The sequence below is a fragment of the Hyalella azteca genome, unplaced genomic scaffold (genome assembly GCF_000764305.2).
Source record: "Hyalella azteca isolate HAZT.00-mixed unplaced genomic scaffold, Hazt_2.0.2 contig13225, whole genome shotgun sequence".
Classification (NCBI taxonomy): Eukaryota; Metazoa; Arthropoda; class Malacostraca; order Amphipoda; family Hyalellidae; genus Hyalella; species Hyalella azteca.
The window spans coordinates 333336-455666 of NW_025943154.1; the positions used below are offsets into that span (position 1 = coordinate 333336).

The window sequence follows — 122331 nt, forward strand, 5'->3', positions numbered from 1 at the left end:
TTGCTTGAAATAAGGTTGGTGACTGAAAAAGCAGCACTTTCTGGATTGCGAGCCAATACATTCATAATTTGTACTGCTAATTTATGCGTAATAACATGTTGTATTCACTAAGTTTGATGTTTAACATTGCTCATGGTTGCATTTGTCTGTTTTCATACTTGGATAGTTACTTTAAAGATACATAAAGCTTGAAATATTTTGCTTAGCATGTTTAGAAGTTCTCGTATATACATGAACATCAATGTCTAACTGATGGATTTCTGTACGTTTTTATATTCGATTCAGAACCTTTAACAAAAGCATTTCAATACTGGAATTTCCTTGCTATTACCTTGCTGGTTTCGTACTGATTCGCTACTTGCAGATAATTATTTTGCTACTTGTCGATAAAAAGCTAAGAATCCTTATCAGACCTAAAGATTATACCAGGATGAACAATAGTCATGGGTACAAAATAAGTGAGCTTTTATTAGATGCAACTTATACAAACGTAATGGTAGTATAAACATCACCATACCCGTCGGATTATTCTCTCATACAGAATACATCCAGGTATACACCTTCCATTTGCACGGTTCCTCTTTATCATTTACTTGCATGACATACAATTTCACTTCAGGCGTGAGACTCAGCATTTACACATCGCAAAACTTCACAGCAATGCTGAATGGAAGAAAATCAACTGTATTCGTAGTATCAATGAAATAGTTTTATATATCACGCAGTTACATGGCAGGATATTATATTTACAAAAGAAAATTCCTATTGATCACGATCATGCTTCAACAAAACATGGAGCCTAAATTAATTCAGCACGGCATTCTAAAAACCTTAATCTAAACCTCAAAAGCTTTGCATGAATGACGAGCCCCTTAGTAAACAAAATTGAAATTCACAGGAGCCACGGCACATAAAATAATTGTACCGCGTCAGCAATCAACATAATGCCTACGCTCAGATGCACATATACTGCATGAACATTGTAATGAAGGCGTAACAAAGCAGGCGGCAAATAGAGTGACAACATAGCAAGCATATTTATTTGTTCTTCAGTCAAATTTGACTGACGGACTGAATGGCCTTTTCTTCACTTACGCGGTCGACTTGAGTTCACGGGCACTGTGATGCATCGAAACTCGAAACGAGTGAAGCCAAGAGAAAGTGATTATGAACAGTGACCAACGAATTATTGATAGAAAACTACGTTTTGCATATAAACTAAATAGGGTAAATCAGAAATAGAGCCTATATCTTATAGCATGCACTCAAAAATAAATACCATAAAATTATACAGCAGAAAAGATCACCAGAGCAGCCTGGAGTTAAAAAAAACTGGTCATTGAAGATTGCAAGTGTTATTTCATACAAGTTTCATTATTGTGTTTAAACACACACATAACCCATGATCTATGCCATCGAATGTAACTTTGCGCGACCAAAAGCAATCAAATGACTAGTTGCATTCGTAACATCGGTCTAAAAACAAGAGTGGTATGCGATAACAAACACAAAATGAACTAAGCACCTGTAGTAAGGTATTAATCTGAAACTATCGTCCTCCACGTCAGATCTGTTTCCAGATTTGGGGTGACGGGTTCTCATTACAACTTGAACATACTCACACTGAATGCGTTCGGCTAAAACTGAAAACCCCCTCGACGGGATTATCATTCACACATAAATTCATACACAATATCGTAGATTCATCCCATAATAATAACTTAGAAAGGGCATATTTTGGAAGCTTTAGGAGCTAAAATATGAATAAGTGGAAAGTTCTACTCATTTCCAGAAGGCGCATAGAAACTTGCAGCTTTCAGTAAAGAGCGAATTATCCCAAGATAATCCATTTCTGCAAATGAAAGCCAAAGTTGCAGGGTATCTTATAATATGAATAGCTACCAGTCATTCAACTCATCTCAGAGTTCATGGAGTCGGGTTCGACATTTAAGGATTCGGGGACTGGTGTTGCAGTTGCTGGAGGGCTTCAGGCGATGCGTATTTCTTGAGGATGTTATTCTCGTATTCCAGGTGATTTATCCGCTCCATAAGCTCGACAATGCGCTCCTTCAGAACATCAACTTCTTCCCGAACGGCGAACATCAGATGAGACTTTACCAGATCCTGAAAGAGAAAAAAAATAAATGTCATTAAGTATATAAAGTTACGAAGACGAGTTTTAATTGAATTTTTAATCGTTCTTGTCTCAGTACATCTGCGTAGAACGATACTAGGTGCGGGCGGCTGTGCTTAACTGGTCTGATGCCAACAGGGCACCGTGAAAAAATACCAATAGGAGCAACCAACGCCGTACAAAAATAACCGAGTAGAAGTGCATTGCGAATTGTCTTCTAGCTTGAATTTTGCAACAAATTAAGTCTATACAACGATATCGAAGAATTTAATTTTGTTTACGTCGCGTTTCATAAAAACTCACCAAATCAGGTACAAAAAGGAGCACGTTGTCACTATCAAGCTGGACGTCGTATATGAATGAATCTTTCCTAGATCCATCAGATGATTCAGTGGAAATTCCCTTTGCTGGAGCAGAGCTTCTTCTTGGTACACTTTTATCCCGTGAAGATTTAGATTTAATAAGGCTTGAGGGATTGCTTGAGATACGTTTTGTTCTCTTGGCACTGGAGAAAGGATTATAAGATGCCGATGGTTCAGGAAACAATGACTGTGATGATGGACATTCAGATGATATGGACAGGCTGGAGATGCTCGGCATTTCAGAAAATCCCGATGATTGTGACGATGAAAAATTGCTTATGGAAGAACCATCCGACGAGTACGATGAAGTGCTGGCAGTGCGAGAGTAGGAATGCAATGGAGTGTCCAAGGGTGAAGTCATTACTGAAGGCGAGCAAGGTTCATAAGAATCCTCGTTTTCATACGAGTAACCCTCATCGTAAGGGATCGGAGAATACTGAGGCTGTAAACAGTCGTTGAATTGTGTTGCGTGGTTCAACTGTGGCTCCGGAGAATGAGGATAGGACAAGCCCAAAACGCCATCGGAGTGAGTTGCAGGCGAGAAACCGTGATCAAGCGTCTCCATATGCATGTTGTGTTTCAACATAAAGTATTTTCACAAAATAACAGCTTCGAAATATAAACACTTTTCAATACCCGCAAGTATTTTCAAATCTCGGCGATCAAAACCCGTAGATTTCAGACGCGGGGTAGCAACTAAAAGCTTTCAGTAATGGCCACAAGTGCACCTCTCACGAGTATGGTCAACTCAGAACTGTCTACACAGGGCCAGATAGAAGGCTTTTATGCTGTACTGGCCCCTCCCATCCATCGCCTCTCTTGCAACACACACACGCACAAACGTACTCACTTCAGGTTTCGCGTCACACGGAGAATACCGCACCATGATGACTGGTTTGCATTATCGAGGCATGCATAGAATTCGACTTCTCGTCTTACTACGACGACTGGAAATCGATTATGGAAGTGGAAGCAATCCGACTGTAAGTAAATAAGCTGGGGTATTGGAACAACATCACCCAATAAACGAATAAGCATGATAATATGTATAACATTATTTCCAAGTTCGCTATCCTTCGTCTTACTCTGACAAGACACCATAAATCTAGCGGTTTTTACACCCAAACTATCGTTGCGGACTTTTTTTGATATTCTCTTCATTAAAAACAGAACTTTGACTGTGATGTTCGTATGAGCTGTGCCGGTGATAATAATGCAGTATATACAGGGCGATTAACGGAAACTTTACATAACAATCTAAATTTTATAGAAAAGGACATCAACTGAAATTTTTATCACTTAGTTTTAAAGAGACATCGGACAAATGACGGCCCCGATTGTCAATGCATTCAGTTTTTGCATTCGATTTTTGGAGCTCCGTTCAACTCGCTGAAGCATATTGACGGATATGTTAGCGATAGCTTAATTGACGTATGTTGTTCCAATGAGTTAGGGTCCTTGGACAGTAAATATAAACAATTGACTCTTGCATTCACACTTCCACTTGCCCTAAATGTGTTCACCCACCTAACAATCGATTTCCGATCAGGAACCCGACCTGAAGGACGAATACGGAACCGAGTACGGAATGCTCGTTTAAAATCGTTACAGTAATGAAATAGTCATTAGAAAAGTACACCTCAACAGCAAACGCACGCTGCTCACTGGTCCAATGTATAGTGGCAATTAATTGACTAAGCGGGACACGAAACTTCATGACCTTGTGCCTTTCATATGAAATACTCCCCGCACTTTTCCTACATCTGGCTGCTTGGCGCGAAATACAAAACAAAAAGTTTCCGTGAATCACTCTATACATACCATCACTATAATATACATACCAAACGATCGATCCAAATCGACATTTGTTTTCATGGACAAACAAGGTTCTCATTGTGAACCAACGAGAACATAAGATCAGCTGGGCGATGGTTTTTTTATCTTCACACAGGATCAATGATATCAAGGAAACCCCAAGGACGCCATAGGAAGTCAGCCGAGTACTGTGTCATGCACTGTGTGTGTAAGAATTGAATATTCACATTAAGGAAAAGCGGCTATACAGAGGCATAGCTCAGTCACGCAAACATCCCAGTGAAAATTGGCATGTGCTATGTAGCATAATTACTGCGAGGGCATATGAGCTAGGAATTTAGGCAGTGAGGAGAACCATATGACTCAATGTATAAGCGTAATGACGTACTCACCAAAAATCAGGTCATTGCAGTAGGCACGAGAGGCTGCCTGACAATCTCCTGTCACATTTCACTGAAAGCCTTGTTGTGGTCCTTAACATTAAAAAAAGTCGCTCAATCTTTAGTTCAAGGACAGAAAATGCAAGTCAAGGCTAAACAGACGTACCATCGGATAAAATATTTGTACGATTAGGCTTGAAGATACCTTGTTTATAAAACCCGAACCACAATCATGGAAACGTGAACTTTTTGATCGAACAGGCATTCACTGCTGTCCTCTTTTTTTTCTCTTTTCTTTCGCAAATGTAAACATTACGAATCGCGCAACCTATACGTTGAACAGCGAAGTTTCACCCCGTCGGCCAACCGGAATAAATGAATAGGACTAGCAATTGAACCTTCGATAACAAGACAAAACATTTACTACCGATAATTGTTTTGAGTGTCGGACAAGCAGAACGTCCCAAACGATCGATCCAAATAGATTTTTTAGTTAATTCGCCTCATCGCAACAAAAAGCTGAGCGACCTAAGAGAAATATCGAACTGATCCAAGTAGATGCCAGGAGCCATACTTTCAAAACTCGCTAAGTGAACGTAAGTACTTACGCTCTATTTTCTTGTCTATGATTGGTGGATTTTGCTTGAAAGGCCGTCAATGATTGGCTGATGAACTTACGATCACTTAACTTTTTTTGAAAGTATGGGCCCAGAGCCACAACTGAGCTGCAAAGCCGGTTTCTCCACGCAAATGTCACAGGGCGTTCATGCAGTTCGCACGTGAGCTACATGCGTGCCTGGGAGCACGAAAGGAAAGAAATAGCATCCAACAATCACTAGTCCTGCATTTATAAGGTGCAAGTAAGCTCAGAGAATAAGAATCAAGGATGTATACAGAACTCATTCATTGATTCCGTCATCATTGCACGTAGTGACTTGCCAAATTTTAAAAATAGCAAAGGTCATGCAAGAGATTTCATATCAAAAGAGGCTGATATGAGAAAAATGCAACAAGTAATGGATAAGCGGAGTAACTTATGTATGTATGCAATACCAGTAACTTGTACTGAAGGATAAAAAATAGTCATCACTAACAAGTCAGTAAGTCACAACATCTATGTCAACTATCGCTCATCACCCACAAGTGGTGGAACGTTTCAAATGCTGAAGTTGGGAAGAAGAAATTAAGCAGCTTTACAGTGTTTCAGAGACACGAAATAGAACTGAAAAGAAGACACTCATACAAAATGACTTTTGATTTGCTATTACACGCGTCAGTAGGCATAGTAACGGATGTAGTAAGAAAGAGACGAGTTAGATCATCCAGGTTGAATGTAGGAATTGAACTGACCAGTCCTGTACAGAAAAGCTATAAATAATTATCTGCGAAAAGTTCGACAGTTCAAAACTTTAAAGAGAAGCGACATTTTAATTTGTAGTGAATGTGTGTAGCTACAAATGACACATGGAGCACAGGCAGCACCGACCATATCTTATCTGTGACAGCCGTGAACGATAGCGTGCCACAAAGACACTGCTCACGCCGCTACTACATACGAGCTGGCGTAGCAACCGTGAACGAAAGTGGGTCGATGACCTTTACTTAATACTCATAATGGTTGTGATTACATGTGGGAATGGGAATTAGGTAATTATTAACGGTAATTATTCTCTAATTGCACTCGACGCACAGATAACTCTGAAGAGCTCTTATCTAATAACAGCACATCCATAATGTCTTTTTTCTGATATAACCAGACGCGTTGTTTATACAGTCGAGCCTGTCGAGGTATCATAGACAAATAATGTCAACAGCCTAGAGCTTTTTTATGTTTACACGAGTTTCGCGGTAGAACAAATTCAATATAATATCATCGGTAGACATGTAATTTGTAGATGGAAAGGAATTTGCAGCATTGGGGAAATATCTAGTACAATTAATAACATCATCGACCCAAAAAATATATTTTTTTCTCACCCTCCCTTTTATCAAGACTTGAAGGTGTAATCTTAATATCAATAATAATATCGAGCTCAGATTATTATAACAGCGAAAAATCTTCATATACCGCATAAATAATGGAGATCTAACATATCTGATACCGAGTCTTCCAATGATGTATTATTTCATATTAAATAAACAAGAAAAGGAATAAAAACCCTGTCATTCTTAGTAAACTTTCAGGAACCGTCTTGGCAAGGGCCCCGTTGAAAAATTATACGCAAGAACCAGAGGCAAGAATCAGCTGCTCCACTAATACTGAGAAATACGTGTACACAGAACTAAGAGTGCACAAAAAACTAGGGGGTTGGGGTAGGTACGATGAGAAGGGGTTAGGTAAGAGAACGACAGACAGCGCGGCGTCTCAAGAGATCATCACCGCGCACTCTCCCCTCCCTCTCTGCCCACTCCCTTCCCTCTGGTCACTCGCCTCACTCCCCCCTCCCTCTCTGCCCCGGTCACTCGCCTCACTCACCCCTCCCTCTCTGCCCCCGGTCACTCGCCTCACTCTCCCCCCGCCTCGCTCTAGAGCCGCGAGTAACGTCATTAGGATATGCACTTCCGCGCGCCCCCCATCCCTGCCCTCGCTCTCTCTCTCTCTCTCTCTACCTCGGCTGTTGCTAGGGGCTCTACCCGTACCGCGCAGTCATAGAATGACACTTACAGTGGCACTCTATGCCCGCGCATAAAATTGTGCATGAATATGAAGACTTGACAGAGCACTTGGTACAACTGTGTATTGTGAAAAATAGACGAAAGATGTGATACACTCCTGCAAACATTTTATTTTTAAAAGATAATTATTCTCACATCAATATATATTGAATAATAAAAAGCATATTTATTAACTGGATGGCTAAGAGACTGCGACTCAGATACTGCAACTATCGGAGAGAGGCAAAAAAACGGCTTGAATGACTACTATTTTAACTGGTATAGTAGCCATTGTTAAAAGCTGGACTATTTTGTTATCAACTGCTTATTTTTAGTTAAACATATGAATAGCTGAACCACAGTTGTCTGACCGTAACAACTTAATAAAATAAATTACCAAAGCAACACTTAATGTTGGCTTGAACGAAAAAGAATTGGACAGGAATGAAATAATCAAGTTGAAGTTCTGAATAAATTGAAACGTAAACATTATTAAGTCAGAGATTGCAATAGGTGCACATACCTGACTCGTTGGTAGAGAGCGCGAGCATCTCAAGATTGGATAGATTGATGACCGTGACCGGCACCAAACAAGGATGATTGGAGCAGCAGTCGCGCACCAACTAAGTCTAGTGAAGGTCCCTGATAGTGCAAGGCACTGACCCCAACAACAGAGTGTGCGCAGTTGTATGACATACCATATTACCGCTAAATTCATAAATTTATTTCAATGCACATCTTTTTCGCGACTAAGTATAGGCAAATGTGGAACGGTATACCACGTATATTTTTTACAAATAAAGTGGAATTAAATTCGATCTACGCACAATTAAATTAAGAATATGTATTTATTTCAGTACTCGATGAAACCGCAGCACACTGCATTACAATCGCCATATAAATTCATTGATATTGCAGATCCACCGATCAAATTAACGATAGAAATGCTGAAAAAAACAGCAGCAGTGCAGTATACGCGTGATTTCAACCTGGTTTGTTAGTGCATAAAGATTTCAAGAATTGATACCACCTTGCACAAATTTATGATGAAATCTTTAAAGGGAAGTACGAAACAAACTTTAAGCAGGATAGCTGTATGGTGAAACTTCGTAGCTTGTAGCACTTTCCAGGAATCGCAGAGATGCTGAATTTTAAAATTCATTCGCTTCCGCTTGGTGCATGTGGTAAGAGCTCAAACGCTTGCTGAGGCACGAACAGTTGAAATTTTTTACTTGAAGCTGGGGAAGTAAGTGGAACATTACTGGAGGGAGGAACAACTATACAAGGGTAGAGCAGCCACATTGTCTGGAGTTTGTGACGTCAATAGTCTAAGTGGAAGTGTGCCGAACAAGTGGTCCGGGCAGTGCATTAGGTCAACATGAGTTATATACTCAACAACATAAAACGACGACAACAAATATTGCTCATATTAGAATATTAGGAACAGTAAAATTTAGAATACACACGAATTAGTTCGGGAAATAAGCACTATTTAAGGTTTTACTTTCACCGAGAAAAAAAATCAGCTAAACGGCCGTCTTTCAATTCATGAATACTCGAGAGACATGCGAGCAAGATTTACAAAATAATCGAGACCCCAAAACGAATTGTCAAATGAAAAATTTTGACAATTCGACATGTCGAATGTTCAAGCAAACAAGAATGGTCGGGCCTGCCAAGATCACGGGGCTATACCTCCGGGTACAGCAAAGACCGAGGAATGCAGGTCGGGACAGAAATACCTCTCGGGCCCACAGCAACCGACTTACCGCCATCTTAATCTACACTCCTAAGCATGAGCCTCCGAAACTCTTAGACCATTGACCCCTAAACTCGATCATCGATCACAGGAATTAAAAAAATGTATTAACAAGGCTCACATCAAAATGTATTAACAAACAAGGGCTTAGAAGTTTTGTTAATATGTTTACTTTAGCGGTTCGGTAAACAGTGGATGTTGACCTCCAGTTTTCGCTGACAACCACTTAGAAGACTCGTGCTAAGATTGCTGATAATAACTTATTAATGTTAGATACGGTATTTTATTTCTGGGAGGAAACTTCAAGCTAAATTTGGATATTGTTATCGTTACGCAACTTAATCTTAATTACGGACGAGTTATAGCGATACAAGTGCCATGGCCAATACATTACAGTTTCATCAATGATAAAAATACATACTTCACACGAAGCAAATCATTTTCAGGTAAATATTTCATGTACCTACAAGATTATTTATTATTTTCACGACAAGCGTAGGACTGGTGTTTGGATCTTTGAAACAACCTGTCTGAATACACTCGCAATACAGGTGAACATCAATGAATTCAATGCAAATAGACATCTTCACGACGCGTGAACACACATTAATAGATACCTAATAATAAACAAAGTTGAGACTAGAACCTTGCTAGGTTGCTGGTTGGTCAGCCATGGATACACGAGACATGACCCAAATAGAGCTCATGCAGTACATCAGATTAGCACATGTGTGCTCAACCTCAAGGACAGGTGTGGCTACAAACTTGTGCGCCAAGTGGCAAGAAAACGACATGTAACAATCATAACGAAAAGTCAATTTAAAAGAAAAATAACACTTTAATTCAAAAAGGGAATTGCAGCTCTTGAGGGCGATTTTGACATAAAACGCTTACAAATTTTCCTATTGAACAACCCCTTATAGATAAATATTTAAATTTCAGACAACGGACTTCGAGTACAATGATGCAAATAAATATCCATTGAAAACAAAATACAACAAATTTCAACTATAGCATTGTGCGAACAATGCAAAATTACGCATGAGCTCTAGAATGACCATGGAAAAATTCTCGAGATAAATTGAGATCCATTATTTTGAGCTGCCGAGTGATAATATTCAAAAGTTTTAAACGAATATTAACAAGGCATTGCATTGTCTATTAACAACGGTCAACATTTGAGCCCATAAGCGAGACGTCTTCCGCAAACCCTCATCATATTAATGAAAATGTAAATAAAGCAGTGGCCTCATGTTAGTAATGCTCTAAAAGAATCAATTACCAGCGATACTAACAAAAGTTAATGTCCATGAATTGCAGAGCCAATATTTCCATAGGAATGACGTACTTGACAGAGCAGCTCTAACTTGATATATATGAACAAATTACTATGAGTAGCGAATAATGGATAGGAATACATTTAAATGAAATTAACGGATGGATTGTATAAGATATATTAAAGTAAACTCGTGTAATAACTTTGTGATATTTGTGGCCATAAAATATTATTATTATTAGTAGGCAAGTTGGCGACCTTTTGATGGTAGAGAAACTTCACATTTACAATATAATAGAAAAATAATTTTATACGATGTCGAATTTAACTTTGAAGAGCACGTTTATAAATAAAGGCGAGGCAAAATTGATTTATAATCGCTGTCACAGACTTAAGCCGTGCTTACCAATCCAGAATATATTGAAAATAAATCGGATACGTTTTAGCATGAAGGGCTACATGCAGTAACGGATTTTGACTGTACACCACTCAACGCCCGCTATAATTTTCGAATGATGGGGGGCAAAGTTCACATTGAATTGATATCAAAGCAACAGAACCTCAAAGGCTACACAAAAAATACTACTTGTTTCATAACAGTCTAAGTCTCAAGACCTCCAAGGTCCAACTCGTAGCATATCGTGGAAGGCCTCGGCATAAGCAGTTAGCCTACCCGAGTTTGCAAGCGTACCATGGAATAAAAAAAAAACGTGTGGGTTGAGAGGACAATCCATTATTGTCGCCTAAAGGATTCTACCCCAATGCACTCAGTTCCTCTTCCTGAACAGACCCACGCGGAGAACTGTTATTCGTAATAGCTGCAGTACGACATAATAAATTCATACTAGATCAAGAAGAAATGCTGGACAATATATTTATTAACCAGACGTGAAGAAAACACATTTCTAAAGAATAATTATTAATACCGTAGGTATCTTTTTACAAATAGTTTATTCCACAACTGCCATTATCAGTGAGTAGCAAGCAACACAAACGAAAATTCAAAAGGCTGAACTGTCACAAAATTAAGTGTACCAACTGAATAATGTATATAATTCAGTGACCAAAAACAATATAAACTTTTAAACTAAGAAAGTATATATTCAATGTTAAACTAGTTTTTGATCAATCAGGTGAGATGCGTGTCTAGAGACAGTCTCGAGAAGGTCCAGTTTTTTCCTCGTGTAATAGCATCCCGTGGAAGGAAAACAGCCAGAGGTCAAATTCAACATCATAGCAGCTCGAACGCCTGACCAGCAGCACACTGGATTACATTGGTTTTATCTGGACCTGGTACGTCAAGCTGACTCAACAGGTCAAGTGACATGCCCGCTTCATCGGTAAATTTACCTGAACTTCAATATAAAGACTGCGAACACGCGATAGAACTTTACTTAAATACAACGATGTACCTTCACGTAGGTTAGTCATATTAAATTTTGTCTCAATTTATTCATGGATACTTACAGAATCAAAGAGATACATCCCCCAAAACGGATGAATCAAAATTGAACTTCTGTCGGTCGGTAGTCTTGCACAAAAACACTTACCATTCACTCGAAAAAGGGTATCTCTTATATATTTATCTTAATAAATAAGATTAACAAGACGATTATGGCTTGACTTTAGCGATAGCCTCTATTTGAACTCAGCGGATGTCACGCATTGACGTCATTCTTTAATGACATCACCAGTGCAACCATCTGACATCATCATGCTCAACATTAGCAAACAATGACACTAAGGCACACAATCTTGTGTTGGACTGAAAACAATTCGAATTCAAGTAAGAAGTGGTGTTGCCAACATGCAGCATCTGCGATATTATGCATCTCATATTTGCGTAAATATGATCTTATCTTGGAGACATTCTGATTAAAAAAAGAGAATATTCACATACTACTGATAAACTTGACGAGTGTGCAGTCCTGTGAGTGCTATATAACAGCGTTTAAAATCATTTTCAGAAAAACTTGAGCGGACTCGGCATCATTCAAAGTTAATGGTTCAATGTAAGATTACAGCAACCAAATAATGCAAATTTATTATGGAATGAAAATGAAAGTGCCAGAAATCTTGAAATAAGAGCAGTAGTAATACATTTAACACCGAATCATAATACACGAGTAGTAATAGGGGTAAGACCAAGATCACAGCTTCTATCTATAACTTAACATTAATCATAAACCTTGGAATCGTACTCATACAAGATTAGAGCATTTATAAATACATTTATTGACTCTACAAATGTGTAATTCCCTGCAATGAGCTCAATTAGTTTCCACGAGACTAGCATTTCGCACTTAACAAAAATCACAAAAGAACAAAGACGAACAGCTGTGAAGGGTAGGGATGATGTTTCATTTTCTTAGAATTCACACGAGCGCTCTTTCAGCTCACACGATTGGTAGAGGTCGCAGGAGTAGCGTAATTGCGTCCATGTCATTGGTCGGGACCATATAGCCTGATGTTGACGTCATTAATGACGAAAATGTTACAGGCCCCGGGGCAGTAGCGCACTCGCAGCCCGATGACGAAAGGTTTACGAACTCCAAAAGAGAGTCGAGAGAAAGATTCGGTGTATCTTCAATACTAGGTTATTGCGTCGATTCAGTTGAAATAATCGGGGATTCTTTCATGTTGCTGCAAGTAGTGATGCAAGAGGAGCAGGAAGGAAATACAAATGGAGAAAGGAAAAACATGATTTAGAATATAAACGGAGAAAATGTGACAGCACCCTAGCGTTCAGTAAATGAGCCAAAAAACAATCCTTCACCGACCCCAATGGATAAACCGTGATAGACGTATTCACCACATACATACAACTAACTTTTAAGAATGAACAAATGGCCCAAACAAATAAGAATGGAAAGGTTAAGACAATAATGGTTAGAAAACTAGAAGTCAGACGAGCGAAAGAATCGCAGGAAAAACGCGAAAGCTCAAGATTAACGCTTCATTGCAACATACTGCGCAAAATAAAATCCAGGTTGTTTGGAAAATATCAGAAATTTTACAGAACTGTTTCTACCCCTGACCCGCAGACCCGAGAAAGTCCTGCGACTACTAGTCATCCGACCCTCAGGCAAAACGACGTGAATTCCGGCGGTGAGTTCACCACCCGAAGACCATCTCCAGAAAGGTATTTCTTGGAATGGAACACAGCAGGACACCATGGAACGATCTCGTCTTGGAACGGAAATGTATAAGTTATAAAGGGTATATTGAAATACATTCCACCAACAACGGAAATTTCATCTTTGTGCTCCATATTCAAATACGCATAAAATGTGTTAGTATATAATGCATCATTTCACAGTAATGAATCATTTTTACATATGACAGCCCTATGCGAGTGCTTTACACCTAAAAAAACTAGAAGTGGTTACCTTTGAAATTGAAAACGAGCATTTCTTCTCGCACAACAAGGTATCAATGAATGATGCGCATGCACCTAATGGGACAGAGTGGGTCGATGCGCGATGTGGACATTACACATGCACAGCGTATATGAATGTCTTACTTCCTGGTCCAAGCTCCCTCCTCTAAATTATAAGGCTGTAACGGCGAGTCGTGAATCAGGAAATTCTAAACGTTCTAGGGTCTAGACAAAGTGTTCTTCACATCAAGCCAGAGTATTAATTCTTAGCCTTGGGATGGGAGCATTGCGAAGCCGGACAGCTATAATGCATGTATACTGTCGTGTCAGTGTGGTCCAACATACACGGAGCAAACATTTACGGCGATCAGGCGAGAAAACCGGACAATTTAGACACGATTAGAAATAAATAAATTACAAGGAATTTACCATCGTGTATTGTAATATATTTTTTTGTAAATTGTATTACAATTTACAAAAAACTATATATGTTTTTTGTAAATTGAATTATTATTTGTATCTTTCAAATTAAAATCAGGAAATAGTGAGTGAAAAAAATATAGTGAAAAAAACATATATATAGTGAAAAACAATAAATTGATACGAAATCAAACAATCTATGTAGAATGAAATCGTCTTCACTCTGTACAGAAATTGTCACATGAAATATCGAAAGTACAATCCAAAACTAAGTTTGATCAACAGCTTGTAATAATTCTGCAGTTTCAATGTGCAATGGGATACATATACATCACAGCATTGGTGCTGTACTCGTCACAAGGATGCAGCCTCATGAAGTAGCCAAATGTTGAACGAGGGCAGGCCGAGAACAGCCTGGTTCACCGGAAGGCCAAGCCGCCCATGGGCCGTACCATCAAAATTCGCCAAAGTACACGTAAAGTCCCAAGTATACATAGCGTTCTAAAAGCACGTAGCAACTAATTTATCAACTGTAATTTGTGGGCTAAGCTTGGAAAGCAGTTATAGTAATTATAATAATCGACAGAGCTTCGAGCTCGTAAATATATTTGATAGTACGGGTCATTCTCGGTATGCAGGGAGAAGCGACAGCGACGGGCGCTGTCAGCGCGTTCATAAAATAAGCTCAAGGAGGGCTCGTAACTCGCTTGAGCGCAAAGGTGCCAAGGCAATAACCATGAATGAGACGAAGACTAATTGCTGCGTACACATCACGGCTCACCAGGATCTTTTTGTCAAGGAAAGAAAAACAAAAGGTGCTATTCGGTGAGGCTCTGTAAACTAAAGATGGGAAGTGAATAGAACCGGGTGAGCAAACAGGCATACTCTAAGGAACCTTGCTCAGTCAATTGCAAAAATAAGTTCTCCAGATATGCACATGCATATAAATGATACGAAACGAACTGCGTGATTAGGAGTTTCTTGATTTGATACTTTTCAGACATTGTTATCTCTGTTTTGCTCCTGAGTGAACTTGAACTGTTGGAAAATTTTTTCCATTAACGATAACTGAAGAGACAGACGTTATAATTGAACAGAGTACATCTCTTCACGTGAACACTGAATTACGAATTGCGATAACTTGGGAATATCTTGAAGTGGTATGATACCTAAGGTGAGAAAATTACAGCCCATCAACAACCACGAATTCACATTTATAATACTCGTATTTTAGGGCACCGTACGTATCACTAAATAAAAGCGAGATAAGATAAGCAATAGATAGGGAACCTGGTAGCTACAGCACCTAACTCAGGAGATCTCGAATTAAAAAAACACTGAATTTTGCTAAGGACAATGCTTGTAGGGAAACTGCATAATACCATGAGCAGAAATAAATTACTTTGGTGAAAATTCGCGTTACAGAAAATGTTCAGTAATTTTATTCCTACCAAAAAGCTCATATCACGATAAACAAACTTTATTTTAACACTTATTCCCTTGTACATGATACTCCAACCTATACTATGAACGTGATACTATCCTAAAATACTTTTACTGACATAAGTGATAAAAAAGAAAAAATGAAGAGAGCTCGCGCCATAACATAAAGAAACCGTCGGGAGAAGTCAAATAATAAGCAGCGTGAAGGGCCTGCAACATTCAAGATCTACCAAAAGCTCGGAGGAAGCAATCCTCAAAGAGTGATCAGGGGAGACGCCTGTAAAGTTAACACTGGCCTTGACCAACGAGGCAATAGACACGATAACTATACGGCACATGCAGTCGTGTCTACTCTACTGCACGCGAGACGGCGAGTCTGCGAGAAACCGTATTTTTCTTTAAACGTAGACGCTTGGTAAAATTTTCAAAATTGCGTTTAACGAAAAAAAAAATCGAGATCAACAGATTCATCTCACCGCAGGGTGGAAGGAGCGAGGAGCCACCAATTATTACGGAAGTTATTATGTTAATTATGAGAAAAACGCTCGTGATACATCGGTAACCAATGTGAAGTTAACGAATTAGCCAACAAAAATTACCGTAAAATAAATTTAGCAAATCTTACAGCTAATATAAGTGTAAGAAAGCCCAAAGAACAGATGGGGCCTGATCGCGAAAGGTTAATACAATAGCTACAAGCTGTTTGTCTAGTTTCATTTTGAACACGAATCCACTATACCTACGTTTCCTGTATAATCAGCGGCAAAAACAGGTACCCATGCATATCATCATACCCATGATAAACCCGAAGCGTTAGCAGCAGACTATGATTTTTCTGTATGCGTGCGTATGTAAATAATTCGATTACAAGTAAGCAATGATGGGAGAGATTTTGATCCAGGAAGAGGACGTGGTAGTATAGGCAGCGGCGGGAACCGCACGCAGCCCACGCATGATGCACCGCCCACTTGACATGTCCGTTGATGCGCACAGTGCACGACTGTGTTGCCATTTGGTACTCAGCTCGTGTCATCACACTGCGGTAGTAGGAGGGCAAATACAACGTTCTTCACGGCAAACTTGAGTGCTTATTAATCTGATCTCGTAGTGACCATCAAGGGAGATGAATGCTATATCAGAAGTCGGATGTTAGTTGATTGAGGCACGTGATGGATATTTTGCTTGGTTGCACAATCCTTATTTTAGTATTCAAGGTTGCCTTTTCGAGCAATTTTCAGAGACGTTTAAGTACAGCAACAAACAATAAACCACACGTAAGTGCGACAGCGAAAGACATTTAATTGTTAATTAAGCAGCTTGCGATCCTATAGCATGGCTAGGTAATATTGATTCCTGCTGAGATCAAATCAATTGCCTTTCCAGCCATCCCATGAATCCTCTAAATACGGTAAGGTTTAACTAGGACCAGTTAAGGTTTAACTAAATTTAACTAACATTTATGTAAAAACTCTCATTTTGAGATTAGAAGGTTGAAAGATTATCTTCTTATAACTTTAAACTAATTAGAAAAAATTAGACAGCATTGCAATGTTTGATACCGTCACCGCACGATTTGGCGATAAAATTTAAATTTAATGCCCATGTTATATCCCGATACGGTAAGTATTGAAGATACGCACTCGAACACCTCCTTTAGATTTATGTTGCCAGGTCTCGAACACAGCCACAAACTTTCTAGAATATGTAATAGATTAGCTGCTTGTGCTACGTACGGTGAATTTCTCCTGAGATAATGTCTAGCTCTCACCCCTTAAAAATGTCCAAGATTGGTGTAGGAAAATTATTGAAAAGCATTGGTAATAAACAATTGAAAGCTAGAAGGCCTGAGTAGGAATTTTTATCAGATAACGTCGAGACCTAGATTGATACTGAAAAGAGGGGAGGGGGGAGGTGTGGATAGAGTCCAAGTAGTCTTACTTTTCATGCTGAGCGGCATACACATGAAAAGACTCAGAAAAACCACCAAGTTAGAGCATTGTTGAACTTTAAATATTTTTTTAGCAAATAATGCTTCTAAAAATCAGTAAAGTATTACTGATTGTGAAAACGCTAGTTTCTGCCAAATAAGAAGTTTGAAAATTGAAATGCTCCAACGAATGGTGAACAAAAATGCTCTGCTCTAAAAACGCTTCCCCGTTTCGTAGAAAATCAACACAACACTTGCGTCACAGTCGCGTGATCCCGCATTACTTTTCTCTAAATTTCTTCTAGAACATATGGGTCATGTAGCATTAAATTCGATTAAACCACATATTTATTTCTTTGCATAATCCATGAATGACCATACCTTTAAGGCCAAAATGAAGGAAAATTTCACTTCCCAAATTTCCCAAAAGGATCGTCCGGGGATTTGCTAACCCAAAAGCTATACCGGAAATTTCAAAATGACATGACGGGAGATGAAGTCAAGTTGAGAGCGAGCTCCTTAGATCTGGTATACAGGATACGAGCAGAGTTTACGTAACACACGACAACCAAATAATATACGTGGGTATACGTACTGTGCGACCATGCGCAGAAGTGCGCGTATATGGGGATTGGAAGGGAAGTCGCACCCACAGGATAAACGAAAGCGTCCTTTGTCGACCAATTACAAACTCAAGGCTTCCATATTAATCAGTTCTTGCGCAATTTACAGTGAGACGCGCGTTGTTTGACAACGAAAAGTCAATTTAAATACCTTATATCGTTTTCAAATGTACCCTTACATTATTAATAAATGTATATATTTTTCATAAATAAATGTTGTATATATAAAACTCAAATTATATTAAAAGTGAAATTCCAACTCCTGTATATAAGAACCCACTTTCGCGCATCGTTAATTATTTAGGAGACTAGTTAGTCATCCACGCACGCCTGTAGAGACAGTGCCAAAACGACTGCAGAATAAGAGCGAGGCTACGACCATTGATGGATAAATTGCGGGCGATTACAGACCTCACATTTGTACCCAGCAGTTGAGAATGCGGCGAGCTGGCGCGCCACGCAGTCTGCTCTCAGAGACAGCGCGCACAAAACGACAGTCAGGTATGACGCAGCAATCTGGTGATGTGATGTCAGCCACGTGGCATTCAGGAGAACTCCAGAAGCAATATCCACTGCTTATGAGTACAGGTCACGCAATTCTTGCCAGTAAAACTCAAAGTAAACGTGTGGACACTTATTCTTTCGATTAAACAGCAGGCCAAAAGATGCAAAATATTCGGAATAAAGAATAAAACTTTTCTTCGAAAGGTTTTTGAATTAGAATTACCACAAGAGAATAGGACTTCTATCGCCGAGTCGTATAAAAAAATGAGGTTGAATTAGAATTACCACAAGAGCATTAGACCTCAATCGCTGAGTCGCATATAGAAATGAGGAACAAAAATGTAAAAAATTGATGCGAGACCTGAAAAAATGTACAGAGGAACTAGCACGTAGCTAAATATCGGAGACGTCGTGTTCTGCGTGTTTAATGGCATTTCCTGCCGCTGCTGCGCAAGCGCTCGGTCAGGTGCAGTAGCAGGCACTGCATGGGGTGCAGTAGCAGGCACTGCATGGGGTGCAGTAGCAGGCACTGCATGGGGTGCAGTAGCAGGCACTGCATGAGCACTATGGTGCAGTAGTAGTCAATATGGTGCAGTTACAATCCCTGTGATGCAGCAGCGTCCGCTCGTGTCCAGTGCCAAGGACCTTTCTGTTCTGCGAACAATAATTTGGAGGAAACGTAAAGGGCAGCAGGATGGTATATATACAGGCACATAACAGCAGTAAACATGTTCGATTTCAACCAATTTCCTACGACGAATTAATCGTCGTGCAGGTTATTCGTGACTCAAGGACTGCTGGTAACTAAGGTTACGGTCAGCAGACAAAGGGTTATATAAAATAATTTAAAAATATAACTCAGTACTCACTGCAGTGAGTGACAGAGAGCGCATTTTCTCGTCGACGAAAACTTGAGGTCACGGACGGACGGACAGACGGACGGACATATAGACGAACAGACAGACAGACGGACATGGCGAGCACAATAGTGCATTTTTTCTATAAATGAGAAAATGCGCTAAAAACGCATAATCAAAGGTTGTAGTATTCATGCACCAACTAATAAAACCTAATAGAGCATTTTGATGCTGATGAGGATGCGTCAGCATTAAAATAGCAATGATTTATTAAGCATAGGATGGCATATGGCTACACCATGGATAAACAACTATGCCTGGACAATTGATGCGCAGCCTAGACGACCATGACATTCAAGGATTTACGTTCAACTTTGAGCAGTCGACAGAAATAATGATAGAATTTATTTCATTATTTCTGTCTCGGATTAATGCCATCTGTCTCGGTACGGTGACGTCTATCATGTAATTATTCCATGTATGTGATATAGGTACTGGCTTCAATTAAGTAAGTGTAAATAACTCGACATAATTTTAATATACTTGCTTCAAGTAAGAAAATATAATAAATAACTCGACATCATATTAATACACTTGCTTCAATTAAGTAAGTATAAAAATAACTCGACATCATATTAATACACTTGCTTCAACTAACAAAGTATGATAAACCACTCATCACATTAACAAAAACAGGCTCTGAGTACCAAGAAGGCAGGTTTAAAGGGACAGTACCCTAAATGCAGCAGGCATGGGCGCGCTAGAGTTTATGTGGGTCACGGCGGCGTGGGTTTAAAGTTAGTCTGTCACGCGAGCGCCCGACCGGGGGCATGCGCGAGCCCTCGCTAGAAAACATACGAAAAATAACAATGCCTAACTATTAGTCATGCAGCAAACCTTACCGCGGCGAAAACAGGACAACGAAAAAAAAAACATACGAAAAAGAACAACGCATAACTCTTAGTCATGCACCAAAACTTACCCCAAAAATAATTAGTCATGCACCTAAAGTTAAAGATAAGAAAAATTCGGTTTGTGAATTCTCGGAATTTGCGAGGGATGATTGATAATATAATATTAGAATAATATAATATAATTGATAATAATACATCCTCACAAGGGGCGTAGATAACTTCTACTAAACACTGCTCGAGATTTCTAGCAGAAGATGATTTATAAAAATAACATTTTCTTTCATGACCGATAAAGGGACTGAAATTCCCTGTTGCGAAAAAATTATAATTGCAAACAAGGCGTTTCAATGCTTACCAAATTGCGGTTCGAGGAAAATATAGCGAATATTGAAATCGTAGCCGGAAAAAATTGCTGAGAAGGCTCTTGTGATGAGAGCCTTGAGGTCCTATTGTTCATTGGGGAGATTAGATAGGAAATCAAGTGGCGATCGACAAGACGTGCGCAGTGAAAACTGCAATTGCGTTTTTGTTATGACCGCGGGAAAATAGAAGGAATATTCTGACGAAAAATCAAAAGCTGCAGAGTTCTTATAATTTTGTGCCAGATTCTCAGCGGTTTACAGCCAACAGGAACTGACTCGGAGTTGAAAAAATTTGTCTTTACCTTAACTAGAACATGAGCGTATTTTTAAATGGAGATATAATGATGAATCATAATGAGAGAGTGTAGGAAAAGTGTTTTAAAACATTAATTTAAGGAAGAAGCATTTCAGTTGAGAGCCCGAAGCGACCAACTCTGTCTCTCCAAAACCCAAGAACACCTGTGACATAATGCGATCGATGAGAACGCAATCACACACACAAGTGAGTGTGAAGTGGGGAAGATGGTTTGAAAAGAGCAGCTGCAGCAGCGTGAGAGCAACAGCAACAGTGAAATGAGCAGCAGCAGCAGCAGCTAGAGAGCAAGAGCGTAGAGAGCAACATATGCAGTCGAGAGAAGAGTGCGAGACTCAACCCTGACCTAGTTGCTATCCCTGCAGCAGCACAGCCTGTCTGCCACACACGCGGTCCTCGCACCACTGCACAGTCTGCAGCGTAACAGCGGTGCTCAGCCCAGGGTCACATTTTAGAGGCAATTGCATGCGGTCAACTCGAGGTGCTAAGTCACAATACACGCAAACCATCGCCGATTAAACTACACGCTGGAGCGCAAAGCGTAGGCGCTATATATTTTTTATGCCGCCTCTGGCAGCAAAAAAAGTTCCTTCTAGGAGAAAAACGTTTATAAAAACAACAGGGGGATTTTCAAAGGACCGTCGCGCACAAACCTCGAGCTGCTCATGATCTCGTCCATAGAAGCTATTTTTATAATTATTATTATTGCGCGATGATTAGAAAGCTTGTAATGTTAGTCACGCCAAGCGGCTGAATATTATAAAAAAAGACTCATGTATCCAACTAACCCAAAGCTTTCCAACTAACCCGTATTGCTTAGTGACAGCTCCTCAATGAAACTGTGATCATCGCCTAAAGCAAAATGAGACATTCACTTTTTGTTATAAATACAATGATTAAATACTATTATGTTAATGAATCAATCGAGCAGGATTAGCATCGCTATATCAAGATGAATATTTCAGCGTGGTCAGTACAGGATTGATTCAGTCATAAGTTGCACGTCAGAATCTTTCAGCATGATCGAGGTCAGTCAGGTCACATTCACGCCGCGTTCTCGAGTTGCTGTTGTCGGGCGTAGGTAGGGTGCCTGCCGAGCTAGTACCTAGCTGACCAAATTCATTGCAGGGCTGACACTGCCAGCGCCCTCTCTTGGCTGACACTGGCAGCGCCCTCTCTTGGCTGACATTGCCAGCGCCCTCTCTTGGCTGACATTGCCAGCGCCCTCTCTTGGCTGACACTGGCAGCGCCCTCTCTTGGCTGACACTGCCAGCGCCCTCTCTTGGGATCTCAACCAACCATGTTCTGACGTCACAGTGCCACGCAGCACCTCTGCTGCTACGAGCTCTACTACTTTCACATCACAAGATATGCCGAGAGTTAACACAGACCACACAAAGCGCAATACAAAAAATTTGGAAAATACACATCTTGAATAAACGAGGAAAGTGCTTAAACGAGGAAAGTGCTGCACGAGCTTCGTAGAGAATTGTGTTCCTGTAAATCTACGGTGCGGTCTGAAAATTTATATTACCTGTTTGCAATTAGGACCAAACACTGTAGCAGGTTTACGTTAGAACCGTAAAAAAATTCATTTAATGTGAGGCCCAGAATAAAGTCCCTATACGACGAGCACTGAATTAAGGCAAGCTCACATGAGATTTTTATATCTGAAAATAGGATAACGACCTAATAATTGATTCCGATTCTAAAATCATAAAACTATTTAAAAATTTATACAATTTTTTACAACAAGAGATAAGTATACGTATACGAGGTTACTTCCATGCAACATTCTACGTGCTCAGGTGTCTGATCTCTAATAAATTATAAGTATAAATGAAAACCATGGTGACTAAACTCTTCGGAGAATACTCACCACATTTAAAGATACACAGATTTAATCTCTTTGAATCCTACGAAGTATTGACCTAAGACCAGGAAGGTTTTCATGACAGATTAGAGCTATAGACATTATAATTCATGGCTGATCTTGGGATTCGTACTTTCCAAAATACCAATTGGTTCATTATAAAATGAACAAATAATAATTATCATTGGGATTTTTTCCCAATTCAGTTGAATTTGGGCATAACGTTGAATTAAGAAACCTTATTATTTAATTGAGAGAACCCTCAGAAAACCTTATTATTTAGTTCGTAACCGCTAGTTGGCAACCAATAAATTTTCAGTGATGATTACGCCCAGAAAATTCAGGGAAAGCTATATGCAGCCGCTGCGTGACCCACATAAATCTACGCCATAAATAAATAACAATTTGAAAGATTTTGAAAATACATTAATTTACCCTCACAATCAGGATTTAGATATTTTCGAAATCTTTATATTTACAAATAATAGAATCTAGGATAAATTTTACATTTTTGAAGAATATTCACGAATGCAGTGGGCTGCAGGAATCACCACGTGAAGAGGCCAAGGGTCCATTATAATGGCAGTTTTCATCTATTCGTGAGTTCTGTAAAAAAATTTTGTTTACGAGGGAGCTTTCAAGCTGGCTCATTAGTTTACCGGCTGCAGTCACTTGTAACGGTTTGTTTACATCACAAGCAACCTGGTAAACAACGCATTAGACGCCAAACTGCCCGAGCCTCGGACTGCATGTTCACCCATGTAACCTCGGCAAAAAGATCTTTGTTTTTTCATTGAGAAAGATTGAACAATTTTTCGTGCGTTAAACATTAGAAGCAGTCACATACGGTAATGCACTGCACGCCAGATCTGATAGTTAACACTTATATTACACAACCCAAGCTTCAACTAACGCTGAAAAATCCAAACGTTATACAGGAAAATACGAGTTGACACAATCAAGATATAGCGAAGCTGCTTACACTCTTACAGTGTACTTAATAGATGTTGGTGATGAAAATAAATTTCAATTTAAATCACTAGGGTACGATCTTGCATTAGACGAAGGGCAAACGTAGGAGCTATAGGCCATAATGTTGCACTAAAGTCTACGCAAGAGTAACCACAAGTCGAACCCACAAATTTCACGAGTTGCAGCCATCAATGCACAGTGAACAGAAAACGGTGGAGATTGTAGAGAATTGGTTCTAGTCCCTTCAGAAGGGGGACTCAAACTCTACGGAGAATATTAACCATATTTACAGATCAGGGCTTATACTTTCAAAAAAGTTAAGAGATCTAAGTTCATCAGCCAATCATTGACGGCCTTTCAAGCAAAATCCATCAATCATAGACCAGAAAATAGAGCGTAAGTACTTACGTTCACTTAGCGGATTTTGAAAGTATGGCCCCAGATGTAATCTAATCGCACTCATTCGTAACGTAAGTTCTGTGATGCTAGCAAAAAATTCAAACTGTATGATGCAAATTACAACTTTAGTTCGTGAGATAATCTGAAATCCCCGTCGTAAATAAGAGAGAATTTATGAAGAGAACATCAGACGATAACTAAAGGAGGTGATGCAACAGCCGGATGCAAGTAGTTCAAGATTACATCACTTTTAAACAAGATGGTTGACACAAGAGACGAGTCAGTCAGAGATAAGGTGGTAAAGGTACTTACCATTGCTTGTTCAATTTTGTTGTCGATGGCCACGGTGCTGGCAGTTGAGGCACTGCAAGAAATAAAACAACAAATTAGGACATATCCAGATACATTGGTGGAGGTTACAATTAATAGTTGGCTATTTAATAGCATAAATAGTGGCATTTTGACTCTCTAAATGTAAAATTAAGTATTTCGTAATTAAACATCATTGTTACACGATTGAATAATGAAATTGAAAAATATTTCGAAAAGTTTCCGTCAATGAGAGAATTAAGAGTTGGGTAAATTAATACAACTAAATGGACATTTGAATATTCAAATAGATAATTGACAGCACATTAGACAATTTCAGCTTAGAGCGTCACTCATACTATATCAATTAATTGTGCATCCTGATCGAACCATTTCAACTAATTTTGTATCCTCTCTGTATAAAACTAAACTAGCTACATTTTTACGCATGAAAAAAAACGCAGTAAACATTTTCATCGTTTACGCAAAGCGACGTTTCTCATTTCATCCTGAATAACAGTAATTAACCTCAAACAATGGTAAATGATTATTTTCTTGCCGTGTTAACTAGCTTTATCCGAACACAGATGCTTGATTCAGCGCAACTCAGAATTGTTTACCACTAAATATTTATTTATGGGTTTAATTTAAGCCTCGAGGGCCCTGAATGCCCCCATGCAGAAGAGAAGCTTCCCGAAGCGCAGAGGTTGAAGTAAGCAGTGCAGGTGTCATGAGTATTAATAGCAGCAGCACGGCAGCCATACTGCAGCAGCGCAGGCATCCCGCACACGGGTGTGGCTGTGAGTGTCGTCGGAGACTCAGTAAGAATTTACTACGAAAATCATCGGCCTAGATCTAAGATTTATTATTGGGGAATTCGTAGCTAGTCAAAATAAAATCAGCAAATATGATTTCCGGAGTTCATAGATGAAATACATAGAAAGAATATAAAGTAATTCGAGCAATGAGACTACTAAGTGCAATGATCTAAGAAAATTGAGATCGGCCATTTTCCTCAGAGCGTGAGAAAGCAGGTCATGATTTACGAAATTAAAGTAAACACAAGAAAGAACATCAAGGATTTCTAGATAGGGCGAGAGCATTGCGTGACAGCTGTCTGTTAGCGCGCTCATCACAGTTGTGCTCTACAGGTCGATAACCTTCAACACCAACACTCAGACAAAGCAAACATGAAGACTAAACAGAAATTACGCTTTATTTGAGAAATGAAAATATAACGAAGCTTCAGAGAATGGTCAGATATGTCAGCAGGTAACAGATCTTAGACAATTAATTAGCTAACCCTGCAATTTTGCTTATACAATTAATTAGCTGACCCTGCATTTGAAGGATAAGCTTGACACTGCTTTGATTAAAATGAATAGGAATAAAGCCCATAAAACGGCTTTGTGAAGTCGTTTCGGACGGAAGGTTGGGTGAAATCATGATCTAGCATCCGTCCCAGCGCATCAACAATCAAATATGAGTTGTAAACAGACACTTGTGACTGAGCGTAATGTCTGCCATTTCTGTTGAGTACTACATTCAAACTCGAGTTGGCAAAAAAAAAAAAAAAAACACGAAACACGAAAAAATTGCAAAAAAAATGGTTTTGTGAAATAAAACAGCAATTTACGAGTTCGGCCTCGGTCTCAAGGTGACGACGGCCTGTTTGCCAGTTACCAGCCACCCCTGTAATTGGGCCAGGACTAAGGGTCGTCGGGAACATTTGACTACGACATCACTTTCGTTTTCAGACGCGACGAGATACAACACGATCGTGAGAACCTGCCAGTCTCGACTGCTCTGCTGACTCAGCGAATTGGTGTCGCACTGCGGCATACCTTCATCTCAGTCTAGGCAAATCAAAATTCATTTACAAATAACAGAAGAAACATGAGACCAAACTAGAGGGAATATTTACCAATACATTTTTAAAATATTGTTGAGACCTAACCAGAAGATATATTTGTAATACATTTTATTAATACGTATTGCATTGCATGAAGATCTCGACTTACTTGAGACAGCAAACTAACCGAGCTCAATTAACTTGTATACCGTATAACAAAACAAAAAAACATTGTAAACGAACTAAGCACTTAGCCACAAAAAGACAGCATATCCATTGATGCGACAAAGACCGTGTAGGACTACACAGTACACACTATCCATTTATAATTAACCAATTCTGATTTTATATAAAAGGTGCAATTAAATTAAAAACATAAGAACCATCAAACCGACGCTACGCTAACTTGTCCGTTCAAAAGTTCTGACCTAGAAGATACATATATTTATATGATCTTATATCGGTATGGGAGGGAACGATATGACGAATACCAGCAAATTAGCATTCACTCAACGAGACGAGAAAAATGAGCGCTCTCAAAGGTAAATATACAAGTAAACGTGTGAATTATATTTTCATGTAATAATTATACGCAAACTGAATGGTTAAACGCAATGTTTTTTACTGAGAATATTAAGGACATTAATTAAAAGTTCTAATGGTGAGCATTCGAAACGTACGAAAGCAGAACCTATAATTAAATTTCGGCTTAAAATCAACGCAGCAGAAAAAAGGGAGATAACTAAAATCATTTTAAGACCGGCGTGAATAAATTGCAAAGCTCTCAACATTGTAGAAGGGCAGTAAGCAAACATAAACATCATCATAAAATAAAAAATTTAGTCCAACATTTTATGATGTAATTATAAAAAGTTATACTGTTATTGAATGAGGCTGAGCTATAGCGATCCAGCGTGGCCTGGGACTGCTACGTCCGAAACACATACTACTAAGGATACTAAGGAATGAAGTAACAAGATAGAGAAAAATGACAATAAAATGGAAGCAACATGAGATCATCCAGAACTCTAAGAAATGGAGGGATGACCTTTGCTGACACGTAAGGAGCATGAGAACACTTGACTGATTCTGATGAGAACCAAGCTCCGGAAATATATTTCCTGGCTCTGTCAACCAAGACTTAATACACGTGTAGAACGAAAACACTCATCATAAAACATTCATATGCATAAAAGAAACGAAGAATATTTTCAGGCATGGATATAAAAAGGTCATAGAGGACGATTTGGCATCAAATAGGAACAATAAATATCTTGAATATTTTCAGGCATGGATATGAAAAGGTCATAGAGAACGATTTGGCATCAAATAGGAACATTAGATACCACGTAATATTTTTCAGGCATGGATATAAAAAAGTCATAGAGCACGATTTGGCATCAAAATAGGAACATTATAGATAACACGTAATATTCTCAGGAACACGAAATTTTGGAAGAGTAACTCAAGTGGCTTCCATACCAAGGGGACCTTAAGTATCAGGGGACCTTATAAGATGTCAGGTGATGTTAATTACTCTTCCTGTGAGTAGCAACTAAGGAAGGAGAGTGGAGAGGAAGCTACATATCTGCCATCTACTCCAAACATTCGTCAGATCGCCGTTCAAGGCTGCGTTTTTATACACTCGTCACTTTCGCAACTACTGGCACGGATACGGGCAACTGGTGCAAAGATTGACATAGATAGCTGGTCATCGTACAACATTCCAGTTCATCTCACGCGCGTGTTCTTGTGTCTTCTAAACGAGGGGAAAGATTATTTACCAGTATGGTGAAGCACCTCCAGTTTAAGAATTGCATGGAGTCTCAAAAGTATTTTTTTGAAAAGATTATTTACCAATACAGTAAAGACATCCAGTTAAAAAAACGGAATGCTTCGAGAGTCAACTGTGCTTGTTTTGAATGATTATTCACCTTTTAGTAAAACATCACCGATTTGAAGAATGGAAGGCAAGAGTGTTAATAAAGATTATTTGGAATATCTAATTGAATAAATGAACGAAATTCGACATAGTGTTGCTACCCAATTATTTTTAACTATCATTTGTAATTTTGTATTGTTAAAAATGTTTAGTCGAAGCAATAATAAAAGTTGAATGTTCTGTAATAATAAAAAAATATTCTTGCAATATCGGAGCTGTGAGCAAGCTGGAAAAATTAGGAGACAGTTACAGCAAAATTCTAAAACGCTTCAGCAACAACGCAGGAGCGCGTGGAAATGAATATAAAAGAAATTATTTTCGTCTTTCAGAAATAACATTTTTATACCTCGATAAGGTAGAGAGAGTAAGAAGAAGAAGGCGAGAGGGGGAAGAGGGTAAGGCGAGATGGGGTAGAGGGTAAGGCGAGAGGGGGAGAGAGGGTAAGATGAGAGGGGTGGGGAGGAGTTGTCATGGGAGGGGAGATGTGAGGAGGGTAGGTGTTCGCAAGACAATGCAGCTGTTGCCAATGTTTCCACCATATATAAATTCACATATCCATCTTTGAGAAGTATTCATTCGCTCTGTAAATAAATGACCTACCTACGGACAATTAGCATCATACGACGCACTGAAATCGTGAAAAATTCTTAGTAGATATGAATGGAGACCTAGAAGTTTTCTCTGCCACCGCCATTGCAAGGAACAAAGTTCCAGTGTGCTATTCGCGACTTACAGGCTAAATAATACGTGCGCGCCATGAGCAGCAATTGCTGGATTTGAAACTGCAACAAAGGCCAGCAAGTGAGACAGGAAAGCAGCGCGAGAGGAGTAGCTAGAGAGCTCGAGCGATCAGCTGTTGCAGCAAGCGGCTCAACCGACGCCATTACTACTGCTTGCCAAGCGATCGCAGCGACACCTGGGAGTCAAATTCGGTAGAGAAACGTTTGTTAAGATAAGCTTAATAAAACTTACTTGTGTTCACGAGCGATACTCTTACTTAGTGCCAATGCATAGTCTTGGAAACTGTACATATCGGTGCATAGCATGTTATGCCCAACAGAAGAAAATTCAAATAAAAATACGACACGATAAACTGAAGGTGGCGCCACGGAGTTCACTGTACGAGAGAGAGTTGCCGAAAGCAAGCGGAAGGTTGAGAAAAGGGGCGAGACACGCACACACCCGATCACGCCGACGATTCCTGTGTAACTGAGCGACCAGGGTAAGTAAACATAGCGTTCAGCGAGCAATGGTGTGGAGCATCGGCTATAAAAAAATCCTTATCAACGATGATGGTTAGATTCAAATGAAGTACACTTACTTTTAAGGGTTAAAACAAACCGTCGCCTAAACACGAGAAACTCGCCAGCACTCTTATTGCAGAGACACATCGATACGTTGGTGGTGAATCCAAACAACTACATTCCCTGACGTAGGCTCTTATGGAAGAAGACTGCAACTTCAAGAGGCAAGAGACTAGAAATCCAGAGACTTCAACACGGCAACATTACACGAAACTCGTGATCAGAGGGTAGTTGGTAGTTTTGACTACCAATTTTTGACTGCAACTGACTTGATGACAATGAATTCAAAGTTTGTTAAAGGTTACAGGGAACTAACTTCTTGTGACAAGTTTTACGTTGACATCCAATTATCGTCTCTCAACAAGTCCTCATCAGTGAATATCGTTAAAATATTGTTAGCTTGAGAGGCAAAAAATTTTCACTGAATTTAGACATTCCGGTTTGCCAGATCAAATTATATTATTAGGAAGTCTCAGTAGACAATTCATAAGAGAAAAGAGGCAAAAAAATCATTGAATTTAGACATTCCGGTTTGCAAGATCAAATTATATTCTTAGGAAGTCTCAGTAGACAATTTCATAAGAGAAAAGAGGACACCGTTTGATTATACGTCGTTGTGCGCGCACCTGGGTCCATACTTTAAAAAAAAGTTAAGAGATCGTAAGTTCATCAGCCAATCATTGACGGCCTTTCAAGCAAAATCCACCAATCATAGATAAGAAAATAGAGCGTAAGTACTTAAGTTCCCTTATAGCGAGTTTTGAAAGTATAGGCCCCTGCTAAGCAAGGCGAAGTGTGGCAGTCGGGGTGTAAATCAATGACTTCAAGTGAGTAGGTCACTCTGATCAATACGAGTGTGTTCATAAAATATAGTTAACGCGAAGCTCGAGTCTTGTGATCGAGACCCTGGCTTGACCTAATATATTCAGTTGCTCGAAAAGATCACTCACTGTGGTTAAAAGTTTTAGATTCACCACCCGTACAGAATAATAAGTTACACACGACACGCTCAATCGAGTAATGAATTTAAAAGTTGTTGTGATCAACACACCATCTCACGAAGTCACATCGAATGCTTGATGTACAATTCAGTGAAACATTAAGACGAATGATTCAAAACATTGCTCAGATTAAAAAATTCAAGAGGTAATCATAGATACCGAAAAAACAAATTCGTTTCGTTGAAATTAGTGTTGCTTACGATAGCAAATGATAGAAATGCATAAATGAAAATATCTATATACATCGATTTGTCCTCGCAAATAATGACGGCGTGCCTCAAAACAAACAATCGGAAGCATGCCGGGGCAGCTATCGAACGCATAAAAAATTCCTAAGGGAGCGACAGGCGAAATCATCATCAAGCCTGGAGAATAGTTCACGTAACTGGATTATTCTGACGCGGTAACTGGATTGTTCTGGATAGATGAGGAGGAGCAGCGTAACGCCTGATGCTCACAACAGATATTAAAACGAAGTAACCAATAGCGCTGAGCTCTGCTTCTGACCGAGGCAGGCGGTCGCCACCACACACACAACTGCTGCATAACAAAGACTTATAACATTACTTATAACAGTACGCGAGTGCTTGCGTATAATTACTTGAACGAAGTAGTAAATTGTTTATTTTTTGGGGGGATGCTTGATGACAGGAAATGCATTGTGCAGAAATTTAATTAATTTGAATGGAGTCTCATTTTTTAATAAGAACAAGAATCAATCAAACGCAGGCATTTTTACCCGTGGTCACAAAATAAGAGATAATTCGTTTAAAGATAAAAAAATCAATATCTCCAAAGAATTGAAGTCAGAAATGAAGGCTGAGCAGGAAGTCTCCTTCGCATGCCATGCGTGATTGCAATTGCCATTAAGATTACAAGAGACATGAGTGATGGCACGCACAGAGCAGAAGTAATGTTAAAATAATGGCTATTAAATCCTAAAGGGGTGCATATCACTAAGGACAGGGTTTTGACGTAACTAAACTTCATTTAAATATTGGCAAGATATAAAATTGATAATTTGGACAGTATATTTATTGCAATATAACTGCAAATGTGTGAAAATTAACAATGAACAAGATTACGTAAACTCGTGTAATTCGGATCACGCTACAACCCGAGAAGATCAGTTCTGAGTTAGATAATAAAACCGATTAACGTGGGTTACAAAAATACAGGGAAATGAAAAAACGAACTTCCGCTTAGGGAATAGCGAGCGTCGTATCAGTTCAAAAATATCAAATAAATTACTGCTTGTTTATGCAAATTAAATAAATTTCAAGAGAATCTAATCGCAGGAATGTAAATTGGAAGATCACAAATATGAGGAATATGCAACTGTTTAGATGGCCTCGATAATCGAGCTCGCAAGGTCAGGACGTAGCACCAAGTGCTGAGGCGCGAGTTTTCCGTGAGCGACGTGCCGACCTTCAAGCTTAGCAGCGTTCATCGATCGCGTGTGTCGAGGCTTCAGCCGCTGCTGCGTATTTGCGTCTGTTTTCTGCAAATAGAAAACTTTGCACCTTCTTTTGAGGATTGTTTAGTATCAAAATCGTGTATTTCATCAATAGCTATGAAGATTGATACGCGCCGACCTTTGAGCTTAGCGTTCATCGATCGCGTGTGTCGAGGCTTTAGCCGCTGCTGCGTATTTGCGTCGCTTTTCTGCAAATAGAAAACTTTGAACCTTCTTTCGAGGATTGTTTAGTATCAAGATCTTGTATTTCATCAATTACTATGAAGATTGATGCGTGCCGACCTTCAAGCTTAGCAGCGTTCATCGATCGCGTGTGTCGAGGCTTCAGCCTCTACTGCGTATTTGCGTCTGTTTTCTGCAAATAGAAAACTTTGCACCTTCTGAGGATTTTTCAATATCAAAATCGTGTACTTCGTCAATTATTAAGATTCATCGTGATAGAATTCAACAGAACGTCATCTATAAATCGCATATCACAGCCATGAGGCATCAAATTAGTGACCGAAAATGCTTCGACTGTTTGGTACAGTAGAACTGTCAAAGAGATTATTGAGAGCGGGATTACAAATTTGAATTTGCTCAGTATGCTCAGATGTTTTAGCTGTACCTAATCCTTAAAGTTGAAGGGCCAAGTCTACTGACTGATTAGTCGTATATCTCGTCAACTGAATGATGGTAATGTGAAGCTTTTCCTCGAGCCATCGGTGTAACCACTTTACTTCAAGAAATAAATAGATAAGCTGTTAAAAAAACTCGCTGAGTGTTCGCTCCTGAGCCAAGAACGTGACCGGTAACGAGCCTAGACAATTTCTTCACGTCACAAATCACATGACCATTTTCTCTGCCTTCGCTCGGTCGGACCTTCTGTTGATGATAACTGAAACGCTTGTATTTGAATTCAATGGAGATTGGTAATTTAGCACATGCGTTATTCAGAAGTTTAGTCTAAGTGCACTAGCTATAAATCGCATCATTGTTGTGAACGTTGCAAATGTAGACCAACTTTTGTTAGCCAAATTTGGTTTTCTGAAGTTTATGCAAATGAAAGGAAAAATAAATACTCAGTGCGATATTGAAAATGCATTAAAGAATAGATGGTCCACCGACTAAAAATGATTGCCAGCGATGTTGAACAGAGCAAGACAAATTTTGGTCCGATTACACATTAAATGAGTTTGTGAATTAATTGCTTTATTAAAAATGTATCTTGCGTAATTATTTTCTGAATGCAAAAGGACAAAGCCAAACTTGCATTAATCTATATAATTTAAGAGTGAAATAATGCACTTGAAGGAGTGGACGTAACGGTCGTCATTAAGACATTATCATTGACAATAAAATCAGTTACAAAGAAATCGTCCATAGTCGGAAAGAGCATCTGCGTAATGAATTTTACTTACACGTATAACAAAACAAACAATAATTTTTCTATGATATAATACACAGGTGAAAAAATTTCCCTCCATCTAGAATTTAATTCTTAACTACCTAGTGGATATACTGGCAGACTTTGATCGACAGCGAGGCAGAGAGGGAGCATCAAAATCGAAAAAAATGAATCTATATAGGGATTGAAACTGAGAAGAGAAAAAGTTTACCGAATTCTCACACCAACATCCTAGGTTTTGCACACACTGTACCGGTTCTCGATTAATCCACTCTAGACAAAGCACATCTATTAGTTCACTTTACCAAACAGCGGCGTTGTGAATTCAGTTTTGACTAAATGACCTTGACATTAAAATCACAAACACGCAAAAAATCATTTTTTTAGCTCAAGATCGACGTAATGTTTCTTATTAAATATAACATAGTAATATGAGCTTCAGAGCCTGGACTTACAGCATTATGTCGATGTAGCGCTTCTTGGCGGCGTATGCGAATACAGGAGTGCAGCGGCCAGGGGTGATGCGACCGGGTGTAATCCTTCCCGGGGTGGCGTAGCCGGGAGTAGCAGAGGCACTGATGCTGTTGCTATAGCCATGATGTGGCATGGGGGAGGCACACGCAGGGTTTATTATGATGGCATTACTGCTAGATCGTGATGGCATCGATGAGGCATAGCTACACATCGGGTTCTGTGAGTGTCGGGGAGTCAAGGGAGGCGCCTGACAATAAAACACCGTCGGGGGGGTGTTTTGAGGTTGCGGGGAGGGATGGTGCGAGAAAGGGGACTGTGGAGGAGTCAGCTGGGAGTAAGTGTACGAGGATGGAGTGGGTTGGTGGGAACAAGGTGACCATTTTACCCCATGCTGGGAAACTGGCCTGGAGGGAGATGTGTGTGAAGTATTTGAAATGTTTGCCAAATGCTGTTCACTTTGAGAGAGACTTCTGTTCGTAGATAGCTTCAGTATCGGTCTTGGAGAGCTTCGAGCGGAGCCTGCTCTTGACAGCTGTTCAACATCCATTAGTATGAAGTCATCCATTGAACTCGGCAAGCAATCAAATAAGTTTAGCTCGATACGTAAGATGAATACTATTCGTCTTAAAACCGAGCAATTAGTCCCAAAACAGCACTAGTTGAATAAACCTTTTTTATAAAATCAACAATTCACCAATCTATGGTTTATATAAAAGTTTAAGATTTCTTCATATAAGCACGAAAAATCCTAACTTATGTGAATATTGCACACGAGAATACAAGGGAGATGAAGAATGAATGCAGTTTCTTTCATTCGTATGTCTAAGATTTTTACTTTCAATTCTGAAATGTACCTAGAAAAGAAAAATTTTAAAAAAACCATACAGAAATATTCCTAAATTTTATTTTTGAAAAACATGCAACAACAAGTAAAAAAATAATAATCCGAATACAAGCAATGAGACATACAATTTTAAAAATAAATTTGTTCAAATTTCATATAAAAAATTCAGCTTTATACGTATCAGCGGGAGAAACTCGAGAAAAATGTGAACTCGAGAAAAAAATGTGAACTCGAGAGAAAAATGTGAGCACCTCGCAGTTGAACATAAATCAGTGAGTCGACCGTCAGGCTGAGCACACAAATGACGTCTTGAATGGCAGAGCAACATGAACAGAGGGGGCCGCTGCTCCCTAGGAGGGGGCGGCATCTGGGCAGCCTAAATTTACCGCGCAGGTAGGCCACTCACTAAATTCACCGCGCAGGTAGGCCACTCACTAAATTTACCGCGCAGGTAGGGCACTCACTAAATTTACCGCGCAGGTAGGCCACTCACTAAATTTACCGCGCAGGCAGACCACTCACTAAATTTACCGCGCAGGTAGACCACTCACTAAATTTACCGCGCAGGTTGACCACTCACTAAATTTACCGCGCAGGTAGGCCACTCACTAAATTTACCGCGCAGGTAGACCACTCACTAAATTTACCGCGCAGGTAGGCCACTCACTAAATTTACCGCGCAGGTAGGCCACTCACTAAATTTACTGTGCAGGTAGGCCACTCACCAAATTCACCGCGCAGGTGGGCCACTCACTAAATTCACCGCGCAGGTAAGCCACTCACCAAATTCACCGCGCAGGTAAGCCACTCACTAAATTCACCAAGAGGGTAGGGCAGATGATATATTTACATGCAGGCAGACCGTTTACAAAATTTACAACGCAGACAACCCATACTATATTTGTTCTGAGGGTAACCCTTACTAATTACTATATTCAATTTGAAGACAACCCTTACTGTATTCAACCTGCAGGCAACCCACACTATATTCACTCAGCAGACAACGCTTACGCTATTCACTCAGAAAACAACCTTTATTCACTTTAAGGGCAATCCACACTATATTCAATCTTTGGACAACTTACACTATATTCACTCCGCAGGCAGCCCACACTGTATTCAATCCGAAAGCACTATTTTCACTATATACTTTCACTATACTATTTTCACCCTGCCGGCAAACTACACTATATTCACTCTGCGGACAATCTATAGCATATTGACAACTTGCAGATAATCCACGAGAGTTGCTATTAATTCGAAAATTTTTCTTAAATATGAAATCAAGCAAATAAAAAAGCGATAAAGTCACTAACTGCCCAGTCACCAACATGGGCAAGTAATTATGATATCTAAAAGCAACTCATGGAATCGAAACAACGCGTATATAATGAACAGAAAGAGTCCACAAGTATCACTTCCTACATCATTGAAGGCAATATAATAAATGCATAATAAATGTAACGTAAATTCACTTAAAATCGTTAACTAACAGTTTTATGATAAACTAGCTTCGAGAGAATCAGGAACGTTGAAGGTAATAGGCTTCAACGAAGCGCCAGTCAAATTCTTTATTAGTTTGCATTCAATACACAATTTATGTTTACATAGTAGCCAAGACTATAGACTAGCCACTGCCAGCACTGGCGGTCATTGCTATGAAAAATTCATATACAGTGGGGGGGAAATAAATATTTGTACACTTGAAAAATCGTATTTTAATGTATGTAAGTACACAAACTTAACAGGAAAAGTGATTTAAATTATGTATAGAGACGCATAGTATCTGTCTCTTATACACATCTAGATGTGTTCAAGANTTGTTTTTTGTTGCATTGAGATTTAATTTCTTTTGATAGTATTTTTGAATACTATGCGTCTCTATACATAATTTAAATCACCTTTCCTGTTAAGTTTGTGTACTTACATAAGTTACATACATTAAAATACGATTTTTCAAGTGTACGAATATTTATTTCCCCCCACTGTATATCAATGAAAGGCAGCGAGCAATAATACCTTCCCAACTGACATTTATCGATAAAAAAAATTAAAAACTTGTGCGAAATGATGAACAGTTTCAACATTTTGAGAGCTAAAATCGATTAGTAGATTTTTTAAAAAATCTGGTAGGGGATAAAATGTGTATCCCCTACCAAATACTCAAAAAAGAGTTTACGCCTCTTACGCCATCGAGGCGATTGTTCTGTAACAGCGGTCGCCAGGGCATATGCACGTGCGCATGTTCGTAACTGCGGCAGTCACGTTGCACTGCATTATATAACCAAGGCCATAACGTCTAAACAGAACCAAAGGATTTCGTGCAACAATCATTAATTCGCGTGGTTTAGGTCCAATAGTCAACATTTCGCACACAGGCTAATAGATATTAATAATGCACTATTACTATATTTGATTTTTCTTTTCAAAAAATCCAGGTAATTAAAAAAATAGAAACATTTTGCAAGCCCCCAACACTCCACATGAGTTGGCAGCAGTTATTTTTCAACGTCAAACAATGATCGTAAGTTATAGGTTAAGCAAGACACGCGTTTAATTTATTCCTCGCGACGTTTCCTTGTCGCCAAAAGCCCGAAAATTCGCAGCGATTACACTTAATTCCTGAACACAACGTACACGCATCAGAGACTAACGTAAACTACGAGCATGCAGTGCCGAACCGAACGCCAGCCTTTATAGCGTTGTGCCCTCTGAATGGCAACGAAGCCACAATTATAGTACCGACTGAACGAGATAAAACCAGTGTTGTGAATGATCGTTAACAACTTCACACAGAACCATTTAAAAGATAAGTGAATAACCGAGGTCGAAATGTACGTGGACTATGAAGCCAACCGCTTAATGTTGCGCCAGTTAACATTTTGATCTATCCAATAGAACTTCAGGAACCGCTTAATGTTGCGCCAGTCAACATATGATCTATCCAATAGAACTTCATGACAGCCAATCACTGCATTGAGATCCTCAAATGCGGACACATGTCAATGTTTGCCGCGAAACCATTTTCAAATAACAGCAACGATATTATATTTATTTATTAAATTGATCGATGTGAATAGTAGCACAGACAGCTTAATAACAGTAACACAAACGTCATCAAAAATCGTTGATAGCACAAAAACATGGATAAGAAATAAATACGAGTTTTACAAATTCACTAAACAAAATCTTTTAGACGCGACACGAAATTTCACCGATAAATAAACGAAGCACAAAATTGTCAAATAATGGACAAAATGCTTTGATTTTTAACTTTTATACTCGATCGTACGAAGCACGTCGAACAAAACATCTTAACAGATATACCATGATTTCGATTATAAAATAAAATGAAGATTTCGACACCATATAAAAGCCAGTCAAGTTAGAAACACGTGCCGAAAATAACTCGATACTCGAAAGCAACAAATGATGGCTTGTTAGTGCCCTGACCTGCATAGGAAGAGTGTCACCTGTACCACTCACAGGCACTAAGATGCCATGATAGCAACACGCTGATATAATTGACACTGTAACAGGAACAGACTCATTAGCACACCAGTTGTAGCCAGCTGAGAGTCACACGAACTAATGAAGTGTACCTATCCTACGTGTGCGTTAGAATTGAGTTTTGAAATACTCGGTAGTGAGAAGGAAAAGACGAAATAAACATTTTTCTTAAAATTTAAGAATAACAGTGCTGGTGAAGACAACTAGTCTAGTGATAAATGAAGTATGAACGGATGATGGTATTTATACTTCGATTGCTTCAATAATTAGAAAGGAATCATCAAGTACTATCAGTTGTTACTGAAGATTTGCGCTAATCGCGGCATTATAGTATAATTTGTGCTAATTACGACTAACGTATAATGACGAAAAGAGGCGAGCTCTCAGGCTCGTTCCATTCTTTCATGTGTTCGAAATGACATTATTTTGGCATCAGCGTGACCGGGGACTAGGAAGTTCCGAACTCATCATAAGGTCATTACATATCTTTAAAAACTATCCCGCATGTCCACTATAAAGTGCCATCAAAACGCTTTTGAGCAGGTGGCTAAAATGTTGACATTTTGCGGGCCTCAACATTTGCCAGACGCCAGCACGCCGCAGGCTGTTTTTCACCTGGGGCTATACGATCAGTATACTCCCTCGAATACTCATGGCGACCTAAGTACATGATTTCTCGACTGTGATTGGTGGGTTTAGCTTGAAAAGCCGTCAGCAATTTTCTGACGGAGTTACGAATTCTTAAATATTTTTGATAGCACGGCCACATGCTTTGAGGCAACATGGCCGCCCAAAAATCATTATGACTCATCGTGTAGCCAGGTACCAATAATCTTGGCGCCGGATGACGAGGGTGCAGACTCTAAGTAAACTACGACGTGTATAGAATGTAGAGGTGAGATCTTAGCCTTTAGAATCTAGATTTTGCATCAATGGTTTACGTGTCGTCACTAGCTCTCATCTATATTAAAGATCACAGGACGGCTGAAAAGAAGACAGCAGTAGATCCTTCAACACATAAAATTCGTCAATATGGCATTGTTCAAACGGCCGGTTGTCTGTAACTCGTAAAATTTGAATGAAACACCCGTAAGTGCTCGGCTACACCACTAACTCATCCGAAAAGTTCTGTTGTCAACCTAATTAGCTGGTTTGGTCAAAATGTCGAGTTGATTTTACAATAAAATCAACTAGTAGCCACCATTAGTAGTTCGTTTAAGTAGCAGGTCAAGGTGATTCCCCACAATAAGGATCGGAATTCAAATCACAGCCTCGGAATGATCAATATTTTTTAGTCAGTAATAGAGAAAAATCAAATTAATACAGTTTACTTTCGAAACATCGTTATACCCAAAATAATCCGTCTCAAACTCCAAGATCTAATAACGCCTCAAAAAAAAAATCACAACGCTGATCACCAGAAGGTATATGGCGCAGCGCCGCGATATATATAAACCCGATTGCAAATGGCGGGCGGCAGCAGCTGCATTTCTCTACCTTCACATCAAAAAAAAAAAAAAATAAAAAAAAAATAAAAAAAATTTAAAAAAAACAGCCAAGCTAGCCAGAGCGAACAGGTTGGTAGTGCGCAGTTGTATCGCCACTCTCCAGGCTCTCTTTAGTAACAACGAGCTGCACCACACAGCTTGGGTCATACACATGTCTGATGTGGCGCCTCCGCCCTGCCGTGTAATAATAAAACATGAAGGTGGAGTTGGCAAACTAAACCCCGGGTCTTAGGCTATTGAATGCGGCATTCAAAACTTGTCTTTGTGTTGCTCAATAATAATTAATGAATAATAATTTAATTATTATAATAATTATAATTAATAAAATTCAATTATTATAATAATTATAATTAATGAATAATTCAAAACTTGTTTGCGTTGCTTAATAATTATCAATAAATGATAATTTAATTGTGATAATAATTATGTTTAATAAATAATTCAAAGCTTATGTTTGTGCTGCTCAATAATAGGATGCTTTAACTGACTTTTGATATTAACTTTTGGCACAGGTAATGCTTCATCAATAGGACGTATCTAAAAAGTTTGATAAGCTATGGAGATGAATTTACAATAAATTTGAAAAGCGATTCGAAAAGTTATGGTTTGGTTGGCGCATGAATTAGACGTTTCTGGTGTAACGTAATTAGACATTTACTCATTAAGCAGTTATCCGAAAGACTGCAGAATAGGACGCATCTACATAATAATAAACATGAGCTATTCATGATAAACATTACATTAGCTTACAAGTCAAACAATTAAATTAATTCACATAAGCATTTTGCCAACCGTCTTTCATGAGGCAATTGACCTCTTGGAAGCTTACCAACATTTTCTCTTTAATCTCACGACTTTTTTGCCATTCATTCCTCAATGAATGATTAATTAATGCATGTTAACAGAAGGGGTAGCGCTGGGTCATGGGCAGATGACCTCAAAGAGCGAGTGCTGGCGACAGATGCCACTCATTAACATGCAGGCTACGCTGCTACAGCATCAACAGCTGGCAACCATTCGAGGCAGTGGTCTGTGCCAGACACATACGTACGGCCTCGGTCACGCGCGTCTAATTGTTTCTTGTTAACACATAAAGCCAGGTTGATGTTGGTAATAATAAATTTTGAATCAGTTTGAATCAATAAATTCTACAGCCAGTCTATCCGTAATCTGTAAGTTGTATTTTACGGTTAACACTAATGGATTCAATCGATATAATTAGTCATGCGCGTCGCGTATAAGGCAATATAAGGAAACCCATGTTTCAAATTAGACTTGAAATAAAGTTGAAATGGCCAAGAAGCAGGATGGAACAATAGGCAGAAAGCATAGACGGGTAAAAGCTTAAAATTTGAGATGACGAGGGATACTGTAGCGCTTTTAATAGCAGGGTGGGTAAGTAAATTTCCTTGATATGAAAATGAAAAGAAAGATAAAAAACCCAGGACTCAATTAACGCACATTGAGATTGCTGGGAAATTGTAATGTGCCACTCCATAGAACCAAAATTAACTCCTGCAAGTTCATTTTTAGACGAGTAGGAGGTGCTAATGGTAACAGAAGCAGAAAAATAAAAATAATATATAAAAATATAACTAGATATATTTTAAGAGAAAACAAACGAAAATGATGAATGTTCGAGTGCGGGTCAGCACCTATATATCAAAGATGTTTGCGACACTGGGCACGAAAGGCAAAGGTGACGAAAGCAGTATAGATACCGAGTCTGCAGTATAGAGCCTTTAGGAATAAGCGCTAAGAACAATTTCAGTACTCTACACTATAGGTATTAGAAAAGCGCTAAGTACAATTTCGGTGCTCTACAGTAGGTGTTAGAGAAGCGCTAAGAACAATTTCGGTGCTCTACAGTAGGTGTTAGAGAAGCGCTAAGAACAATTTCGGTGCTCTACAGTAGGTGTTAGAGAAGCGCTAAGAACAATTTCGGAGCTCTACAGTAGGTGTTAGAGAAGCGCTAAGAACAATTTCGGTGCCCTACAGTAGGTGTCAGATAAGCTATTAAGGAAGACCTAGGTACGTGGCATGCGCGAATTGGTGTCAGGGCAGCTCTTCATGATTTCTTAAGCCAAAACCGCATTTCTGACGAAAACGTGGCCTAGAACTCATATTCAACGAGGATTTAAAAGCCACCCGCAGACAACATTTATACAAACACTCGAATAAAAACTAACCAGGGTCCATGATGCTAATAAAATATATTCGTGGACAATTTTAAGGAGACATTACTAAGTATATCTCACTCCACAACATGTCTACAGTGCAATAGCGGGCTAAGATAGTGGCAAAGCTTATAAAGAGCATCTCGAGACTACATAATGCATCTTAGTGAGACGCGACGTGGAAGATAACTATAGGATATGGTACCCGATGAATCTCATGTAAACACATACAATATATAATACGTTATTAAAATTATTAATATAACCATTCAACGAATAAACAGCAACTCATAAATTGTCTTCATGTTATCTTCAATGGCTTGACAGTGAAAAGGCACTAGATTCGAGTCTTCCTTTCTGCGAAACGAAGATGAAAATGACGAGTACATGGAATGTCAGAAACGAATCGCAAAAATTCGGTTGTTCCTCTATACACAAATCTAAATAACCTACCAGGAAGCGCTGCACTTTAATAGCAAGCACTTCCTAATAATATATTAGGAAGCTTCATTTAATAACAAGCGTAAAACTAAGAAGCGAACGTCGCCACCGGTATACGTGCACATGTGGGCAATGCACACGCGATGTTGCCGAATGACAGTGATCAAATTTTGCTGACTTGCAGGTTGCTTAATCAGATGGTAGAACATCTGATCTGGAGACTCAACAACTATATATATATACGAGTAAAGGTCAAGAGCGTTGTTGAGATAAGATACTCAAAAGACCCAGCCAAAAACGAGACGAATTTGCATTAGCATTACCCTATACCTATAGTAATGCATTTGGCTTGAAAGGCAATGACGTTCGACTCGACGAGCTACATAAAATGACCAACATAATATGCTCATTTGCAGCTGGGGATGATGAATACACGAGAAATTTGTTCAAACATTTGAGAAAATAATTTACAGAATTTCTGTCTGATTTAGTGAGAAAATTATCCAGAAATCGTTTACATGAGCAACTTTAATGAGCACGTACTGGCCGGAGTCAAAACAGGTTGAACGTTCTACAGGTGCGCACGTGTCGCGGTAGGAGACGCAAACACCTGTCAGTGCTAGGCAGCTGTGTCGTCCATATACGGTCATTCCAAGCCCATAACACTATACACTTCATCGCTTCACAACAACTATACCGAAATGGATGGGTTCGCGTAATAAATCTTAAATTTTCCGGTACTAATGTTAGAGACCCAAGTGCAATAATACAATAACACTGAAAATATCAAACAAGTTATGGTAATGCGAAGACCGAAAAACTGGGACCACATGACACTCTGTCAAAGTCCCCCAGGTTTCCGTACAAGGTCATACATTGAACAACCTCATTCGAGCACAAACCGTAATTTTTCAACTTTACCCAAGATAAGTTACCTCACAACACCACTCCTTAGTCCACAAAATATCATAAGATTATAACAGTTAAGACTATTTCATGTGACACACGGAGAGCGAGGCTCGGCTGAGTTCACAGAGGCAAAGGGAGACGAGCATTGGCGCCACGCTATGGGACGCCCGGTACTGCGGTGCACCACTCTCGCTGGTGCAGCAGGCTGGTGCAACTCCACCTCCACAGTCTTGACTTTAACGAGGGCTCTACATACCAATAAATTGCGAATATAGGGTAGAATAAGGTGGGTTATCATCGCAAGTACTCTACACGGCCTTGACACAAGCTGCGACCATGAGGTATACCTCTACTAATGCAAGATGTGTGTTATTTGAAGGTCCCGATGTAGTATCATACTGAGGTATCTTGTAACAACGAACAATGCAGTCCCTCAAAGGCCAGGTCTAAGGATTATAAACACATAGAGTAATTAATATTTGATTTAAAATTTATTCTAAACAAATAGCGGGGCTTTAGTCCTCTACAACATGGTGGGGAATATGCAATAGTTTTAAATAATGCGGCAAATAGTAAACAAACGTGCAAAAGGATCTGCCTCCAGTGACGTTGGAGAACGCATCAAAAATAATGAGTGGCAAATTTGAAATTATGAAGCAATAATTACAACACACGATTTCAAGTAAAACAAAGCGATAAATGCTAATATAGCGGGGTTAGTCTGCATACGAAACGACAGATTTCGTGAAAGAACGCATTTTAAGAGCCGAATTAAACTCATGGCGATTGTTTTCTCAGCCTGCAACGAGCGCCAGGTTCTCCCGTTCACCCAGCGCCAGGGAGAATGGAGACTAATTAATTAACTCCGTCTCAAAAGAGAACAATGGTTTGGGAGATTAATTGAGTTGAAGCTTGCCTCATACCACTCTTAAGGAGTGCCAAGACATTCTGCGCTTGTAATTCATTAACTTAAGACTAGGTTAACACGAATTATAATGCTGTATCAGAAGAGTTGAGATTAAAAATGTTTACCTGCGGTCTTTCTAAAATAATGTTTTAAAAATAACTTATGAAAGAACAAATGGCATAAACACAGATTAAAATCTTGCGTATTAAAAAATAAAGAAGCTATTTTAGAATATTGAAAGTAAGAGCCTATTGTAGTTAAAAACTGACAACCGATTCAAAAACGTTTTAACCATAACATCAATGGGCCACTTTATCGGTAAGCAGCGTTCACCGTTACAGTTCACATTAATCACAAATGCACAGAGCGCTTTTCAGTCTCCGCTTACACAACCTCGACACAGTTGACCAGCCTGTGATATAGCAGATGCAACCAAGGTAGGCACCGAAGCACCACTGTCTCGAAACGCAGCGAACAACAAGGCTATGCAAATACAGCAGCGAGCTACGCATCACCATCAGGAACCGCAACACACGCTTCATTCATGCGCCAGATCCTGCCTGAAACTGCGACAGACATAAAAGGTCCCTTGCGGATACGCGATATTGCGGTAGTGCCTTGTTACAAACGCGCAATGCGTGTCATAAATCCTTCGTGATAAGTACACGAACCCGGTACACGGACAGCGACATTTATAACTGTGAAGGGCACAACCGCTAAGCATGATGCACTAACCTTAAACTGATACTTGATAACACGTGTTTAATCAAATCCTTCATTAGCATAATGGTATACAAAAACTGAGGGCGGAACTACTTCCAACTCTCACATGCACTTAAATTTCTGCGACACCTACAAGGCTTCGGTACAAGGCATGCGCATGTACATGGTACATCAGAGGGGCGGAATTATGTACGTAGTCCAAGGACATACAACGATCATCATATATGCTTCTGAGGGCAGTGATTGTGATAAAGATTTCCAATGACATATTACAAGGGAGCGTGCGAACATAGTACTCAAATAAGAACAATACAGTAGTAATCAGGGAAATGGATCTTAATGAGTACAATTGAAGTAAATAAGGCTAAAAATCAACAGTATCGGCTAGAAAACCATGGTTTTAAATCTAATGATTGATATTTGAGGCCCAAGAGCGTTCATATCACCACGACAGCAGTATGGCATGACTTAATAGTGCTGAGCAACAACAGTTCCTTCGTTGAGGCTTAGCCGTTGCAGTCTCAGGCTCCGCAGGTCGTTCGGCCTCCAATAGTCTCACTTTTCTAAAAATCCCTCCATGGTCAACTTTTGCCCAAAATATAGCGGTGATCCAGCAACTGAAACTGGTAGAAGGGATTTAGAGGGGGAAAGTGTTATCTCCTATTAAAGAGTTCAGCTTCCCAAACTGCAGGAACCTCCTTTCTACAAATTTCTCAAATACCTTATTTACATGTGATGTTAGTGTCACCAGCATGTAAATTTGGGGTTTGTCTATATCATCCCCCTTTCCAGTTTGGGAGCTCCATTTGACGTAACTAGGAACGTTTCCTTCTCTCAAATGAGCTTTTTAGAGCAAAATCAGTGGGACCTTCAGTGAGCTGTGTCACACTTATTCAGCAACACAGAAGGGATTCCATCCGCCCCTGGAGCCGAAAAAGTCAACATTTCTTCAACACTTCTCTCACGGTTTAAAGTTTTAAACTCAATGTTCACCGACACCGTTCCTGCTTGCAGTTGTAGCAGGACTTTAAATTCACTTTCCTGTTTTGGGTAGATAAGGTTACTGAAGACTTCTTCTCGAACTGCGAGCTTCCCCCACCCCCACTCGCACTTCTACCGCCCACTCCTCTGACTCGTGCGAGGCCTGCAGCTATAGTTCAATTTTCTCACGTCGTTTGACCGGTTTCAGCCTTTCCTTATCCCTGCAAGTGGCCACTATCTGCTTGTTCAAACTCGTTCGCGTAAATAATCATGAGGATTCGCCTGAGGCTTGCATGTCCCATAAAAGGTACTTTATGGGATTATGAATTATTATATTCATATTATATTATATAATTATGCGTCCCATAAAAGGTACTTTCGGCACATGACACGCTCACACTTGCAAAAATTTTTCACATAGCTTGTGCATTTTCTCGGCATTAAAATTCATTAACTTGGATCTCCAGTCAACTTCGGTGAATTAATTCAGTTACATGTGCACCACATCATTGCCTACGAGAACATTCGGCAGGTATACGCGCAGCACAACACAGTCACATGTATAGAGTAGCTGAACGCGCGTATGCAGCAGCTACATATTCATCTCATCACAACGCTGCAATGCAAAGGTGCACAACGCTGCACAGGTGCACAACGCTGCACAGGTGCACAACGCTGCACAGGTGTAATCAGCAGCTGTAGGTACGCTGCCACAATTAAATGCGACAGCACTAACGAGTAAAGAACAAAGAGCGCGATGTTTCAGTAGTGCGCTTCTCGACCGTCGTAAGTCTGTCTCATTAACGACGCAGCCACGAGACACAATGAGGGCAACTAGGGCGCCCAGCATCCACGTGACCTTGAGTGTCTACACTCAACCGCAAAGTGCTACTTCACAACAGTTAGTTGTTCGCGTGTATTAAATTTGTATTGAGGAATATTAATTGTGTAGTTATTAGATCATTGAAAACCATGTGGTTATTAGATCCTTATAAGCCAAGTTAACAATGCTCACCATCATCCGCATAGCGCTACTTTAGTGCAGTGTAATAAACTCGCAGTTTGAAATTTGTTTTGAGAAAAGGAAATGATTCATTTACTTAATCCTAAAAGTCAAATAAAGAATATATTCTGCAGCAATTTTTAGTAAAATAAACCGAAAATCTTCGTCGCAATCGAGATTGTCTGAAAAACGAAGTTCATCAATTATATTTTCAGAAACATTCAAGTGAACGTACAACATTTCTTCCTACTTCTGAACTCATTCATGTGGCAATATTTGCAGACAGTCTAGGCAAGAAGGTCACACTTAAAAGATGGCGCTCAACTTTACGTCGCATATCTGCACATGTCGTGGAGGCGTTTGACCAATCGAAGAAAAAGAAAACAGATAGCCTCAACAAGGCGCAGTTCAGACGACTGTCAGCCCGTTAAATGTTCACCATAAATCGACTTAATTGGACGTGAGCACTTTGACCAGAGCAAACAAAAACAGTGGATCTCAAATACAGATATAATTATGGCGCTAAAGTTCGATGATACTGCTGTACAGCGTGTATTTCTTAGCAAAACATATCACCGATGGATAAGGTCACCACAATGCAAAACACAGGTTATCTTCGAAAGCTCGATGTAACTTTGCGAAATTAAATGCCAGTGGACGCTGTTGAGCGGAACGGTAAGTGCCCAGGCAGTTCAAGTTTATTGGAACTCTCAAAGTCGACATAAAGGCGGGAAACCCTTTTATATTTAGGTGAATTGGCCGAAGAATGATAGAAATAAATTTAACACTTTAAACCTAGCTCGACACCGCAAAACTTTTCATCACTGTTAAATATTTTGCACTGAAACTTGAACAGAGAGAAAATCTGATAGCCTAAGGCATCTGAAGCATCTCATTTACCGTAGATATAAAATAAACGGTTTCACAAATGCCACGCATACAACATTCCTGCATGCCCGATAAGCGCAATATAACTGCACCACCACAGAGCAGAGGGACTGAGAAGCTAGTGTGCGAGGATGCAACGCGAGGGCACTAAGCGGACACCCACATTAAGGGATAACTCGGTGTACCGCTAAGCAAATGAGGAACAATCTCTACACAGGAAGAGGTCGCCCAGACAAATGCATTGCATGCTTTTGCTGGTTGCTGAGTCACGGCAAGGTTGTGTCTCGGCAAATCCTTTCCAATGTTTCCCAGAAATATGTGCATTAACGGTCTATCAATCACTCGTATTGGAACAGGCGCACCTCTGCGACGAGGGTCAAGCTTAGCAAACAGCGTTCATTCAACAGTCCTGCACAGGGTCTAACGAATTCAGGATAAAAGAAATGTCAATGATTAGCGTAGAAAGACGTTCTAATTATAATTGAACAATATGTTTAAATCTAAGTGTGAATGAATATTTGCTTATATTGTAACAAGACAAAAATTTCGATGGAAAACATCCACGTCAATTAAATACGACGTTTTGTAAAAAGTAGCGAAGAGAGTTTACAATCTTGCCTTCCAATGCAAATAAAAGAGAATTAAAAGGATTAACATTGAACTACAGACATATGGCGAAAAAATTTTTGATGAAGAGTTGAAAACAATTGTCCAGCATCAAGTTCCGTAGTCACACGCTATACCTCATCAAATAAAAGCTTATCGGTTGTCTTGACGTTAGAGGTGCATACTCACCTCCAAGCATTTATCCCCAGCAGCGGGCGAATTGCTTGGAGAGTTGAGTGAGAGAAAGAGAATTGACTGAAAAAAACTATTGCTGTCAAAAAATGCAAAGGTCCATTTATAATGCATGCTTGTAACTGATTTAAACAAAGGCGTTTGAACCATGAGAAAGAACACGTGACATTCAACGTATATAATAAGTTTTCCGAAGATACAGACTAGAATAAATCCGTCAATCTGTGGTGAAATTGTATTTTGTAGTTGATGTCCGGATTTCTTAAATAAAAAAACTCGACGGATCACAATAAAAAAATGTATTAGTGACATACTATTTTGAAAATGAGATCCACCTGTTTGGTAAATTAAAAAAAACAGCACAGCACAAATTAAATCAAAAAGAAACCTAAATGCTGACCGACCAACGAGTGGTATCGAGAAAAAACACTAAAAGTTTGAAGAGGTCTGGACCAAAGCTTAGCTTAAAATAAGAATAATTCATTGGGTGTTTCACCCCAAGTTTTACGGCATATATAAGATCAAAACCAAATGTTGAATAAATTTTCTGCTCAAGTCTAGACAGATATAGTGACATGATGTACTAAACTAAACAGTCTGAATGCTCCGTTACTGAAAACAGTTCTCAATTTAACAGTTGACATCTCAATATAAAAACACAAGAAACTGAAATTAAATATTAGCCTTTTTTCTTGACAGGAATTCGGATTGTTTCGTTCAAAAAATTAACTGCATACGATCGAGGCCGCGTCGTCTGGTCATGCAAATAGAGTTATACAATACGTACGCTTGCTGGAGATGGTCGTTTCGTAGATCTGCTCCACTAAAACTTTAAATATGCATTTTACGCAGTATATACTGTATTATTTATTAATACTTCCAGGAGTAGAAGTGTATAGCATGAAACTCGTTTTAAACGAATAACTGAATATATACGAGTTTACTTGAATTCGAGGCTGCGGTTGTTATACAGCGTTATGCTCATTTCTCCATGAGTAACGTCAATATGTGAGTAGATACAAAGATTGTCAGCACACGCAGCTAGCTAGCTAATCGTGCATGCGTGATGGTAAACTGCTAACAGTATTGATTCAATACACGCTGGAGAATCAAAAGGCGAGGCTGCTGGCAGCGAGCTCTCTATCATTACACTCTCAAAATACCAAGAGGCTACAGGACAGAGTGAAAAAATCTACTAAATAGAGGCATCAATTCACGAGAAATTTTAAAATAAAACAAACAATAATATTAAAATTCAAACGATAAAAAAAATCTCACAAGGAGATGAATAAAAGCAAACTCCAAAGATGAAAGGCATCATCACTGTTCTGCTATCAAATATTGGTTGCGTTGCACAAAAAAAGTAAAAAAAAAACAAACAATGGAATAAAAGATTTAGATTTTTGCGCATCCACAAATGCTGGAGTGAAGAGGAATGGTCTGACGAAAGGGCAGTTTTGCAACGAGCAGAGGTCAAGAAGTACATTAAAACTCAAGAATATCTAAGGAATTTCCATAAACATTACCAACCAATACGGTGGTTGCGATGTAAACAATGTGTTAGAGAAATTACGATTACGATATCTTAGTATAGGTACGGATTGAAAATATCACTAGGTGTCTCGATACAATTTGATACAGAAAAAAACGTCAATCGGGTCATTTACAAAAGACGAATTTGAAAAAGGCGGAACGAACAAGAATATTAAGTATCTGGAAGAGGACAGATGCCATAAAAGTTGGAGTCGATAGCAGAGTATAGTCGGTTTACGACCCAAGAAAGCAATTCAGCCGTGCCTGCTAGGCAACCCACATGATGCCCCGCGGCGGCAACAGCAGCGATAAAACCGCAGGTCACATCGCAGAGTGCACAAGAGAACACGTAGCAAGGATACCGAATTAAGGGTCTATCAATGTTTCCATACCCAATATGCGTTGCAAGGAAATAGTGTCCGAAGACTATATCTTCTAGCAAAGAAATAGTGTCCGAAGACTATATCTTCTAGCAAAGATGTCCGAAGATATATCTTCTAGGCATATAAAGTAAAAATAATGTTAATTACGAGTTGTTAATGTTCAATAAACGTTCAATCAACGTTATTTCAACGGTACATGCAAGGAACAAGTATATAATTTCCAGAGCAATAAGACGCATATTGCAGCTTTTCGCACAGCCATCATTTGATAAAAAAATAACTGAAATTCCCTTGCCGCCTGATTTTCGAACATTGGATGAGCATGTAGAGGTAATGTTATTGCTACAATATAAATAATACTAATACAATACACAATTCACAGAAAAATGCTCATGTAAAGCTTGTACTATGAACAATGACGATAATTCATAGTGCTAGTGCCAGTAGAGCATTCATCGCCCAAATAATGAAGATAAGATTAATACGATACTAATACAATACACAATTCGCAGAAAAATGCTCATGTAAAGCTTGTACTATGAACAATGACGATAACTATAGTGCTAGTGCCAGTAGAGCATTAAATAATGAAGATAAGATTAATAAGAAGATGTACTCACGTATGAATGAGACCTCATATCTTATTTACTTAGAATGCTGGAACATGAATCCATTTAAAGGAGACGTTGAGATTATCGCATGGAGCTACGAGAGCGACCTTGAACACAGTTGCTCATGCACGATTTACCTGAAAAGTGAGAGAATTCGAGATTAGAAACATAGTCAACTTAGTCGTAGATATCTAATGACCATCGACTCGCAAAATCAAGCCTAAGAAATGCGGGTTTGACCTTGACACTGAAAAAACCTGTCACCAGTTCAATTTAATGAAAAATGCATGTTTATTTGCATATCAAGCATGAAATATATAATTCAGCACTAAGTATTTCACTGGGATGGTAAATCAGAGAAAATATTCGTTGAATTGTTACAATGTTTGACTGACATTGTTGCAATGCAAGACACATTTTATTCGAAATTATAAGGCAACAATCTAACAAACTACGATCGATAAAGAACCTGCGAGAAAAAAATTGTTAGAATAGAAACACTTTTTAATGTAATGGTAAGTTAGGATTCATAGTCACTGAGAATTGATGAACCAAATAAATTGAAGAGCTAGATAATTTGGAACACCAAGAGTAGCTTATCGAGCACTGCAAGCCCATCAAGAAGGTTTAGGAGTTCGAGGCGATAAGATAAAGACAGCTACCGCACATAGCATAGACAGTATTGTAACATTATAACGGGATTGCGGCTTGAAGATAGTCAATTATACCATTATGATGCTGACTCTTTTAGATGTTCCGTTATCTTACACTTGCGATCATGAAGGTTAAGCATGCAATCTTGCAGACAGTTCGCAAATTTGGACAACAAAATATCTTGGCATATAAATTTAACTCCAATTTCACTAGGAGCACGTTGACATTCAACGCCAGCTACACTAGAGTACAATGACATTCAACGCAAACTCCACTAGAGAATGTTAACATTCAACGCCAGCTTCAGTAAAGTACAATGACATTCAACGCTAACTCCACTAGCGAATGTTGACATTTAACGCCAGCTTCACTAGAGAATGTTGACATTTAATGCCAGCTTCAGTAGAGTACAATTAATGACATTCAACGCTAAATCCACTAAAGAATGTTGACATTTAACGCCAGCTTCACTAGAGTACAATGACATTCAACGCAAACTCCACTAGAGAATTTCGATATTTAACGCCAGCTTCACTAGAGAATGTTGACATTTAACGCCAGCTTCAGTAGAGTACAATGACATTCAACGCTAAATCCACTACAGAATTTTGACATTTAACGCCAGCTTCAGCAGAGTACAATGACATTTAACGCCAACTCTACTAAGAGCTCGCTATGACATCCATTTAAATTTGCGTACGCAAAAACCACGTATAGCCAAACCACGAGGTCAACCTGTTAATATTTAATAGCGGAAAAAATTGTTGTGTGAGACTTGCGTCCTCAGTTAATACAAGGCTGAGGACATGCAGAATTCGATGCCTCGAATAACACGTACGTGAATATGTGATAACTTGAATAATTTTAAACAGAATCAATTAAAAAGTTTTCGTTTAGTTCTGTTCGAAATCAGCAATTGGCAATTTTTAATATGATATTCTGGTTTGAAGTGGAAGTCTGATTCTAAGTAAATGTAACATAGTTAAGTCATAAAAGCTCATACAAATTTTAGGTTTTAAGGCAATGGCGAAAATTTCGAAATATTATCGAACTTATTCTCATTCTAGAAGAGAGGTAGAGGCGAATTATTAGGTAATTAATGATGAAAATTAATTATCATGAAATAGTAACCATTAACACGTTTAAGCGGGATGAAAACGTATAAAAATGAATAAATGGGAAGATAAACCTCTGCAAAGCCTAATAAGGAAAATTCCAAAGATAAAAAACTAGATAATGAACTAGAACAGGGATGTAACGCTCAAAGCCAAACGACATTATAAACGAACTTTTCTAATCGTCAGCCATGTACTAAAAGTCTTGAGTACACAAGCCAATGGAGTGCATGGCAACAGGTAACGTCGGGGAAAGCCTCCACGTTCGCCAGTGTTGAGGCCCGGCAGCAGTGTCGATTACTGCGCAGTATGCGAAGTATAGTAGAAACATGGAAGGTAGTAGGAATAGTCCATGCTCGCCCCTACTCAATCAATGGAAAATTCCACTGCAGCCTAGCTGCGCATTTCAACATGCCACATTTATCGCTCGGGTGCACTTGACGTGACACGAAGACAAGTTGAACTTGACGTTACTTGATCGAAGGCAGAAAGCATTCGGTGTGACTAGAGTGAGTCCAAATTTTATATGATAACTTGCGCCTCTGGGACAGTCAAATGCGCGATAGTGACTCGCTCGCATGTTTAATTCAAACCAAGATACGGAATCGCTAAGCTCTTTTACTGAGAGCAGGAGATACAACGAGAATCATGCTAACAAAAATTAAACCTCAGAAGTTAATCACATCGTCACAGTATAGTACAGACAATAAAAAATGTGGCTCGAATGAAGACCATTTTAAGTTAGAAATATGAAAACAATTGTGGTTCAAGTATTAGGTACTATTAAAAACAACGTTCAACAATACATTCACAAAATGGGAAATTATAATATTTTATGCACGGATTGCACGCATACATGCAATTTAAACTTTTACATATATAGAATATATATAGGCAAACGCACAAAAAATTAATTTCTGAGTAAAAGTTGTAGAAATGTTATGTTCATCAAATTCACGAAGAAGAAAAAACTCAGAGGAATCATATATAGAAGTTGTTTAAGTACTCAGCACTTCGGAATTAATTAGGTCCATGCGTCGTGAGCAGCTTCTTTTGCTGCATAACTCGACCCAAGCGAGATACATACAAAAAATTTATTCAACCTCAAAACAAAAGCTAAAATCTGAGTTTAGATCGCCATGGCAGCCGGCCCACAATTAAGCAGCTCTGTAAATGTGATATCATTCAAGTCATTGGAATCACTTTTCAAAAGAGAAACAAGTTCATTCTATTCCCAGATACGAGACGAACAACAACCGTTCGGACAACAGACGATTGTGATCAATTACACCACAATTTTTTGATATGAAGGTCGCCTCATAAGGATAATTATTTCATAATAGGAGCGATATGATATACAAGTCTCATCCACTCTATTACACTATAACGAGCTCGTCATTTCAGAATAGGGAGTAAGACATCAGGTAAGTCAACAAATGAGTCATGCTTCCATATGTGATCTATATATTTCATGTTATCTCTCGATAACCAATGTCCATCGACATTAATAGACGCGTGCATATTGGTCTCTAAAGACCAGGAGCTATCACTTATAGCTGCGGCAATATCGCCTGAAATAGAACAAATAGCCGTTTTAAGTTAATAATAGCTGCATGCCGCACAAAATATAGCCTCGCTCTTTATAATAAATAGCTGCCCGCAGTAAAACAATAGTTGCGTGCAGTAGAACAAATAGCTGCCTGCAGTAAAACTATAGTTGCGTGCAGTAGAACAAATAGCCGCGAGCAGTCGAACATATAGGCAAGTTGCGCACGGTACAATAAATAATCGCATGCAGTATGACAAATAGTCGAGTATATTAATTAGAACAGCAGCGAGCAGTAGAACAGAAAGCTACCTATAGCTGGAATCTAATAAAGCAGCAAAACAAAACACTCCAGGGGCCATACTTTCAAAACTCGCTAAGTGAACGTAAGTACTTACGTTCTATTATCTTGTCTATGATTGGTGGATTTGGCTTGAAAGGCCGTCAATGATTGGCTGATGAACTTACGATCTCTTAAACTTTTTAAAAAGTATGGGCCCTGCAACACAACAGAGCACGGCAACGAAGGTGCGCACAACCATTCCAGGCCTAGCACACCGTGTAGGTGATAATTAATTACAAATTAATAACGCTTATACAAATTATAATCAAATTCACTTGCGCATTTCATCAACTTTGCGCGAGCAAAGTCTTTCCTTCAGTACAAAGGCAATTTCTTTTGTAACGAATGTTTATGTGTGAATTGTTATTTCCAGTTTTAAAGTGGCTTTGACGGGATTGTGTCATTTTATTGTATCTATGAACGTGTTATTTAATTAAACATGACCCCCTATGGGATGTTTGGCTTTGAGATATAAATGAAAAACATAGTCTATAAATAGAACCATAAAATTGATACAACCGTCTAGAAAGCAACTTTAAAAGTAAATAAAAAATCACAGAGAAACAACCTGTAATGCTAAGACGCGGTCTCGTCGGTAACATTCGCTTAACAAGCCATAAAGTAACGGAGTAAGACGAGCAACAGTAAAAAAATTATGCGTTCTGAACGAGTAGAGCATACTAGAATGAAGACGCAATCTTCGTCTTTTAGCGCGAGAATTTTTACGTGCGTTTTTGTTGATATAGAGTGACAAACTACCATGAGAAGGACAAGCTTCAAGCTGTCAAATAAAAAACTATGGTAAATTATCAGTCATGGAAAAAACTGTAACCGTATAGAAATGCTGAGGTAAATCCGATAACTGGACAGTGAAGGACTTACAAACGGGAGAAAAGCTAGTGCAGACAAATGAGCAATCAAACAAACAAGACTAAATCACGGTAAGCCCCAGAAAAACCGCGAGGCCTTCGGGTAAGGAGGTAAAGAGGCATGGCCGGGGACAGATTGAGTGTATCCAACAGTCAGGAAAACGTTACTTACTTCACCTTAATCTGTTAAAGTACGGCAGCATTGTCGTATCAACAAACTTTATATTAAAGAACGTACGTATATAAAAACAAAAACATTAGAGGCCCCACAGTCGGGTCGTGAGATGTTAGCTTGTTTGGTAACCTGAGAGCATCCCCTGCTGTGTTTGGAATTAGTAAATACCCTGCCTCCTACGCATAGCAAGCCGAGCAAGGGAGAGAGAGAGCAGCAGCGCCGGCTGCATACGTAGCAACACACACGAGTCTTCAAAGGCAAGAAAAAGTGCGCAACATTCACTATTTCAACTCATGGAAGGAGCAGATCATGAGATTGGTGCCCGAAGAGTGGCAGCACAATATTTTTGTAACCTATGATTGATAGCTCAAAATGCTGTAATCGATGAGTGACAGAAAAGGCATTGGTTAGTGAGTGGTAAAAGGGGGAAAATTAATCATCACTTAGAAAAATAGGCTACGTAAATCAGAATAAAACTTTGTTTTTTTTTTTTCGATTTGGTCACAAGCGTCTTATTGTAGTCACGGAAGAATAGAAGCGTATAACCTGGATACATAAACCTTATCAAGATTGGGAGAAAAGCGTATTCTGTCGTTACAGGGAAGCATTAATCTTGATCATCTTGATGGACATGATGTAGAAAGATGACGCTTCAACAAGAACAAGTTGATTATTGAATATCTATTTAATCAACATCAATGATTAGTAATATATTTGAGGACGAGAACTCTATACCTCAACACCTGACAAAATGAACATATAAAAAGGAAAGCGAAATATTATAATTCAGAAGCAGTTGGTCATAATCTTCGAATATCTTACGCATGACAAGTGCGCTCACCAGGTTTAGATTTCGTCCTGATATCGGGCAGGATCTGAAGCGAGAAGCAGCTAGGGCTGCCACGATCGTTGGCTGCGAGCCAGAAGATCGAGCAAAGCTACCTAAACATTACGACAGTAATCGAGATCAAAATAGTGGGTAGATCACACCAGTAGACCTCGCTAAAAGGTAAACGTGGAAGAGCCGCAAGATGTTCTACAGGAAAATCTTATTTCTCTGAGTTAATTAGCCAAACACATTGTTGACTCTTGCTGAATCTGGATAGTTGGATCAAGAATACTTATACTAATAATACTTATGGGATACGCGGGAAAATTTTTTTTTGTATATTGGAAGTCTTCAATGTTTCGAGAATTCTATCAGTTATGTTTGAGTAAATGTTAAGGAAATCTGCTACATCCACAAAGGCTCTAATGAAGCATTAACCCTTTACCGCCGTAAGTCACTCTCCGGTGACATAAATTTTAACTGAAATTATAAGTAAACTATTGAGTGTAGCAACCTGAAGACGTTGGTACGCAACAGAGAACATTTTAAATTTGTCGTACGTGGCGGCAACCATCATGCAAGTCATTTTGCGCTCACTATAGAACGTATCCTTTTTGGGAAGTAGGCGCGTGACAATATTGCTACTCATGTCAGGCGGTAGAGGGTTAAGACGGCCAAAGGAATAAGCACCACAAATTTACAATCAGTACCTACATAAGAGTGGTTCAATCTCTTGGCTATACTAGCTCCCCTAGTATCCGCAATTCTCATGCAGTGTGTTGGGAGTCTGAACCAAAACAAAAGCCGTCAACAAGACTTGCTTTACTCCCGGTCAATTGCCTACGCATGGGAACATGCCAGAATAATGCGACCTTTGTACACACGGTTCAATGAGACCGAGTTAAAGTTCAATAGGAAGTTCAAAAATCTCAGTTTGAAGTCCTTTGATTTATAATCACTCATTCTATGAGAATCAACGATGATGAGTAAACAGACAAAATCATTAAATGACAGTCAGTATAATAAATAAAATCCGTTTAGGAATAGATATATGCATGGCACATACTAGTGAAAGTAAGAAGCGCTAAAATGTCTGCCAAACAAGGAGTGATCCAAAGGTTATCTAAGCTTCAGGTTTATATTTACTTACAGGTAGCCTGATAAGGCATTCAAGAATTGAATTGAAATAATTGTATTTATTATGCACTCAGTTCAACGACACTGGCTTGTACATGAGAACACAATACACAATACTACCATCATTGTTTGGCACGACAAATGAGGTCCGTTACGAGCCTGGGGCCATACTTTCAAAACTCGCTAAGTGAACGTAAGTACTTACGCTCAATTTTCTTGTCTATGATTGGTGGATTTTGCTTGAAAGGCCGTCAATGATTGGCTGATGAACTTACGATCACTTAACTTTTTTTTAAAGGTATAGGCCCTGTATGCCCGTAATTGCATCGCTACACGCAGCCCATATTGGGAGCATGCCAGAGATCATTGATCGTCATTAATTGAGATCAAGCTTGCATTGAGAATTCATATTAGCATCATGACAGCAGAGCCAACGATTATGAGCCAACTTAAACGAATAAGAATGAAGTATAAAAAAAATGCCTATGAATTTAAACCGTAATAAACAGCAAACTTGATAAAAATCCAAAGAAAAGTTGCAATTTTGCAGTAAAAAAGAAGTTTAAGTGTAATTAACATCTCACAAGTCAACAGTCAAGTCAAGGCATGAAGCGCATCAGAACATAAACTTCCTGTTAAATGGATCAGACAAAAAATGCGAAAGAATACAGGGTCCGCGTATTATTAACAGAAACAGCAGGCGCGACAGTGACATTAAGGTGGTGCTTGAAAGCCGCGAGCTCTCAGGCAGGCTTGGCTGAATCCCTATGGGAATCTATCACTACGTATAGACATTATAACTCCGCTCGTAAATGAAATATCAATCTGAAATTTTTCAGGCTCATTCAACTATTTATTTACAATTTCCCGACAGTTACAAAATATATGTAAATTTTTTATAATATCAGTTATGATAGAGTAAAATAATAGAGTAAAATAGAGTAAAATACTTGCGAGAGATGCGACTTACCTAAATTTTTGAGACATGAGGAAGTAGTACTATTTTTTCTCTTTTGATCGGTATTAAAGTCATATTTGAATCACCCTCTATTTTGTAGAAATTAGCTAACAAAATACTTTTTCATCACTCCTGAATCGTAGATTTCCCATTTTCCTTGGGACCTGGCTCCGAGCATGTCAAAGTGTCGTACGTTGTCGTACANAAAAAATAATTAATAATCTAGCGATAATTTGTCTTTCGTGTAGAAATTTATACTATTTAAATTAAATATCATAGACACTATTTCGGTTTTGAATATAATGCATTTATATACTAGGGATGAGAATATAAGCAAATAAAAATAATTAAATTAATTAATTACAATAAAAAATTCAATTTATGCTTATATATTTTTAAGGTTTGGCGCAATCATTGTTTTATGCTTATTTGTTTTTTTAAGATCGCGCGATCGCGCTGTAAATAGCAAAGAATTTGCTGGCAGTAGTCAAAGCTCATTCATTACATGCTGCACTGTTGTGAGCTTGTACTGTGGTCCAGCCAGACACGGCCTGAGCAAGCACGCATTCCTATACGGCATCGCGTCGGCCAGACGTAAGATAACCAGCCCTCACGCGGCTCGGCAGCAAACTCGAGCAACCTCGCTGTGGAGTTCGGGCGGCTTTGAATACAAACCTTAAAGTTAGCCTTCAGTTAACAGCGTCGATAGCCTCAAACAAACGCAGGCATCACAGAGAGGAATGTCCTGTAGTGACACCAAACAAACGCAGGCATCAGTGTTCAGAGAGGAATGTCCTGTAGTGACACCAAACAAACGCAGGCATCACAGAGAGGAATGTCCTGTAGTGACAACAAACAAACACAGGCATCAGTGCTCAGAGAGCAGCACAAACAAGTCCTCAGTCCCCAACGAGGAGTTCATCAAAGGCATAAGCAGCACTAACAAGTCCTCAGTCCCCAGCGGGGAGTCCCCTGTAGCAGCACTATCAAGTCCTCAGTCCATAGCGGGGAGTCCCCTGTAGCAGCACTATCAAGTCCTCTGTCCCCAGCGGGGAGTCCCTGTAGCAGCACTATCAAGTCCTCAGTTCACAGCGGGGAGTCCCCTGTAGCAGCACTAACAAGTCCTCAGTCCACAGCGGGAAATCCTCCGTAGCAGCACTAACAAGTCCTCAGTCCACAGCGGGAAGTCCCCTGTAGCAGCACTAACAAGTCCTCAGTCCACAGCGGGGAGTCCCCTGTAGCAGCACTAACAAGTCCCCAGTCCACAGCGGGGAGTCCCCTGTAACAGCCCAAACAAGTCCTCAGTCCACAGCGCTGACTGCAGGGAAGCTGTACAAACAAAAAGTCTTCATTCCACAGCGGGGACTCCCCTGCAGCTGAATCAAAAAGAGAAAAAAAAAAACACTGATGACGTCAGTCCAAAATTTCTACTTTACGTGAGTAAAACTATGCTCTTCTTGTGTTATGAAGTGTATAAATATAATAGGAGTTTCTAATAATAATAATGATAGAAGACCATTATACGTGTCAATTATCATGTCCACCTAAAAACAGTACATGAAATGGCGAGCACTTGAAAGGCAGTAAAAAGAGAATTTAATAGCAGAGCTATTAAATTATTATTTTAAATAATAATTTAATTTAAAATAAAATTTTAAATAATAGCAGAGCTATTATTTATTAAGCATTTAAAATGAAGCGATCGCATGATATCCAATGAGGAAACCCTAACACAGTTCGACCTTCACGTGAAGTTCGAAATGCCCATGAGCCTCGCAAGATCCGTTAGTAACAGCAGCAGTGTTGGCATAGCAGTATTACTGGCAATGACAGTAGTGTTGGCAGTTGCAGCAACAGTAATGTCGTAGTATTAGATGCAACAGAATATATATACTATTAATAATAGCAGTAACTGTAGCGTAAGCAGCGCAATATAAGCAGCAGCTGTGTTAGCAGTAATGGCAGCAGTAGTGACAGTAGTTGTTTATGCAGCGATAGCATTAGTAGTATTAGACGCAGCAGTAGAGTATGCAGTATATTTTTATAATGCATTGCAACACAGGGGACAGAGACATAACGGAAACAATCATTAAATTCAATGAGAGCTGACATATAATGCGAGGGCCAGCTAATATTAATCTAAATTTTAACGTACAAATTGTACTAGTATAACTGGGGATTACACTGTTAGAAAAAACTGTGAAAAAACGGTCCCACTGGCGTTCTAGTGGCCGGTCACCCCGTGAAAATAAACAGTTTCGCCGTTTTTATCAGATGTTTTACAGATTTTTAGTGTTGTATTAGAATAAAAACGGCGACACGGTGTTTCTTTTCACGTGCCGACCGGCCACTGAAACGCCGGTAATACCGTTAACGATAATTTTTCTAACAGTGTAGTTGCTTATCCATATTACAGTGGGGGGAAATAAATATTCGTACACTTGAAAAATCGTATTGTAATGTATGTAAGTACACAAGTTGAACAGGAGAAATGATTTATATTACATATGAACCGACAATGAATTTATCAGCTTCATCAATCGACAAACAAGTGGGTTAAGTATACTAACAAAGAATTGCGTTATCTGCCATCCGACCGATGACACTGAAAAACGTAGACATATAATCATCTTGATCATATAAACAAATATTTCTGGTGGGGATTGTGTTAAAAGTCATCTTCATGGGTCAGTCTATACTTTTTAACCGATTTCGACCGAAAAAAAAAGAATTACATCATGAAGAATATTCAATGTAATTGTGCAGATATCAGAGCCTAATTTACTATCAAATAAATTGGCCACATAAACAGAAATACATTAATATGATCCAATTTTAAATTGAAATACAAGTAAATCGATATTTTAGCCTGAATGGCTATCATTAAAAGAATCAAGAAAGAATATTGAAACAGTCTCTCTCAGTCTCTCGTCTAAATAACATACAGTATACAAGAAAACATAAAAAATGCCTTCATTTTTACGATCAAACCAACACAATACAGAAAACATACAAAACCAATCGACTGATCGAGAATCTGAGAAAGGAGGACAAAACGTGTACTTTCTCCAATACTGATTAGGAGAGCTTGCTGGTATGAAACAGGTAATCTGTAATATATTCCTGCTACATCTACATACAAGTCATTAGCGCAATCTTCTTACTGATACAGTAATTTATGCATTTCCTGAATTTAACTATTAGAAAACATTTCCGTGAATAAAATCAATAGATAACCCAGAAAAATTTCTCTTCATTAAAGTGTTAGAATGAATAATAAGGCCATTAGCGATAGTACCAACAGTACGCTCTGAATCTTAGGACCATATCAATGAGGCAAGCTCAAGCAAATAACATAAGAGAAAATGCAGGACATATTAAACATGTTGTATAAATGTATAGAGACACTGTATGTAGGTGGCACTGATACGCCCTTTGGCCGGGCCAAATAGAGTCAGGATTACTCACATAAGGGCAAGAAGTCTATCGTTATTTGGATCAAGTCTCACTCATTTTTTCGAGTGTAGCGTTGGTGGTTGCCACTTAGCAAGTTTGAACGCTCGTAGAGTGTCGTAAGATCTTGAGGAGAGAGGGAGGGAGGGAGAGAGAGAAAGGGAGGGAGAGAGAGAGGGAGGGGGAGAGAGAGGGTTGTATGGACCATACCTGCAACAGGTGCTTTGGTGCAGGCTTTTTGCTCAAGATGACAAGGCAAGAAACTGCGGGTAGCAACAAGTGTTTTTGGTTATCACAGCTACAGGGATATTCATTGAGAGTATAATAAATAGAATAATAGTGACGTTAAACATAAATAATGGCGTTACACGAAATTTACGGAATAGGGCGAAACTTGCCGGGATCTTGTCATGATTACAAGCGCATAGCAACCCGGCGAAGCTTTGAGCGATAACAGTAAAACTAACCATAATCTGAGGCTTGTTAGGCACCGAGTATCGCTTTATTGCAATTTCAATTACCGTACTATCTGTATTTCCCTGGGATCAGGTAGTCCCTGAAAGAATAACTCTAGAATAGAATAGAATAGAAGTATCGGCGTTGAAGAAATAGGCCCATGGCCTGTTGCCGATTCTTGAACTTTTCGCGACTTGATTCACAAGGGATCCGGCCTTTGGAACCCGATTTTTCCATAGCTGACGATTGATTGCCATAGCTGACTCTAGGCCAAGGTGTGATAAGTTTCTCACAACTTTTATATACATTGTATTAACGTTCGCCGATATTCATGGTTAGATTAAGTATAAGAATTATCCTTAAATAAACAAATCTTCATCAAAGAGCTCTCAGCTATGGTCACCAAAGAATGCATAACAGAAAATTGCTAGTTGAGAAAACGGCCGATTTTGGGTGTGACTATATAATTTTGGGCAATTAAATCTACGCACATTACGCATGACATTATAGCAAAACCTTACGTGAAATATTGTTCGATGTCATAATGTTTGTGCTGGTGACAGCTTTTATCCTCTAGCACAGTGGTTTCAAACTTTTTCAGGCTGGCGCCCCCTTTGGCTCCTTAGTGAATTTCTATCGCCCCCCACCAGGCACATATAAAAACATACGCCTCTTTCTTGAAATTTTGTACGCTGCAATTTTAAAAGATAAGGTTAAAAACAAATTTGTATTTCACAAATAGAACCCCATTTAGTGAACCAATATGTTTTTAAGCTGTTTTAACTGTTTCAGCACTAGAAACCTAGGACGTCTCGAGCAAATTTACGGCCGGACTCGTGGCCGGTCGCACGACCAATCTCCAAATTCAATTATCAAGTAATATCTCCCAAACTAATGAACGCAGCTCAATGAAACTTGAAACATGTATTCATCAGAACCTAACGGCCGTTTTTAGCTAGTAAAAAATTTTAAATTTCACCTTCCTTCGTGAGTTATATTGCTTTAAAGGCCGAAATTCGCAGTGATCAAAGAATTTCTTCCAAACTACTGAATAGATTTGAACGAAATTTTAAATATACATTCCTAACTACCAAACGGTGATTTTTTTAGCTTCTAAAAAATTTTTCGATTTTACCTTCGCTTGCGAGTTTTTTTTTTTCATTTCACCGTCATTCTTCATTTCACACTTCCTTATGTTCAGCCCGTCTCGCCGGATAATTTGTCGCTTAAATTCTCGGCGATCAAGATATTTCTTCTAAACTACTGAACAGTTTTAAACGAAACTTTGTATATAAGTACCTTACCTCCAAACGGTGATGTTTAGCTCGTGGCAATTTTTCTATTTTGCTTTCGTTCGCGAGTTACACAGATATAGGATAAACGACCGGCTTTTCCACCGGCCGGTTTAACCAAGAGCCGTTTACGTATAGCCGTATAACTCGCAAACGAAGGCAAAACGAAAAAATTGTAGCAAGTTAAACATCACCGTTGCTGAGGTTAGGTATTTAAATACCAGGTTTCGTTCAAATCTATTCGGTAGTTTTGGAAGAAATTTCTTGAGTACTGCGAATTTGAGCACGTATTGCTGTTTAAATCACAAATGAAGGTGAAATGAGAAAAAAACTCGCGAACATAGGCACAATCGAATAAATTTTCACGAGCTAAACATTACTGTTCGGTAGTTAGGACTGTAAATTCAAAATTTCGTTCGAATCTGTTCAATAGTTTGGAAGAAATTCCTTGACCACTGAATTTCAGCCCGCATTACCATGTAACTATGGCAAAAACAAATGAAGGCAAAAGAAAAAAAAATTTCACGAGCTAAAAATTACCGTTAGGTCCTAATGAATACGTGTAACGAGTTTCATCGAGTTAAGTTCATTAGTTTGAGAGATATTCCTTGATCATTGAATTTGGAAATTGGCCGTGAGACCGGCCGCGAGTCCGGCCGTTAATTTGTCCGAGACGTAAACCCAGGAGACGTTAAAAACAGATCTGGGTGAAAAAACCATCGCTGGGAGTCATGTGATGCACGTGTTGAGTACAAATAGTCAAACAAACGTTGGAACTTCTGACATTGACTTCGGACTACCGCCCCCCTACCGCCCCCCAAACGCCCTCTTCTTCCTTATCGCCCCCCAAAATCTATCCACCGCCCCTAGGGGGGCGATATCGCCCACTTTGGGAACCACTGCTCTAGCATTATAATTATTATTTAGCATACCAGCCTCCCGATTTCGCGATTTAATTTTGAAGTTCAGGAATTAATCATTATTACATCACAATAATACTCAAAATCGAGTCTTCCTAGTTGGTTATAATGTTAACTGATGTAAGCAAAAGTTTGAAACTTGACACAACTTTTCATAGCATACCGAATTCTCTGGTTACGCGTACATTCACCGACGTCAGTTCTATTCGTATTTATAGACACTAATAACCAGAGTTACTGTTAGTAGCCAATTAAGTGGCTAAGACAGTAATCGAAGACGTGCATTAAAAAATGCATAAAATTTTCTAGTAGTTGGTCAAAAATTTAGGAAACATTATATTAAATACATATCACATAACACAAAGCATTACTTACGTAATTGTATTCACTGAATAATGAGTCACTATTTTTATGCAATAACAAATTAGAAACATCATCAAATCATTCATGATGAGTACTATAGCAAACAATAATTAGGCAGATGCATGATGCAACAGATTGCATTACTCATGATGCAACAGATTGCATTACTCTATATAAATCTTACGTTATTCTATATCGTATTCATTCTCAAGCACGTAGGTAGGCAGAAAGTAGGTTACGTGACAATCCACTATCCGCTACACTGGCAACTAAACTCAAACGTTGTATCGTGTACTGGCCGCCATCAGACACTGGACACTGCATGAAGCAGCCACTACACGAGGCCTAAGTAACGATCACTTGTTACACAATTCACGGACTGATGTTTACGCAAGAAATGTCGACAAAAATGATATTTACACGTATAATGTAGAATTTAGAGTGCAGTAATACAGGGCCGCATGATCGCTGAACTTAGATTTCCACCAAATGAAAGATTAAAGCAAGTTATAGATATAATCGCAACAAACAAATCCTAGAGGGAAAATTCTGAACAAGGATTCGATCATAATTTTTCAAAGGATTTTAATGCATAGTGCTCAAAATTATCAAATAAAATTCATAGTTGAGGCGGCAAAAAGGGAAGCAACCTCAATAAATGGATTTTTTTTTTCGCACACTCGGTAAAAAAATACCAGAGCGAGGATATTAAAAAAAACATGGCATTGAAATTCTTTAATTGGGCTCTCAATCTCATCCCCTTCTCGGAGCTAAGAAAACATGCGAGTCCGGCTTTGGTTTTTTGGGAATGGTCACTAATCAGGTTTTTCAGTATTCACAATAAATGAGTTACGGAATACACTCAAGGATTTAATTTATATTATGCGAGATTTGAGACTAATCGTGGAAATGTTGTCAGATGATCCGGACACTCCAGGAGTGTTAATTGTTTCGTCTTAGGAAGGACGATCTTCGATAATGTTACACCAACTTTGTAAGTTGGTGTGACATTGTAACGGAAACGGTAAACGATGAGCGATACTCTTCACATTCAAGAATCAGTATGTCTCAATTTTCCTGTTTACGGCGAAATTGTTTTAATTTATTCGTATTATTGAATCAACGATTTTCATTGGTTGGCCTTGCAGTATAAAGGAACGATCAGAGAGTCAAATTACACAAAAAATTGCTCTGTACAATTCGACGCGCGTAGATTCGCACAAATTATTGAGGCGTTTGTGTGATAACGATTATACATCTTTCAAATTTAAATCCGTTTAACAAATATTGAAAAAAGTCTAAAACGTTGTTTCAAGCTATTGCTAAAGTTTGATTAAAAAAACGAAGTTAAACAAAAATGCACCTTAAGAGATTGAATTATATAACTTTAATCTAAAAATTCTGAAATAAAAAACGAGAAGCTCAACGAACTTTTGGAGCAGGAATTTAACTGTACAATATAGGTTTACAGGCTTCGAGTTCTTTTCCTAGAACGTTTAATTACAATATTATACCTCGCCTTCCAATGTTGGAGACATGCTTCGTCGTTTCATGATATGTCGAAATCATGACGTTACAACACTCAATCAACAAACGAAATATATCATCTGTAATACAGGAAATGCAAAAATAATGAACTAAATCAATACTTGAAACATCATGTTCACCTGATAGTATAAATGAAAGATCAATAAATTGATTATAATTTAGAATTTTGCCGAATAATTCTTGGCTTCACGAAGCCGATCATAATGTAAAATGAAAATTCGATTCGCAATACGAATACCGCCTACGCACAGAAAATATATGTGAAAGTTTTCGTCAAAAATCGAAAAAAATCGTCAAAAAATTTAAGAATTTTTCTGGACATTTGTCATAAACAAAATTATGTATCGAAATACATCATTTTCGAAATTCATCAAAATTCCAACAGAGTGAGTAATTTCGTAAACATTGAGCCTCGTAAATACCCACAAAAAAAAATAAATAACAGCGCCCACACACCGAAAACTTAGCAAAAAAGTTTGTCAGAGTCGTAAAATTATCAAAGTACGATATTTCTACGTAAATACGACAAAACCTCGCGCAAAAGCTGGACATTAGTGCGTGAGCCGACAAGCATGTGCACTGAAATAAATGATGGTCATTGTGCCCAAAAACTGGCACACTTTCTTCCCGTATCAATGATACGTACGCCTTCTGAGTGGGTCACAACGACTCACACACAAACAGGAAGTGCATCAATATTTGAACAAAATCTCGCTCACTTTTCTGAGTGTGGAGGAGGCTTGTAAACGCGCGGGCGCCGTGCCAAGAGGATGCATGCGTGCGCGAGTGATTCGTCACGTAGAGCAGAGCCATGCGCTTGCATAAATGAAACTTACAACTATTAAAAAATTATTTTATTTATTTTTTAACTATTATTTTACAACTATCCGGACAATTTATAACAATAATTACCGATCAAAACAAGACCTGTGTATTCCGCAGTGTCTGAGTTCATCGTGAATTGGCCGCCAGATATGATTAATTATTTATTCAATTAATAAAAATTGAATTAATACGATTAATTGCCTCAAGTAATTACCACACCAATGGCTACAATTTGATATCAATTTACCTAAATATTCGAACACTACATTTTTCAAGGCTTAATTCATCTTTTGATGTACAATAAAAGTAGAGGAATAACATGGAAATGAAGCCCGTTTGCCTGGAAAATCTCACGTCTCGACGTTCAAGAAGCTCAATCCAACCAGCGAAGTTTGCCCGTATCTCAACTTTGTACGGGAATAGCGTAAGTAAACTGAAGAGGCTTTCCTTAGCTTCACGCATATGCACACTGGACACGTACGTAATTTTGTCAAGGAACCTGCGACTTGACAATAATTTAAAATGTAAATGTTTAAATGTTAAAATAGAATAAATACTTTGTACGGGAATGGCGTATAAGTAAAGTGATGAGGCTTTCCTTAGCTTCACGCATATGCACACTGGACACGTACGTAATTTTGTCAAGGAACCTGCGACTTGACAAAAAATGTGCAATGCGCACTGCGACTTGATGGGAAATAAAAATATGCGTTTAAAAATTACTTTTTAAAAACAACACTTTTAAAGAATCCAATGTCTCCAATGTTACACATATAAAATGAATTTCTAAATTTTATTATAAAATATTACAAAAATGAATTTTCAAATTTCAGTTTGAAAATTAAAAATAACTAAATTTTTCAAAATTATTTATTCTGTTAATTGATTCATGCATTGCCTCCGACTTTACGCAAGTGTGTAAAATTTCAGATAGATGAGAAAGGTGGAAGTGTGTTAAATGTCGATTATAAGATTTGTAGCAGACAGACAAACAAAAAACGACAAAAAGTGAAGTTAAAGAGAAGTGTTGTAAAAAAAATGTTCAATGCGCACTGCGATTTGACAAAAATGTTCATTAACTCCAGCACTTCAGGCTATATAAGAGAATAAATATTCGCATGAAAATAAAAAGAATTAAAAAATAATGAGGTACAGGTTATGGCAACGAACAGAAAAGAACAAAACGCGTCTAGTTATCGAAACTGAAATTGGACATTCAGAAGAAAAATTTTGAAAACAAGAGTCAAGGCAGATGTAAAATGCGGTATTTTAGTAGTAAAGCTTCAATTAATTGCGAATACCCAGTATCAGATAATATTCAGATTAGACAAAAACTTCAATACATAACTATTGAAAAAAAATTAACATCTTTCGAATTCGTCTGATTGTATTGTAGCTACCATGGCTTCACCAAAATAGCAACAAATTCATTTTCATTTTCACATCCGTCTGGGTAAACTATCAGAAGCAACTTAATTGAGCAGTGGGCCTTCATAGAGTCCTCTCTGATCTTTACATGATACCGTCCCTCATCTTCGTCGCGAAACAATACTCATGCCCTACGTACTGATGTTCTTAGTTATCAAAAATCAACTTCTATCTATCGATAATGTATGAAAACAGTTCAAAGTTGCCAAAAATAAAAATACCGGACAAATATTTCATGTAGAGGAGCTGTATCACAGATACAATGCAATCCGTTAAGACGGACACAAATTTTCAGAAGAACTTAAGAATCACAACGAATTTCACGTGTCTGCACAGATTGGGCAAAATTATTTCGCGGTAATCTAAGAAGCTCCCGTTGAACGTATAGTAGTCCGGATTCAGTTGAACATAGTCCATCTTCCGCGATGAAGAAGAATATCTTTCGCCGTATTTTCTCCTGCTGTCGCCGACACAAGAGCAGTGAAGTTTTGCGCTCACATCATGAATAGTCGACGGATAATTTATAGCATCAGTCTGAAATTGAATTCGAGTCGAGCTCAAGCGGTATCGAACACAAGTGTTGGTGTGGTGGTTCGTATGAAGACTTACTGAAGCTGGTACAAGCAATTGAATCTGCAAAGAAAAGCGGTACGGACATAACTTCAAGGAGTTTTCTTGAAAGTGTCTAGATATCACATCAACTATATCGCAGCAAAAATTAATCAGAAAAAATTCATTCGTCCGCATCCGACAAAAAATAAATTTCGGTCCCACTTCATAAGTAACTATCACCAAGATCGCAGAAGGATGACCAGCAGAAGAAACCGCAGTAGAATGACCGAAAGGAAGACCCCCAACGGGTACCGCTGCGCGATGAGCTCCATAGTTATGGGACAAATCAGAAGAGTCTTGTCGAAGATCGGTAGATAGCGGGCGAAAACAGCGGTATTACCAGTGATTAAATTGGAAACACCCTTGTCCCTTTGGATAAGAAAAACGTCAAGAAAATACGCAAGAACGACCTAGGTGCGATGAAGCCAGTCAAAGATGGGACATAATGCGAAGTGGAGGACAAAAAACACTTGGGATGCTTGGTTCGTTGCAACGATTGTCAGAAGCTTTTCGTTTCGGTTGACCCTAGGACTGCACCTATCAATAAGAAGGGAGCTCCCACGAAGGGCAATGGTGCAAATGGGAAGAATTAAAGTGCTAGAAAGGAAGGCGGTACCTCTGTGCGAGTAAGCACTATAGAAGATTACATGCTCACTGAATAGCGGCGACAAGAAGAGAAGAAGCATAACGAGCGAGCCAGTTCTCCGGCACAGAAATGCCCACATTGTCAAGGAACCATCGTGCCTATGTCCGATGAGACGTCCATCTTCAGTGTCGTCATGCTTGATCCCGAAAAAGCAAAATAGACCGCGGACGAGGCAGTGTACGTGCCACTCAAAGATATGTTGCAGTGATAGATTTTCTTACGTATGAGTTACCTTGTTTAATTTGGCGTGAAAAAAGGTTCTTTTATGTTAAATCATGTAATTTATATGAATAGAGTGATCACGTGAATTCTTACAGAATATGTTTTTGATCACGAAATATTTGTAAATTTATTGAATAAAAACTCATGTTTTTTATTAAATGTAAGAGAGATGAAATTTTTTTTATCCCTAAGTAATGGAATTACCATTTTGTAAGGAAAAAATAGAGAATCTATCGGTAACATTGAAACATACTCTTACTCAAGCGCCAAATAATTATTCGAAATGATACATGATAACGTAAAACAGACCAATTGTCACTAATTACTCTTATTCAAGGTCTCCAGTTGTCTAATAAAATGAAGCTACTTTTATAAAAATTACGGCTTTAAAGTTAGGTTAGAGGATATCATAGGTTGTAATAAAAAAACTACCACCTGCCTACTCGACAGCGAGAAATGAATAACCAAGCTGCAAAAAACGTGAAACGAGAAACGTAATAATGATATAGAGGCAGACATAGGAGAGCAAGAAGCATAATGATATAGAGACAGACATAGGAGAGCAAGAAGAATAATGATATAGAGGCAGACATAGGAGAGCAAGAAGCATAATGATATAGAGGCAGACATAGGAGAGCAAGAAGCATAATGATATAGAGGCAGACATAGGAGAGCAAGAAGCATAATGATATAGANTATAAGAGACAGGATGTAGAGGCAGACAAGGGCGAACGAGAAGTGTAATGATCTCAATGCAGACCGGTCGATGGGTAAAGTTCTGACCTAGAATCAGATACGTGGAACAAGAAGCGTAATGATCTAGAAGTAGACGAGGGAACGAGGAGCAGATGAAAGGCAATAAAAAAAGGCTAAAAGCAGCAGCTGGAGGCAATTGCTAAACAGGTTTTCGGCTGGCCATTGGACCGCGGGTGTGGCTCAGGTTAATAGCTCCTATAAGCGTCTATATATATACGCTGCATCTGGTACCTGTTGGTAGGGTGGGGGAATTCTCTGCTTGCATTGATCAACGATGCGAGTAATTCATTCAGTTCATACGCAAAAGTTTGAGTTCCACCTACTCGGCAAGTTGGCATTACAGAGTTATTTATGTTGGAAGACAACGTTTTTGTACAATCCTCGGAAAGCAGTTGTAGAAGATTGTACAAATTTAGATAACCTGGCCATCTATTCGGAGTTTTACTCTAAAGATAATATTGAAATACCCGTAATACTTTTTGCAGTTAATGTCGACGCCACGAGTGCTATATGATGCCCTCTAAAAATAAGCGAAAATTTCGACGCAGAGAAATCGAAGTCCAAATTAGCTCTCCATAACCAAAAGAGAGCAAAAATGTTACTTGGTTCAAGTGAAAACATGAAATAAAAAAAAAACTACTCGCATTATTAAAAAATATATACGACGTAAGCTTAAGAATGCGGGTCTTCGGCAAACGTGGCAGACGTCTGGCAGAATTGCTGACGTCAGGAGGATCGCAGCACGTGCGCAGGTAGGTCCGTTCACTACGCCATCGCCATCGCCACACAGTCATTACGCCATCACTATGCCATCCTAACACTGATAATATGCCACCGTCATGCCAACATCACAAAACCGTCACTAAACACTTTCAATGTGCCAATATCACGCTATAATTACAACATCATCATGCGGACATCACGCCACGACAATGACAAAACCAACATATTTGCTCAATGGCCGTCTTAGTTTCGATCTTTTGACGAGAGAACGTGTTCGCAAAAGTGTCAGATAGGTAAACGTTTTAGGTTCTCAGTCTAGATCTGGTAGGTACTTAATTAAGTACATTGTTCGAAAAATCATCGTTAACGAAAAATTATCATTAAATGCCATTACCGGTGCTTCAGTGGCCGTCCGGCCCGTGAAAAGAAACACCATGTGCTGGTTTTTATACCATGCTATTTAACACTAGAAACCCTTATAACATCTAAAAATAACGACAAAACAGTTCATTTCCACGGAGTGAACAGTCATTAGAACGCCGGCAAGACCATTTTTTCGCTTTTATTTTTTTTTTTTGAAAAGTGTGCTAATGATTTTCATGGGGCGACCGGTCACTAGATCGCTGGTAAGACCGTTTCTCACGTTTTTTTCGAAGTGTACTAACGAACATGTACTAGACACAGCAGACTTTACCTGAGAAAGTTTCTGAAGAAGGCGTACACGGAGAGCAGCGAGTTGTCGTTGATATCAAATTTGCTGGACGTAGGAGGGGATCGTCTGCGACGACGAGACGCTTTCCCAGCGAGTCGGGAGACTGGAGAGGTCCCGCCTCTCCCGTTAAGGGGATCAGAGGCGTGATCTACGCTCGCGTGGTCGCCAGAAAACAGCTCCTCAACTGGGGGGCTCAGCGGTGATGCGTAAAGAGTTGCCGAGTCCACAGGCGTAACGTAATGCGTTGAAGATACTAAAGGCGATGCGTACTGCGACGGAAACGCATTACGATCTTGCATTGAAGGCTCGTCTTCTAGTGACGACGATGGGACGAGAGGCGAGAAATCTTCTTCCGTCGAAGACTGTGACGACAGATGGGAGGAAAAGTCGGAAGCAAAGAGGATGTCGGCAGTGGGAGGCGATGATGAGCCTCCGCCATAATTAGCGATCAGAGACATGCTACCGGCTGCGAAGATGGACTAAACAGCATGACGTGGTCCAGCGATAGGATGTAGTCACCTCTGTATAGACGGCTGATATGTATTACAAACCTCTAAAAACAAATGAGCCCTACCCCTCTATGACTCTCACTTCCACAGTTCCTAAATTATTATAAACAAACACCAAACCCCGCGGGTTGTATCAGCGAATAAGCGCGCAGTACAAATCGGCTTCTTGTCACTCTTTAGACATCAATAAAAACGAAGCCCAGGTAGAGGAGCAGGGCGAGCCACGGCACTAACACGACACACACAAAGAGAAGCATCAGAGGGAACTGAGTCACTTCAACCTGCCGAGCACCTCTGTTGCTGCAGCTGCGACCGCCCCCTGCTATATGCACGCGCCCACCAAATGCTTCAACTATAATCTTGTAAAACGAGTCACTCGTTGAGATAGCACGCTAAGTCCCAGCAACTGCACGCCAATGTCAACATCAACTTTAAACAACCAAGAACTCGTAAATAAATAAGTTTAAAAATACTCTAACGTTAATCTTCAACAGAAAAATATGTATTATACACGAGTGAAAATATGAATTGGAAGATTATGTGTAGTCATAACATGCTCATGTCAACAAGGAAACAAAAACAAATATTGCAGACTTGATCAAACTGGGAAGTTATAGCTGCGTTGATAAATGAACAGATGCAGTCAATAGTGCGATAACCTAGCCAGACTTCTTTAACGTTATCATGCTTATCAGTGAGAGTAGCAACCGCTCAAACAACTCGCCTCGGGGAGAGCTAAGGTACATAAGTTGCTGCTGCATTCAAGTCAACAAAACTAAACATGAACGATGCATCGGCTTAACACTGTAAAAACTTTGATGGCGAGACATGTTGGCACACATGATTATTGACGAGCGTATTTATCGTCTGTCACTAATTTTAGCGAGCTATTTGTACAAAAATTTCCCATTGCAGCAAAACTTAGACGGTCAATATTTATAATCTTATACTTGAAGACACAATGAGAATTTTATCATAATAAAATTCATTTTGGAAAGGTTTTCTAAGTAATTACAGCATTTTTAGTCGATGGAAATGCATAAGAGAACAGGCGGTTATCTTTTTCTGTACTTGAATAATAGAATATAGATATGACGATAAAATCGCAGATAACTTACTCACCAGAAGCTTGATTAAACTAATTATCACGCTGCTATCGCAAAATTTACGAACAACACAAATAAGCATTCAACTGAAGCGACTACAAGACGTGCTAAGAATTTTAAATATTCTCACAACATTTGGACAAAAAAAAAAAAAAAAACATTAATACGCAGCAGCTTGTAAACCACAACATTAATTTAAAATGATCAGCTAGAGTTCACAAATCGCACAGTATATAACAGTTGATGCACATCAGTCGCACAATATTCCAGCGACGAAAAACCAAGCTAGTCCATAATAAACAATTCATAAAATAATAGCTTACAGACCCCGATTCATACAAGGTACCTATTTGCTACATCACATATGGCCATCAGCAGCAAAAAAATACGCACAACTACCAGGTAAATGTTTTATGAATGCACTGTATGAGCACTACAAGGCCGAAAAGACGTACCCTCCCAACGATGAAGAGGCAGAGCAACATTGAACGTTTAACAGATGCGGCACAAGCGTTAATTAAAAGCAAGCTACCAATTTACTAATGCACCGAGATGGACTTGGAACCCATCACGGACTAATTTATGAAACAATTTAGCAGGAAAGGAAGGTGAGCGCCAAGAATGATATTCCCTAAATGCCTCATTAGCACATAAAACTAATGATGTTCAGGCGTAGATAATTTAAGGAGCTTAATTCTGTCAGAGGTCTATCGCCGTGAGTCTTGAATATGGTTCAATTCTTGGCAACCTAATTATTTTTGTGTCTCGATCACATTATAAGTATGACATTTTAAGGCAGTCAGAGCTCAATTGAATGGTTTTTGGCACCGTTAAAGGTAATTATATTCGTACAACATTCATAATGTTCACAAATAAGTCACCAAACGTCAAATAAATGAGGAGACTGCAAGCACAGTTAACTCAATTCACTTAAATCTTCAAAAAAAGTCAAGAGTAAGGAAACGCGCATGTCAGCCAAGTAGATCAGTATTTTATTATTTTAATATACTGATGAATGGTCGCATTTATGTACTTTAGACGGTAATTCTATCAGCAGGCTTCGATGACAAGTTCCACAATTATTTGGTTATAAGAAACCATAGAAACGATATGCTATTTAAAGACTAGTGCCTATGTACGGTATAGTAATAAAGCATCAGCAAAGCCTAGCTACAAGGACTTGGATATTCTTCATTATTTTCTAAAGGCTCAAGTTGAAACTGTTTTTAACGAAAGGATAGAAATAATTGGAAACATTTGCTGCACGAATTGATGGATGACCTTTAGATCAGTCCAAATATGGACTGCCATGCTTCATTATTATAGACTTTCATTTTCAACTGTACGTTCAGTGGAAAATTACGAAATCTGATGAATTATCCTAAATCAACACTAAAGTGACAGAAGAAACTTTAAGATTAAAAAAACATACGTCAGATGGAATCAGCTCCAAACACAGATATTTTCATTACCTAATAAAAAAACATAGAATTAGTTAACAAATATTCAACGAAATTAAATCTAGGTTACGTATTGTGGATCGGTTAAAAAACACGTAGAATTAGTTGATAAAAAATAAAAATGTAAATCTAGGTTATTGTTAGCCCGTTTTCAACACGTAGAATTAGTTGAGAAATATTGATAAAAATTAAATCTAGGTTATTGTGGATCGGTTAAAAAACACGTAGAATTAGTTGAGAAATATTTAAAAAAATTAAATCTAGGTTATTGTGGATCGGTTAAAAAAACACGTAGAATTAGTTGAGAAAATACAAATGTAAATCTAGGTTATTGTTAGCCCGTTTTCAACACGTATAATTAGTTGAGAAATATTGAAAAAAAAATTAAATCTAGGTTATATGCGCCCGTTTTCATTGTGCATAGAAAACGAAGAGGTAGCAAGCAAGCAAGTGACTACCCAACGAAAAACATATAAGCTGAGATGGACAGTGCAAGTGTAGCACAGCGCGGCCATAGCAACAGAGCGAGAGGCCCCAAGCTGGCTGCTGGGAACTGCTTCAGCTTTCGCTTGCCACGGGTAGCAGGGTTGCCAGACGTTCGCAAGAGAAAAACAACTAATATGCTTACAAAAAAAAAGCCAAAACCGGCTACAATTTAATATTAACTAGTAAATTTGTAATTTACGTTGCAAGAATTGTATTTTTTATACATTGAAAAATACCATAACTTCAAGGTCATCACAGATTTTTTCCGGCCATTACAATTTAAAAATTTCAAGTCATTGAATTTGGCTGAAAAAAGGCCTATCTTGGTCACGTAGGCATCACGAGGTACAACCACACAATCACGTGGGCATGGACAAGTGATTAAACTAACATTAAATTGCACGTTTACTAAGAATTAAAAAGCAAAGAACACGCCGTGAATGGAGCTGGTCTCCGACATGTTTACATGAAGATATGTAATTAATTTACTTAATTGGGCTGTTATTTGTTTTGAAATTCTGCATGAATAAGTAATTATGCTCATATTTAGTACAGAAGTTAAGGCTTATCATACCAATTCGATCAATTGGATGATTGATCTAGCGCCAGTGAATACGATAACATTCAAACTCACCATCGTCATTTTTCACCATCGCCAAATATTAGAGAAATATACCTAAAAACAACATTGATAATAACTGTTGTAAAAACGATGTTAAAAACACTGCAAAGTTTACCTTACTTCTGAAGCCTGACAAATCCTGCAGCAAAGTGGTTTCTCCGACACAACGAACATCACTTTGTGTGCAGTTTTGTCAGCAGAGAACAAGGGGACGGCAAAAATTACAATCATAACAGCAGCAGGGAAATTACAATCATAAGTTAAAAATGGACTAGAGTAAAACTAGAATCGGCAATGAATGAAATTAGAAGCAGCAATGAACGCAGCATTGTGGCTGAAACAGACTCGCAGAAAGTACCCTAAAATAGGTAATATATTCAGTGACACGCGCTACGAATAAAGAGACAAAACATTACAGGCAAATAAACTAAACACTAAACAGCATGAAAGCAGTGCACATCGTTAAATAGCTTCGTAATCCTAACTAGAGGACATAAATATGTTAAAATAGAGAAAATAAAATAGAGAAATAACGCAATAAAATAGAGAAATAACGCAATAAAATAGAGAAAATAACGCTATACTAGCAGAACAAATAGAAGCAGCGCTGTAGGTGAGAAGGCAGGCGCAGCAAGCAGCGGCAGGGCCAGGGTCAATGCCCTCACTAGCTGCACAGAGAGCTCCCCCCCCCACCCATCCTCCGCCCCCACTACGTGTGCGTCCTCCCACTCCCCCCACCACGTGTGCGTCCCCTCACTCCCCCCACCACCACGTGTGCGTCCCCCACCACGTGTGCACCCACTTACAACGCCTTACATTCGGTACCCGAACCTCGTTTTTTACACGCCATTCACAAGCGGCGTGAAAGGAGTCTATATAGTATCTTCAGCTTGGAGCACATTGTTCCCAGTACAGGAAATATATACTCGACCAACAATGAACTACTGTACTTCATCCGCCCCAGAAATTGTCGTTTTAAAACAACGTGCAATTCAGGTAAGAATGAAGGCAGATTTAACCAGTCAAGAGTCAAGAATAGCTTATAGCGCCGGTAGGTTAATATTTAATATCATACATTAGCGAGGATTCTGGATCAAGAGATTTTGACCGTATGGTATTTATAAATATTTTTTGTTTATTGATGATACTCATGTTTGGTTAAAAATAATGCCAGTTTTATTGAGGACTTTTTTTGAGTTTAATCTCTCAAGCTTTCTGATAAGAGGTACAGTAATAGATATATAGGTACAGATGATACTCAAAATACTCTCGCCCTATGTGCAAATGGCGTACAAAACCGTGTTGATTAAGCCAGTAATTTAAATCGAACGGCCCCGACTTTCCAATATTTGTCCTGGTTTTTCACACCGAAATTTCGATTTCATCAGAACACACCAAAACATGTCGCACAAATAACAGTCTTACGTAAGAAGAAGGTCTCCGTAATGTCAGAACTTGGCACGTCTGTAGCATGCGAAAGCGAGATTTGGTTCACGTGCCCAAAATTCAAGCGTTATTCAGTATCTTCAAGATTAGCAGGAAACTGCAGAGAGTCTTTTATTGAAAACAATAATTTTAATGTGAACTCTGGTGCGTCAAAACATTCAAAAGAACTGTTTTATAATACACGAATAAAAATATTATCTTGTCAGACGCGACAAGTAAACCCTCGATTACTTTACACAAGGCTTAGCATTCGATGATCATCTAAACAAGGCGATCGAATAAATACAAAAGTCAGATAATATATATAATACTTAAACTAAATAAATAGTCAACTGAATACTGCAGCCAATCGAGTGATTACATCCTTCGTAGTTAAGTGACCGTTAATTTTGTTAGTTAAAATAAAAGTTAAGACGTTCATGAGTTCGACTTAAGGGCATCAGGTACGATAGAACATTTGCTTGCAACTCTCACAACTGCGAGTGTGGCTCGCTACCTGGGGCTATACTTTCAAAAAAAGTTAAGAGATCGTAAGTTCATCAGCCAATCATTGACGGCTTTTCAAGCAAAATCCACCAATGATAGACAAGAAAATGGAGCGTAAGTACTTACGTTCACTTAGCGAGTTTTGAAAGTATGGTCCCTGGACATATATAAATATTTTATATTCAATCCGCGCTTGAATTGCAGAAAATTTTCGTGGTATCACAAATTCCGAGTTGGTTTCAAACCGCGAGCACAGGTATTGCGATAGAACGATTTGCAGCGCAGAAGCATGGGTAAAAAAATCATAATATTTATAAATGTTTCAAACAACTGTATGATAAATGATGGCAATTGACGGCTCTTGGCTACAGAGAAGCTCTGCAGAGACCAAAGTTTTCACTTCGAAGTCAAGATAAACAAACAACAAACTGATTTAGAACTGCTCACAGGCACGAGAAGGCAGCATTCCAAGGGTGATAATGAATTAGCCACTACACAGCTAACACAAATGAATGAAATGATTACAATTTGAAAACTGTGACGAAATCCCACACATGCTAAGCTGTCTAGCATCGAGAAGCTCAACACTTATGAACAAATTTATATGTAGAGTAGCAGGAGTATCACAAATATATACCTAAACAAATAATTTTTCAACAAACTTCTTCGAAATAGTTTATACTTAATAAGGAAGTTCCGAAACCTAACAAAGACATTTTATGGTAATAAACTCAATGTAAGAACTTCGGTACTTGAAATGAAAATTAATAAGTGTAGATTAAGGAAAATATGCAGCGTTCCTCGACATATATTTGCAATGATGGCTTCTAACTACATATGGTAACCCATATGATTAATATGGATAGCCACACGACCAAATCTAACCGACAATAGAGCGCAATAATTATCTGGTTGTGAAACTAGAGAGACGATCAAACTTAATTGCCTTCTCGCCAACCTCAACATCCCTATAACAAATAACGGTTGGAAACACGCGAGTGGAGCAGGGCAGAATGTACGGTGTAGACAAGCGTAACAGGAACAAGCGTACAAAGCGTACAGCGTAATTAAGGGGAGTACAAGCGTACGTGGACCGAGGTCTGATCGAACAGAAAAAATGTATGAAGGCATATGAGGCCACAAGTGACTTGATGTAAAATCTGTGCTGGATACTAAATGACATGCAAAGTGAGTTCAAGGACATCGAAGTATAGCAATAGATGGAAAATTATAGCACGGCAGGATCAAGTTCGGCTATCGGAAAAAGCATGCAGGTTCGTTGTACACATACGAAAACGAAAAACCTAGTGAAGGACTAAAAAAAAGGGATTCAATTACTCAAACTATATATGAATGGATGGTTCTCTTCAGTAAAATAATATGGAATAATTTAAATGACTTAAAATACATTTAACTGAGCGCAGTGCAAACGAAATTCGAGACTAGCAACAGCTTTTGCATCGAACGATAAAATATTTAATTTGTTTTCACAAAGCCATTTCTCCTTAATTGTAAGGGAATTTAAAAAAAAATTACTGGCAGAAGGTTGATTATTTCGGTAAATTTAACATCTTTAATTCTCAGTATGCAACATATGAAAACCCCAGCTCAAACCTCGCAGTTGCGGGTAACATAAGCCGTGTTAGCCAATGTTCCTGTCGCTGATTAAGATGGAGTGATGCCGTAACGTGATCGATAGGCCCGACCAAACTACATTACTACACACAAGAGAAAAGAAATTATCAAGTCATAATATAAACCATGAGCATTTAGGGTATGTTACCAGGCTATCATTAGCCACGTTTAAACAAAATTATCATGATTTGTAGAACAAATTGTACCTTTTCATTCCTTTTTCAAACATAAATGCTGAACGCAAAGTTATTTCACTCATTCAACTGAATAAAACTTTCGCGGAACGAGCGGGACAGTGGCATTAGACTGAATGCTTCAGGACGAGCTTGAAGATTTGGCTGAAGCAAATACATAAAAAGCGGTTCGCAATAGGTTCAGCTGTCATTTGCATTTTTATTTATTTAAATTTAATAACACAATCTTCTGTACGTTCACAGAGCTAATACTTCACTGCAATGCAAAGCCGATCCATTATCAATCAGTCATATGGTTATCGATCAATTAATATTCAGATGGCCAAATGCTAATTAAATTTACAACCTGCTGGCTGGACGCAGTTAATCTTGAACTAACGACAGAAGGGGGCACGATAATCTCAACTCAATTAATTAATTTGCTGATTGCTAGATAAAATTTTAGATTATTTGCCCATACGTTAGGCTAATTGTTCAAATGAGGGACTCACCCTCGAAGACGGCCATTCAAGTGAAGTGTTCACGCTGAACAATCGCTGGCTTACCTGGAACGAGAACAAAGGTAAAGAGCTGATGAATATAAGAACATAGTAATATGAAGAACATCGTGAATATTAAGGTATAAATATCACAAAATTGGGCTTTCGTGTCACCATAAATTCCTTTTAAATACGTAAGCAATGCAATTCCGTGTAAAAACAAGAATTTTTCATCAATCTAAGTTCAATGAATGATTTTTCCTCGGAAAGTTGAAAATTAAAAGCAAAGGATAAAGTAGAGAACATCGGTACCTTTTAATAACTCACACAGGCTTCAATGCACACTGTTTAAACGCCCTTTAGAGAGGCAATTGATGAGATGTTCAATATTGTTCATCAGGATCGGTGAACACGTCACACATTATTCGTAAATATCCGTAGAAACGTCGAACAATATTTACAAAAATCTAAAAAATTACCTTATAAAATCGTGTAAATTATAGCAGCGAAATGTAACATATTCAAAACATCAAATTAATGACTTACTAGTTTATAAAACGAATGAGTAACAGAACGAATGAAAATTGCATGTTATAAATTATAACAGCATTAATAGTTAGGAACAAGGGTCATCAATCCCAGTGCATACAATGTGTCAATGCACGCTCTATAACTATAATTAAAAAAAAACATACGCAGGAATGGTTATTCAAATTGACATTACCACGTAAGAAGACTTTATAACACAAATGCCTGAATAACAATCCCATCTCGGCACGCAAGCATAGCGTTTCTGTACACAACACACGCGCGAGAAAATCACAAATTATGTTCATACTAAAACTGGGCAAAAACCAGGCGAGGTGAAGGGCATGGTGAGGGAGAGTTGGTGGACATGGGGAGAGTTGGTGGACATGGGGAGAGTTGGTGGACATGGGGAGAGTTGGTGGACATGGAGAGAGTTGGTAGACATGGGGAGAGTAGGTGGACATGGGGAGAATTGGTGGACAAGGGGAGAGTTGGTGGACATGGGGAGAGTTGGTGGACATGGGGAGAGTTAGAGAGTTGGTGGACAAGGGGAGAGTTGGTGGACATGGGGAGAGTTGGTGGACATGGGGAGAGTTGGTGAACATGGGGAGAGTTGGTGAACATGGGGAGAGTTGGTGGACATGGGGGAGAGTTGGTGGACATGGGGGAGAGTTAGTGAAAATGGGGAGAGTTGGTGGACATGGGGGAGAGTCGTCCATCTAACTAAGACTGTCATTTGTCAGTTACATTTAAAATAAACAGAACAGGGAAGAGAAAAAACACAAGAAATGACAGGGCAATCAAACACCATAAAACAATAGTTCATTTGAACAGCGATAATTTTAGAAAACAGTGTATTAAGACTGGAATTTACAATCAATTATGAGTGAGGGAAATTGGTGAAACTAGGATCACGAAGAAAACTGGAAATAGATACAATTTTTTACAAATCGGGAGAGCCAAAACAGCTCGGCAGGGAAGGATAATTCAATAATCTGAGAACTCTTGAGTTAGTTAAAGCCACTCAAGTGGACCTGCAATGAGGGCTGTCCATGTCGCGGAGTTGTTGATCAACAGGTGAGGGCGGGGGTAGACTGGCAGTCTCCCTGAGCGACGCAGAGTTCCCGTCGTGAGAGGCACGATACGCCAGGCGATTTGGTCGTGCAGGTCTGGAACCCAAGCCTGCATTTCCAGCATTGCTGGTCAACTGCTCCACTTCGGTGTCATGGACGCAAGGGAGATGACCGGCGCTGCCCCCATGGTCCTGACGGTGAAGAACCTTCGTGGTTGTCGAGGTCGGAGGATAATAGTTTCGAGAGAGTGGTTGACCTCCCGGGGCGGTAATTGATGCCGGGATAGAAGAGTTTGCAGCCACACTGGTCGCCGTAAAAGGAAACGAATTTTGAGGACCGAGTACTCGTCCTGAAGGGATAGACTCCAGTGAGAAATTTTCAGATCTTCCTCCATCAAGGACACGGAAGCCTCTAGGTGACGAGTTCAGGGCTTCGCGATATTGACGATGTTGCAATGCCGTTTGAGCCAAACTCATGTAGTGCTGCGAAGCGTCACTTTTGGGGCTCCCACAGATAGGGTTCATGCCGGGTATTATATCACCCCTTGATTCGAGAGGAACGATAACCGCTCCTTCAAATCCTTCACGTCCAGGACCTTCGAGAGGCATCATTAGTCCCCTGGGAGGAATCTGGCGCTCAACCGCCGCGTAAAGCTGAGGAAGACTCTCTACAGACGAGTCACGGGACGAAATAATATTCTCTGCAGGAGAACAAAACGGTGGTACAGGAGATGATCGCAGCAAGGTGGTGTCGGGACGAGGAGGAACACTGCGTGATCGAGGCGGCAATGGTGGTAACGGTGATCGATGTGCTGATGGTTTAAGCGATATTACATCCGACAATTGCACACAGTTTGCCGTATCTTCGGGAGGAATTGGGACCTCGGTGTTTCGCACACATGACGGTTGGCCAGTTAAGTGGCAGGACCCTAATTCAGCGGAAGGAAACGGCACACCAAGATCCTTGGCTGATGGCAGGTCTGAGGACCCTGCTCCGATGCCCGGGTAAGGTGGATTCAACTCCAAATCCGACGGTGGATTCTGTTCCGACAGTGCAGCTGCCAGTCCGTGCAAGCTGCAAGTTTCAGGCAAGGAACGATTCGGTGAATAATATAATAATAATATGATAAATGATTATAGATATATATATATATTTAAATAATAATAAGAAAATAATTAATATATAATCCAAAGAAATTACTTCATAGTAAGAATATTTCAAAGAGAGAACTAATTCAAGACATATTGTTCATCTATCCTGCGAACGTAGATTCAAACACTCTTGCTTCGTACTTTTGTTTACTCGTTGGCAGGCGAACAAAGAATTATGCAGAAATTCGAAGTTCGGAGGCTACTACTGGGAAGCATGACCAATTCTCAGACATATTTATTCCGGAGAATTTTCTAAGGGAATCACTTTCTTCTAACATCTTTATTCCGTGTAAAATTGAATATGCATATATACAAGAAAAATATAGGACATAAATACGGCCATCATCAAATTACTGATATTAATTGAGGAGTTATTACATTGGAGAGAATAAAGAACGTGATGTGGGCCTTATTAATTGAGAGTAAACAGTTGTCTGTCCATCTAATGAATTAAAAGATTACAAGATAACATAAGATAATTCTAGAATCTAAAATTAAAAATTAGATTCGTACCTAATGCAAGTGCCCCAGCCGGATCTCAGAATCAAAAACAACGTAGATCAGTGCACTAACAACTACTACTATTTATTTTAACAATGCATACTCTAGGGACTACTATCTACTATCTATTTTTAACAAGTGTTAAAAGCTCCAGCTTGATAAATATTCTTCATGTGCAAGCTGAATGCCATAATAAGCCTCAAGTTTCATATACACGTAGAAATTCCCTATATGCAATTTAATAGAGATAAGACACCATGATAAAAATTTTTCTTATAATGTTTTCTCGAGGAGAAAAGCACAGCATGAGAATGTCAGTAGAGATGGCGACATGCCGTCGATGATGTCAGAACTGTCTTGAAGCCTCTCAAGCGTTGGGCGGATTACATGTTGCCTAGCAACAACCATAGGTCACAAAAGGGCGGATTACATGTTGCCTAGCAACAGCCACAGGTCACGAAAGGGCGGATTACATGTTGCCTAGCAACAGCCATAGGTCACGAAAGGGCGGATTACATGTTGCCTAGCAACAGCCATAGGTCACAAAAGGGCGGATTACATGTTGCCTAGCAACAGCCATAGGTCACGAAAGGACTCAGTGTGCATGACATGTCCGCGCAGCGGTCGAGAATACTAAACTACTACTCAAACTAATTCTCGACTAAACTACTACTACTACTCTACTAAATAATCAGGTTCTATTAAATAATCAGGAAGCCGAAAATTGACTCGCTCATAGTTCTTCATATTTGCCATTTGCGAACGTTTACTGAAGTGCCAGTGTCTCCATTCAGCAATAATTTTAGAGACAAGATATCGATAATTTCATACTTGGGTGAAGGAAACAACACGGTGACACACTTCCAATGTATACGCAAAAATACCATAGAGCGGGACGTTCTTAAATGGTTCGGCGCTCCACGAGCGGACACAAAAATCCAGTCCGGAAATATCTCTGCAAAACCGTCGTGGTTTGGGGACGACTAACAGGTTATATAAAAGCTGGTCATCACAGCGAGCATAAACAACAGCACTTTGTCTCAGCCTACGTGGCGCAATGCCAAGAATTGTGATGTAGCTATACAGCGCATCACCAGGCGCATAGCCTGTGGTTACACCACAGCTACAGAGCCTTCTACAAGGCATATGGTGCGCTACGTATTTCTACGTGTTGTTGTAGCGGCATCTGGTGCGTGGATCTTGCTGATGCGTGTTGTTGTAGCGGCACGTAGAGTTCGTCAACAAAATATCCAAGTCATAGGCAAACGACATCAGTAACGCTTAAAGCACGAAGTGCGAGACTAAAATCATGAAAAAAATTAGATTTCATCATTCGATTAAATTTATCGATTTCATTGAGGAATTTCCTCAACGGATAACAATATTCTGAACTGATAATAAGCCCTAATGTGAGCGTAGCACTACACATATGAGAGTAAATAAATGTTTTACAGCATATGGCAGGAGAGTAGAACGTGACTATTTATACAAAAGGATTAAATAAGCATACAACCGTCACGTCTCACAATAAAGCGTCAGGTCATCAATATCAGTGATCGGGCCATCGAAAATATCCCTTCAAATGACGATCCTACGAGTAACTTGACTTGAAGACAAGATCATACAATTTCGGTAGTACAAGATTGCGACCGAGTTGACGTAGGTTGTAAATAAAGCTGTTAATAATGAACATATTACAGGCCAATTGATCTCCGTGAACAAATTGGGATCATAAATGCGTGCTAGAGCGTCAGTCTGATTGGAATATTGAGGAAAACACTTATTAACAAATCTTCAGGCAAACTAGATTCGAAGTGCGACATATTTATGTACTGGAAAAAAAACGCTAGCAAGTCGGTGCTAAAAACAGCTAGCAGTCTATAAGCGTGAGAAGTAAAAACAAGGCCAGCATTCAGTACTTCTGAGCATAAACCAACAAAATGCAAAATCTCAATCGCGTTTTCAAATAACAAAGAGGTAACGTACTTTCTGAAAAAAAAAAATAAATTTAAACAGAACTTTTCACTGTTAGAGCTAATTCTTGACTTTTAACGCTTGCTCGTAAAACCTACATAGTTGCAGCACACTGTCGAATAAATCATGATAATTTAGAGGACATTTTTCTCACTTAACTCGAATAACACGTGCCATTACAAACGAAGGAAATTTCGTGTTAAACATGCAGTGACTCGAAGAGCAAGAATAGACCGTGGGGCTAGTTGCTTACACGTGACGAACGTAAAAGTTCCGTTTGCTTGTGTTAAACTCTCGGTCTGCACTACTGTTCATTGACAATCATATATAAAATTCAATTTTCAACTTCTGTGTTCAAATAGGTCAAAATTATGACAAATTTTCATAGGCAAAAAAAAGTTTTGTTAGCCACAAAACAGACTGATAATATGCAACTAAAACCTGTTGGGATAAACGCGCCTTGCTTGCTCTGTAAACAACGAGAAGAAGTCTGCTGTCGATAGTCATATCGATAACCAAATATTATGTATAGTACACAGCGCACAGTTGCCAGGCGGGACTGTATCTCTGTGATGATGTCATCACTAACATCAGCCTGCATCTCTGTGATGATGTCATCACTAACATCAGCCTGCATCTCTGCGATGATGTCATCACCAACATCAGCCTGCATCTCTGTGATGATGTCATCACCAACATCAGCCTGCATCTCTGTGATGATGTCATCACCAACATCAGCCTGCATCTCTGTGATGTCATCACCAACATCAGCCTGCATCTCTGCGATGATGTCATCACCAACATCAGCCAGCATCTCTGTGATGATGTCATCACCAACATCACTTCACCAGCCCAGAGTGATGCGTGTAGCAGGCGCACTAGCGGTCAACAGCATGCAAGGCAAAATTGCAACACATATTAACACCAACGTTTGTATTAGGATAAAAGATTGAAAAGAATGATTTAATAATGCATTTGTAGAATTTTTTGCTTAAATGCCAAATAACCAGATAGTTTAAAAGCAAATAGAATTCAAAATATTTTTACTGCTTTATGAAAAAAATACGTTGAAATAGCATGACATTTCCTTAGCTTTCCAATTCTAGATTTAAATGAAACGAATCGATACATTTTTCGAGTTGCCTTTTAATCGTTTACAACGTTAAATTTTAATTCGTAATTCATGAATCTATCCTGGAGATTTATAATCAAAGAACAGAAAATCGGCAGCGCTTTTTAGCGCATTTTCTCATTTATGGAAAAAATTCACTATTGTGCTCGCCATGTCCTTCTGTCTGTCTGTCCGTCCGTGACCTCAAGTTTTCGTCGACGAGAAAATGCGCTCTCTGTCACTCACTGCAGTGAGTACTGAGTTATATTTTTTCACTGTACATTCCGCAACAATATTTTGGTGCGCATTATATATCCGTACTCGAGAACATGATGCTTTACATTTTAAACAGTAGTGATATATGACAGAATACTAATCGATAACATTGGGATACCTGCAAGTTATTTTGATAGTGTGTTGTTATACAGAGAAGAACAGGGCTGTTCACAGCATCTCGTACATTGGGCACATCTGGTAGAAAAAACGGTGAAAAAACGGTCACACCGGCATCCTAGTGGCCGGTCGACCCGTGAAAATAAACTGTTTCGCCGTTTTTATCAGATGTTTTACGGATTTCTGGTGTTAATTTGGAATAAAAACGGTGAAACGGTGTTTCTTTTCACGTGCCGACCGGCCACTGAAATGCCGGTAATACCGTTAACGGTCATTTTTCTAACAGTGCATCTGTGATGACGACATATTATTTAGCTATTCTTGCTGTGCCCACGAATTAAACAAATTACTACAATGAAAATAAACTATTATGATATTTCGTTAACACGAGTGAAAAATCGAACTATATAAAGTAACTTTCTTGAAACATAGTCTGCGATAACTGAATCGAAAAATTAGTATCGAATTCAGCGACAACTGCCGGGAGAAAATCAAATAAAAATAAAAATAACTAAAAATATAATATAGTTTGGTACGAATTCTGCGAAAACTGCCGGGAGCAAATCAAGTAAAAATAAAAATAACTAAATAAAATATAATTTGGTAAAAAAGCGGCCTGTACGGGTGAATTTGTCTGCAGTTTCTAGAGCAAAACCGGCTGGGTCCAGAGAGAACCGAAGCTCAAAGGGCTCCTGCGTTCCACAGAAGTGACGTCAGCGAATAATAGGACCAGCCTGGAGCGATAGAGCGAGTCCACTGGAACACGGTGAAAAAATCACAGTCAGGTGTAGCCGACACACCTGTCACCTGCTTCAGCTTCAGCTGATATAAGCGAGGCAGAGAGAAGGCACGGGCCCAACAGCTATGTTACGTTGAATTAATTCGAGGTTGATTACACTAAAGAATGTCTAATTTAACCAAACAAAGTGTAATTCAAAGTTGATTCAACCAAGCAACGTTTAATTCAACGTCGATTCTTCAAATAACGTTTAATTCAACGTTGATTCAACCAGACAACGTTTAATTCACCAAACATTTTATTCAGCGTTGATTAAACAAAAAATTTAATTCAACGTTTTATTCAACAAAACGTTTAATTAAACGCTGATTCAACCAAACACTTAATTCTACGTTGATACAACGTAAGATGCGTGGTGAGATTGGTGGCTGAGTTAGTGGAATGCGTCCACCTAACACGGACTTCCCTTCCACACAACGAACTCTCTCGACGCTCGATAACACTACAGCCACTGATGGGCAGTGCCGCGGAGTTCTGAGCACGTAATGCACTAATACCCACACAATGCTAGTTCATTTCCACCAGTCATTGGAAATTGCACTGCAAATCATTGAATTTTACACCAGATATCAGCGCGCGAAATGAAATAAATTACGTTTTTTGAACGGATTTTTCCAGAGAAGTTATATATAGGTACTTCAGAGGTTGTACTATCGAAACTTAATTAAATAGACGTACAGTTCTTAGTAAACGTAGCGGCCGATTTCTCGTCTGTGATTTGTAGGTTTAGCTTGAAAAGTCATCAGTGATTGGCTGAAGTGGTTACCAAGTCTCTGATAGTCTGGCCACAGATATCAGCGCGTAAACAGAAATAAAAGGCATTCAAGAAATTGAATTTTTCGTAGCGTACTTTCCAGACATTTAATACCTCGGGGCATGGCAAACGCACAGCCAGCGGAGAAACTCTTGTATAAATGAGCGGCATGAGTGTGCACTTCTCGTGGCGTGCAAGCTACGCTGAACCAGCATTCAGGTAGAGCGAAAAAAAATTACCGCTGTTTTCTCGCCGAGATGAAACGAAAACACGAGATTTTTCAGATAAATTAAAAAATCTTCGAGACATAAAAAGATGGAGAGACCCTAAATCCTGCTGCACTTCGTAACGAAAAGATGACATTTCAAAAGAAACTGAGGCAAAATGTGCGGAATGATGCATACACCTCGATTGAAAAATATACATTGATTGATGTCAATTAATAGATCGGTCAATTAATAGCCCGTGGGTAGAATTTTTTTAATAATAATCGGAAAATAGTCAAATTTTATGATTAGCGCGATGTCATAATTATTCAATGCTGCAATACTATCGCGTATAAAATAAGATAAATTAAAAATTAAGAGAATAAGAACATAGTTAACAGTGGTAAGCTACATCATTATTCAGAATGATAGCCACAGAATAATCGCACTAGTATTGCAAATAAGCTAGAATACTAAGTGTATCAACCTGCAAGCCTACTTGGGGCATATACAACTTATCATAAATTTGATGAAACAACCTCAACCCCTTATCAATGAAACACAACCTAACATTGACAAAAGACATAAAACCAAGAGTGCAATATAAGCATATGACCCCACACATCAACATGACATGGAATGTGTGGCAGATCCGGTCTCGCAACGACTAGAGAGAGAAGTACGTTGGTTAGGTTAGGTTAGGTGGTTCGATCCGGTATCGCAACGACTAGACTAGAGAGAGAGAGAAGTACATTGGTTAGGTTAGGTAGTTCATTATATCGGGGTAGAGCGGGTGCAGTATCGGGGTAGCAGAGGCGCCACACAGTCTCGTAAGTCTGACCGCCTCAGCTGACTAGGTATTGTAAGAAGCAGCTGTGTGAAACTTGGCTGAATGGCGCACAAAATACGCATGTTTACAGGTACGAGTCCGTGATGCAATTGTGTTATAAATAACAACTATTATATATTTGAATCTACGATCTTATTGTATAAAAAATAAATACTATTATTTGCATGTCAGCGATACTTTTGTGTGTGAATAACAATTATTATACGTTTGAATATAAAATGCTATTGTGCAACAAATAACACTAATACCATATTTTATTATACGATGCTATTGTGGAATAAATTAAATTTAAAACTAAATTAAACTAAAAATTAATTAAACTAAAGTAAATTAAGATGTCGAATAATTAATTTAATTTAATAAATTAAATCTCACGGGAGGATCAGTTATCCGTGTTCGACTGTATAGTTAATAGGATAATAGAGAATTTTGATAGTTAATAATGAGAAAGGCTCACTTGGTGAAGGTTATTCGAAGCTCTGCTACTCGTATCGACACAGATGGTACATCGCTCAGAGAAATCAGTGGGACTATGTTCGAATTGGAATTTGGTGCGTGTTAACCTCCGGTCACGACCTTTACATCGGTCACACACGCTGCATAGAAGCTCTTTTACTAGCGTCAAAAAATTAAAAGTTCACGTCACACTCATATGTTAACAAAAAGTTAAATTAAAACGTATTCACATGAATCCTAAATAAACTAAAGCATTTCATTATGCAATATCCCAAAAAAAACAGAAACAATGCACTAAAACATTCAGCACGGTCACATTTGTCTTCCCACTCTCCCGTCTCTACCCTGCACACCTCAAGACCACACACTTATCCTAAATAAACTAAAACATTTCTTTTGCAACATTCTAAAAAAAACAGAAACAATGCACAAAAAAACATTCAGCACGGTCACATTTGTCTTCCCACCCTCCCGTCTCTACCCTCCACTCCTCAAGACCACACACTTATAATCCTCTCCATCATCCTCCACACGTTTTCCAAATTTTGAAAACAAATATAATCCAAAAAAATATCTAAAAACGTTTTGTCTATCTGACTCAGCAAAATGGGGTATCAGTGCTACGGCGGCGCTGCGGTAAGAAGGTATATCACCATATTGATAAATTGACCCGATATTTTTGTGAGTGAGACTATATGTCGAGAGCAACGTTTCAGCTCGGAAAAAGCATAGAAACTAAACAGGCTAAGAAACAACCAAAGTATCTACGCGCCCACTGAAGGAACAAGCCTTATTTCCATGGCGAACCAGTTGCATTTAGCAATAAAAGAGTATCAAGAAATAACATATAAAAAATATAACTCAGTACTCACTGCAGTGAGTGACAGAGAGAGCATGAGCGCATTTTCTCGTCGACGAAAACGTGAAGTCGCAGACGGACAGACAGACAGACGGACATGGTGAGCACAATAGTGAATTTTTTCCATAAATGAGAAAATGCGCTAAAAATACCATGTACATGCAATATGTCTAAATATTCGTTAGATGATGGAGCAAACATATTCTGTACATGCGTATTGATGTTGATACACCATCGCATCAATAATACGATTTCAGTCACTGGCACGTGATATAATAATATTCTTGCAACTTGCAAGTCAGTCTGATCACATTCAATATATCTTAGGAGATATCCGCCATCTTTGGAGATCAGTTGGAACGAAGACATTTTTTCCGGGCAAATTTCATATAAATCGGGGACCAAAAACTGTTAGGCTATCTCCTAACAGAAAATAGTTCAATTAGGAAAAGGGAGCGATGTTGAAAAGTTGAAATTGATGGCAACTTGGTGAGTAGTTGGTAGATGAGTAGTATTGTCATTTAATATATAATAGTAGTTCAATTCTGCTCAATCGTTAGACCTACAGACCAGCTATGGGATGCTGTACAGCACAGGTGTTATTCCAGGGTAAAAAAAGGATGTTGGCCTTAGCTAGGCCTTCACCAAGTGGGTGAAACTTTGCCATGGGCATATCAATATAAAACTGTTTTACCGAGAAATTTAGGTTTTCTATGGAAGCAGTAATAGAAAATCTACGCCGGAATTTAGGTTTCATGGCTAACTCGCTCATTGTAAGACCCAGCCAAGGTCACTGGATGAATCATGGAGCCGAGAAGGAACAAATAAGGGGATAAAGCAGAGAAGGAATAATAAGGGGAGTACAGCAAAGTAGGAATAATAAGGTGGATACAGCAGAGTAGGAATAATAAGGGGAGGATAAAGTAGAGTAGGAATAATAAGGAGGATAAAGCAGAGTAGGAATAATAAGGATGATAAAGCAGAGTAGGAATAATAAGGAGGATAAAGCAGAGTAAGAATAATAAGGGGATAAAGCAGAGTAGGAATATTAAGGGGGATAAAGCAGAGTAGGAATAATGAGGGGGATAAAGCAGAGTAGGAATAATAAGGGGGATAAAGCAGAGTAGGAATAATTAGGGGGATAAAGCAGAGTAAGAATAATAAGGAGGATAAAGCAGAGTAGGAATAATAAGGGGGATAAAGCAGAGTAGGAATAATGAGGGGGATAAAGCAGAGTAGGAATAATAAGGGGGATGAAGCAGAGTAAGAATAATAAGGAGGATAAAGCAGAGTAGGAATAATAAGGGGGTTAAAGCAGAGTAGGAATAATAAGAGGGATAAAGCAGAGTAGGAATAATAAGGGGGATAAAGCAGAGTAGGAATAATGAGGGGGATAAAGCAGAGTAGAAATAATAAACTAGGTACCGGTAGTCTTTATTTTCTTCAGTTAAATAGGTACCAAATTAACTACATACGGTACTCACATGAATTATTTAAATTTATTGTAAATTATTGCTGATTTCAAGAAGGAATTTAAGGCAACAACTGAAAGTTGTATGGAAGAAGGTACTTGTATCAACACAAAATTATAATATACATAGGTAAAACAAGAATATTTTGACAGAAAAATTAGTTACCTCAAAGGCTTCTTTCAAAGGGCTGCAAATTTGCTATGCTCACATAAAGAAAGACAAAGATACTTAAAACATTACCAGTATTCTTATAAGTGCATTTTTCAACAAGCAATTTATTATTCACAAAGATGCTTTTAACCCAGTAAAAATCAAAATTTTGTACAGATTCACATCAAATTTATAGGTAACTATGATCCCATAGCTGTAGATACCATTTCAGCAGATGGTGCACTATCTTGTGCAAATAACTTAATTTTAAATACTAATATAATTTTGCAAATTAATGGCAAAACACAATCACGCTTAAAAATAATAAGCTTCATCAGCCAGCACATATATACATATAAATTTGTGATGGGCTAACCGAGGTTTCAGCAAAAAATGTTTACAACAATGGGTTCCTAAATTACAATATTCATTAAATTAAAGAGAAATAGGAATACATATTCTCTTCCCTACATAAATAACATCAAATAGGTAACACCAAGCATATTAGTCAATGGTCATGATGAAGAAAATGTAACAAATACATACTGTAGACCGTATATAAATAAACTCAGATAAGGCAAGGAGTCAAACAAGTCTTAGACTTTGGAGTCAGTGATCCATGTAATTATATATACTCAGCCATTGTATTTGCAATGAACATTTATCAAGAAAAACCGCAATGTATATAATTAGTTTAACAACAGAGAGCTAAGGTCATATGGAGAGGTAGTAGGAAGAGCACATGTATTTGGGTGTTATTTTTCTCAAAATATGTTGGTTCCTTAGTATTTCTTTATATGATGAAAGCACATGCATTCTCAAATTTATGTCCATTATGGATTTAAATAGAATTAGGCAAAATATTATACAAAAATATTTTATAAATATAGAGTTACAATTTTATTTTATATAAAAGATATTCTGATGCAATTTTACTATCCTATATTTGCAATATATTTGGCAGTGATACAAATTACATGCAGACATAATGAAAATTGTCACAAGAAATCTCAAATCAACAATTCACATTATTCTCAACTGTAAAATTTAACATATTAAAATTTTGAGTCATAAAATATTTACATCTACAATAAATAAGTGCAAACAAGTTAGGCCTGAATAAATTGTGAATGAATCTCATTATATATGAATGTTTATAATCAAGGTTGCAACCACACAGTGCATACACCATATAGAATTATATCATCAAGTAACCAAAGAAATAAATGTGACATACGGTACCAATAGTAAAATAAACAAAGGCAAATAAGTTTTTACAATGATTAGTGGAATTTTCCTAACCTATAAAGAAGGCAGATGCAATGAAAAAAAATTATTTTTCAATAAAACTTATCATCAATACTTTTTTGCTATATCAATACTATAGCCTTGACAAATCCATCTTATATGGTTCATATATTTACCTAATGCTGTTAACTGTAGTGTACTTTCTAGCTCAGATAAATCAATGAGACATAAATTTTTGATGATGTAACATAAGATAATTTTGTGACCATTAAGGTTATTTTAAACTTTGATATTTTTAATTTTAGGCAATTTTTTATTAATAATTGTAAAATTTATAAGTATTTTTTCAATCTAAAAATAATTTCATTGCTCTTCCTTTTATGTGATTCTAGTGAATGGGTAGAAAATGTTATCTACTTAATGATAATCTTGGCATTTTCCTCTTTCAATAGGTAATTCAAAAATAAATAAAATTGAAATAGGAATTGGCTAAAATTTTCAAATTCATGAGAACAAATTATTAATGCAGGTTTCCAAGGCTGATGATGAATACAATTTTTGAAACATTGAGAAAGAAGTCTAGGTTGAGGCATTGGCTAAGGCACAAATTAGCTTAAAGATGTTCATGATAAATTGAAAATTTCAAATGATTTCAAATGTTCATGAAAATTTCAAATGATAGAAGGACAAGACAAATGCATATAAAATGCAACTGTATATAATAGATTTCTCACCTTGGTTTGTCCTCGTCTCCTGGAGTTGCTTCATCCGATGCAGCACTTGCTTCAGGAATTCCTTCTCGAGCGTCTGAAGTAACAGCTGTGATATTGCAAGCAGTCTGGGCTTGCATCATTTGTGGTTGTACCAATGTAGCACTACTGGAAGCCATCTGATTAGAATTGTTGCTTGAACTCAAGTTTGCAGCATTAGTAATCGTATTAAAAAACCCAGCAGATGAGTGCACCACTCCTCCCTGAGGCAGTATACTTGTCCCACCAGATTGCAGAATTGAGTGCTGGGGCTGCTGCTGTTGTGCATAGGTCATTTGAGGTGACCCTTGGTTAGATAGTACTTGATTTTGTCCTTGAGATTGAAGATTTATGGGCTGCTGAACCATCTGTGATTGACTAGGTTGAAAGCTTGGGGACTGGTCATGAACAACATTCATCTGGTCTTGTTGCATTGCTTGCTGTTGTTGTGGTGGTGGTAGTGATCCCTGTTGCATCTGAGTCATAGGTGTTTGCTGTGGCTGTTGTTGAGATGGAACAGAACTGGGCTGTTCAGGATGTTGCATTGGCATAGGTTGATAGTTCTGCTGAGATTGTGAAATCACTGACTGGTTCTGCAGCACACTACCAACACTCTGACCTTGAACAGGGATGTTTTGAGGCTGGCAGCCATCATGATGTTTCAATGGCTGCTGCATAATGCCAACTGCACCTAAAGCTTGAGCACTTGGAGAAGACTCACTTACACTACTACTCAAAGGTGCTGTATTCACCACCTGCTGGGAATCCATTACTTGACTAGCAATAACAGAATTCTGATTCTGTTGCATTTGATGTTGCTGATGTATTTGCTGCTGTAATTGTTGCTGCTGAATATGCTGCTGATATTGCTGTTGTTGCTGCTGCTGAATGTTCATTTGAATACCCTGTTGACTCATGGTGGAAGAAATGCTAGTTCCTGATTGGTATCCTTGAGATGACATTTGAGATGTATATACAGGCGTTCCTGAAGCCATACTGCAAGTTTGAGTCATGCTCCCATACTGATGCTGTCCTAAGGCAGATGACTGCTGAAGAGGAAGCTGTGGAGAAGTTTGCTGATTTTGGTGAAGTTGAGGTATTTGCTGAGGCACATTTTGGCTTAACATGGGTTGATTATGGCTTTGTGGAATTTGAGAAGCCAAGGGAATAGCCACATTGTGCTGCCCAGGAGTTTCTGGACCTCTTACTCCCACAGCAGATGTTGCCGGAGAATCCATGAAGTCAAAACAAACCCATCTTCCTTTTTTAAAAGGCTTGTTAGAAGCTATTTTTACTATTTTAAATCTATTGGACAAATTTTCAGTGTCACTTGGAACTACACCATCAGCTTCTGCAAGAGCAATGCCTCCTTTTGTAACATTCACTGTAATGCCTTGGGGTAATCTTGATGTCAATAATCCACCAGATTGATTCTGCTGTACAACAGCAGTAATTCCATACTGGGTACTTGTGGGCAAGACAGCAGCAGTGCTAACGCAAATTGGTTCTTCAGATTTTGAGTACTCCTCAGAGTAACTAGGAGTTTCTTTCTCAAAGTCAGACTCAATTTTAGAGGAGTCCAAAATGTCTGACATATCTTCTGTTTCATCAGGACTATCTTCAGCACCATCATTCAATACCACACTGGTAATTTGAAAGGAAGAATGATTTTTCTTTCTCTGATAATTCTGGTTGTTTTGGCTTTGAGGATTGCTCAATGAGGTGTCAAGAGAATTTAAATTAGTAGGTCTATCCACATCTCGTAGTTCAATACAAAAGGCTTCCGACGAGAAATTGGTGTTAGTCAGGGGTTGACTAGGAACTTCACCACCTGACTGCTCAATTAAAGGTTGTTCTCCTTCCATATTGTAGTTCAAAAATTAGAGCAGCCTTTAACTTCCAAATCGAATCAACTAACTTGATCACTGTTCATGACTAGTCATAAAATAAGTACAGCAGTAATCAAATTGTTTCAATTATAACATCGGCAGAACCAATTTTGAGGCACGGTTTTCAATGATTTCACGAGTTCCATAAACCAGAACCACCGATTTTTCAATCTGTTAAAGTATAGACATATTTAATCACTGTAAATATTCAGTTAATCGACTTACTGAATATTTAAAATTTAATGTCCAAAAATCCATTTTAATTAAAATACATACCGCTGCATGAAGCAGGAAATACTGACACGATGATAAAGTTCCACGGTCACAGAAAACATACTGATTTGTTTACTATTTTAGACAATAGACTCCAAAACACTAGCAAGGACTACGCACATATCGGAGAATTTATACAGTATTGAATTCTATTTGTGATGCTACACGAGCTTCATTTGTCCGAGGGTTTGGTTACAATAGGATTAAAATGCTTACTGTGTAGATAAGTAACATGCAAAAGCTATATTATATGACAGTGAACTATTATCAAAATGCAGCAAGTCATCAACGGAAAAATTTAATGGTTTATAGAATGAAATACAATATTTAAAAAAGATTTGACGATATTGCTTTGATGAAATAGTAACCATAACTTCCGGAACTACTTTATATAAACATTTGAAATGTTGAATAAAAAAAAGGCCTTGTTTAATTGAACATTCGGTAAGTAATTATAATTAACTATGAACTCAAACGCAGAAATGACATTTTATTAATTTCACATGCAGTAGAAAAAACAGCTGAACCTAAGTCAAAAATAGCGCAATGAGCAAGCATACACATTTTAATATAAATGGAAGATATTTTTCGTATTAAATCAAGATTGAAATACAAAATCAATTCATGGAGTTCGATCATACCGCACAAAATTGTCTCAAAACTTAGACTGGTGGGGTCTAAAGCATGAAAGAGTGTTGAATAATGGAATGCAAAAAGCATCGTTAAATTGGGCCCAACATATATTAAATTGGGCCCCAAATGGTACGACCGACTGCGTGTAGGTACAACACGCGAAACGGTGGTGTGACACGGGACCTGGGGGAACGACACACACGGCATGAAATTTCCCCGCCCAAGTCCGACATTGACCCAAGATTTCATTAGCGCTTATAACGCTAAAAGAATACGCTTCACTCATTATAGCATTTCTTTGTCCGATTTGCAATAGCGTGGGTCAGAGTAAACCTTCCAGGTGAGTAGGTGATGTCGATAAATTAACAGTTTTGAATCACTTGCCTTATTATGTGTTATTTCGTCTTTAACTGGTTTCCATGCGACTCCATTCTGAGGTTCAAAGAGACGAACTTCCTAGAAATGCATTGCAAAAAGGCAAGCGTGACAAAGAGAGTACATATACAGGGTGTCCCCAAAAAAAAGATACTCAACTTTGAATGGCTGTAACTCGAAAAGTTATGAGTTAAAAAATTTTGGAAAGTCAGGATGTGTTCCCTACGTTTTTCTCCATCTCTCCACCAAAAATCAGACAGATCGATGTAGCCATAAGCGTTTGATAGAACTTTCAGTGACATGTGCTAAAATCGTGCTTGCGCAAAGTTTTAGTAAAATCATTTTGCATAATCATTACGTTGTCTTGACATGTTTTCTTTTCGCTGTTTGATTTTTAGCGCATTTTCTCATTTATGAAAATCACTGAAAGTTCTATCAAACGCTTATGGCTACATCGATCTGTCTGATTTTTGGTGGAGAGATGGAGAAAAACATAGGGAACAAATTCTGACCTTCCAAATTTTTTTAACTCTTTCTTTTCGAGTTACAGCCATTCTAAGTTGAGTATCGTTTTTTTGGGACACCCTGTATCGATAAAACGATGACGTCATAAAGTGAGTCGTGATGAGGGGTGGGCACAAGAAAAACTGTCGAAATGAGGTACTAGTCAATACCTCCAAATAAAACTCGGAAAAGCATAGATTTATCCTTCAAATCATAGATTTTGCTATGACCACTCAAAATCTACGGAATTAACTCGAGAGCTTAGTCTAGCTCAACCTGCCTTCTCTAAGCGCAACTAAACGGATGTAGAACTGGTGTTTCAAGGTGATTTCTTGATACACGTCAACGACTCACGAGTGGTTTGGAAATTATGGAATGAAGTTACAAGCATATTAAGCAAAAATTTATTGAATTTCCAGTATAAACTTACCGGCCCAACAACAAATCGTCAGACACTTGGGACATCAAAAAATAATAATAATACAACTGATGACATTGTAACTACAAAATTTGTTCTCAAAATTAGAAAATTAATTTCCATAATTACAATACTTGAGAGAATGGAAGATGCACCCCTAGTTGGGGTAGGAAAGTTTGGAAAACTTGACTAAATGGAGGCGGGAAAATAGCTACACAAATTATTATAGGAAGTTCAAGAGGTTTACGGCAGCATCATAACAGTGCGTTAATTCGAAGCACCAGATGGAAAAAATAGAAAAACTGCCACTATCAGTTTTTGTCAGTCGAAATCTGATGCACTCGACCCAGCCAAGCGATGGCGAATAATTGCACTAAAGAATGTCATTAGCCATGACAAATGAAGAGAATCACAAATTAAATAAATAATTTTAACGTAGTACACCGAACAAGAATATTGTAATAGTATACCATAGAAATAGGAAACCATTATTATAGAGAATGACAACGCAGTCTCAGTATTCGATAGAATTGCTGGTTCCTATGAGCTCCTTCAGAATGGCCTCCAGTCTTTCAAGCCTCAAGCAATTCTGCCGACTCTCTAGCAGTAGGCGCTGTTCGGTCTCTTCGCGTCGCTTGTTGGCTAGCAAAAGTTCTTGCAATTTAGCTTCAACACGACGAGTGCTATCAGAGTTCATTTCGGTATTTTTCCTTATAAAGTTTTCGAAGGCATCGCTAGAGATGCGACAGGTTCGTCTTGATGATGGAGCTTTCTTGTCAGAACGACGCAATATGTCACGGCGCGATAGCGGTCTTCCCATAGGGAGTTTCTTCTTTGAACCTGTGCGTATACCCGCAGTCTTGTTATTAGACACACGAGGAATTCTGCTAGACAAGTTATCCTCTAAAAGACCATCATGGAGACATTCAGTAATCGAATTATCGATATTGTGAATATGTTCAAATTCAGCTGGTGGCAAGGTAGCAGACGATTCTGAAGGTTGAGGAGAACCCGTTGCTCGAGAAGAGTTGCACCTGACAGATGGCTTAACTTTGATGTGATCTCGTAAAAGTTTGTTCATGCTCTGAGGAAGGGAAAGAAAACAGGGATGTTAGACAAAACCCCATAGCGAGAGCAACGCAACCACTTACAATTAGAGCACAGAATTAACAATGAATATTAAACACGAATTTAATTGACGAAAATTATCTAATAGTACCACATTGAAGAATCATAAGTATTTTGAAAGTTTATAATGGCAAATGTAGAGTAAAAATAGAAATCAACCCAAGAAAAATCTAAAAAATTTGATAAAAGGTCCAAAAATCACAAATATCATTGAATAATAATGGTCAGCAGAAAGACAAGACGGTGGGATGACTTACTGACACGAAGAATATTCATTACAAACGACCAAGATAATCCGATACTGGATGTGATGACACAAGTCGAACAGCAGATTCTTTGGCCTATTCACATTCTTTAATCATAAGTACATAAATTCGACGATTATCTAATTTAACAGAAGAAATTCAGCCGATTCTTTGGCCTATTCACATTCTTTAATCATAAGTACATTAATTCGACGATTATCTAGTTCAACAAAAGAAATTAAAGTATGTGTAAGACACATGTACACATTTCGAGTGAAGCATGTTTAGCTTCAATTCTCTTAATTTAACTCTACGTCAGCCAACTGTGAATATAATTTTGTCAGATTAAAATATTACTTCAAGGATATATCGTACGTGTTTGACTGCGTCTGGGTCAGATAAATCGAAATGAATCTGAATGGGTGGTTCATATGTGCTGAATCACTTGTCACACCTCATATGATTACATAATAAATATATTGACCGTCTCAATGCTTTCCTAATCTTATCGCCTCATGAAAAAAAGCCACCATTATGAGTTGAGTGCCGGTACAAGGTCCGTCCATACATTGGGAGTCTCGAGTGCCAATACTCTGCGTTAAGTATTAAGATCACTTGGCTGCTTAAGTCGCAAATTCATCAGGAATTAAAAAAAAAAGAAAGTAGCCAAAAAGTTCACCATTTCTTATAAGAGAGAACGTTTCGGAGTCCAGCTCCATCGTCAGTTCAAAACCTAGAACACAGGTACAAACAATTAGTAGCCTAAAATTCACATATGGAAAGATCGGGTTCCAAAGGCCGGATCCCTTGTGAATCAAGTCACGAAAAGTTCAAGAATCGGCAACAGGCCATGGGCCTATTTCTTCAGCGCCGACACTTCTATTCTATTCTTCTATTCTAAATCTTCTTCATATAGTTATATTCCCTCATGTATGTTACGCAGCTCTGTTCATTGGTCTCAAGAACCCTCATTAAGTGCGGAGGTAAGATAGCTCGTTGAAATCACACAATCCAGTTGCAATAAAGTACCTTTCAATATGTTTGATTAGATAATTGGAGTAAAGAAAAAATTTTTAATTGTATTCTACGAAGAAACAGCTTGCGGTTCAGCTTGTTCTTTGAATTTTTTCCTTGATTTTCATCTCTAGGAGAATGTAACATTCAGAATTTTTAACATTCGAAGTTTTCTGACGAGCGATCGTACAGATGATGTAGCGCAAAAAATTGTGTTGATATAGATTATGGGCAAAATTTAATGGTAGTTAAAAGACGCCTTGCGACAAATTACAAGCTTATAATCAACCATGTCTCTGGCGGTTGTTCCTAGCCATGAGTACGGAGAATTTGCTGACGCTATACGCAAATGTCATCCTCATTCGTCCCGGGTGAGTATAATTTTTGGTATTATATTCTTGAAGTTTAGGCTTTACGTGCTTTACATCTAGTTATTTATTTTTACTCATTGACATAACCTATTAACAACGCGAATCGCATTTTAGCTTGTTCTATATTTTCTCCTAAGCCTAGCTGTCATGCATACCTATCTAGCGTTCATCGTCATCTGTCGTCAAACGAGGACGCTGGCTATTACCCTTATAATTTTTATGATAAGTCCGAGTAATAAAATAGGAAACGTGACAAACTTATGGATTTAATGGCCAAATATTTGTATCGTAGAGGTGGTATTGATTTGTGTCAAATAGACCGGTGCTGCGGAGATATTCCCTGATGAGATTGATGGCACCTCATAAGATTTAAACTGTTGAAACTCGTTTTATATTGGTTGATAGACTTTTTTAATTCTAACAGTTTTCGGTTTTAGAATAAATTTTGTAGGCAAAGAGTGTCATCAAATTAGGAAGTATTTATTTCAATATTTACAATTCTATCTTATAAAGGACTTGAAAATGATAGCTCACGTTGCACGAAAATACAAATTAGTCAAATTCAGTCACAGGCCGGAGCGCATACAGGCCGGAGCACAACTGGCCGGAGCGCAACAGGCCCTACAGCAACAGCTACTCCTAACGTAACCTAACCTAACCTTATATCATTAGTCTGCTTATATCGCAAGTTCACAAGGAATTTAAAAGCAAAGAAAACGCCAAGAAAATTCACCATATCGATATTGAAAACGCCAAGAAAATTCACCGTATCGATATTGAAAACGTTTCGGAGTCCAGCTCCATCAAGATTCTTTGGCCTATTCACATTCTTTAATCATAAGTACATAAATTCGACGATTATCTAATTTAACAGAAGAAATTCAGCCGATTCTTTGGCCTATTCACATTCTTTAATCATAAGTACATTAATTCGACGATTATCTAGTTCAACAAAAGAAATTAAAGTATGTGTAAGACACATGTACACATTTTGAGTCAAGCATGTTTAGCTTCAATTCTCTTAATTTAACTCTACGTCAGCCAACTGTGAATATAATTTTGTCAGATTAAAATATTACTTCAAGGATATATCGTACGTGTTTGACTGCGTCTGGGTCAGATAAATCGAAATGAATCTGAATGGGTGGTTCATATGTGCTGAATCACTTGTCACACCTCATATGATTACATAATAAATATATTGACCGTCTCAATGCTTTCCTAATCTTATCGCCTCATGAAAAAAAGCCACCATTATGAGTTGAGTGCCGGTACAAGGTCCGTCCATACATTGGGAGTCTCGAGTGCCAATACTCTGCGTTAAGTATTAAGATCACTTGGCTGCTTAAGTCGCAAATTCATCAGGAATTAAAAAAAAAAGAAAGTAGCCAAAAAGTTCACCATTTCTTATAAGAGAGAACGTTTCGGAGTCCAGCTCCATCGTCAGTTCAAAACCTAGAACACAGGTACAAACAATTAGTAGCCTAAAATTCACAATCAAACAATTCACCTTAACTTGTGGACGTTAGAACTTAAATCGAAAATGAAACAAATAAAAATGAGATAACATGTGGAGAAGGTACTATCTATTTACAATTTGTAGAGGATAGGAACTGAATGCGGTATTTAAACTGGGCTTCTGTTTGAAAATATATAATGATTCTAAAATTCGTAGGTCAGAAACACCGGTTGTGGAGGCTAAAACTCCGAAACATATTCTCTAATAAGAAATGGTGAACTTTTTGGCTATTTTCTTTACTTTAAAATTCCTGGGGAATTTACTCTGCGTTAAATGTCATAAGTAACTTAATTACCTTTAATCACATATCTACATAAAAAATAGGAGTATGTAGAGTCATGCTGAAGAAAAGTTGAGTGAAATGAAGTAGAAATATTTTAAGCATGGATTGCGCTGGAAAGAAATAAGCATTTCACATTCGTCCGTTTTCCAGTGTTAAAATTCCGCGTCCAAAATTGTAAAATAATGCAGGAATATTATAAAATAGTTCCGTTACGTCGCATCATATGATCATTTAAACTAATTAACCCCACGCTGCGACTGAACAAGGTTCTCGTCACACGACTGAGATCTGATGTGCAATGCAGATAGCAGCGAACGAATGAGGGATGATAAGCCAATGCATATACACGTTCAAAGTTTGAATTCTGCACATAGGAAACTATTTTGAATTTTTTGCAGTAACTTAGTGTCATGATCAACGGAAAGTAGGAAAGTAAAATGTTAATCTGGAACGGTCTTAGTTCAACACAATTATTCCGCATTGAAATTAGTTCAAGTGAAATGATGAGCGTTAATGAGTGTTATTGGAATCCCTTAAATTGACGACAGTGATGGACGATATCGAGAAGAGATGGCAGGGCAAACGAGAGTATACTGATGCAATGTTGGATAAAAGAAAATAATTGCCTGCCTCCTGCACTAAAACATCACGATACGGACTTATTTATCTTCTTTTTAAAACCAACAAACATCCGAGTGGAATTAGACGACCCTGATATCAGCCGACTAACTTCTTGATTACACTCCTTGTTAAAGTGCAATCCTCGTTGAGTTAGGATTCAATTAGAAGTATCTCTCGGGAAGATTTATGGAAGAAATCCTAGGAAGATTTTAGAAGTAAAAAACAACAAATGGATAATAAAAAAGTTTATGCCTTTGAAGTAGCCGCATGAGGTTAGTCGGTTAATATAAATATTACATGGAACGGCCTGAAATGCGACACACATCTACTAAATGCGCAGAAATTGACAATTGTATTTACTGGGAAGTATTTCCAGCAATTGGTGTGTTGTCTGCCGGCCTTGAGGATGGAGTAGTAGGTGCTGAGGAGCGTCTCCCAGCAGCGGTACACTTGTATCACGCTGCACCTGATGCCTTTACTGCGCAGGGCGGGGCACACCTGAAAAATATAACTCAGTACTCACTGCAGTGAGTGACAGAGAGCGCATTTTCTCGTCGACGAAAACGTGAAGTCACGGACAGACGGACGGACGGACATGGCGAGCACAGTAGTGCATTCTTTCCATAAATGAGAAACTGCGCTAAAAATATAACTCAGTAGTCACTGCAGTGAGTGACAGACAGCGCATTTTCTCGTCGACGAAAACGCGAAGTAACGGACGGCCAGACAGACGGACATTTTTTCCATAAATGAGAAAATGCGCTAAAAAGCTTATTAATAAGAACAATAGCACACAAGTGATGAATAGACCTCAAAACTAATGTCCAATTAAGAACAGTAGCATACCGTACAAGTAAAGAGCCACCATAAAAACTCTTCATTCAATTATGAGGAATGACGCAACTTTACCTTCAATTGAGAACAATCTCAAGCTTTTGCTGAACATGAGAGATCTATAAACCGAAAATTAAATTCAACATTATCACAGATATTTCGTGATAAAGAATGCGGCGTTTCAAAGCCACAAATTTCAATTAAAAATAAAGCAACAAATTCAAACTTTAGTAGGCATTATAAAACATATGATGGAAGTTGGTTATTAGACCACTTTTCTCTTCAATGTTGAAAAAATCTAAGAGTTTTACCATTTCAAAATATAAATTAACAAAGTAATACATTATCGTGGCAGTACCGAATAATTCAATTTAAAAACTCTTAAGAGTTTTTATAGATAGGGTCACCGGAATTTAAGATAGAGAGAAGCATCATTTATTGATATATATTAATTGCTGTTACTAGTACAGGATAGCATGGTTTGTTATTTTATACAAGTTTGATTGACAACCATATAATGGAAGATATTAATCGTTTTTTATTTGTGTTTTAATGGGGCTAACAATATTATAATGCCCTGCAAATAAAGAAGTACAATGTTCAGCTCACAACTCTGAGCAGCATCTTGCGTTGTTGAGTAATATCAACCATATAATGGAAGATATTATCATATTTATTTGTGTTTTAATGGATCCGACAATATTATAATGCTTTACATACAAAGAAGTACAATTTTCAGCTCACAACTCTGAGCAGCATCTTGCGTTGCTGAGTGACCAGGTCAGCGGCGTCCAGCTTGCAGCACTCGGCCAAGACGAGCGCCATCAGGTCCTGCTCTCCAGCACATTCCTGTCACACACAATGCAGCTTTAAATTCACGATTAATTGCAATTCAGAGGCCGTACTTTTAAAATTCGCTACGTGAATGTAAGTACTTACGCTCTATTTTCTTGTCTATGATTGGTGGATTTTGCTGGAAAGGCCGTCAATGATTGGCTGATGAACTTACGATCTCTTAACTTTTTTTTGAAAGTATTGGCCCAAGCTCTCAATGAGCTCCTATAAATAGTAAGCTACAAACCTAGCAGCCATTTCTATACTACCGGTACTCCTATTTGGATAATACACATTAGAAAATGTTCCTTTTTCTGGTAGCCTAAAGTATTTTTATGTCAAATGAAAAAAAGAGAAAGAAGCATTCCACCAGTCATTGATAATGACTGGTGGAATTAGCATAAATAACAATTATATCGATTGGCGATGACAGCATTAGCAAAGCATTAATAAAACAAGAACTAATGGATAATTTGTTTGTGCTTGATTCAGCCTTCCTTTGAGTAGAATGTGTGTTATTATATTACTTATTTCTAAGTTGTTTATCTAAAAAATGTGGAAATGACAGGCCTTGACAACTACTAAATCATGAATGAAATTATTTTTGAATGGAAATTTTTCAAGATTTAGTTATGATTATTGATCAGCATGACATTAATGCTGCCATTGATTGATGTGACGCACAAACCTGAGGATAAACATTGCACAAAATACATTGAGTGACAAGCTTGTGAAGAATCTAGTATGGTAGCAACATCTGAAGCCTCACTGAGAGCCAAAGATCAAGAATTTAAGGAGCAACATCGCAGCATGAGTCAGGATAAAAACTATCATATGTTTTATGATTTGAACAAACCTTTCCTATAACTTTTTCATAAACTATAGGTGTTCTTGATTTGTGAAGTCTTTCACTAGCCGAATCTGTTGTGATATCCACTCCAATTGAGTCATCATGAGGCACTTTACCTGCAACAAGAAGTTAAAACACTCAAATTATTTTAAAAGTATTGTGCTAAAGAATTTATTATACTTGACACATTCATTGCAGTGTAAATCTTAAGAAAAGCTCCAGTTTTAACTAGGTCAAGGTACCTCAAAAAACTCCAAATTAAGAATAATATTTGTGTATGGAAAGTATAAAAAATTGAAATAAAAATCTAGTAGAATTTAGTATTGATTGAGTGTGAACAGTGTACAGTGGTCATATTGTTTTTAAAATTTGATGTTTCATGTTATATTTCAATAAAACTTGGACTATACTGAGCAAGGAAAGACAATGCAAAGCTACATAGGTATTATAAGCACATGAATAAAAATTGAATCAAGAAGAACATGGTGAGTTATAGTAAAAAAATTAATCATAAGATGAAAAGATTTGTGAAAAAAGAATTGCATTTTTTGGTTATAGAAACATCACAATCAAATGAAACAAGTGTCTCAAGTTCCCACAGAAAAAGGCTCAATGAACAACAATCATTCTAATTCCACTTGCAAGCTACATGAGAACTGAAGAAACTCACATTCTTCTGTAAAGTTAATGACAACACTTGAGTCTTCATCTAAATAGTCCCAGCATTGAATTGTCTGCTCTTCTATATCCTCAGCAGCTGTAACTTGAACAGATAAGTTACTCAAGTTCATCTTAGTGGTCAATGCACTTTTGGAGTCTTCAGTTAAATCAGTTGTGAGTGAGAGAGAAGCAATGCTTTCTGAATTTCCAATTGATTGATTTGCAGGATCTGTCATAATTTCCTTTTTGTTATCAGAATGAGGATTGGCATCAGTCAGATGCTTTTCAAACTGCTTTGCATCCCAAGGGATACCTTCAGTAGGAGCAGTGAGGTGCATTTGAACTGAATCTTGCTCTACAGGTTGCAATACATCATGTGGGCTAGCAACATTAGATAAGGTGAGCAAGCTATCTGATTTATGCTCAGGTTCAACAAATGAAAAATCAGGCTGTGGATTATTCTCATCAAGATAAGTGTCTCTTGCTGAAGTCTTATCGAATTGAACACTTGCACTCAGCTCCATGTTTTTTCTGCCAAGAACCTGTCGTTGTTCAAGTTAAAACATTAGGACATCTTAAAGAAAAAGCTAAATAAATCATTTTTCAAATGACCAAGTTTTAAGAAGTCTCATGATTAAAATTTATGAACTAAACCGGGAAGCAACAATTAATTGATTATTGCCTAAAAAATTAGCAATCAAATGTTTTTCAATATCTTTTTGCATGATAGGTTGACAAATTGCCAAATACAGTAGCCCTGCTCTTACCAATTTTTTACAGCAGTGAATCAAAATAAAGTGTGCCCGTGAGTGGCCTCAGTAAACTTGGGCCTGAAATTACTGGCCAAGTATTGACATCCACTCATGGACTTTCATTTAGAAATCTGTCACCTATGTTGGAGCTGACTTAAACAAAAACAGTGATAATTAGTACAAAATATTTACTAACATTAATGAATAAAATAGATAATCATCACTAATTAGAGTGTAGTACAAACTTGAAAACTCATAAATATAGTTGATCCCATCACTGCCATTAAATATGGACAAAACATAAAATCTCACTTTTCTTCTCTGTCTCTGAGAATAGCAGCTAAGAGTGTGGTGAGCAGCTTCTGCCATTGAAGTAAGCCAAGACTGACAGGTGACACACTGAAGTTGTGTATAGCCTCTGAAAAAAATATGTGAACTAAAATGGCAATAATAATACATCTTTTTCTTGCACTCAAGACTCAAGAGCCCTGAGCCTGTGATCCTCAACTAGTCAGAGAATCGGATCCAGAGTGATAAGTATTCAAAAGAAGAACATACTAAGTTACTAACAAAATAAATAGCACATTTCTTAACATGAAATCTTATTAAAAATGTATAAAAAAGTCAATTTGAATGATAAAAATATCAGAGTTCTTGAAAATTTGATATGTTTTTAGTGTAAGAGACTCAGCCCATGCCCATAGCACTCATGATAGCAGGCTTAGTGGTTGCCAATACATGATTTTATACATGATCATGCTAGTAGCCTAGCTGCCTAGCTGGTAACCATGATACTTTGCTGGTCTACTTTTTGGACTCAATCAGGGCTGGCAATGATTAAATCTAACTGATTAAATCATGTGATTAAATCACTTGATTTTTTATAAAAAAAATGATCATTTTTTTATTCATTGATTTTTCACATATTTAAATATATTAAGTGGCGGTCTTTAATTTATTTTTAGGTATTGTTATTATTGCTTTTCTCATAACATGTCTCATTTCAAGTCACTTGAGGTTTGTTTGGTTGTCATTCAGTTCAAGCTTAGTTTTGGTAAATTGGTCTGAATCAAATGGGAACAGTGCTGTCAGTCACTCAGTCCCTAGGTACCAGTCATTGACTCAGTGTGTTTAGAGGGTAGAGCCTGGTCTGGTAGACTTATAGGACATAAAACTAGTAGATCTATTGATAGTGTTGTACATTGTGCTATCAGCTACCTATCTCTATCTGTTATGTTACGTGACTCTTCAATGTTTAGAAGATCTGTATTCCTGAAGTGTTGTATAGGTATTGAAGCCAGTTAAATGGCCAATATTTAGCTCGTTACCTTGCTCCATACAAACTTTACAAAGCTAATGAATAGACTTATCAATAATTGTTTACCCAAAAGTCCCAAAGTGGCAAACACCACCTTGGCCATTCTTGAAAAGTTGAAAACAATAACTGCCCTTTTTAGCCATCCATATAGTACTGTTATTGTTAGTATAGGCTAATTGCAACATAATAAAATAACATAAAAAAACACAAAAGTTGAAAAAATAAAAATCCTTAAAAAATAAAAACGAAATGTTTCTTTCCATTTTGTTGATTTAAAAAAATAAAAAAATCTCCAACCCTGCTCAAAATTGAATGTGAACTCTGTCAGAACTCATAGCTTAGTTATTGGAAAATGGTAATTAACTTTAGTCTTTAGACTTTAGTGAGGCTTTTAACAGGCTGGTAGCCTATTATTGTCAGTTTAAGTTAATTTAAGTGTGTTACGTATATTTCAAATTTCAAGTTGTGACTTATGAGTTATGTGTCGTTGACTGTCTACATATGCCAGCACATAATTTTTTTTTGTGTCCTGATGGCTGATTATTTTTAGTATAATTCATTGTGGCAAAGCAGATTTTCCTAGACTCTTCTTCAGCAATAGAACTCTGAAGGATTCTCACTAGCCTATCACAACAATTTGTTGCATTCCATGATAACATAATAGATGTGCAGCAGTTTGAGTTTGTTGATGTGCAGCAGTTGAGTTGTTTAAAAAATGGGTCATTTCTTTCAAAGGCTGGCGACACAAGTGCCAAGTGCTGAGACAGTTTCAACTTTCAATTTGAGTAGCTATTTCTAAATTCTATTTGAAGTTTGACATGTGCACACAAAATTACTTTTCACAGCACACAACACAACAACACAGTGCTGAGACAGTTTCAACTTTCAATTTGAGTAGCTAGCCTATTTCTATTTGAAGTTTGACGTGCGCACACAAAAATTCTTTTCTCAGCACACATACGAAAATACTACGTATAATACGAGCTGATCTTACTTACAATGAGAAAAAATTTGATTGTCTGAACAGCATTTTTTCATGTTGAGTCGCAATATGTCCGGGTGCCATATTGCTTATACAGGTCATCTACGGAGAACTTGAGCCGCACTAAGATTTGCGCCAGCGGCCAATGCGAGTGGCCGAGTGCGACTGCGACGCGACTTGCAACCTGCAGTGTGCACTCTGTGCAGCAGCCAGCTGGCAGGTTGCTAGTGAAATGAATGATCAGCTGTTTTCCGGGAAAGGTCAGCTGTTACGAGAATAACGAGATATTAGTACTGGCAAGTGGATAAAATGTTGTGCAATATGTCACATTAGAATGATAATTTTGGTGCAGATTGCAGAAAAAACTTGAGTGGTTATATCAGAGACAAAGGGCCGTTTGAACTTTTATTTACTTATTAGTAGAATAAAATATCTATTTGTTGAGTAAAAAGTTGCCTAGCCTAGAATCTAACCTGGGTTGCGACGTGTCGGACAATTTTACGGCCGGCTGGCCGTATCAGTTTATCAAAAGTAACCAAAACCGATTGAAGCGCGCAAGTAGACAAAAGACGTGAGCAATCAAACAATTCATGCGCATGGTTCATACATGAATTTTTGAGAACGATGATTGATCATTTGATGGGAGTTATGTAAGATTCACCAACCTAGTTCGCTTGGTCACTTGCTTACAACAGTCGAAAATATACGGGAAAGTAGAAAATGGAAACGGGATTAAAAAGGGGAATTTGAAAACTGACAAGGGATAGAATACAACTAACATTTACAAATTACATTAATCCCATAGCAACAAACTAATAAAAAATCTACACATAGGCAGCACGATTCACCACCATCCTGCCTGCTTTGCTTCCCGCAATATGACCTCGAAGGTGAAAGGGGCAGCTCCGAGCCAGGTTCAGTGATAGCAAGACAAGGGGAAAGTCGGCTCAAAGCCTCAGTCTGGCTCTTAAGTTGATAGGCGTTGGTGTGTGGTTGAAATAACATGGTCTTAGTTCTAAAATGAAAACAACGAGCGTGGTTGTTTAAGTTTTGTTTAAATGGAAGGTACTTTACGCAACTTTAGAAGCTGTGTAGAAAATAGTTAGTTGAGATAAACGTTAATTACTGAATAGTTTAAAAGTTTTTAGCAGTTGAAGAGAAAGAATCAATGAAAAAATACTAAAAATAATGAAATAAAACAAATAAAAACCTGTTGAAATAGCACGTTTTCTTAACGGACAAAAAAGAAAAACATTTACTCTTACATAACATTTAAGTTATGTAAAATGTTATGTAATGTTATGTATGAGTAAACGTTTTTCTTTTTTGTCCGTTAAGAAAATGTGGTTTTTTAAGTTTTTTATTTGTTTTATTTCAATATTTTTAGTTTTGTAAAAACCAGAAAAACGTGGTTTTTAAAAATATTTTTTATATTTATCTATTTTCTACTTTTTAGTTAGCAATTTTAGCAATTGAAATCAATTTCCAGGGTTGGCAAGTGTGGATGTTCGAGAAAAAATTCAATTCCAAACCGTGAATTTTTCGTGTTTTTTTTTATATTTTTTCATTTTTTCCAAAAAAATTGTTTTTTAAATCATTATTTCTGATGATCAAATCTTGAATTGTAAGGCAGCATGAGCATGCATGCCAAATTTAAAGTTTCTAGGATGTTCAGAAGAGCTCTAAATTAAGGTCTGAATTTTTGATGACAGACACACACGAAACGAAGTCAAGAAAAACGTGGTAATAAAAACAGGTCCTTTGACCGGATCTTTTCCAAACTGTCGATACTTTGAAATAGCTACTAGACTTCGACCAGGTTCGATATGGTGCTATAGCCTATATATATATATAGGCACTTCAAGTCTGAACAAATATTTCTCCATAGCTTCGTCTAGTCTGTTCTTAATTGAACGCGTTTATACTCGGAGAGTATATACTTTATGTTTATACGTTTATACTTGGTACAAGAGATTACTAAACGTGGGTAAAGAATTATTGAACTGGGAAGTGATGTTGATTCGCCTGCGTGATGATTCGCAACTGATGAGTAATTTCAGATGTTTGCGTCTTTATCTTTCGAAATAGATGGCTCAAATTGTTTACCGAGCATGTCTTTCCGTAGGTCACACACGTTGATCGTTGGTGATTTTAATCATCCAGAGCTAGACTGGATAGATGGATCCTCTCCAAGGGAAGAGAATCATCCAGCATCCTTGTTCATGGAGTCAGTAAGAGACTCCTTCCTAGTCCAGCACGTTACCAAACCAACCCATTATAGAAGTAAACAACGATATGGTGAATTTTCTTGGCGTTTTCAATATCGATATGGTGAATTTTCTCTAACCTAACCTGTGCCGCCTGTTGCGGTAGGGCCTGTTGCGCTCCGGCCAGTTGTGCTCCGGCTCTGTGAAGCAGTGGCTGTGTTGTGCAAAGCGGATTTACTGTTAGCCGGAGTTACCCACGGCTCATTGATCTGAGGCTATGAGTAGATATTTCATGCTGATGGTTGGCGTTGGGCCCAGGGCCTGTTTACGAGTCAATTTTGTTACCCACGGCTGCGCTCCCCAAATTATTTCCTCCTACCTCCCGCAGATCGAAGCGATGCTTCGTGGTCACCTCAAGTACGAATATTTTGGCCTCATTGACGCCAAGCTTTACGCACCGATTCTGCCTGAACACCGACACCACATGGCCGTCATCACACCTACAAGCTCAAATGTAAGACTTGTACTATAGCAAGTGTAACGAAATGCAGGGTAAATTTGTTTATTATACCCTAAATGTTCCGAAAATGCATAAATATACAAGTACTTTGGAGACAGATGTTGAAATGAGGTTTTTGCCACGTATAAAAGAGTCAACACGGCGTTTCATTGCGAATTAATTATCATTTTCAAGTAATGCAACAGATTTCTTGCACTATTCTGCAGGAAAAAGTGAAGTCCGTGTCGCTCTTCTGGGACGAAGAGTTACTATCAGACGACGTTGTCTTCCAGCTGTTGAGTTCCTTGCCTATGGACGGTTGGATACACCCCATCATGATACGTCACTTGCCTACGCTATTACTGCCTAAGGTACTACTAAAAGTTAAAATTAAGTGTCAGGAAGAGATTAGGTCTGACTGGCCCGAAAATATATAATTATATCAAAGTTCAGTATTGATTAATTATCGGATGATCTTCTTAGGTTTTGAGTTGAGCGTCCTAGGGATTTTATCTAGGATCCGAATAAGCGGCAGGTTGATTGAGAGGCAAGTTTCTTAGTTATATATTTGCGAACTAGATAGGAATACAAGGAAGCTTGATGATAAGTACACAAGGTAGGTTTTAGCTGGTTACTCTAACGACGAAGGCTACTCGACGCCGGAGCCTGGCGTGATCCTGCGGACTACATGATGATATGGCTTACTACGTCTCGCCTGTGACTGCCTAAGACTGACTAGCTGTAGGTCCCGCTCGGAGAGCTTGTATAGGCATACTATAGTGACGTCTCGGAAGTAACGCAGTAACTGCTAACACAAGTAAGGGAGTTACGGTAGACAGCCTGACATTAGTATTTATTTTATCTGTTATAACATGCTAGCTCAAATTTCACGCTTAGAAGATTCATAAGTGATTGATCGAGGTGTCAATGATTTAGTACAACTGCGTTCACTTCAGTGAATTAAACCGTAGTAAAGAACCAATTACAATTTGTTTTCATGCTATACCAGTTAAAATTTTTGGTTATGTCTGCACAGTTAAAAAAAATACAAATAAATACAAGCTGGTAGAGAAACTCCTTTGTTAATATTATATACTTTGCTTGAAGTATTTGTATTTTTGTTCGTATGTGTGTTTGTGCGCGTGTAGACAGCAGTTTTACCAAATGAACAGATATGATTGCTCTGGTCGCTAAAGAATTAACAACGAGCAACGCGGGACCCACAACAATGACCGTCAGGAGCGCCTAAAGTCGCAATCGACTATTTTCGCTGACGTTGCCATAAAATTTCCCGTCAAGTAGAATGAAGCCTTACAATTAATTAACTGGTATTACTAAATTCACGAACACAATTGTGTTTCAAGATGGACGCAATGATGCTTAAGTTGTCCGGGGGTCAAATGCGCCTCTTCGCGAGCACTCACCTCGTCAACCTCATTTTGACCCCTGAAGACACACCACCAGTACCAGAGTAAGGCAGTTTTGTTGTATACCAATTTGTAGGTGTATTATCTGTTTTTGATAACATAGTTATGGAAAGATTAGATGTTAAATCACCTCGTCTATAATCCAATTTCGTCCTCTTCATTTTTCTTGTACTATCCATTAAATTTTCCCACCTACATAATTGCAATGCAAGTGTTTAGTTGACAGTCCATTGACACGAGGTTTAAAGTATTTTAGAAACTGATACCTGTGTTGCGAATTGGTTGAAGCTGCATGTGTCTTAAGTAAAAGAAAGTTCGATTATAGATCGGATTGTAATCCCGAAGTTGCAAATTGGATTTCCTGAAATCTTTTTTCACACACAGGTTGCCAAAAGGATACCATTTTGGCAGATTGGATGCAACTTTTGGGCAAGAACTATGGCACAAACAGAAGGCAGCTTTCGAAGAATCCGAACAGAATTTTTCTAAGCAGCTTGAAATACTTCCGTCCGTTGCAATATTTTACGACGGCGACTCAACAACTTGCACCGAGTCAACTGATGAAAAAAATCTATTTCCGAAGAATTCTGAAAATTCAGCAGGCGAGAGAGCTCGGGAGCTTGTTAGTTACATTGCTTACAAATTCTGCTCAGACTCGGGCATGACTCACACAGAGGATTGTCACCGCAGAAAAGGGTTAGCCCGAGCAGCGACTCTGAAGTTAGTTCATCAGCTTCACAGTGATGGAATCCCAGCACTGGTTGGACTCAAGCGCGATGATGACTTGTCTTGGAAAATGGACGCCCGCCTTCGCCTTGGCTTTAAGCCACACGCGGAGTTTGCGATTCCTATATATTTCCCAAGTAGTTTCGATTTTAAAACCATGTCGCACTATTTTCAGTTTGAAAAAAGATTTGCACTTGAAATAGAACGTTTTAAACAAAATAGTCAACTTGACCAGTGATTGTTTGTAATTCTATAGGTTCGCTGGTACTTTGTCTAAAAGGTGTATGCGTTTAACAATATAAATTACACTTCAGTACTTATTTCTGGTTCTGATGGAAAAAAGTACCTCAAAACTGCAAAAAAAATTATTTTCAAATTTTATACAGTCATCGAGCATCGTAGATGATATTTTTATGAGGAGCAATAAAATCAACAGGAAATCATTGTTTAGAATGATTTATTAACAAAGTGATTCTTCGTTATTATGAATATGCAACAAAATCATCATTCACAATTTTACTGTAACATTATTCAGTCATCGTTGAATATTGCGTTTCAAGTTATTGGACCGCTGATATATTTTTCTAAACACGAATTCTGAAATCTTATTTCGGAAAAATATTAGTGTATGTAAAATGTGTTGAATTAGAATCTTTCTTCATGTAACATGGTACATTGCATGGTAACTAGTATATTTCTTCATGTAACATCATACATTGCATGGTAACTAGTATATTTATTCTTGTAACGTCGTATATTGCATGGTAGCTAGTATATTTCTTCATTTAACATCATACATTGCATGGTAGCTAGTATATTTCTTCATGTAACATCGTACATTGCATGTTAGCTAGTATATTTCTTCACGTAACATCATACATTGCATGTTAACTAGTATATTTCTTCATGTAACATCGTACATTGCATGTTAACTAGTATATTTCTTCATGTAACGTCGTACATTGCATGGTAGCTAGTATATTTCTTCTTGTAACGTCGTATATTGCATGGTAGCTAGTAGAATATTTCTTCATGTAACGTTATATATTGCTTGGTAACTTAAGTATATCAATAAAGTACAGATATCATTTTAATTCAGTCCATAGAACTGCCATCATAAACCCATAATCATAAGTAAAAGCATTATTTAGCATCATAGTCTATGATTATAAGATTATCACGCTGCATTTGAGACGAATCTTATCTTCTTATCAATCGAGACAAATCTTCTCATCAGTTCTTAGAAGTTTACTGCCATTAGTTAAGCTATCCTGCAGCTGTGGCGCAATAGAATTGCGCTAGTGGCAACCGCAGACTAGTCCGATAATATCTAAAGAAAGTCGCCAGTGCTTGAAATATCGCTGGTCAAATGACCATTAATCTAGTATAAACGTGCATTGACTGCAAAATTTTATTTCGACTTTAAAATAAACATATAGTTTGTTTTGTTGACATCAACTGCGTGACGCGTTCGTCAGATTTTGACTCGCTTTTCAATCTAATTGAATATCTATGTGTCTATTATATGATCTTGGATGATCGTGTTCCTGAGCGTTTTAAATTAGGTTCTTCTCAACTAGTATCCATTTTTGATAGTAAGTAAATCATCATCTTAGTTGCTGGTCAATTTCGGTTACCTAATTCAGTGAAAAATTCCATTAAAGGCAACCTAATGCAGTTAGGATTCAGGGCATCATATAAACACGTAGACTATTTCATCGAATTGATCGAACGTTGCGTGAGATAGCATTTCGGCTATCTAACTTACTTGTGAAATAAAATCTTTTCCTAGTGCAATCACACTTCGATGCCATCAGATTGAAAAAGTGGGTAACAGGTATTGAATGTAATTTATTATTCCAAGGGAACGTTATACAATAAAAAATTATCATTAATGGAAAATACCTTGTATTCTTTCATAAAGTGAATAATTTGTCGCATTGTGTAAAAAATATAGGTACGTTCTGATCGGGTCGCTGACTTAGTGTTGACTATGTAATATCATTATAAATGCGCTTGAATGTTCCATAAGCACTTGAAATACTACTATTAATCTACTGACCAAATGAGTACGAACAGGAGACAAATCGATGAAAAAATAAGTGTTAGTACTTCACGGATGTTCGAATATCGCGGGACTTGGAAAGCAACTTGCCGCGGAGTATTAGGAAGCTCTGTAAAAAATTTTCATGCACAAGACGACACTAATACATTAATGCATCAGTTAATTCACACAACGGCGGAATCAACACTCTTACAATGAAATTGTAGATATAATTTCTATCTGTGCTGATGTTAGGTTAGGATGGCGGAGAGGTTGCGCCATGCGGGGGCAAGGCGCTGGACGTAACTTAATTGTTCGATTTAACAAGTCAAAACTTTTCCAGTGGTATGACTTACTACCGATTTTCATCAAATACGGGAAAAATTACCATTATGATGAACTAATATTTGATGAAAATGGAGGCGAAGTAAGTGAAGTACGTACTCGTAGGTGAGAGAAATTAAAAATTATACTTGAGGCAACGTGGCAACAGCGCCGTAAACGTACAACTCAGCCGGCTCCACAGTCCATTGTTCATGGATAAGGTTGGACAGTTGGACGCACTAAGCCGTAGAGTGAGTCAGTGGCCGGCGTCGCTGAATGAGGAGAAAGATGCCCGTGTTCGTGGCTGGTTTCCATTTATTTTGCTCGAATTAGGCTTAACAACGAAGCGCACTGCCGTATTTTATGAAGTATTGAAGATTGCTGCATCAATCCTAACGCAAATGCGAAGTTAATAGCAAGTAAGCAGCCCCACGTTTGATTTAGATTTTAGAACAATGAATCGTGAGCGAAATATGACACGTGGGTCAGATTTCCGAGAACGGTTAAGTAATTATGCAGATTGCAGTGCAAAACAGACTCAGTTCAGTCATTCAATGATTCAAGTGCTGAGATACTGTAATATCGTTTCCTCAATTTTAGTGAAAAGCCATTCAATAATTCAATAAATGCAGTTCTGAGTTTAGTATTTTGTTCGGGGATGCGCAGCAGCAGTCAGAAAATTTGCAATTAAATTTCAGTGTTTCATTATTTCTCAGGAAACTTTTGTGATTTATTATTAGACCATTTTAATTCATGTTGATTTTGAGTTTTTGACAGTACATTGTGTTATTCAAGTTAATTTGGAATTACATACATCATTAAATTGTACAGCCATAATTACAACCCCGGAAACGCCAAGTGAAGCAGCAAGATGTCGTTGGCCGAGGTGCCCTCTGATCAATTTGAAACCTTCGCCGCAGGTTTAGTCGAGTTTCTCCCCCACTCTTACCAGGTGAGCCACATTATTTAAAGTCTTAAACTCTATTTTTAAAACCGGAAATCACGTTATCATGAATATTGACGACATGCGAAATCAAGATGTACCTACAGATTTAATTGAACTGATAAATTTTTGAACTTACCTTGCATAACAAGTTCAAAACTATAATGCACGATCATCGTAAAAACAATAGAAACTAGAGGAGCACTATCTCAAATGGGAAAAATCCTTCCCCAGTCAGGAAGTTTTCGATTTTGGTTCGCAACTAAACTAATTTAAAGGAATTATACTGGAATAATCTTGTATATGCAACTAATGCAAGGAGTCACGAGACTTTTCTGACCTGGTGGGCGTTACGCTCTCATCAGTTTGTCAATCATTCTTCAGATCGAAGCAATGCTGCACGGGCACCTCAAGTACAATTATTTCAGCATTTTCGACGTCAAGCTTTACGCGCCGATAAATACTGTGCACCGTCACCATATGGCTGTGCTCACACCTGCGGGAACAGCGGTACGATCGTTATAACCAACACGACTCTAATGACAGACTAACTTAAAGTATTGTATAACCAATATAATAAAAATATTAATATCTATTTTTTTCGACAGATGGATGCCATCATGCTAAGACTTACAGAAGGAAGGTCTCATCTTCTGATGCCGATACCCATCATAACGATGACCCTGGCCCCTGAAGACGTATCTCCTGTGCCCCAGTGAGCACTTCTTTCTCAACTAACACTAACTTAATTAGAAACAGAATGCTCGAAACATGAAGAATCATGCTAAATGAAATCGCAATGACGATTACTAAATGCTCTAGGTTAGGATAGTTACCAGAAAAATATGATAATTTGCTTGATATTTCACCATTACCTAACCCCAATTAATTTGCGTCATAATCTCGAAATATTTCATTTTTCGTTGCAATTGAGAAAAGGCGTTATAAAATTTGACAAGGCTCATCAGTTTTGAATGTTGGTGTCGGAGAATAAAGTATCATTTTGATGACTTGTCAAACATGTTTAGAAAAGAACATCGTTCCGCTATGGTCTTCCTTTACGTCCACAGATTACCGGAAGGATATTATTTCGGAGATCTAGCAGCCAGCTGCAGTGAAGAGATTCTCTCGCGGTGGGTGGGAGCATCAACTGAAAATGTCGAGGTCTACTCCAAGCTATTGGTCACTTTACCTTCAGTGGCGATATACTACAGAGGAGAACCAAACTCATCCGCTACCGATAACAACGAATTATGTGAACTTTCCGCGATAAAAGGTCATGAAAGAGGAGAACTTGCAAGCTACTCTATTTACAAGCACAGTGCGGACTCTGGCATTACTTTCACCAAGGAAAGTCATCGCAGGAAAGGATTAGCAAGAGCCGTAACTCTTCAGTTGGCCGAAAGGCTTCGACAGGACGGCATTCGATCTTATGTCGTTACTGATGACGATAATGAGCTGTCTATTGATATGCACTCCAAGATTGGGTTCAAACGCTATACGGAGGCAGCTATTCCATTCTACATCCCTGAAGGTTTTGACTTCACTAGCATCCCAAATTTTTTCACTCATGAAGACTATAGGGACATTATAAAACAGTGGGAGGAATCGTTCACGCCGAAATCGGCGTGATGTAATCTTTCCAAACAATTTAAATTCTCTTCGATTCCTTTGAAACTTCTAATTAGTGCTATAAAAATAGTATACTGCATCATAATTATTTAACTTTGCATTACTTTATTCTTAAAAGTTGATGTATCGAAAACTGGGATATCGAAAAGTTCATAATTAAGTTGGCCGATAAATTATGCACCGCTTGATGTTAAGTGAGCACGTAATCTCGGCATTTCGACCTCTGCACCAAGCAGCATCTGCTGCAATGAACAGTACTACATAGAAAAGCTATTTATTACATTTGACTGCGCCTGCAGTATTCAGTCGAATAATGTTCGGGACCGCTAAAGTAAGAGTTCAGGTCATGGGGAACAAGACGAATTTCGAACATTTGGAGATTCGTCAATATTCAGCTATTTACTTACGAACAGTATATTGTCAGATGCTCTGGTGTTTGGACTAGAGAATGGAAAGGGACAGGGACAAGTTAGTTTAGTTTAGTGGCCAAATGTTTACTAGCGCTTCAGCTATCTCAGACCGAAAGTCAAGATGAACGTCACCAAGTAGGTGGAAGGTCTCAGTCATGGTTGAATTAATACATCAACCATGGTCTCGGTTATCGAAAGTTTCTTAAATCAGAAAAATTTTAGTCACCCACAAGAGGCGGAGGGTCACAATTGTCCAGCCCGCCGAAGCTGGCTAGAAAGAAGCAGCGTTAGCATCTCAAAGAGACGATGTGACAAGGAGGGACAGGTGAAAAGCAACAGAAACGAAGACACTCGAACAAGAGGTCGCTTACAAGGGACGTTGGCCGCCCGCACGAGAGAGACAGAGAAGGGAAATGTAAGGAATCCTACCTACATAATTACTTGACCTCACAACTGAGACCTGCAGTCAGACACCGCGAGCTCAGCGGTGGGGCGCTCAGGAACAATCCCCCTAGGAGCGCGAAATCCCGTAGGACTTCTGACGAGAACAGACACATGTCAGAAGTCTCCCCTGAAGGGGGACAGGCACAAGGCTATGCTTAAAATTATGACAAATAATTCAGCCTATCTTTGATACAGTAAGGTCAAGAATTTCAAATATAGTATGGTATAAGATGTGGATATAAACATTTCAACATTAATTCTATTTACGATCAAATTCTATATGTGCAGCAAAAAATCTAGTCAATAAAATACATTATAATTTTTAAAATAGTATCTCCAGGAGTATTTGATTATGGTAAAATTGCCACCAGATGAAAATTCTGAAAATGAATTAAACCTCGTCTCTTTGGTTTGGAACTAAGTTTACGCAAAAAACGTTAAATAATTAGTTAAAGACAGGATGTAATATACAGGCCAATTAGCTTCGTAGGCCAATATTTTAGTGTCGAAATTGGAAGCGAGTTATGGGTTCAAAATGTTATAAGCTGCCAATGAAAGGTATCG

General features: G+C 38.4%; 2 protein-coding genes and 1 long non-coding RNA gene across 8 annotated transcripts; 1 reads left to right on the forward strand and 2 right to left on the reverse strand.

The window, feature by feature from the left end:
* Window positions 1-448: 448 nt before the first annotated feature.
* LOC108665011 (TSC22 domain family protein 1) lies at window positions 449-97828 on the reverse strand. 6 transcript variants are annotated; one of them, XM_047883557.1, is made up of 4 exons: window positions 97774-97809; window positions 95594-97668; window positions 24680-24731; window positions 449-2124 (listed from the first exon to the last, which is right to left on the reverse strand). In XM_047883557.1, exons 2-4 carry the CDS (start codon window positions 97471-97473, stop codon window positions 1948-1950), a joined length of 2109 nt encoding a protein of 702 aa, XP_047739513.1. In that variant the 5' UTR covers window positions 97474-97668; window positions 97774-97809; the 3' UTR covers window positions 449-1947. The 6 variants fall into 6 exon arrangements, with proteins under 6 accessions (XP_047739513.1, XP_047739512.1, XP_047739514.1 ...); XM_047883556.1 differs by having other exon boundaries at window positions 95594-97828; XM_047883558.1 differs by lacking the exons at window positions 95594-97668; window positions 97774-97809 and adding an exon at window positions 82897-84003.
* A 4124-nt stretch (window positions 97829-101952) lies between these two features.
* On the forward strand, window positions 101953-121420 carry LOC108665029. The gene is made up of 9 exons (XM_018151746.2): window positions 101953-102458; window positions 113707-113832; window positions 114045-114188; window positions 115182-115288; window positions 115629-116204; window positions 119203-119290; window positions 119666-119791; window positions 119890-119996; window positions 120352-121420. Exons 1-9 carry the CDS (start codon window positions 102378-102380, stop codon window positions 120911-120913), a joined length of 1917 nt encoding a protein of 638 aa, XP_018007235.2. The 5' UTR covers window positions 101953-102377; the 3' UTR covers window positions 120914-121420.
* LOC108665028 lies at window positions 107455-111377 on the reverse strand. The gene is made up of 3 exons (XR_007157043.1): window positions 111128-111377; window positions 109124-109229; window positions 107455-107515 (listed from the first exon to the last, which is right to left on the reverse strand). It is a non-coding gene; the product is annotated as an uncharacterized LOC108665028 (long non-coding RNA).
* Window positions 121421-122331: the final 911 nt, after the last annotated feature.

Coding starts and splice junctions, on each gene's coding strand:
- LOC108665011 (XM_047883556.1), bottom strand. CDS start 97,473: ATGGAAGGAGAACAACCTTTAATTGAGCAGTCAGGTGGTGAAGTTCCT. Junction 24,732..95,593: donor GGAGACGAGGACAAACCAAG/GTGAGAAATCTA, acceptor TATTTCTTGCAG/TGCCTCAACTGCCAGCACCG. Junction 2,125..24,679: donor ACAAAATTGAACAAGCAATG/GTAAGTACCTTT, acceptor TTTCTCTTTCAG/GATCTGGTAAAGTCTCATCT.
- LOC108665029 (XM_018151746.2), top strand. CDS start 102,378: ATGTCTCTGGCGGTTGTTCCTAGCCATGAGTACGGAGAATTTGCTGAC. Junction 114,189..115,181: donor CTACGCTATTACTGCCTAAG/GTACTACTAAAA, acceptor TTGTGTTTCAAG/ATGGACGCAATGATGCTTAA. Junction 119,997..120,351: donor GACGTATCTCCTGTGCCCCA/GTGAGCACTTCT, acceptor TTACGTCCACAG/ATTACCGGAAGGATATTATT.